Source organism: Xiphias gladius, chromosome 21 (assembly GCF_016859285.1).
Source record: "Xiphias gladius isolate SHS-SW01 ecotype Sanya breed wild chromosome 21, ASM1685928v1, whole genome shotgun sequence".
Taxonomy (NCBI): Eukaryota; Metazoa; Chordata; class Actinopteri; order Istiophoriformes; family Xiphiidae; genus Xiphias; species Xiphias gladius.
The window spans coordinates 15629438-15773616 of NC_053420.1; the positions used below are offsets into that span (position 1 = coordinate 15629438).

The following is a 144179-nucleotide window of genomic DNA, read 5'->3' on the forward strand; positions in this document are numbered from 1 at the left end:
TGCCAGACATCTCATTCTACACAATTACAGAACAAAGACAGACCAACTCTTTTTTTCAATAAAAAAAATTATTTTTGCTCTTCTCTCTGTAAAAGTGCAACTCAATTAAAATAGAACCTGTTTCAAGGCCTTTTAATGTTGAAATAAAAATAGAATCTCCCAAGTTATCAAAATGGCGCTATGAGAATATTGCATCTCTAGAGTACCCACTTGTTGAAGTTCAAGATTCCTGTTGAACCATGTCTAATTAGTAATTGAGATGAGATCACATAGCATTGACACATGATAAAAATGCAGGTCTCGCCTTACTGTTGATGTTGGTAACAGTGAGTAGACAACAGTGTATCTGTAACAGCCGTAAACAAATACAGAGGTTTATTTTCAGTTTGAAGCAGTTGGCATTCACTTAAAAACGGACAAGACAAAGAAAAGGGTCCACACACTCATCATCACGACAATGTACCATTAATGAATGTAGAATACGACAAAGAAGCGCCATATAGGTTTGCATTGGACAGGGACACACCTATTAATCTCACTCAACATTGTCAAACAAATGGTTCTCCATATTGCTTAGTAACACATAGAAATGAGTTTAGAAATGAATGAAACAAAGACAGGTGCTATCTTTATCATGACACAGCTAAACTGCCAATCATGGTTATTTTTTTAACATTTTTATTTTGATTTTCCTCAGTATAAGTACTATTTTTATAGTTAATAGTTCCTTCATAGGCATTTCGAGCTGACAAAGAGGTCCTAGAGTGGCTATCTGAGTTGGTACATGCATCGGTAACCAGGCTAAAGTCAAAAGTGTGAGAGGGGGGTTGGGGTGAAGAGGTTCAGGGGGGAGGGGACTGGAGTTTCAGTGCTCGGGCTCTAGTCGTCCTCTTCATCCTCCTCATCACTGTCCTTCATGGAGATGCCCTGCATGCCTCCTTCCCTCACTGAAGCAGTGGCCTCCTCCACGGTCAGCCTGTTGCGCACCGTGTCGTACATCTTACTGTTCAGGGTGGAGTCGAGGACGCCCTGCAGGCGGAAGTCCCGGTACTTTTTCTGCAGTAGGACAGAGATGCGTCAGCCCAGTGTGGACACAATGACCCGTGGACGTTTTCTCAACCGGCCGGGCACTGGCTCCCTTACCTTTGTGATCCGGATGAGGATCTTGAGCTGGTAGACGTGGAGCTGCTGATCCATGCGTTCAGTGAGCCAGGTCCCCAGCAGGTTCATGGTGGCAGTGTACCATTGCTGAAACACATAAACACAACACTCTCCAGCAAAACACACATTCACACACATACTCAAGACATCATAACATAGAACTAAACTCTAAGACACACACCAAGAACTACGACTAAACACATACAGTACAGCATATGACAGTAAAATTAACATTCAAGTACCCCCATGTGTGTAATTCAGCATCACTTCAATAAAACCTCCGGAATGGTTTTTACATTTCATTTCACCCACGTGTACAGTTAGCGAGGATTCATGTCAAGTCTCTATCCCACCTCACGAGACAGACATTCTTGCATTTCATGAGTCAGAATCAGCGGTCAATGCAAGTTCACAGTAATGTAAGAATGAAGTCATGTTCAAAAGGAATCAATCTTAGCGGCTACTAAAGAATTACAAGCTTGTTTCAGCCGTTTCTTTTTTTTTAATCACGCGCCTTAGATTAAAGAAACAATAATGTGACCTTCGCTGCTCGTATCGCCTTCTGTCTCCATCTCTTGCTTTTGAAGCCCCGTGAAAACTTAAAGATCTTTCGAGACCATTGAATATAAAATAAGTGAGTCAAACTCAAAGTTAAAGTTTAGACTTCACTGACCGTGGCTAAATGCCGATTGGTGCAGTGAAGTAGGCGACATCAACTTTTTACCAAATGAGCCCTGTCCACTTAAAACCAGAGAGAGAAGCACAGAGTCTCGCTCTCTGTGTTGAAGGAATAGTTCGTCCCTTCGGGAAATGTGAAGCTGGAACCAACAGCTGGTTAGCTTAGCTTAGCATAAAAACTGGAAATGGTGGAAACAGCTAGCCTCACTCTGCCCAAAGCTAACAGAATCTTCGTTCTTCCCAACGAATTAAACGAACGAGCAGTGGTGGAGAGTAGCTACGCACATCAACTCGTGTACCGTACCTATGAACAACTTTGAGGTACTGGTACTTTACTTTAGTATTTTAATTTTCTGCCACTCTGTAGTTTTACTCCACTACACTGAATGTGATCATCTTATAAAATATGATGCCGTCTTATAGATTAAACTGTCCGACAGTTTACCATGGTCATCACATGTTTATACATTAATCAATTCAGTAACATAAAATATAAAATAATATCACACTCTGACACAGGCCGTTGTGAATAATGAATACTTTTACTTCTGACACTTCGAGTACCTCTTCCTCCACTGTAAACGAGCAAACTTTCAGCAATAAAAGTGAATAGGTGTAGATCTCAAAAAACTACTCCTTTAACGTGGGACTGCATCGATCATAGTAAGAAGCTGATTGAGGAAACACATTTTCAGGGCCTTCACATTTATTAAACAGAGGCTCACCTACCGATAATTACGCATCACCTACCCATTGAGATATTCATGAATTAAACATGAAACTCGGTCTAATCACAATCGGCAACATAATGACAAATTCAGTCTAAGCAAACTTGGGCCTGGTTTGTTTCAGTAAACGCTCTACACACACACACACACACACACACCACGAGTTTGACATCCACACACAAACTGCATTCATAGCACTCTGAAAAGCTGAAAAGAGGCATTTTAGAGAGATTTACTGAGAGCACTGGTACTACAGCTACTTGTGAAAAATATTACGAGGGAAGTCATAAACCATTGACAGATTTATCTGTCTTGAACTGTAATTACCCTTAGAATTACTCACAAAAAAAAAAGGTTATCCAAGTCAATATTTTGTGAAAGCTGCATGGCCCATCAATTACTGAAGGCAGTCACGTAGCCTTTATATACAATTTATTCAAGTAGAAATTGCGAGCTGCATTAAAAATTACCCTACACTGGATATAGAAAACTACCATGGGGAATTGGAAATTATAGTTTTGACACAAGTTCATTAGCAAAAGAAAAATAGAATGAGAGTGAGTAAATGGTTAGCAGGCAGGGAGCAGCGGTGCTATTTTCTTGTACCTTTTCTTTACTTTGCTTTGAGTGGTAGTTTCCCAGACCATTTAAGTTTACAGTTACAAGAGAACAGCACCCAGGTCTAATAGAAACAGTTGTCACACCATCAAAATCCAGAAAAGAAGTCAACTTTAAACTTGTGAGTAGGCAGGAACGCAAGACGCTTTAAAGGCCCGAATTGGAAGCGTGAGGATTTCATTCGTTTGGTTGTTGAGGTTTAGCTTTTGGTTTATGTAGACCACGATTAGGTGAATGGTTGAAAGGTTTGAAACTGAGGCCGGATATGCAGATGCCTGTCCACTTCACAGTCGAGTAGAGCGTGCAGTGCATGCAGACCACGCAGGTGGGTGGGTGGGTGGGTGGCAGAGTACGTGCTAAGGAAGGCTGCTCTATGTGCAAATGAGGCAGATCTCTGAGGAGGAGGGTCATGCTAGAAGATGTACACAGGAAGATTATTTGACTCTAAAATCATGCCAACCAACATAATGTGATAAAACAACGCAACGCAACACTAGAGATAAGTGCCACTTTTTGAAGAGAGGAGGCAGCAGGAATGGTGTTAATCAGAAAAGAGGAGATAAAAAGGATTGAAATAAATCAGTGAAGGAAAGAGAGATAAAGTAGAGCCTACGCAACTTCTGTGAACGCGTTTCCACATGCGTGCAAATGGGTGGATGGGTGGATGGAAATGCATTCAAATGAAAGAGAAAAACATTGACATTCTTGAACTAAAGTGTAGTTTAAAACGCTAAAACTGAAACATTCACAGCTGGAGGAATCTTCAATTTAACATGACAGTGCTGAGTAGGATTTCAGTGCACCTCGGGGCCACACAGAGGACACGGGGGTGGGGGGTGAGGGTTGGGGGACTCCACACTAGAAAAACTGATGACACAGAAGGAGACAGGGGAGCCCTTGTGGACCTCAAAGACAAAAGCAGACCCACTTCACAACAGCATCACTCCTCACTCCCAAACAGAAAAAAAAAAAAAGGCACAGGACTCCTGCTTCTACAGCCAACACAAAAATAGAAAACCAAAGGGAGACTTCTGAGTGTCTCTCAGACAGAAAAACTCCACGTCACTGCCTCACAGAACTGAGAATCTGTCGAACACACAAAGCCGTCACACACCTGCAGAGACACAGGTCTGTACAAATAGTTTCTGAATGACATGGAGCACACACATCACAGCATTATGTGTCGTTCAAATCACACATGGAGGACACATTGCTGTCAACGCATCCCGCTAGGATTATGTTTTTGTAAGACAGTGCTCTCTTCACCCTCTAACACACTGGTTCCCAACCTTTTCGGCTTGTGACCTTTTCTAGCCTTTCCGAGTCATTCCTGCCTCGTGATGCGCCCTCACAGGTGAGCTGTCAGCACTTTTACCAGAGAGTGATGTTTCCCTCTCAGACCGCTTCACTTTCATAGGTTTAATAGAGTCCTGCAGGCCGTTGCACCAGCTATGCTGGGGCTCAAATCTAGCTTGGTTCGAACGTGGTGTGGGAGTTACACTATAGCTAAGTTACGATTTGAAGTTAAGATAGACACTTAAACCTTACACCTGCAGCACGCAGTTGTAAGTCACTAGATAGAGGAAAGAAAGAAGAGCTAGGGGAGTTTTTATATTGCTTTGACACACTACGTCCTTTTTTTTTGTCACACAAAGGATGCAGAAAGTTTAACACCATGATGGAAGAGACTTTTGTTGCTGCAGTTATTATTTATGACCATATTTATGTGTACAGCCGTCTTTACCTTAGAGAAAAGAACAAAAAAAAAAAAACACGTCAAACAGCTGGAATGATCAGGCCATTAGTCAAACCTGCAACTACTTTGATAAATGATTTGATGGTCCCAGCTTCTCAAAGGCTTTTCTTTCTCTGACATTAGAGTAAGCTGAATATTTTCGGGTTTTGGATTGTGGGTGGAACAAAACATTAGACATTTTAATGACATTTTTAAATGTTTTCTGATGTTTTACAAACCGATAATGAAAATAATTGTTGGTTGCATCCCTAGTTGATTAATGAGGTGGAGACATAAAGTGATGCATTGTATGTGAGTTAGTTTACACATGGTCACATACATTACTTTTAGTACTATTACTAATTAAACAGTCTGTTGTAGGTCTCTTCATTTCTGTCACTACTTAGTAGTGGATTTCTCTCCCATTTTATCTGAGGTGATGCACTTGGTAAAACATCATGCTCTTTTTATTATGGTTGACTTAGTTCAGTTCAGACGGTGCAGTTATACAAAGCGGCGAGTTTAGTATGAAATCACCAGCTACAACGTAGCAGTTGGTGCCGAGCTTATCCTGAAGCTGGTGCAACAGGCTGCTGTAGAGATATTTCACACGGAAAAAAATAAGAAAAGTCAGAAGAAATTGACATCGTTCTGTGCAGCAGAAATGTTCTTCCCTATTCTGCAAATCAACTCACGACTTCTCGGATTTATCTTGTGAACCCTTAGTTGGGTCTTGACCCCCAGGTTGGGAACCACTGCTCTAACAGACCAAGGGTATGTGACATGTCAGCCTCTGAGTTTGACATCATTATGTCCCTCTGGCCCATCCAGCAGTGCATCTTATACCCAGCATTTGCAGTTCACATAGAAAAACTGCATGGGTGCCTCGCTGTGGACTGGACCACGAGGGCTGAGTGTCATTTCTTCAGGAGGCTGACATGCTTTATGCGCAAAGTATCTGAAAGCAGAGAGTCCTGTGGTTAGCTACTTATATAAGTCAGTGTTCTGACTAGTGATCACTGTGGATAGTTCTGTCCTTTCCAGAGAGCACTGCTTCAGATAATCCTTTTTCGAGGATGCTTTTATGGACTCTTTGTAAAATAAAAGTTTCCTTTTTTTTAATACACAAAGGCCCAAAAGCACTGTGGCAATGCACACCAGAATGCAGAGGGCAGCAGCTAAGGTTCAGAGAGAAGAGAGACAGGAAGAAAGAGAAAAGTCAAGAGGGGTAGAGGATCAGAATAAGCCTCTTCTGCCAGGCTGAAATACATTTCCTGGTCTCAAAATTGGACTTATCCCTCTCTGCCCTGTTGTTGTTTTGCCACATTTTGGAAGGCCCCTCCCTTCTTGTGAGGAGGAGACGGCATCTTACTTACATCAAATAACCTTTCTATATACACCTCCTCATTGACCTTATCACGAAGCATATCCTGAGAGTGGCGCACAAAGGTCACATAGCCATCGGCCACGTCCATGCCAGGCTTCTGTGAAACGGAAACAGAACAGCGTCAGCGAACAGGAGAGGAATGTGCAAAAGCTGTCTCTATCAAAAATCACTATGATCAAAGAAGGCAGAAAAGAAAGGCTGATTAAAATCATAGTATTTTGTTCAACGGCATCTATTAAATACACACAAGCACATAAGCAAACAGAGGGGTAAGATGTTATTAGACTTACAGGTACATCCACATATTTTGAGGCAGCTTTGACCTGAAATCAGAGCAATAAATTGTGAAATAAAGTCAGAGAGTTTAAGAAAATTTCATTTATGATTCATATCATTAGGGCGGGGTGTCTTTTAAAAACTTTTGATAGAGCTGCCAAAATGATACCTGGGGAGTTTTAATACCAAAACAGTACTTGTACAAAAGCTAAATATGAAGGCTATAAACACATTTTTCTATTTAATAAAGACAAAACGTCTGAAATGTTTAAGTGGTACAAGAACTTTTTCTAAATAAAATACAGACTAAAAATAAAATAACAAGTTAAGAGCAGTATGAATCTGAGGAAGAGATTTAATGGCAGCTTTAGGTACTTCAGTACTCTACTGGCATGTTTTGATCGAAAAATATACAGATAACCTGCCATAAGTATAATTGATTGATTCTAAAGAATCAACTGCTTCAAGGACAATGAGGCACTGAGGGACTGAAGAAAGAGAAGCTTCATCTCACCGTGAATGAGAGGAATGAGGAGAAGAGAGTGCCTTCATCATATCTGGAAATCTTAGCCAACACACCCTCCAGAATGGCAACAAACTGAGGAACAAAGCAAAGAACAGGATTCATCCATAGCTACAAAATCATAACTTGTAAAAGGTTACAATTCTGGTTTATTCCTTTTTTTCTGATCCGTTGCCAAAGTAATAAAGAGCTGCCACAGCTGATGTACAGGTGTACCTTTGCAACCAGGAGCTGGATCATGTCCCTCACACTTTCCTCAATCAGATCGTCTATTTGGGAGTGGAACTGTTTCTGCCAAAAAAAAAAAAAAAAGGGCCACATTTTCAACAAAAACATTCATGATAGTGGATATGAAACAGATAAACTGTCATTTGTAACATGCGGCCACTGTCCCAGATGAAGTTTTTACCTCTTGGCCCATCTCCATAGCGCACAATTTAGCTGATTGGTCCTTGGCATCCACCATCACATTGAACATAGTGCATAATGTTGGAGAAATGCGGAAATCTGTGGACTTGCTGCTCTTTGCCAGCTTGGACTCAAATGCCATCCTGGTGCTGCAATGCAAGGAAAATATTTATACGTCCTATCCTATAAAAAATGCAGTAAAATGTCCATTCTCAACATTTGGTGCCTCAAAGTATTTCTGTTTCTGTCAGTCGTTCCTCTTATCATGCACTAAAACACACAAACACACCGCTTGACGCAGTTCTCGATCATGTTGCTCGACATGAGCTTGATGCGACTCTCAAGGTGTTTGGCAAACTCGTCCTCAGGCCAGTGCAGGTCCCTGATGAAAGTCTGGAGGGCGTCCAACTTCCAGAAGAGATCTTCCGACGTCCCAGAGCCGTTACTGTCATCGATCCAAACACGGACGGACACACACACACACACACACACACACACACACACACACACACAGGTCAGAGGACAGAGGTCACCTTGCTGGAGAGAGGGGTCAAAAGGTGGTAAGGGGTGGGGGGGGTGTTGTGGCAGGTGCAGAGGAGGATGCTGTTCCTCTGCACCTAAACACAGTTCAGTTTTACTCCGACCATATACTGACAGGTCCGTTCAAATGTTCCTGTTTGTTCAGGTGATACTGAACAGTCAGTGTATGGGTGAAGAGGAGCGGGCAGGGTTTACTGTAACAAATCAATAACCATGCTGCAGAGTATGGTTATTGACTGGGATGTGAAGTGGCCACATGCAGGTAAAGTCACTGCAGATGCAGCAGCTAATCACACTGTGCCAAGACAAAGGAGAAGGGAGGGAATGGAGACGTGAGGGAGGGCATGTAAAAAAATGGCCTTTTAAGGTCCAAGGCTGTTTCCACAAAAATAAAGATATCCAAATTGATTTCCTCCATCACAGGCCCTCTCTCAACATCCATGTCCCCAGGCTGTGGGGCCCCTGGAAATAATTACCAAACAAACCATGCAGACTTTTTTGGGCATCCTGAGTAGAGCTGATTGGGAAAGCGCCACAGGAAAGATGTGGAACTGGGGGGGGGGTTAAAACGGAGAGGCACAGACCTGAACGCTAGCAGCCAAGCCTCTCCATATTATCACCTCCGATCCAACCCACTCTCTACTCTCCCAGTCAGACTACTAGCAGGTGGTCAAGGTCAGAGATGAACCTACAGCCATGTACAATGTACAGTACGCTAAAAATCACTAAAGCAAATGTCTGTGGACAACAACTCAGAGGAGATACATCTTTTGCAGAACGGAGATCTTGACTTGCAAATGTTTTCAAATGGGGACATACTGTTTGTTGTTTTTTTTTCTCTGCACAGCAAATCCCCAAAAAGCATTGGAGCAATATATTTATCTTTTAGTTTTGGCCTGTATCTCCACACCTTAGCTCAACAGCATGCATGTTGAGACAAATGAGAGTGTTTCAGCCTCTCATTTCAGAAAGCAGAACCCCATCTATTCTAACACCTCTCAGAGCGCCCTTGGCATGAACATGAACAGTATTCACTCACGAGAGAAAATGTGCTAAAATTCATTGTTATACATTTTCGTTATTTGTAACATGCTGTGTCTAGTTAGAGCCACACAGGACAAATTTTGCTGTGTATCTTTTCAAATTTTGTCTCATTCTTAAACAGTCTTTATCTGAGGGCATCTTCATACCAAGGAAGTCTCTGATTGCTTAAAGATTTCTAAAGTAGACTAGTTGAATACACACTCAGAGTCATATATAGCAGCCATCCATGACGGGGTAGAAAAGCTAGGCATTTGTGGAAGGTTAACTGATAGTCCTGCTACTGGCACTGGCAGATTTGGTACTTTGGGAATTTGGAGGTTCACATTTGGTAGATTCACATTGGGCAGATTACTTGTTAAACTCCTGCAGAAAAGACAGACAAAAAGAAAAAAAGAATCCATAACAGTGGCGTGGGAGCTGCAGAAAGCCATGTAACACTCATCATAAAAGTAACGTAAAGTCTGAAATTAGGTGAAGACAGGAATGTACAGTAGCACACATGAACAAGACCAACAGTAATTGTCAAAGACGCACATTATATGAAAAGTCCTATAGAGTAAAGAGGGCTGGACTCAGGATGCACACATATACTGTATTAAATGCAGTGAAAGGGAGAAGCAATGTAATACTGAAAAGAATAAACACAAATAAAGACCAAGAAAAAACATATTTCATTATCTTTTGACTTAATGAATCTTATATATAGTCTTTGCAATAAAAAAAAAATGCAAAATCAAAAGTGTGGAAGCCACAACAAATAAATAACATAACAGCAACATAACAGACCGGAGACTTTTTTTTCTGGCAACATGTCAAAACACACATTATGAAGGTTAGTTCACAAAACAAAACAACAGAAATATTAGGTGTTGCCCTGACCCCAATGTGTCAGAGAGAGATTGGTAAGACACATACATTAGATTTGTCAAAGACTAATTTCAGAATAAATAACCTATTTCTTTCACAGAAAAAATAGGTTATTCAGCCCACTCTTGGCTCATTCCTTACAAGTGAACCTACAGGAAGCCTGGGTGAACATTAAAGCTGCTCTCACAGATTTTCTCAGCCTCCACGTAGTCAGTCTGTCATCTGATCATAAAAGCCTTGCATCCTCCAACCATCCTACAGCCTAGCTGTAAAGACGGAGGTTCCTTACTTTACAGGCTCCCAGGACTCGCGCTCAAAGCCCTTGTGAATTGACTGTGCGATAGAGGACTCCATCAGATCCACATATCTAACCACCAGAGGAGCATATAGATCCTGAAGGTGTTTGTGGAACTTTCCATTGCACAGATGATCTGTGCAAAAAAGAACAAGTGGTAGAAAGATATTAGTGGCTTCGCTTAGCATAGAAATATCTGAAGTAGCTATAAAATAAATGTGGGACAAGCGCAGAGGCTTACAGTCTGTCCGGAGGAAGTCGTTGAGCAGCTGGAAGAGAGGGAAGCTGTCCCAGCTCTCAGGGGATTGGATCTCCAGAGCGGCATCCATGTCGATGGCATAGAGGGCCAGGAAGTTCTCTGCATGCTCCACCATGAGGTCTGTCCACCATGCAAATGCCTAGAGACACAGCAGGGGGGAAAGGAAGCAGGTGAACAGGGTCTCCTGTAAAGACATAAGGGGACAGAGGAGGAAGGAAGGAGGAACTAATACACACAACAGGAGCTTATTGGTCTTAAAAGGAAATACCATTGTTTCCATGTATGCTCTATGTATGTTAAAGGAATAGTTCAATATTTTGGGAAATAGGAGAGTTAGATGGGAGGATTGATGCTATTCTTGTGTCTGTCTGTTAATATGAAGCTAGAACCAGCAGCCGGTTAGCTTAGCTTAGCATAAAGACTGGAAACAGCTAGCCTGACTCCACCCAAATGTAATAAAATGTGTTTACCAGCACTTCTAAAACTCATTGACACAGTCAGTATAGTTTTTTGTTTAAGCCATAGACAACAACAGGCTTTAGTTTCACAGGAGGATAAGTGCCGCTATTATTTCTCTGCCGGTCACAGTGACTTCCTGGTCGTCGCCACGAGTGGTCTAACACATTACTATACATAACACTAAACAAATGAGATACACCGCCTTGATCAGTGAGCTTTCAAGGTGCTGTTTTGTTTTTGTGTTTTTTTTAACCTTTGGGCAGAGCCAGGCTAGCTGTTTCCCCATTTCCAGTCTTTAAGCTAAAATAAGCTAACTAGCTGCTGGCTTGAGTTTCATGTTTAAAGGGCAGATAAGGGAGTGATATCGATCTTCTCATCTAACTCTCTGCAAGAAAGCAAATAAGCCTATTTCCCAAATGTCAAACTATTGCTTTAAGTATGCATTAGACGTCCTCTGCTGTCGAGTTTTAGGGAATTTGTTATTCGTGTTCATGAATAATGAGCGACTCTTTGATGCTGTATGTGGACCGTGATTTTGTTGGGTATTTCCTTTCAAACATAGTTTCACTGAATGGAGAGGACACACCATCACACCTGTCTGCATGACTTGTGCCAGTTTGTGTGTGTGTGTTTATGTGCGCGTGCGTTTCCAGTCACATACTCTGAGATTGAATCCAAAGCTTTTATTGATTAGAGCTTGAAGGCGGGATTAATTATAAATCCAGTTTATACGTAGCAAAAGAATCACACAGTAGGGTTGCATGTTCGTGCCTTGTTATATTCATGACACTAGCTATTGATTTAAAGGGAAAGGTGCTTTTCTCATGCAAATGTGGAGCTCCCTGCATGCTTTTCTCTCAAGCTAAGAGATGAGGGGTCCACCATTCACATCACTGACAAATCCAGTGCCCACTAGATGTGAATGTGACTCATGCACATCTTCGACTAGGAACACCGAAGACTGCAGCACACAGCATCTTTTGTGTTGGAGTGCGTCTGTTCCAATTAGTTAAGTGAGTCTCTGAGATTCAGCTGGCCATTTTCTAGCACCGTCAGGACTTCCTCGCCCTTCGACAGCGGAAGTACAGTAGTTGCTTGCTGGCAGTCTTGGCTTGGCTTATTTGCTTACCATTAAGACTAACGAGTTGCCAAGTTCAATAAACAAAGCTTAATCTCTCCAAATTATGCTGCATGCTTTCTTTTACAGTTCTTCAGTTATTTTCCCATTGGCTTAACCACCACAATGGCAGTCAAAACCTTACTTACCTGCCTACTTACCTGCCCACTCCCAAAATTTAAAAAGCTTGATAGTTCTAGTGTTGACAAACAGGCAGCAAACAAAGATCTTCTCCATCACATTCAAGGAGAGGAGAGATACTCTAATTACGGACGGGGGGGGGGTGAAAGGGGAGGACCGTCAAAGTTTCCAACAGGTGAGGGAGGGGAAAACACGGCAGAGTGACCTACAACCTTTGATAGCGGTTAAGGGACACATACAGGACCCTGAGAGCTCTACGGCAGACCCAGTGCTCAGCCAGACAGACTATAGTGCTGTATCAATGCAACTGTGTCAAGGGACCAATCCTGAGGGAGTGTATTGATGCTGAGGGGGGAAGGAGATGTGGCATCATCTTCTGGACATGCACAGAGCATTATGGGAGTTTCTCATTCAACTTGACTACATACCTCTTTTCCCTGCTTCGACAGTCACCAATCATATGACAGTGAGAACACAGGAAGATGTACAGAACAATAATGTATTTTTGAGGCATTTCTTTATAGGGTTTGTAAACTAAGAATAGACAGCAGAGAGGGATGGAAGAGGAGAAGCCAGGGAAGTAATGCTTGAACAAGTGCGGACTGTGAAAATTAATTGTTGGATGGAGGGGGAAACAAATGTTTATGGTGGATCAAACTTCAAAGGTTCACATGGAGCATACTTTGGGGAATTTACTGGTTCAGCATGCTTGGAGAGAAAGGAAACCTCTTCATGGCCCGATGAACATGCTTTATGATCACAATTATGTTGCGCAAGCTACAGTGCCTTTTAATTTTTAAACAAGTTTGCTCTCTCTTCTATGCCTAGAAACCCACCCACTGCTAAAGTATCTATGAGTTCATTCTCTGCCTAGAAAGGTGCCTCTTGCCATAGTGGCGCACATGCCAAACAGGGGGGTCGTGATGGGGACTGAAGAGGAAAAAGAAATAAAAATACTGTACCGATTGATCTCCAGAACTTGTGACTGCCGCCTGTCAAGCATATTCAGAGAGATACAATAAATCTGCTTTATCTGCATAATCTAAGATCACACTGGATCACCTTCAGATCTAAACAACTACACATGCTCATCATGCTTTCCATTAGCTCAATGTTTATAGTAGCAAATAGGATGCAATAAGGAAGCTATTTTCAGTGGTGGAAAATAACTAATTACATTTATTCAAGTACTGTACTGTACTTTCAGAGAGAAATATTTTACTTTTTTATTCCATTAGACTGATTTGACAACTTTAGTTACTAGATACTTTTCAGGTTAAGATTTTTGCATCCAAAAAAACGTATGATAATTTTATAATATAAAATGCATTGTTACAGATTAGACCATTGTTTTCCCATCTTCAGAAAAGCATTTTCGATGTAACAGACTAATTTCGAATCTAGACCTCTCAGTTGGTTTTATTTTAATAACAAAAAGGGTAAAATTATCAGTTATAGATATAAATTAAATTATAAGTTTAGAGATAAGTCCAAAAAATGAATAAAAAATTTGTGTGGTAGAACTTTGCATTGCTTCATTAATCATGTCATCATTATTGTGTCTCTCACTGATGCATCAATATTTACAGTTCAATAATATAATATATAATGATACCTTACTCGGAGGGACCAATTTTCTGTTGAAGGAGAATGTTTATTTTAATACTTTTAAGTATATTTAGCTGATAACAGCTCTGTACTTCTACCTAAGTGGGATTGTAAATGCAGGACTTTAACTTGTGGTTGTGTATTTTTACATTGTTGTAATTAAAGGATCTGAGTACTTCTCCCGCCACTGTCTATTTTGTCTTGTAATTGTGGCAAAAGGGAAACGTAATACAAGATTATGAGTAGGCAGAAGCCATTAGTAACGTGTACTGGCCTGTATTACTGTTTTGCATTCTGTTTACCTTCCTGTCTTCTGTTTATACTCAACTACCTTGAATAAAGTATTACCATTTTTCAGCAGCTTATTGAACACTGCAACACTGAGCTATGAACTGTGACACATTATATCATTTTTCTGTCTCATTTACAACCTCTGCTCGAACATAGCACTCTGATCCCATGTAGCCATGGTCTGTCGAACACCAATTAGAGATTTCCGAAATTAAATTCATCTTTGAAAGGCTTTTTTTTTTCTTCTTTTTTTTTTAGTTACCCGTAGATGAAAGCAGCTTTATTTATAGAAGACTCATAATAAAACTAACTCCCTGCTGTGGGGCGGAGTGAGATAAGAGTGAGAGTATAGAGGGAATGTGTTTTGAGGAGGAGAGGAGGAGAGGGTTCTCACTCACCTCCGCATGGTGTTCCTGGTTCTGCTGGAGGACCTCTATGACTAACTCCGCCAGGCGAATTGTTTCCTCCAGCTTTTTGGCAGGCGTGACTAAGCGGCCTACGTTCTCTGAGACAAAAGGATGAGGGTGAGGGATGAGTGGTTAGTCAAGCACAAAGAAGGATTCCAGGGGGATTTTTATGACTATTCAGAAGATTTTTCCTGTATTTTTGACCGTTTAATAAAAGTATAAACACAGCACTTACACTGTGATGTTTACGTACCATACCCCCCATACAAGTAAAGCGTGGTCTCATTTATATGAATTTTAGGCTGCATGACATAAAGCAACAGAACTGATGTGTTTGTAGGATAATTAGATTTATTTTGGAAGAGTATCAGGCGAACGGATAGTGGCATTGAGATGGAGGTGCAATGTACATCAAAAACATGCATACTGCAAAGCGGTACTGAATAAGCCATCTGTATAAGGAGCTGCTGCATGGTGTGGTCAAAAAACACTCAATGAACAGACAATGTAAAAATAATTCGCTACTTCTGTTTGAAGTTTTCCATCAAACCAATTTCAAAATTTTAAATTCATATCCAAATACATGTCTAATACTGAATTACTGACTGGAATCAAGCTTTTTACTCACTACCTGTGTTGTTTTAGAGTGGAACTGATAAAAAGTCAAAACAATTTCATCAATATCCTTGCAGATATTTTTTCTAAAAAAAAAAATCTAATATCTAATCTACTAAAATGACATTTGTAGCCATTTTTTTTTACAAGTAATTTAAATACTTTTAAAGAAAATTTTTAGGAATCTCATAGACATTTTTGAAATGCATTTCCAAATTATGATGAATTTCATCTTATTATATAATCTCTTGACTATACCACACAAAATTAATTTTTTTTGAAACAGGTCATAGATTTTGCAAAGTCACCCTAAACAAGTCTGACTCGTTTCAGCAAATTGCCTAAGGTGTTTGGTTCACTAGATTCTTAAAAATGTTATCCCCTTAAAAAGTAATCTAGATTAATAAAACAGTTACCAATCAATTGATTTAATCACCCTACATGTGCTTCAGTGAATATTTTTAGTGTGTGACGGTGTTGTACCAGCCATTAACTAAGGTTTTGTGCATTAAAAGCTGTTTTATCACTAGCTGTTGACTTCGGTCTATAATTTGCAAAAAGCTCCAAATCACTTGCTTTTACCTTTGCTGACAGAATTTTCTCATAAGACAGTTACATTGTCATGAAATGGGATTATTCAAACAGCACGACTATGTGGAATGATATGTGTATAATTTGAACATGGAGCTGAATGGCTACACAAATCTGAAATCAAAAGCACATAAATACATAAATCTACATAAAACAATAGCAGTCTTAAGACTGCAGATCTGACTGGGGGTCTTTTGTTGTTTTCACTATTATTTCACTGCAAGTAGTAGCTTTTTCTCCAAGTTTCCTCAGATATTTCTACTCAGGCCAAATTAATTAATGTATCTATTATCTGTGAAATGCCTTTAATTCTCTTGTAAAGTTTATCATCAGGGGAAATCTGAGATATATAAAGACCCGAGGTAGTACTTCAGCCATCGTTTTCAGGGACATTTAATCGACACTAATGGATGGATCACATGGATTTGTATTACAGTCACTATATATCCTGTGGTCATAAGGTCCCTGTAAGGGAGAGCTCTGGGAGCAGATCTGAAAAAATGTATCATGGTTTGGTGTTGAAGGGGCAGCACAGCATGCCTTTGCTGCTTCGTGAGCGCCATTATGCATTACAATCATAAATTGTATGTAATATCTTCATTATGGCATTTAAAATGATAGATTTCACTGTTCAAACATAAGACACCAACATCCGATGTGTCTGACTACTGTGGAAAATTAAAGGGCCAGTTCACCAAAATGACACAACACAAACATACTAAATAATTGTTTTTCACATTTCCCTGATGGTATTTAGCCATTAGCCATGCAAATAGTTCTGGTTTATTGCTGCGGTTGTTGACAAAACTCTAAGAAGCTGATATCTGAAACCAGCTGCAAATAGATGGATGAAGATGTCTGTGCTCTAGATTTTATGTTTTGCTGTCACTTGATGTAAAATGTTTAATATGGGCTTGTGTGGCAGCTTTTAGTATATGTTTTTACACATTTTATTTGTTTTTTGCATTTCATTAAGTTTTTTGTTTATTATGTTTATGTCTGTGTGTGTTTCACCTGACTGCAAGACCATTTTTAGCTCAGGTACAATAAAATTGCAGATGAAGCGGCAGTTGCAATAAAACCAGAACTATCTGCATGACTGCATACCAAGAAAGTAGGAAAAAATGTTTGTTTGTTTGTTTGTATATTTAATATGGCTGAACTGTACCCCTTAAGTATCCAAAATGACTGGCAAATTTGATTTAAAGGTAAAATATGACATTAAGAAAATGCGTGTACTTATACACTCTTTAGCTGAAATGTATGTTAATTTGTGTTGCATTTGATGATGAGGCTTACATTAAAAGGTGGCTTATATCCCTCTTTTTTTCTTTTTTTCAATTTAACATTTCGGCAAATATAAAACTTAATCTTGTTGTAAGAGATTGTATTACGCTATAATTTTTCATACAAAAATCTTGTTTGCTATATTTCTCAGCCACAGAAAACACCCTAACCGCACCTTCTGAAGGTATTATTCTGTGAACTGAATATTGGATTCAATCTGAACCATAAGAAAATTAAACTTCCAGAACAAACTCAACAGTCTTGAGCCATATCTGGAATGACATAAATACTATAATACATACTATATATTATAGTATTATATAATAAATACTATAATACATACTGTAATACAATCTCCATTGTATTTACTTTATAAAAAGAGATGCTTAAAACATGGCAAGACATTTGAGAACTTGAATGAGTGTGTATATTACCAGTGTTTATAATATACTGTATGGAAGATGTGCGACAGGTAAATTCTGTGCATACATGCATATGTTCTCTATCTACTGACAAAATACGTGTGTGAAAGGGGTGAGGGGTTAATGTCTGGGTGTAAGTACATGTATGTGTGCACTGTTGCTAAAGGACAAGCTAAATATAAGTTCACCTGGATCCTTTTGATCCTTTTGACCTTTCTCAACTTCAGCAAGAAAAAAGGAGAGAGAAGATAAAAAGGAGATGTTTAGAATTAGCACGGTTCTAGGGTTATTTTCACTTTACAGGGGGAAAGCTCAGAGTTGTTATTCATCACCATGTGACCCTTTCAAAGAATCTGCTGGGACGTTTTCAGCTCCAGGGAGTGAGGTTTCTAGGCAACAGACACACGTCACAAACATATAATAAAAAATAGAAACGCTGAAACATTACCCTGTGGAAAACTGGAAATTAAAATAGTGATAAGATGTTTGTTAACAAACAGACAAAAGCTTAGACTATTGTAAACAGGTAGGACACACAAACCACCAGAATCATAGACAGGACACACTGAGTGACTTGAGTTGATCTGAATCAAGTAAAAAACACAAACAGGGGCTGTTAAATCCAGACACCCTACTCTGTCCTCCCCATACAATAGCTCTGTCGACAGATGCTCCTTCACTATCTGTGGTGTCACAGTGAAAAAAAAGCCTACCTGTTCGGTACAGCACACCACTGACACATGATCAGACCAAATGACTGGAGGAGATAACAATGTAAGCAATGTAAAAATGCATTCAAGTCAAAGGAATGGGCATCCAACCAAAAGAAAGAAGCTTACAGACCAGACTGCTCATTCATGTCCATCACAAACAGATGGTACTAAAAAAAGGACCCCGTCTGATTCAGTGTGGTACTGCTCACATCTCTCGACTAGTGCGCTCCCCACTCACTCTCACAGACAAAAGGCACAGATAAAAACAAGCATGGCAGGAGCAACATCTCTAAACAAAGAGGAGAGGCAGAAGGGGGATGAGGTGAAAGCACAGGAGGAGGAGAGAGACTGGGGAGAGGATGATGAAGGTACTCACGGATGGTTAAATCCATCACTTGAGACGCCAAGCAGAAGACAGGGTGCTCATACATTTCCCTCTTTTTCCCTATAAAAAAGGATCGGTGCATGCAAGAGGCTGGGGTCAGAGGTGGGAAGCCTAGAGATCAGAGGATGATGGGAAGAGGGCTGTCCAGGTGAAAACGATATTCTGCTGGGCAGGAGACCCAGTAGGAAAGTCAAATGTTTGGTTTGTTTTGAACCAGGTGCCTCACAAGGACAGTGGGAAGTAAATTCACATGGCATGGCAAGATAGTAAGGTTTAACTCCTTAGTATCTTTAGCACCCTGAGGGATTTCTTTCAAGGCATAAACAACATCTGTGTTTTCTATGTAAATATGCAAAGTGCATGTCAATGCATTTAAGGAATATACTGGAAGAAAAGACACAGCGAGGGAGAATAAGACATCATAAAATGTCTTGTCATTGATGTAATTTCTGATGTGTAATCCATGCCAGTAAAGAAAGGCCATGTTGTTATGTCTCAAAGCACATGCAGGTGGCTGATGCTGGTTTGTAGGTGTTCAACCCCAGCATTCCTTTGGTTAAAAGCCACTTATCACATAGTAAAATAGTCAAATAAAGTGATAACTGTGGCAAAGCCAACAACTGTGGGCAAGGAGAGAAAAAGCATAGCAGACAGGGAGGGACAGAGAGTAGAAGATAGTGGTCTTCAGCAAGAGCATTAGACAGAGGTGACAGGGGAGCTGCTGGTAATTCAAGGCAGGGGGGTTGTTAAGGGGGGCAGGCAGCGTCAGCTGGAGGACTCAGAGAGGTAAAAGCTACAATAAGATAATGGGACAGGGGGGAATGTGCATCGACTGGGAGCTGGGAGTCAGGACATTCAGTTAAGCTGAACTCACAGTCCAATCATCAAATGTAAGAGGCCGGGATACTACACAGCTTGAATACTCAAGGCACAATGAGAGATCAGCACATCAACAGATTTCGGGGCTTTGGATTTGAATGCATTTTTACTCACACACCTCTACACAAAAGCCAACTTGACCTACAGAACAGCACAGAGCTAAAGCAGGCCTGAAACAAAGGAGAGAGTTATTGGACTGAGACAAGAAGTGTCCGACAAACCGTCACAAATCATTTGGGATATGGACACAAATATACCATATACCAAGCGAATTCACCATGTGTAAATAAATAAATAAATGACAGTGACTAATACAATCTCATACTGGAGTAAGAAAAAGGACATCTGGGAATATATAAGTAGTCCTTTGTTTAAAAAAAAGTAAAAAGTGGCTCTTAGTGTTTTATTCAAAACACAACCTCTGAATGAGCATTTCAATCTGACACCATACAAAATTTCATACCCTGATATTTTAATGAGCATTATGATGGTTTAGTAGATTTTTTTTAACCGTTATATCAGTAAGAAGTCCAGTCCGGCAGTCACTATGTGATGTCGGGTTCTGTGTTTCTGGTTACCTTCAATTTTAGCGTATTCTTTAATCCGCTGGTAGTTGAGCTGAGCAGCCTGCTCCAAACATTTGCGGATGACTCCTTTAACTTCTTCTTGGGGAACTGGGGTCACAATGTCCTTCATCAGGACCTGTATTTAAGAGGAATTATGTAAGCTATTTTCATTACATCACAGTTGTTCTTTCATGGGGTATAAAATGTTCTTTATTATTTACAAACCCTCTCCAGCAAAGATAAAGTGGCCTTCAGTGCACCCTCTGGACGACCGAAGGGGAAACAGTATCTACAAAGGAAGATGTAGAACAGAAAATGTAATAAAAGTGGAAAAATATCAATAGGCATTTGTGACTTGAGGTAATGTGCAGTTGGTGGATTGGCAGTCACCTGAAATTTACAATCTGGCTTTCCAATATCACACGCAACCGCTCCTTGATGTCTTCAAAGCGCTCCTTCTCATCCACTTTCACTGTGCTCAGCCCGTCTGGCCTATGAGGATCACACCCACATACTTTAACCCAGCTGAAACCCTAGAGATGGTTCAACTTATGCAACCTCTCGTCTGTGTCCAACAGGTGACACAAAAAAAGAAAGACACACAGGCTCACAGCTATCAGCTCCCCAGGAAATGACTGCACAATTGTGAGAGATTTGTCTCTTGAGTTCCGTTTGTGTTACACATACAAATAAATGATAATGTCTCACCTTTTTTGCCCTTGAAAGAGTGGTATTTTGGAATCCATTCTCTTTCTAAACTTGAATATGCGTACTCGTTTAGAGGCAGTGCGAGGATCTGGGCTTTGGGAGCTCTTTGGGGACATGAGGACCTCATAGCCCAGCGGCCCCCAGTAACTGCTGCCCTCTCTGACTTTAACGGACGCATGGGAGGATGAATAATATGGACAGTAAGAGACTATGGCAACAAAGGACAGAGAGAAAAGAAAACAAAGAAAAATGATAGAAAACAAGGAAATATGTAGAGATATACAACTGATTAACAACAGTAAATGTAACAAAAAGCTGAAAAAAATAAGCATAACAATAACATAAAAAACAAAAGAACACAAATACGGTGAAATTACAAAGATGGAAGACAGAAAACTGCATAAGATGCTTCTGATGAGGCTGACTCCATTCTGTCCTTCCGAGTGTTCATGGACATTTTGTTTGCCCAACTCCTTTGTATAGTATATAGGAGGTATCAGTTTGCCTTATAGAATACAATTTGTATTTGTTTCAAAGGAGTTTCAGTGTCGTTTGATCTTTATGTGCTTTCAGGTCCTGTTCAGCAATGTCACTCACAAAGCACAAACATTTTAAAAGAAGGGATTAGGGCACACCTGTTCCCATGGACATGGGAGGCACAGAAAGCGAAGCTGTAGTGAAGAAGAGTGGGGTCAATTATAGCCCCACTTTCTGCTCTTTCCAGCAGATCACGCAGGTAACACAGATGTCTGTGACATCCTCGAACCCCGTTCCTGGCACAGTACTCATCCAAGACAAACACCTGGCCTGGACTGAACCATCCCTGCACAACATAAACACAAACGGGGGCTGCATTACTGTACATCAGCTAGCAAAAGCAGCCCACTGCCACAACTGTATTAAGTGGTGACATAACGAGGAGAGAGACACTCACCAAGCAGCAGAAGGTGTCATTGAGCCTGTGGTCCAACGTGAGTCGCTGCACCATCTCAAAAAGCGAGGCGTGGTCAAAGCTACAGGGGTTAGCGGAGATAAACTCATCCATGCCATGTTTCTGAGCTCTGTCAGCGTCTATCCAGCCAACAGCACAGGGAAAAGCACACGATTCAGAGGAGAAGACATCAGTTAGGCACCGGCAAACAGCAAGTCTTCATCACAACACAGAAATACCAGGGATTCTTTTTGGCTACTTCTAAGGGCAAATTATAAACACTTACAGCTTACATTGTCAACTTGCATTGTGTCAGACAGCGTAAAGAGATTTGATGTATTGGTGGATGAGATTCTATTGATCTGAAGCTAAGCACAGAGGGACGGGTGCTTCTACTGTATGTGCATGCATGAATCTTAGTATGTCCCATTCCCTGATGATTTGCAGGGGAAATACAATTTTACATATCAAAAACGTGTTTTAAGAAGTGCTGCTGGATAAAATTATATGGATTCTTCTTAATGTATTCAATAGATTCTGCCATTCGCGATTGTTGAATGTCACTCAGGTCCTGAAAAATATTGAGACGTGTGCTAGTAAAAAAGACACAAACATGGCAAAAGAGTAATTCAGTTGAACACGCTGTATAGCTACAGTATAAAGTGCTAACTCAGGAAAAATCTAAGTTGTAAAAAAGTTATCAACTGGAGATTTGCAGATTTCTCTCCAGTTATAGATCCTGAAAAAACAGGCTCTGTCTGGTTTTTAATGTTTGTCTTGCTTCATAACTTTTACCATTAACGTTCTCTGCATCAAGAGGATTTTTGAAACACTAAACCTGCTCTGTGAAACTCAATTAAGAAAGAACACTAATAGCATCAAATTATGTAAAAAATGCAATGAAACTATAATGAAATTCAGTAGATATGGGTGATGAAAACATTAATGGAATAATCTGTTTTTTACTTCTCTAAACAAAAATAATTGACATCTAACAAACTAAACTGACCTTAATTTCTTGCACTGTAAACAATAAAGCTGTCTGAGATGAAATGATGGGGAAAAGGATGATTCAAATTAAATAAGAGATGCAGTCATGTCCTCTGTGTGAGTGTGAGGTGTCATATCCATGAGACACTGACATGAGTGATGATGGTTTGGGGGTGAGGGTGGGAAGTGGAGGCCTGAACTCGGCTGGGCAGGGCTGGAGTACTAAATAGAACACAACTGACATCTGTCAACCTCCAGGTCAGTGAGAGGGAAGGGGGGAAGTGTGTAATACGGGTGCTAAACATTCACAAAAATTTGCTAAAAAGGAACCAATAGAAGGTTACACGTCAGAAAATTGGCTTATTTTTACTCCAATCTGAGAAGGAAAACTTATGAGAAACAAGTAAAATGTGATTGATTGAAATAGAGATTGCTCAAGGGAGAAGGACAAGACAGGTACAGTAAGTCATAATGTAAACAAGTAGGAAAGTTAACACATAAAGTCTAGAAAGACTGAGCGAAGATAGTTAACGGCATTAGAGGTGTGGTCAGTGCCAGATGAGAGACGGTGACGGGATGAAAGAGGATTTAGTGGGTAAGACAACCTTTTAATGGGACAGAGACAGTGGTCAGACAAGTGTTGGAGGAAACTGATGACCACAAGACGAAGTTTCACTCAGGGGCAAGTTACAAAGGAAGTGATGTTGTGGAGGAGTGTTAAGATAGTGAGAAAACATCCAAAGAGTGAAGAGAAGGTGCCTGGGGTTGGGCTATGACACACAGTGAGTGGGCTATATCTCCTTTGGTTGGATAACATGAGGAAATGGAGTTGAAGTCCAGAATACACTCAATACTACAGTAACATTATCATAACTTACAATAACTTCTTGATAATTACTTCAACCATGAATAAAATGACCAAATTACCAAAGTGAATAGGCGAGTACTTTTGCATACATTTATAAATTATCACATGCTGGAGAACATTGTGACTTTTCATTGAGCTTTTAAATGTCATGCACATCTGCAGACCCATTTTCAAATTTGCAATTTTTTTTCCTTTTTTTTGCATTCCTTTTTTTTTCTCTACGCATTTGCAAGTTGACAATACTTTAATATGTTGCAGTGTATTCATGATCTCTACAGAGCACACTAACAGGCATACCACTACCGGAGAACTCTAATAGGGTAGCAATACAATTTGGTGCAAGTACATGGGTAAATAGCATGAAGCCGACAGAGGCAAAACTGTATCATTCTCTGGGAGATGGGGGAAATGAATGAAAACTCCTGTAATTGTACAAAAAATATGGACACATGACACAGGTGTTCTCCTATTCAGGCAAACAAAAGGCAATCAAATGAAATCAAAATGAGATCTCTCCTTTTCTGGAGGTGTAACACCGGTCTAGCCTCTATCTACAAGCCCATCTACTGTAGGAGGAAGGAGGGGGGGATCCGGAGTATTGTATCGTAAGAAGGGGCGGCATTAGCTACTCCTTGTCTTTGGCATTCAGAATACTCCGCATACATATTTGCCAACTCTCATCAAGAAAAGTTCAAAGAAAAAGAACTAAAAGCAATTGAGCCCTCTGAAGTAAAGCATGATCACCACTTAGGAAGTATCAAAACAAATTTCACTCATGCATCAAATATATATTTTGAAACATAGCATCACAGACTGCCATCATCATTCACACTTTATCCACATTTCTATCTTTGACTGAAGGTCTATATCTTATCTAAGTGCTATAAAAGAAACCTCTGTTTGTTTTTAGCTCTTGAAATGTACATTATTAACAATAAATTTACATTTTAAATCTTTCTCATAACATAAAAAAAAGTTTACTTGCTTTTCTAATAGTATGTCACATTTTATTATCACATTGCTTTACTCTGAGGGGTCCCATCACCAATATGAATAAAGAGAGAAGGCAATTATGCAGTTACAACTTTAATATCAACTTTAACCACTACTGAGTCAAATAATAAGTTCTTAGATAAAATACATGCATCCTATACTGGCACGAATGGATGCTTATACTTGGATCCTCAAGCAGAGGTCGTCAAAAACAAAAACGTTATCAACTAATATCTAAGACATGAAGCGAGACGTGAAAAAGGAGAAGAGGGAAAGAAGAGAGAAAGAACGTTGCATTGTCAGATAATCAGCGGGGATTATCTGAGCTGTGCCGGCTACAGGGAAGCACTTACCCTTGAGTCCAGCTAGAAGACAGCAGGGTAAGAAGGGACAAACCAGAATAACATAAAGACTAGCAACAAGGCTGGAGGAGAGCAATCACGAAAGACCCTGACCTAGCAGCTGCATTACTCAAGAAGGGTACAGGCAAAGCATGAAGAAGAAAACACAACTCAAAAACAACAACCTATACCAACATGAGAGTTTGTGGACGGTGGTGTGTGAGTACATGTGAGGATATGTGAACTTGACAACAGATGTTGAGGCATATTAGAGAAAGAGGGAGACAGAGACAGCAAGAGAGAGACAGAGACAGAGGGAGGAAGAGAGAATTTACGATCCTCATCACTCCACTGCAGTTTATTTAATCTGGATCCTGGACAAGTACTTAAGGAGTCGAGAGCCACGCGTTAAGTACTGTCACGCTGTCTAACCGCAGATCAAACAGAAGGCTTACTTTTTTAAGGGACATTGGCAAACACATACACCTTCACGATGAAGTAAACCCCAGCAGTCAGTTTTATGTGTGAAAGATGCCCGTGTCTTTTTTAAAAGGAAAGAGACTGTGAAGGTCCTGGAAAGGTTCAAATAAATCAAGTGGTGACACTAATGGTGAAAATGGTGAAAGTGTCTTCAATAAATCTTAATGTGCTTTATAGGAGCACTCCACTGATTTTACACAAAGATCATTCTACTTGTCATGGTTAGTACTACTAAACCTTGGTTTCCATCTAAATGTAGCACAAATTTTAACAAGATTTTTAGAAAAAACTTCGAAATCAAATGCGAATTAATGTGCATCCACTGCTCTTATGTGAATATTAGGAGTTGGGCAGATTGCGATAAACAGTTGCATTTCTAGTTGGGTGCCATGAGACTACTGCAGACGAAGAGGGCACAACCAGATGATGTAATTAAAGAAGCGCCAGTCAAACTTCAAACGATGGAAAACAATGAGAAAACATGGGGGAAATATGGCATTTATATATGTTTCGTGTATTAATTTGAGGAATGTCTCCTCTTCATTTCACACAGATCTGATGTTTTCATCGGTCACTATTTTTGTCTCTCCAGTGGAGCAGAAGCCTCAGCGGATGTTTAATTCACATGCTTCATGTGCGTTATGATTTATGAGCTAAGTCTGTTTACACTGCACTTTGTCACACTTTGCTTTTATCAGTACACCAACTTTGCCACCTCAGGCAGGCATTAAAACTTGCAACATTTCAGATTTTTTTTCTGTTTCAACTGTCTGTGTTTACACCTGGGTTTTTTTAATTCACGAATTGAACATTTGCATGAAAACAGGTGAAAGGAAACGCACCGTGTGAAAGCCGTTGTATAATGTCTTCTGTGGCTTTGGAGGAGCTTTGTCAAGTCTTAAAAAGTAAACCGGGTGATGGTATAGTGATGTCATCAGGGCTAACTTAGGTTGAGACTGAAGACCACAAACTTATAACAGAGTCTACATTACTAACTAGATGTTTGGCATTTTAAAGATGTTTGTATTTACCAGACAAAAGGGCAGTATTTTTGGATCTTGACCCGAAAGTCAGAACATCTCAGCCTCTTTAATGATGACCATTCTTATTTCGTCTCTCACAAATCCCCCACCTTTATGGAAATCACTGGAGTACCCCTTTAAGCCATCTTTAGAGATTTTGATCAGTATGATATCCTCACAAATAATATGAATTTGTTGTATTTTCTGTACAATATATTATTTGGAAAGTCCAACACAAGCATAAGCTTATTACAACACTTATGTGTGTTGTGTGATGTGCACTAAACCATTTTCTAGTATGAAACTGGTTGATTGTGGAGGGAAAAACTATTCAAATTTTGTGCAGATCCCTCAGAACCTTCACAGGACTTGTTTTCGATCAGTCCACTGCAGCAGAGTCAGGAGGACTGTGTATGTTATGGTCCCAGTGCCATTCAAGACCACCAGGGGGTGAAACATGTACGCGTGGTGTGCCACAATGTTTCAGGGAGGGGGTAGGAGGTCTGTGCCACTGTGAGGAGGCTTTGAATGGCAACAGCTGGCATCAGAGGCGTCAACTAACCACAAGAACGATCACATACTGGACAAAGAAACCAATGGAGAAACAACATAGAATTTATGTGATAGGATTCTGAGTAACTGGTCCAGTTCATATAGTTCTATTAAAATAATATGATTAACAAAGAGACTAAACTTGGGGCTAATTATTATTGTAACCCTAGGTGTCCTTTTTTAATATTTGTATTAAATTCCAATTATTTTTTCTACCATCCTTCTAAGGAAAAAATAAAAAATTTCATTAAGAGTTGGAAAAGAAATCATTCTTAATGTGAAGTCAAAAGATGCACACACAAAAAAAAATATATTTTGTTCTGAATAGCAGGATCTATTATTGTGGATTGTTTAGCAGTATGTGACATTAGGTTCAGTCGGTCAGAAAGGTCTTTGTTAGTGTTGTTATGAGCAAAAATACACAAGTTTGAACTTTTGGTCTAGAATAAGAAGAAAATGACTGACAGGGGCCAAAAACCAACTAGAGTATATACAGATTGTGTGAAGAAAAGCGTTGCTGGCGGAATTTGAGGAGATACTTACAAAAAATATCGTATTCCCTTCTTTTATGAGGGGGGACACAGGAGACGGTTACAACAGAAGTTGGTACAGATGCCACACTACCGTAGACAGTCTTACCTTCACTTTGCTACCTGACCTGTGGGCTGCTTAGAGGTGCAAGTACAGTGACAGATTGGTTAAAACTTTAGACATGTCTGGCTTGGCCGTCATTCAGTTACAAGGGAACAATCTGAGAAACTGTCTCAGAACCACGACTGCCTTCACAGCTGCCCTGCAGCGGTACAACTGGATTAAAACAGGTCTACGATTAGGACAAGAGCAGCACACCCTGGCACTGTCAGTCTGAATTCAACCCCAGCAGGCTTGAATGTTCAAATATTATGTGTGGTGACCTATTTAGTTTTTATACAAAAGTTTGCACGCCATATCCTGCTGCTGTATGATAAAATCTTTTTCGTGTTGGTTGGTCTTTGCGAGCAGACTGATGGAATAGCATGGAATTGCACCTTTAAACACTGTGAGAGTGGTGACAATGAGTGGAAGTCCATCAGATGCTGGAGGGATCTGTGAGAGATCAAGGCATGTGTGTGCGTGCTTGTGTGTTAGTTCTACCAGCGCGTTTTGTGACTGCAGTGTGGAGCGCATGGCGTGAGACATTTATGAGTTAGAGCTTTCACTGTTTTGTGGATGGAAACTGCTTTCTGCTTAAGTGACCATGTTGTGTTTCAGGCTACTTACAGAACTGAGAAATGGGAGCATCCATTTGGGCCGAGGCACCCCCTTTGGAGTTAAGTTTCTGGACCTGAGTGGGTGGGACGGGCTTGTGGGACTGGCCAGTGGCGCGATACATGGCCTGGACCCACAGGATGCGGTCCTGCTCATCATCACTGGCAAAGATCACAGTGTCACCTTCCTTCACGGCATTGAAGAAAGCCCGGCCACCGTCCAAGCCTGAGACAGAGGCATGATCAAGTACAAGTCATACATTTTTTACAATGTATGTGTATCTGAACCTGTAGTTGTACAATGGGTACGTGTTCTATTTCACCTGGCTGGGGGTCGCTGTAGTCCACAGTATACCCGTCCAGCTGGAGAAGTTCCTGTGGCTCTGACTTTTTCTCTCTGTAGCTGCACATGGCGAATGTATACTGACTCACCTACAAAACAAAGGATTATCTGTCACTTCAACCAGCCTCAGAAAAAGTTAAGTTTTTGAATTCTGTTTTGTTCTCGAGTAATGAAGTTCAAAGTATTTGTCAATGATTTTTAAATACAAAAAGGAACAGTCTAAAAAATTTCCCTGCATATCAGGGAAATATTAACCAACTTTATGGTCTAGCGTAACAATACTAATTCAGGCAGTATATGAAGCACTCAATATTGTGCCTCAGTAGGTTTAAAGCAATCTTTAAAGCTGACTAATAGGCTAAAAACCTCAACAGCAATGACCTCAAATACGAGGATCACTGCTGCTTCAATTTGGCGAAACTTGTTTATTTCAAAGATAACCCACCTGCACAAGGACAAAGAAACGCTTCTTCCAGCGCTTCCACACATTCTTCCCAAAAGCCCACAGATACCTGTGGAAACGTTCACACACAATGAGACAAAAATCCAGGCCACAGGTCATCGCTAACACAAATTAGTGAATGTATCTGGCACACAGAAACAGTTCATTATATTTGATATAAAAAAGGAGGTTTGCTACAGAAATGAGAAAAGTTGATCCAAATTCTTTAGACAAGTAGCACAAGGGTTACATAAATGGAATCTGATTAGTGTTGCCTTGAATGTTTTGAGTTTTTTGGCACCTTCTGATTAAAAAAAAAATCTAAACTACACACTGGTGTCCACCAGGGGGAGTAGTGCACTTCACAGTATTTTTCCATGTTACGTGACTAGAAATGAGGCCAAGGAGCTGAGAGGGCTGGAGTTCTAAAAGAAAGAGGTGGGAAATGAAAGGCACATGGCAGCGTCTCTCTTACCCGCAGTGTTTCATGTTCTGTGGTTTGTCCATGCGGATGGCCAGTTTGATCTTGAGATCTTGATCGGGGCAAGCCTTGGTCACAGTCATCTTATGGAGCTCTGACTGCTTGGGGCTGTTAGGAGTTGGGTGGAGGACAACCTGCACTCAAATGAAAAAAAGATCGCAAAAAGTCAGACTCAATAATTGATAGAGCTGATATCCAGGAGATAAATCTTTGATCTCAGCCAATGCAACATTAAGCAACACCAACCAGTGTGTTTGCAAGGACTGGTGATAATGTGTTTGTGTTTCACATTTTTTGAAAGTGAAAGAATAACGCAAGTCAGTGTCGAGAAACAGAACAGCACTTTGCGCTGCCTCCCCGAAGAGGAGGCCTAATCTCTCTTTGCTGAGTTAAAGAGCTTTGAGGAAGCTTGCCTTCCTGCCAACGCTGCTGCAGTGGGAGATCAAAGAGACTTGTCACAGCCAAGGTCACTGCCACTACAGTGACGTCTGAGGCTCCGCTACCCGAACGCAAACCGGCAGCACCACCTTCCTTAACCATCAGAGTAGGCGTACACATTTACACCTCAGGAAAGTGCAGGGTGGAGAACCAAGAAAAGTTTCTGCTCTCTCTATATTTGAGTGGGCGACACTAAAGATTTAAATGACGTTCAAAAATTGGAAATCTGTTGTTAGCAAGGGGAAAAGAAGCTTTTTTTCTTAAATCAGAGGTACAATTGATTTGTGTTCTGGTCAAACACAAGCAATATGTGCAAGTATAAAAATGAGAAGTGTTTGCTGGGAGCACACAGAGTAGAGTTTTTGTATGTGCAAAAGATCTTCTCATTTTGACAAACTCGACCTTGCAAAAAAACTAAAAATTATTTCTGTATCACCTTCAGTTAACAGCACACTAAGGACTCAGTTTGACTTGTTAAAATCAGAATGTCACACGGCTACGGACAATTTCAGCTGAACCCAGACTTAGTATGTTGGAAACAGACCCACAACACAGTGCTTGTGAATCTGAAGACTGACCATGTATTTATATCTGTTTATTTATCATCCAAAGAGGCTGAAATTTGTGCTAAACACATGTTTTGCGTTCCTTAATGTGACATGTCAGTCCTGATTTTCATGGCTGTGTGTTGAGATCAGAGTATTTCTCTGTTGGTAATAATAGTAAATATTATAACAAGAAGAGTTACCCTGCCCAGTTCTTTGTCCTCCAGTGCCAGCACCCCTGTGCTCTCTGTAAACAGCTTCACCTTGACAGCAGGCAAAGGGTGTGTGGTGGTGAAGTCCCCTTGGGTCCCCCAGCTGAAAGACACAACAAAAGACACTCCAGAGGTTAGCTTCCATGGCAGCGTGACAGAACAATGTTCCCACAAAATGACTTCATCTCCAGCAATCACTGCGATGTTTTTACTTGTCAATAAAAGCTAGAGTCTGGAAGAATGATTTTACCTTCTAATCAACATTTTTCAACTCAATCCCTAACTAAATCACAAAATGTCTGTAAACAACATCAAATAGACAAATAACACAGCAATCAAAGAAATAAAATCCCTCTTTCCAGATACTTTACTTTAACACAGCCTTGAAATGGCAGCTGACAGTTTCTGGGCCACAGGTAATACAGTATATAACAAAGGAGGTACAATACACTGCTTATGGACACACCACACACACAAACACATACACACGTACGCTGCAGTACATCTTTTTAATCACAGAAGAAAGTTGATGGAGGACTGACTGAAAGTCTTTTATAAAAGAATGAATACTGCAGAGTCCCACAGATCAGTTTGTCAAAATCAAGATAAAACCAAATAAAATAACACACACACTTTATCCCTCTGCCTCACCGTCACTTGTTCTAAATGCATTCCTGCTATTTATATACCTGACATCTTTAAGGCTGTGTGTGGAAAAATGTTTATATAACACAACCCATTGCTTATCAGCCAAAATTATTGTGTGGGTCTGCAACAGAAAGTGGCCGAGAGATGCCACAGACTGGCTAAAATTAACTTCTGCTCTCAAGTGTATTGTATTAATTTAACCTTTATCATAGGCATGTCTCAAAAGCAAGGTCACATCTTTTTTCAGTTCTGTCTGAAAACAAAACCAACGTGCCCATATGTCCATTTAAGAGTTATTGGTCACTGGAACTGTTCCTCCTGTGCACAAAGGCTGCAAAGACATCACTTTGTAAAGTGATTTCAATCTAGGTAATGGGCGACAAAATCCACTGTCCTTGTTCAATGTAGAAATGACTGTACAGCAGAAACTAACACGGGTCTTCAGCAGCTTGAGTAAGTAGAATCAAGTGGGTTATCTTCCAAAGATTTTTATAACAAAATTCTCTCTTTGTGTTCTCACAGACAGTGTTTTCTTGCTGTGCCATGGTGGAGGGCTAGTAACACAAAGAGAAAATTCTGTACTAAAAAGACTAGGTTTAGAAGAAGATATCCACTTGAATTGTCTGACTTAGACTGTTGAAAACATCATATTAGCTTTGACTGAACTTGAACCAGTAACTTCATGGAGTCTCTGGTTGCTGCCAAATTGGTCTCAGCCAAGAAATAGCAAATAACCCCCCATAAAACAACAAACTGTCACTTCTGCACTTCAGTTTTTGTACAGATTTAACAAATTAGATATAGGGAAGCGGATGTTGTTACCTTTAGACAGAGCCAGGCTAGCGGTTTCCTGTTGTTTCCATCCCTTATGCTAAGCTACGCTAACTGGCGTTTATCATACAGACATGAGAGTGGAACTAATCATCAAGCTCCTGGCAAGAAAGCAAATAATCATATATCCCCAAATGTCAAACTATACCTTTAAAAATGGACCTCTTTGTGACCACTATGGAGAGGAGGAATGATTACAGCGACCAAGAATGATTTCAACGTACTGCACATATGGGCATCTAAATATTGTTTCAAGACAGATGTGAAAAAATGCGAATCTATGCTTTCAGAGCAAATCACTAATAATGACTAAACCTCATAAACCAGCTACGCCTTCAGAAGCCCAAAGGATTAAAAGAAACAAAAAACGCAGGGAGAATGCAGTTTACTGTAATCACCCTACACAACATATGCAGGGTTTTGTATCCTCTTGCTGCTATCTGCTGCTGCCAACATGTCATGCTGCCATGTGCGACCTTAGGAATATAATATAAATGCCTGAATTCTCTCTCTGTAATGAGGTATGGAGGACACGGTGTCAATTTCCAATCTTGGAAAGCTGTCTTGTAACAACTTCGAACATTCATAATTAATTGCAACTTAATGTACATAAAGATACTGCAGTTCCAATATGTACAGAGGAGGTAGTGGTGATCTGTTTTGATTTCAGATGGGAGCACTGTACTGGCATGAAGGTGACTTTGTGGATCAATCTAAGGTCTATTAATGGATGTGACAGTGATGTTCTGCCACAGCTCTTTCTCCAAAATATATGGAAGCCTGTGTGTGCTCCAGTGGGTCAAAAAAGAAAGAAAATTAACAGCAGAATTACTGGACAGTAACAAAAGTCGTTGTCATGGAAACATTAACTATATCAACCCTATAATCAATTCATGAGTGTAAATTTACTATAGCATGTCAGCCTGTCAATCCTAGCACAGTTACCAAATACAAGCAATTACAGTATGCAAATAACCTGCGGTAGTATGTACATGAATACATTTATCTCATGCGTATTTATGTGTTTTTTCTGTGTGTACATACCCACCCACACACACAGAGACATTGGCCTCGCCTTGTTTTCCTCTAATCCCCTCTCTCATTCATGTGTCTCCACATCTCTCATACTCAATTTATAAAATGGCTCTTGAATCACACAGATCCAAGGAAGACATCTGGGCCTTAAAATAGCTCGTATTTGGATGAATGTTTCATGGACATTTTCTTTTGTATCGTGTACTGTGCAATACTGAAAAAAACGTAGATGTGTTTAATAGAAGAAACAGAATATTTTAATCCCTGGGGCACCATCATTGTTATAAATAGGGTTTAATGAATTGGCATAAAAAGAAGTGAGGTAACAAAGTATTTTAAGATACATGCAAACTGTTGGGACGTGCAAAGGAAGGAAGAAACGTTGCGGACCCTGCCATTTCATACTGTGGATTTTCACACCTTGATCTGCTGAGTCAGAGACCGCCCAGGTTGTTGGGTTCAGCTGTGAATCATGAATGACTCAAGCAGCTTTAGCAAAAGAGAGGGAGTAAAGGTTTTTTTTTTCCTACAGGTTTAGGGATTTGCTGATAAAACTCACCACACCCCAAATTTCCATTAAACTCATATTTCATTAAGTGCAGCCTCAGGTACAGGTATATTTTGTATGACTACAAGGGCAGCATCTGTTGCTGTGATCCAAATAATTGATATTGTTCAAAGAAATAAACTGAAGTTTTGCTCAACTACACAGTCCCATTTCTTTTTAAAACACAGTGTTTCACATGCAGAGTGCCTTCGAGAGGGAATGATGCATCAGAGAACACTAGCAAGAGCACTGGGAATTTCTTCCTGCAACCAAGAACCCACTGAGATGCAGGAGAGTTTGGCAGCATAGGCTTGCTGTAAGTTTCGAGTGTATTTTCTTGCGAGCAAATTTTACTCAGGGCATCTGAAGCAAATCACAGCAGGCACCAAAGATCAATAAAAGAATGGAACAGAATCTCAGCTGTATAGTGTACAGGCTTAAAAATAACAGAGTTAAATTACTGGAAAGATAATTAAAATTATTGAAATAAAATAAAGAATGATTAAAAGCTTTCTCCGCCTTCTCCGCCTAGTAAAGTCAAATTTGCCCTGCCCACACACAGGGGAAGGCATCAAGCAAAACATCTGTGCTTGTTACTCTTTTGCATTTCAAAAGAATAAAAAAATAAAAAGAATAAAAAAGGATAATAATAAAGAAGAATAAAAGATACAGCGAATATATTTTTTTTAACACTTCAAATTTGTCTGAATACTTCATACCTGATATCAGATGCTAAAATGAATGTGGCTGATGGTGTAACAGTGTTTATAATGTCCTATTCATGTTTTAAAGGTCAGACAAGTAACATAAAGTCCAAATAACAGGAATGAAGGTATTTCGATAATTCTGATATAATTAATTTGATTCAAAACTAGAAAATGTGTTCCGTTATTGCTGCTGAACAAAAATAGAAATCAACATTATCATAATGAATAACAATATTTGGGGGTATTTTGATATTTTTCGTACAGTGGTGCTATTCAATACGAGTCTAAACTTGCAGAATCATATTAAGTTGTTTGGCTTATCTATAAGTAACATCAGTGATCAGCAACCAAATTAATAAGACAGCCGACAAATCTAATTTTGATAATTTTATAAGAAATAATGTACAAATAGCCAAAATGATTAATTTGATACTTATATGTTGCTACTCTGAATACAGATGCACCTGCATGTGCATGTGCTCTGCATACAATACACATGCATGTGTATTATGTATATTCGTAGTAAGGATCACCAGTTTTCTTTTGTTGGTTTTTTCTTTCAGTCGGTTTTTGGAAACTAGGTTATCTTTAGTAGATTGTCAGTTCTACTAATAATGCAGTGTCGACAATATCTTACACTCATATGAAAATGCGAAAAATGAATGTATGAGTGCATGAGTATGAGTATGAGTGCATGAGTATGAGTGCATGAGTGTGTGCATGCGTGTGTGCACACGCATGCACACACTCATGCATGCGCACACACACACTTAGGTCCTTACGTTGGCTTGGATGCTTCTGCTTGGTCGGTTTGGAGTTTCTCGCCTCCCTCCACCTCCATGGTGCAGTAGACAATCCTGTTCGGAGCCAGAGACTTCAGCCCCTGCACTTCCATGATCACCACCTGGGAAGCACAGACACCTCAGTGAAGGTTGTAGATGTGGAGTGATTCATCTCATGGAAGAGGTCATAGCAGAAAAAGTTGACAGCAGATGTGTAGGCGTCAAATCCTTCCGGCTTGAAAAGAGAAATCTGAACCACAGTACCCCAGCCTCAGTCATTATTTACACTTCTTGCTGCTGCCCTCATATTACGAAAATGTAGATTTTCTACTAGAATAGCACATAAAAATTACAGCCATTCTTCCTCTAAAACAAAACTCTCTACTATCAAAGCTGCTTATTGGCATAATCTACCACATAAAATCTTATGCATAGTCTTTAATCGCTCAGTGAATACAGTACCAACACTGCCAGGAGGGGTAGCTGTTATATTGTAACTGTAAATTCCTGGTGGGACAATCTGAGACAGAAATAGATGCTATCAGGATAATGGATCCACTTTGAATGAAAGCATCCACCAGATCCACTGATCTCTTCATGGTGCCAGTATATTTTGTTTGACTGTCACTGTTTATATACCATTTATCAGTCCAGTCATCCTACAGATGCATGCTAAGTTGGTACCTGTAAATAAAAACATTCAGGTAAAAAAAAAAATGAACCTACATGGAAATAAAGGACTATCAAAAAGGATGATTTAAAGGAGATTCAGAACATCCGAAATTGTTAGATTTCATTTGTGGCAAATCAAAATCAAGCTACTGTATTTAAATATGATGGATATTGCCTTTTTATGATTTTTTTGTCTCCAAAAGTATTAGAAAAATGATACTAATATTTCTATATGGTTATCCTTGGGGATTAACAATGCTAAAGGACTTGTTCTAACTTACAGCTGATTCCAACTAGATTCTCTAAAGGTTTCTCTGGTCAATTGCTGAGGGACTGGCAGCTGCTGCAGCCAATCAGTTGGGCAGTAAAACAGACTTGAAAATTATGCTTCACCAAAATACTATAAAATTGTGACCTCAAAAAAATACCTAATTCCCAATACTCTATGAATAATTTCAGCATTCAAAATCCATAGTCGTGTGCCCACTTCTGTCTTAAGGAACAGAAAAATGGTGTCATATTCTTTGCACATTATGTACTTCCTGATTCTTAAATAGCACCGTTATCATAAGGAATGAGGTGTGATTGCTCCCTGTTCTGTGGTGACAGCTGATCTCAGACAAGCTGATAACAAGATGGCTCATCTTCCCTGTTAAAGAGCAGGTAAATGGGTTTTCGTGTGTCTGGGCGTGTTAGCTCGCGTATGTGTCAGTCTGTTCTTCACATAGCATCTGTTCAACCCCCTGAACAGGTCTGCTTTCTGTCTCTATACTTAGAGATGAGTAGTCAACGACAACTCCGATTAATGATTGCTGGTTTAGGCCGATAGAGTTCTGGATTGAGTTTAGATATACTAACATGGTAGTGTTCGCTTTATTTGGCTACAGTTAGAAATACTGAGAAATATGACAGAATGATTAAAAATTTGTAAGGCAATTTGGTTTTCACATACACATGATTACTGTATGTAATGCAGGGTACCTCCAAAGTGAAGGACAGAACCACATCAGACTTCGACAGTGTGTTCTCGTCCTCCTGGCCCATGTCAATGATGGAGGTATTGTGTCCCCGTTTCAGCTTCTGGAGTTTAAACTCTCCTCCCTTGGACACAGGCATGCTTTCCAGATTGGCCATCAGCTGATTCACTGAAGACTTGAGCTCCTCGATGTACATGGCCTCCATTTCTTTAGACACAAATTTGGGGAACTTTCCACCCTATTGACAAAACCAGAAAAGACTCAGCAAAGAACCACAGCCGTGATGACAAGGAACAATGAAGTTAATGTTACAGTTTCTAAAATCTCAGAAGTATTATTAACATAGGCGTCTGTTCAGATTACGGATACTTAATTTAATGTAAAAGACTTAATAAATATTGGTAAATACACATCCTATGAAATACCCCAATCTTTCCTTTGTTGGTGGCAGCTCACACTATGTTATATTAGTGACATATTAACTATATAACAAGGCATATTAAAAATAATCTGAGTCCCCCGCAGAGTCTGACTCACCCTGGCAATCTGGTCTGCCATCTGAAGACGACCATCCAGCTCCCTTCTGATCTGTGCAGCCTGCTCATCCAGGTTGTCCAGCTATTTACAAACAGAGAGGAGGAGGTCAATGAGGTTTCAATACTTTAATACAGGCAGAGGCCTTTGTCGAAGGTCACCTACATCTCCCAGCTTCATTTATCTCACCATGAAAGAGGAGAAATCCAAGAAATCCTTTAATATGACACATAAATGTTGATTACATTTATTGTTCTTAACATGCAATGACACATTTTGGGGTTTTGTCACGATATATTTTCAATATGGCAATTTACTTATAAAATAAATATATCACCTGATACATGTGCATGCTGAGATAGTGTCCAGCCCCTTGTGACCTGCACAGAAATGTGCTGGTATAAAGGATGAATGGATGGACATTTTGTCACCCTTAATAGTTACCTCAATAATTTTAAAAAGTCAGGGATTATTTACTAAGTGTAAGAAAATTAGTGCAGTCACTGTTTTATTTTCGTTTGCTATGAAAGGTTGTTATGAATATGCTGCATTAAAGGGACAGTAGAGAATCCCAGATCGCTGCTACAATGGTAAAATGTTGAAGGAGTGAGTGATGGATGGGCAACCATCTCGTACATTCATGAAAATAATTTACAGGTACTCTGTGAAGATACTGACCACTAGAAGCACTATGGAGCGATGTATTTTAGACTGTGTCCCTGTTTTGTTTGTATCTTGGACGACGACATACATGGCAGATGAAGGTGCCACAATGTACGCCCTGACATTGGTTTCGTACTATTCAGCTGATCAACTGTTGGTGGCGGTAACTTGCAAAAAAAGCATAGCAATGTCCTGCTAAGGCAGTTAGGAAGACTGCAAACTAGCAAATATGACCATTAAATCTCAAGGAAACACACAATGAATTTTGGTGAGAAACATTGAATGTAAACATAACTTTCAATCCCCACCAGGCAGCTTAAAGTCTAACTGTGAGGGATAGCTGGATGTAAAAGACAGATACCTAAATTACACCAAATTAAGAAGCAGCTGCTGAAGGTAGAAGCAAATGTGACCGTGCAATCCAAAAGCCACTCGCGCAGACTGGTAATGATGACGACTGGTTTAGCAGAGCATATAAAGGCCAGTTTGTTCTAACGGGCTGCAATCATAGCAGCGTGGTGTGGCAGCACACATGAATAGATCAAAATCAAAAAGAAATTCATCCCTCCCTCATAGGAACCATGCGGCTGTCACCATAGAGACCATGAATGGACCACTGTTGGTGGAGAGGTCTTTTTGGAAGTGTTGAGTGTTTGGACTTTTCCCTATTCCTGTTGATTTCAATCAGCAGACTGAAAATTCAGCTCTCTGAAATGGTAGAGCTGAGAGAGTGGCAGTAAAAATACAGATCATATTTGTAAATTAAGACAATGAAATACATTCAAAGTGATAAAGAAAAGGTTTGACTTGAATGAACCGTTCCAAACAGTTTTGGCATTTTGAGACAAAACCAGTGATGTAATATTTTAAAAAAAATGTAAAAAAAAAAAAAATGTAAAAACTGCCTGCATTGGCCAATACCAGTCCAAAGATGCCTGCCATCTGGTAGTTTTTGCCCTGGGGTAATGAAAAGCAATGATTCATGGTTCTCTTACATCAATAATGAATGAGTTTTACCTTAGCTGGTGTCTCTTTCTTTCTTTCTTTCTTTTCTCTCTGCATCTGTATGCGTCACTCCTTCAGTTATTATCTCAGCCAAAACGCAAATTTGATGCTGGGACTCACCAGTCATCATCCTTTCCTCTATGAGGACAGTAGACTAATTGAGACATATTTGCATCACAGTTGTACCAGGGGAGTTGCAAACCTATACACAGCAGTGTTGTATGAGCTTGAGTGAAAAATGTCATCAACCTCGCCTTGACCCAGAGTTGTTATTGCAAAATCCTTTAGTTTTCTTTGGAAAAAAATGTTTCAAATTGTAAAAGGAGCATTTTTGAACTGAAACTTACAATATATTAGCAGTAAGACATTTTTTCCAAAAGCAACCCAGTTTTTTTTATCATTTATGAGTTGTGTCCATTTTGATTTTATTACTCTCTAACTTTGAGAATGCAGACACAGCGAAGTGCAGACCAGTGTGAGTTTCAATGCATCAAATACAATCTTTCCTTTCTTACTCATCAGTGGGTATAAAAAGATTGAATCTTCTTTTTTCAAGACAAAAGCAGCAGCAAAAGGTTGCCCGTCATTTTGTAGGTTTCGTGTTTTTTGACCATTTATATTTTTCTTGTAAATTTCTGTATCTGCTAGAAATACTCTAGGGGATTGTATTTTGTCAAACTATTTTTAAAATGATGGTAGTGTTGTTTTGTACATTTATTATCACTGTTAACTGACTGTATATAATAAGGAACCCGGACACAACCTGAGATAGGACCCTGATCAAGGCAATAGCCCAAAATGAAGAATTAAGCATGGTGTGGTGGAGAAGAGTTGTTCAACATGATTTTAATTTTGATTTTATCACTGACGAGAAAGCACTTCCTATGCTGCTGCACGGTCTGTCCGAATGAAAGCCTGATTCTGTTTGTGATACAGTGCGCTAAGCTCCTCTGGTCTCCTGCTGTTGGGTTAGTGCCAGAGCTGACCTCTCTGTGCCTTATGGTATTTCGCCCACTCCTATTACATTAACAGGCCTTGTCTTCCAGGCTTTACCATATTGATTTTCTGCCCTTCCAGCAATCCTTTTTAAGAGAGAATGAACTGAAGTTACGATGCAGCCGTTAACAGGAGAGGAGGGGGGCACAACTCGGACTTAGATCAAGTACCACGCAGGACACAGAGGAGGGAAAAGAATGACACATGTAGGGTGTGATGTACTGTGATGGACTAAAAAACAGTAGTCATATAAGAATTATGATCACCTTGGTCATATAAGCATTAGAGATCACTGTTATTTTTAAAATCGTTGCTGTCTTAAATCCAGACGTTTTTCTGATATGAATTCTTCCTGGCTAACCAATTTCTGTAATTGATTCTGTTCACTGATATGCACATTATGAAATGATGTCGACCAGATGGCTTCTTAAATGGAGGACAGTTAGCGTGAACTGTCAAGTGTAGTGTGCTACCAGTGCTAGCCACTGAGCAGCCACCCTGCTACATAACCCAGAGTTCCTGTTTAGTAGAGCACATAATCAGACTTTGCCACCAGCTGCAGCAGAAATGCAGCACAGTAGTGCTCAGTACTGTGCTGCCACGCAGCGACACTTAAACAGTGGTGAGCATCCTGTGGTAGGAAGTCTCACAAGCAGAAGGCTTTTTTTCCATTGTCATGTCCAAAAGCAGAAAACTAGATTCATCCACAACCATAACTGTGACTGATACTGATTGAATTCCTGCCTGAGCTGTGCTTGAGTGGCTCTTTTTCCCCTGCCGTTAGCGATCCTGTGCTGCCTGTCAAAACACTCAGCGCTCTGGGCACTATTGGACTGCAATGCCAGCAATCCCAAAAGAACTGTCAGTGCCATGCCTGGAAATCCAGCAGCTTGGCCTGTCGGTGTCTGACACTGCACTTCTACTGTCTCATCTATGTGCCTCCCCCTTTCACAAAACACATCAGACCTAAATCCATATGTCCAAGCAAATTCTCAAGACTGCAAAAACTTAGCAATACTTCAGAACTGCAATTTAATACTGCAGTAGCAGATAATATTGGTCATTGTGACTATGTGCAGATTGAAGCTTGTTTGCAAAATGGCTAACATTAGAGGAATGATTCTGAGGCATGTAATGTGAAGGGGGACAGTTTTTTCTTTTACTCTCAACTCTACATTGACAGGAGTGAAAAGCTAAGACAGTCCTGGCCGTGGGAGGATAAAGAGCTGGGGGTCAGTATATGTGTGAACTAATAGCCACCCCCTAGTGAGCCCCACAGCACCCCAATCTTAACAGGCCTTCCACTACTGAAAGGTCACTGTTCTCAGTGGCACACAGGCAAAATATAGGTGGACAGGCAATCTCATATAGGATTAGACTGGCTAAAAAATAAGTTTCTCTCTACATTACTGAAGCTGACAGCAGCACTGCATCTAAATAAGGTGACACTGCCTCAATGTTAGCCAAAGTGACAGCAGGTTAAAGGTGACGGAGCAGCAGCAGTCGGGTAGTTAACGGCCCAGCTGATGACAGATTCCCAGGTGGATGCTAGGACATTAGCAGCAGACAGCTCACCCAGCCAGGGGCGGATTCTTGCAGAGAAGAAAGACTGGGCGGGCAGGGCTAGAACGGAGCTGGATGGGACCTGGAAGATTCAACGCAGATGGTCTATACTTAGAATAGCTGTTTGTGAGTGTGTGTGTGTGTGTGTGTGTGTGTGTGTGTGTGTGTGTGTGTGTGTGTGTGTGTGTGTGTGTGTGTGTGTGTGTGTGTGTGTGTGTGTGAACAAAAATGCGCAATGTGAGAAAAAAGCTTCTTATTTGTGAGTGTAGTGACATACAAGGTATGCTAATTAGAAAATGTGCTCATGAGTGTAGAAAAATCTCCACCTCAACTTCTCACATATTAATCAACTTACGATCAAGGGGGAATTTTTTCAGACTAGTGCAGAGAGTTTTTTTTTGCTGTTTGATTTTTTTTAACACTGCCCTAATCATTTAATTTATATTAGATTACTATTTCTAATGTCAAAGGGGTTGCTCATAGGAGAGAATCATCACCTGACTCCACAGTTCCCTTCAGCTCTACGGAGCTTTTCAGTGTCTTTCAGCTCATTGTTTTGGTTTTATGGCCACAAATGGTTTTTGTTCACCCTCACTAGCATAATTTCCAGACATAGCAGGCAGCTGTTTTCAGCAAGCAAAGCTCTGATACACCTACTGTACACATCCTGCAAACAGCAGATAGACATAGTTAGCAACTAGCTGGTGGAAATAGTGGCGCATTTACCAGCAAAATAACCATATATTTCCCCAAGGAGTTGGTAGAAACCAAAGCAAATGTAAAAAGAGACTGAATATTGGATTTAAATTCATCAGGTCACCTGAAACACAACTCGTAATAAATGTTAATGTTGCTCCGTGTCCGCTGTCTGAATAAAGAGGCAATTGTTTGCTAGAACATTTCCCATATTAACCAAAAGCCAAAATCGTTTACTACAGGATTAAAGAAAAACAAGGTGAGTGGTAACATTGCTGGAGACAGATTCAAATAATCCTCAGTCATTGACAATTTTTCATTACAAAATTAGGTTTTAAGAATCACAGGCACTTGAAAAGATGAAGGGTTTTTTTTGTAGTGTAGTTGACTTATGACATCTCTATCAAGGTCAAACTTTGGCCTTTTTTATTTTTCCTTCTAAGTAACATTGTCCAATTTTGAAACCACGTGGGAGCAGTCAAGCTTCACCCTGCATTTCAGCACCACTGCCTTTTCAGCTTAGAGGTGGCTGGGTAGAAATAGCAAATGCTCTCATCCTCTCCCAATCCTGAGTGCAGTGAAGAGGCTCCATTATGCAATTATATCAGCTACTGGCTAAACCAGGAAGAGCTCAGGCCTCATTTCCCAACTAACAGTTGCTGACAAGACAAATTAAAGAGGAAAAGGAGGGGCCTCCTTCGAAGCCTGTAAGAGGGAAAAATGATTTGAGTATGGCCTGTCAGTCTGGGAGCCCCACAGGCCATGATTTATGACTGTGGGGTTTAAGTGTCAGTCTGATGTGCCCATACCTTACTTTGACTTCCAGGGTTAGGTAATTTAATCAGCCACTTGAGATTAGGGAATAATTTTAGTAAGTGAGAATCTATTGGTGCGAATAAATATCAATGATCTGAAACCTCAGCATGAAAAACCTTAAGCAGTGTTAACATTGGTAGAGCTTAAACAATTAGACAGAAAATAATTGAAATGCGGCCCTAAACATAGCTGCCAAAACAGTCATACCACAGGAAACAAATAATCAATTTTAGTCAGGTAGGTTCACTAAAAGCTTTTAAAACCCGTACTAATCAACATTTTGCTATGATACTGATATGATAAATGAAGTATAAAGTCAAAGGACAGCTCATAATGCAAAGAATCACGGACCACTGGTACCAAATCTGCAGTTCAATGTAGATTTGTAGCTTTGTAGCTTAATGGGCGGGGGTCATCGTTTTGTTTTTGTGTATGGTTCATCAACCTCCTGCTGGCAGATTTCAACAGCAAACCAGTCAACAAATCCACCAAAAAGCAGGAAGTGTTAGAAAAAAGGAGGGTCAGCTGGTGAACAACGTCAAACTGGAGCAGCGAAAGAATATGTGTGAACTCCGCACTTCCTACATTACTCCAACAGCAAACCTTAGGGGGAAAGTAGAAATATATTTTTACCTGTTGTCCAGCAGCAGGTTATTTCGTAAAAAAAATGTTGTTTTGTGATCTGTGATTGAGGATGCCAACAGTCTTACCGGAATTATACATTTGTATATATAATTTATCCCAAATTGGAATGACGTGTTGTGTTTTTTTTTTTTCCCTGTTCTTCCGGTTCTACTGACATCACGTGAATGCAGCGTTAAAGCAAACGTTTGAGTGAGTCAAACATTTCCAACGAAGAAGAAGAAGAATTAAAAACGAGCGGCACAGTCTGTGGAAGTGTTGGGTCTCAACGTTAGTTTCGCCCCGGCCAAACATTTTGTAATTTAAGCCAGATGCTAGCCAGACATCTTTGAGAGCCCGAGCAGCATCCGAGTATGAAACCTGCTGCTGGATAACAGGTACAAAAACAGCATTTCGTTTTTCCCGTCAGGTTTGCGTAGGGAACGTTGTCAGAGTAACGTACCAAGTGCTACTGTCAGAAATGGGGCGAAGTGTCTCAGAGTTACCAGAGACCATATCGGAGTTTAAACGAGAGTTAATATTACTTTCATTTATCATGTAGCCAGCAACGCGACTCTAAATTAATGCTAATGTTGCTCCCTGGGTTGCAGGATGTGAAACAATTTTCTAAAAACCTTAATAAGCTGGTAATATGTTGGTAGCTTTACACCTGTCAGCTTGTTTTGGAGTTCTGCTGCCCCCTAGTGGCCAAAGATCCATTAAAGCAGCGATAATGGTAAAGTTAGCATCTACGGATTCATACCAAAGACATGGTTGTAACTGTGTGTGTTTTTGTTAAGCCCGCTGTGGTAAAATTCAAATAATATAACTTAAAGTATATACTTAAGATGTGGAGATTCTGGAAATTTAGATTAAGCCTATATATATATATAGGTTCCTTACCACATACAAAAAAATCTGAAGCACACACTGCAAATACAAATGATAAATAAGGGTTACAAATAAAGAAAAACAAACTTTTTTTTACATAAAGCATCAACTAGATAATTTTGAGAGAACTGAAATATTGGAGTCTGTTTGAGATTCCTGTTTGTCTTTCATTGCACAACACCGTAATACAACAGAAAAATGGTGTCATAATAAGCTTCATAAATGTCAACCTGCTAAATGTCATGCAGTGTCTGATGTGTAATGTGCAGAATGTGCTGTACTCCCAGAAAAATGTATGCATAGCAAAGGCCTTTTGGTTGAAGGATTTGGGAGATACAGAAAACTTTTTATGTGCTTGTCTCTAGACAGTCTGCAGTTATGTGACTGATTTCCGCCATAGCGGCTTTACTTAAACTAAACAAACAAACTGTGAAACGTACCACAGCCAGATTCTCAAACACGGCTCTGTTTTATTTTAGGAAATGTTACTGTAGGCTACATGAAAAGTGAACTCAAAGTTCTATTAATATAACTAAACCAATTATGGTTTTGCAGTGTAGATACCAAACAAATTTTCTTACAGTTGTTTGGTCATGCTAAATAACTGTGCAGCCATCAGGGAGCAGAGCAGGCTCAGAGTCTGGCTGGCGCAGCGGCTGGCTCTGCCACTCTAATCAGTCTGTTAGTCATTTCCAGGGGCTGCTCTTAATTCAGCATGAGACAGAAATAGACCAGTGCTTCCTTTCTTCTGTTTGGATGTAACTGCAAAAAATGTAAATCCCTAACGATAACAGCTAAAAAAAAAAGAAAAAAAAGTGATGGCCTCTGAATCCTAGCCAGTCCATGAAAACCTTTCATCAAATCCCAGAAGCCCTGAGCCATGCCGACTGGATTGCCACATCTCCTTTTTAGTGAGGATTTTATTATTTGGTAGAAGGGAAAGTATCGTGGCTGGTTGCTTACTGAAGAGATGCTCAAAGTCATCATTAGTGCAGTCTGATATATTCACTACAACAACAAGTGAAAAGAGAGACGACCCATTTTAATTCTCTGATGGAATTTTTGTACTGTTTGTTCACATGTAGGTATGTGAATTATCAATTTAAAACAAATCTGCCCCCTTTCACTGCTATGACCTGGATCCATATGTCATTTTTTCCTACCTGTAATTTTCAAAAATCAATATTACACTACAATATGAAGCTGTATACACACAATTCTGCAACATGTATGCCTTTACGATGGTGTATTGTTCAGTCTTCTAACTCATTGCTTGTTCTAACTCGTAGCTCTGTATTGCTCAGAGTGGGTTCTCTTCAGGAAGATGGTATTATGTTCTGCCTGCAGATTTCTGACCCTATACTAAAAGCTCTGCTTGCACCACATAAAAAAAACTAGGTTAGGCATCTTCAAAGGCTTGGGAGGAATAATGCACACTGGATATGGAGGCTATGGTGATATATATCACCTCAGCCCTAGAAGCATCTAACTAATGAACACTCCGTAGAACAGAGCCTTTATTGATCTTTGCCAACTGAGACATTTGAACAATACTGAACAATCTAATTTGTTTAACAGCACCTCATGCCATCTGAACAGATTTATACGTTAGCAACTGCTGAATGAAGGATGACACCTGTTCCAAAGAAATTCAGCGTTTTAAACTCATTGACTTCCTAGAAGTGTGTCCGCTAGATTTAAATGAAATGAAAGAGCAAGTTAAAGGATGAGAAAATGTGTCAGAGGTTTCCTCCAAATCCTGCCATGATAATACTTCTAATCAAGCTCCTGAAGAAAGAATACATTAGTGCTACTTTCAGACTTCCCATAGAGAGCGGTAAAGCAGTGAAGACAACAAGAGAAGGAGAGTTACAATATGTCTGACACAAGCACCCCAGTGTCCACTATTATCCGTCTGCAATCTCAGCATATCTTCCCCACAATGAAGCATTGCTGGCATGGTATCAGGAGATATATCTTGAGGAGACTTTTTTAAAAAACATTTCCAATATTTCCAATTAATGCCGTAAATAACAATTACATGTTTAATACTAAAACATCGAAAAATGCCTAGAGTAAGCAATATAAACTTATATAATTATAACTGTAACATCACATATTTAGATGGTATTCTGGTGATTTAACAGTCTTTGCACTTGGCCCAGTTGGATAGTTTTTCTACAGCAGCAGCGTTTTTTTCCAAGAATTTGTTAGTTTTGGTGAATTGTGAAATTTCCTACTTATGTGGAGGTAGTCAGAAAAAACGTGGGGATGTGCTGGCCCAAATGATACTGATTCCGATATCTTATCTTATCTGTAGATACACTGATCTGATAGTTCTCTTTTTCCTCAAATGTATCCGTTGTATCCCTTACTGCATGGAACTAATTGGAATCATTTCTATGTAAGGTAACACAAGGCCAGGGTTTGACAGACTGAGTTAATGTAACCAACTGTGGAAAAGCTTTGAACAATGTTCGAATGACACTCAGAAAAACTGTATTTAATAGATCATGTCATGGCGATTCCCCATCTGCGCAATAAGGCCAGTATGAGAGCTAATATAGATCCAACATATCAGATCAGTGCATCCACAGAAAAGTCGACCTCAAGCGTTGTTCTGGGTTCAACTGTAGGCAAACCCCAGGATCTACAGTTTATGATCTGCAGCACAAGTAAAAGCCGTGGAATCAGGAAATGGGATGTTGTGGTGTGTAGAACACAAAGTGCACAGTGCATTGCAAACAACTCGAAGCAGGATCTAATATTAAGAAAATAAGAAATGGCATTTATTACAGAATTGTCATTAATAGTTTATACTGTTAGGCAATCAATCCATGCTTTCAAAGGATTGTATGTGTGAAAACAGATGATGATTAAAATGAAGCATTAGTAGGCCAGCACTCCAGTATCTGGGCCAAGTGTAAAAACCTTCTGAGACGTATCACCTGTAGCCTTGAGAAACTCACCTGACAGGCTTGGTAAAGCAGCTGGTGCTCAAACTTTTTGATGCCGAGGATATTTTGGAACATCTCGTACAGCTGGTCCTTGCTGAGGATCAACTCAGAGGCAGCACTGGCAGTCATGCGTTGCTGCGCCTTGCGTGGATCCTCGTCACCACGGTAGATGGTGTCGAACTTGGCCATCCAGGAGCTGAGCACTGTCTCCTTGCTTAGTCCATCAATCTCCGGAAGGCTGCGCACACGCTTCTCGATATGCCTCTTGAACACTTCCCTGAAATCACTGGCTGAGAAGCCGCCACTCTGGACCATTTTAGCAACGCGGTCACTCTTTAGGAACACCTACATTGTGAGAGACCAATGTCATTAATTGCACTTATGTAAGAGCTAAAGATACATAAAAAAATAAGCAATTTTTATTTTAAATTATTAGAAATAATGAGCATAAGACTTCTGAACAGACTCATAGTTACAATACATAATATTGTCTCCAATAGTAAATGTCTGTCTTCGCCAGCAAAAGGAAACCAGAGGCATACTGAATACACTATAAAAGGCTTTGACTCAACACGGCCAAGGCTGCTTTCTATCTCCTGCTAACAACAGACTGAAAAGGTGTTGCGGAAGATTTTCTACAAAAGACTGTGAACAAAATTAAACACACAAAACACTGATAGGGTTAAAGTGAAATATATTGTAAGTTGCAATATAGGAGACAAACAAACCTTATCACAAAAAGTCAAAGGAGAGTCTCTCTCAATAGAAAAAGTCTTACAAACATCCTTTTATAGTGTTTCTTGAGACAAAGAACTTAGTCCCAATTGGTTATCTTTACTTCAACCCAAACACATCATCCAATAAGATGGAAACATATTTAATGTTCACGTGCTACCTATGCACTGGCCATAAATTGAACCTCAAACAGCATAGCTTGGCTTCTTTCCGTTTATGCTAAGGTGACAGGCTGCTCCATAGGTAGGCCCCCCTGGGCTCATAAAACATATGTCTAAGGCCCCTGGAAGGGCCCTTGAAACTTTTAAAGGAGAATCACCGAAATTGAATAAATGATAAACCCAAGAGAAAAAAAATAAATTAAAACGTAGCATTTTCATACTGCTCTTAGAAATTACGTTTACATAGTGCAGTTTGTTCATCATTCCACAATCATCAGTGTCTTACTTAGGTCTAGCAAACACACTGCTTAAATCAAGAAGTAAGCCGTATTGATTTCAAGTGTCTACAATTATTTAATCATTCAACACATTTTCTAGGATGGTTTAGTTTTCAAGTATCATACAAGGCCTCTTAGCCACACAAGTGCAATAATAAAATCATTACAACAATCCATCTATAGACAGTACTTCAAAACAATTGTTTCAACTGCTACAATCACAGGTCTTGTTAAATAGAACCATAGGTTCATTGTCAAGTGTAAGGATCACCTTAATTTCCCATAGACGACATACCCAAAAGAGATATTATTAAACACCTCATCCTGGAGGGAAAAAAAATGTTAAAGCCTATAGTTTATACTGCGTACCATCCATTTTCTGTATTTTCTATTGATATTTGCATTCTTACAGTAGAATATGACAGGGCACATAAGTAGAGAGAAAATTGGAATCACGGTTATGTCATATTTACGTGTTTCAGAAATGCTTCTTTGAAACTGCTCCTCACTTTATAAAGTATGTTTGCCTAGACTTTAGTATGACACTGGTGATGGTCCAATGAGACTTTTGTTCCTCACTCACTTTCACTCGTGCTTTTTTTTTTTTTTTTTTGTGCAGCATGTCAGTGAGCGTCATACATGATTGGATACATACAGAATATTCAAGTTTTCATCTATCGGTTTTGAAAACCCCAGCTTTTGTGTGCAGTTTTTATCATTTTTATTACCCTCCCAGTTTTAAATCATAGTATATTTCACATTAACATTTAATATCATAAACTAGATTGAGGTCATCCTGTGATTAACTTCTGTGGCAGTCTATATATGTTTTCTGATGGTTCCAGTCTCATACTTAAGTTTTTCATAATGGCTACACCTGTTTTTCCATCATGAATTTGGCCTTTAATGTATCCCAATATCTGCCATGCCTTTTGTACCCTATGCATGATAATAATGACGTTTTCATCTGCAGATTTAACAGTGAGGTTGGAAAAGATGGCTGTGTCAGCCGCATGGTCTGACTCATAATCTGTGCAGTGAAAAGCCTCAGCCACCATTTTACCACTCAGCCGTCTGAATACAAGCATTTTGACATGGAATAGCAAGAGGACTCTGTAGTGCTTTTTGGACTTTTTAGACTGAAATCTGGTAATTTCCTGTTTTTAAATCTGCTACAAAAGCGACCCAGAGGATATGGTGCATATACAACAACGAATCCTGTGTATAAAATACTATACGTCGCAAAATTGTAATAGATATCAATGGTTAATGAATATTAAGCTGCATTTTTATAGAGAAAAAAGACAGAAAAGCACACGTATGAATAAAGTATATGCACAACACATTCCATTATTAATTTGAAAGCATCAAGTCCCTGGATAACATAATGGTCCAGACTGTGATTCAGCTACTACGGTTATGGTGAGTTGGTACCTCATAGTAGCTCTGCACAGCATTGATGAATGCCTCATCAGCCACAATTTGTGTGTCTCCATTGAGGAAGGCCTGGAAACGATCCTTGGTCTGCTGAAGCTGCTGCTTGGTTATCTGTGGAAGCAAGGGGTAAACAGCGGACACCTCGGTGTTAAAGCAAGCATAGGATAATGTGTAAAAAGAAGCACATCTTAGTTTATTCTGGGCACTAGGCAAGCAGAGCTGCCCAAACATCCTTTTAACTCAGAACCCAGCTCACTCTGGGGAACACTAAGTACTCCCAGGCCAACTGGGGAATGTAATCCCTGCAGTGTTTCCTAAGTCTGCCTTTGCATCCCCTTGAGCAGTATCTCAATAACAAGGTCCTTCCAAATCTCTGAGCTCCTATTACTATCACATGGAGGGATACCAGGAACGTCATCTCAGTTGACTGTATCCACAGTCTCATTCTTTGAGTCGCTACCCAGGGATTGTGACTGCAGGTGAGAGCAGGAATTAAGATTGATGGTTAAACTGAGAGCTTTGCTTTATAGCTCAGCTCTGTCTTTACTACTTAAAGTCTGATACAAATCCTGCACTACAGCAGCCAGTGCTCCCTAAAGGCTGGTCAATCTTACAAGCCTTTTTTACCATCACTCATTGTAAAACCCTGAGGTACCTGAATTCTTCCACTTGGATACTCCCCCTCCCTAACCACATTCCGATGAAGCCAAAAGGACAACATCATCCTATAAATGGAAGAGATGCCACCTTAATATAACCCAACTGGACACTCTGGGCCTCAGCTGAGATTTGATATCCTGTCCATGAATTTGACAAACAGGAGAGGTGAAAAGGCACACCTGTGTCAGATTCCAGTGCTGCAATTGAACTTCCCTAACATGATGAGTCTGCAGGGAAGAAATGATCCATAACAGCCATAATGAAATACAAAAGACAAGGAAATAAATCACATTCCGTTTTAGCCATGTTAGCAGTGAAGTTATAGCGAAAGCAATGTCAGTCTGTCAGCCTGTCGATTGGACGGTCGACCGCTTTGGTCCAAGTATCTCAACAGCTGTTGGATAGATGGCAATGGAATTTTGTACAGACATTCAAAGTGTCCAGAGGATCAATTCTATTGACTATTTTGAAGCCCAGTTTTCCTCTAGTGCCACTAAGCTACTCATAGTTTTCACTTATCTGTGAAAATTCAAAACAATGAATGTGTATTGGCACCAAATGTTCATGGTTCATGGTTCCCAGACAATGAATCTCGAAGGTTTTGATTATCACCTGACTGTTCTTCATGTCCCACCAGCAGGTTGATATACTGTATTTTATTTTTGTGAGAAATCCTGACAACCAGTAGATGGATTTCCATTCAATTTTGTACTAACATTGGTGTCCCCTTCAAGATAAATTGTAATCACTTTGGGGATTCCTTTTCAACATTCATTCAACTTTCTATCTAGTGTCACCATTAGCTATGTTTAGTGCTATTTAGTAAATGCTAGCATTTAAAACTAAGATGGTAAACATGGTAAACATTATACTTGCTAAACATCAAAATGATAGCATTGTCACTGTGTGCATGTTAGCATGATATATATTGCGCTGCACATGTGTGATGTTTTCTCTCCCTTTGTCTCAGTTTTCATTCCTCACTCAGGTCTAGATGTCCTTGGATTGATTTCACACATGGTTACTGAGTGTGTGACCCCACAGTCAATAGACCGACAAGACTCTCCCTCTCACAACTGCCTTCAATCTAACAGTTCAAGCTGTTGCGTATATCAAACAAGCACAGGGACCTGCTTGTAACGAGTGTGTATACAAGCTTCTTAGCCTCACATTGCAAGTGACAGGCTTTGGTGTAGGAGTGAGATGGAAAAGTACCACATATTATGTGCCTGTGAGGCAATCTCAACACCATCTGCATATCCATTGTATTACCCCAACCCTGCACCAGTAATGTTCAGAAAATGAGGGGCATGTAATGTAACGTTCTCTATTACAGTAAGTAAAAGTGCCCAGTTCTGGTTTAATAAGAAAGCTTTACAAAGGTGCATATAAATACAGACACATAAAATATAGACACACACACACAGAGGAGGTTGACAATGAGTTGACCTCTCCTGTCAACTGGCCCTCTCTTGTCAATAAAAATAATACAAACACGAACTCAACGTATCACAAATCATTTCACTAAAACATCACTCCTTTTCCACCAATTTATTCATCTTGGCAACAGCTAGATGTGAGATTAAAGAGTGTGGGGAACATCCCTGCTATGTTGTAATAGACCATGGGGTTCAAGGAACATCCTGAGGCAAGAAATGTTAATATTAACACCTGTATGTAAATCAATCTGGTCTACGGGGGCACTTAGAGGCTGAAGTCAACATACTCGTCCTTGGTTGCATTTCCATTTCTCAAAGTGATAGGGCTGAGGATAAATACAGTTTTAGGTACACCTAGTTAAAACTAATGCAGTCTAACACAACAGTTCTGCAATAAAGACTGCATGAAGGTTATAATATTCAGTTTGTGTTGAAACTGTTGTAGAGAGGTGCTGGTTCACCTGTATGATCATTTTGGAGGGTATACTTTGTGACGCTGTTTAATTGTATTGCATTATACAAAGAGGTGTTTCTGTTACGTAGCCTACCCTCATTGATATAACTAGGGTGGACAAAATAATAGAAACGCCTGTATAATGCAATAACGCCTCTCTACAACAGTTCAACACAAACTGAACATAGTAACCTTCATGAAGGGAGGATTTATTGTAGAACTGTTGCATGAGAGTGCATTAGTTTTAGCTAGATTTACTTAATAAACTTGCTTGGATTGTCTTTATCATAATGTACATGATATAATGGTTCAACTTAATGAAATATACTTGATGATAGAGTATATAATGTAGAGACTTAGATTCATTAATGAGACTTTCCTTGTTTTTCTAATGAGAATACATACATTATTAAATTAAATTCTGAAATAGCAATAATTCTAAGTAGAAGTTTTACGTAGAGAAAACATTTTAATTAAAAAAGTATGCATTAATGCTTAGATTGGAGTGTAGGCATGTGATGAGCTACTGTCGATTCAAAAAGAGGGAAAGAAAAAACACTGTGAGAAACTAGTATGAATAATGTGTAATATGTAAAGGTACAATATGAAGCCTGAGATGGTTTCTGTTGAAGGGCTGCTGGGCTTTTGAAAACAGATTTGAACAGAGCTGACTGAATGTTTTAGGGCAAGGCAAACATTGGAGCCACTAGACCTGAGAACACACATACTGAGGCTTTCCTGAATACAACCAACCACTGGTTTATACCAACTGATTTACTGTTTAAATTGATTAATTGTTTGGTCTATTTAATGTCAATAAATAGTGAAAAATGCCAGTTACAACTTCCTAATGACTAAATTGATTTCTTCAAAAAAACTCTTTTGTCCAATTAACACTCCAAAAACCCAAATAAATCTTGTTTACTGTGAGAGAGGAACAGTAAATTCCCGTAACTGAAGAGGTCAAACTTGGAAGTGTTTGGTATTTTTGCTTGAAAAATTACTTTAAAAGATGAATCAATTTTCGAAATAGTTGCAAATTAATTTTCTGATCATCAATTAATCGACTAATCATTTCAGCTCTAAACTAGGCTATAGTGTATAGACAGATTAGAGCTTTGATCAGTTTAATTGTATCTTAGTGAGGACCTGTAATCAGAGCTAAAACAATTACTCAATGAATTAATTGACAGAAAATGTCTATTTTGATAACTTATTAATTGTTAAAATAAATTTTCAAACTGTACCAAATATTCAGTTTCCAGCCTCTAACTGTGAGAATTTGATGGGTTTTCTGTGATTTATAATGTTAACCCAAATAGCTTCGGGTTTCTTTGGGATAAAATAAGCAATTTGAAGTCATCAACTTGGGATCTGGGAGATAATGGTACTATTACACTATTTATACACTTAATTGATTAATCTGGGAAATAATTGGCAGATTAATTGACAATGAAAATAATTGTTAGTTGCAGTCCTAGCTGCAATTCATGTGGCCAAGGACAGAGTGGCGTCTCTAAACTCACATATTAGCAGAAGAATTACAAAGATATTAGAGTAAAATGTAGGAGATGTGTACTGGCAGTGATCAAGACACTGGAAGAACATCACATTTGTGTTTTACCTGAAGAAGGTCAGAGCTAATGCTTTTGCTTCTGCTGATAGTTTCTCTTGCCTGATATGACTTTATGTGACAATAAAGCGAGCTGTTAAGTGTGTTTGTGTGTGTGTGTGTGTGTGTGTGTGTGTGTGTGTGTGTGCGCGCATGTTTGTGAAGAGCTGATATTGAAGAACAAAAAATTTAACCAGGTAAAATGTGTCCACTTCTTCACCAAATCGCAGTTCAGCTGCATAAAGTCTTCATGACTTTCAGGCCTGCTTACTTTTTATTTCATTGCTGATTAGAGGACTGTGCTGAATAGTAAGTTGATGGATGACAGAAAATGTCTCCATTTTCATCAGTGTTGCCAGACTCCCAAGACGTACTTTCCTGCTTTGCTGGTATTGATTCTCTCTCTGTGGCTCTTATCAAGATTGCAGTGTTACACACTGATTCATTGGCTTGCAATGAAGTGGGCAGTGACATTAATCACCCTTCACATATCAATAGAGGAGATGTGCACACTGCATGGGCTTGATGTACAGTAACTTCATAACGGTTCAAAATGACTATGGATTAGAGTTTATAGTTCGGCCATGTGGCTGATACAATATTGGAGTCGCTGTGAAATGTTCAATGATCAAGAATCGTTGATTTAAAAACTGGATTTATAATAAATTATAAATATTTTTGTAGGTTAGGTCCCTCATACTTAATATAATGAGTTAAAATTGTCATTTTCTATGTAATACCTTTTTTTTTTTTTAAACATTACATTATTGGAGATAAACACAAAAATCTGAGGCCAAGAGTCCAACATGAAGGTCAAAATGTTGTTTCATAGCCTTTTGCACTCTGCCAAGAACAAGAATCTGGTGGGGAAATGGTGAATACTTTATTTATTTATTGGCTGGCCTAAAAGTAAACTAACTTGAATATATTAAGTCTAAAATTTACTGGAGTCAGCCTACAAAATATAAACCAAGTGTTAGTTTAATAATTATAGAATGTAAATAAACCCCTCCCATGTCCCTGAAACCCTAAAGTCTCAGAAAAATACTGACATGACCTTTGTATCATTAACGGTAGCTACGTTGTTTAATGTTGTTCTATGTAACTACTGTTCAATATTATGTCTTTTGAAAGTACTTTATCTTCTCATCAGTTGGTCACTCATTTTTCTCTGTTTCCTGTGAAGCAGAGAAAGAGGAGTACATGTCATGCTCAATTATGACAAGTGATTAAGGAGATTTTGAAGAGCAGCTCCTCTGTGTGTGTGTGTGTGTGTGTGTGTGTGTGTGTGTGTGTGTGTGTGTGTGTGTGTGTGTGTGTGTAGTAAGGAAGTATACCACTGTGTTAATAAAGAAAGACTAAACCAGTAAAACAGCAGATTAAATAAAATATACAATGATTATACATAATGATTCTATTCAAAATTGATCTCAAACTTATCTCTTGAAAATTTAAATGAACACAGCTTGTGAGGTTTAAAGTATATCAGCTGTCCTTGCAGGGCTGTGATGAGTGCAGTAATTAGTAAATTGAATGCAGTATATACTGAGGCTACTGTATCGTTGTTCAGTCCAGTAAAGCCTCTACTGTGCTGACTCACAGTTGAGCTTCTTCTAGAAGTTAACAAAAGCCGAAAGGGGAAGTTAAATCAAGGTGTTTTCTAAAATGAAATGGCTGCACATTAGATTTGCAGTTTTTCGTGGTGGGCAGTGGTAAACACATTTGTAAATGATTCATAAAAAAACACCAAAATTAAACGTTAGTCTAAGGACTGAGGTAACATGGAAATCTAAAAATGCTGCAAAAAAAAAGCCATGTTATATAAAATGGAGAGACTAAACATCAGACGTGTTTAATGTACTGTGAGTTTATAATATGATGATTTATGTGAAGGGTAAACTTTACATGAAATCGAATGTACAAAGGGATAAAACAATATCATGCAAACTAAACGTTCTTATTGTGTTTTATATCTGTTTGCTCAGGAAAGAGTTGTTGCCAGTGCTGATGTTGGTTTTCAGCAAACATGGTATGGTTGAATCCCCTCGCTAGACAAAGCACACTTTATTTATGTTGCAGATGACACCACCGGCCCACATCTGAGTAAACAGCAAAACAGAGGGCGGGAGCAAGCGCTGCATGGCAGCTGCACAAAATCTACCAGCAACAGGCCTCATCAAACACAAAACACCAGCATCATGTAGTGACAGTGGTCACAAAACAACAATTATACAACGACAGATGCACAAGCTATTATCCCCAACCAGACACGCTCACATAGATTTCTACTGAAGACACACACACACACAGAGACAGCATTCTGTGAGTAAATACCACTCAGCTGGGTTAGTAAACAGCCAGGTGTATACTCCACAGACAGCGTGACACGCAGCAAACAGGGATAAAACCGGGAGCTCTGGCTCTGTTTAACCAGTCTCCACACTGTTGTTATATTCAGGAGCTGTGACGCTGCTGATATATACAGGAGAACACTGTGTTCACAACCAGCTAAAGCCCCTTCTTGTAACAGTCATCCACTATCACACCACTACCTCACTGGCAGCTGCTATACTACTCAGCTGGTTCCTCGTTGTGGCTCATTCAGTTACTCAGGAGAAAATAAGCCCTTAACCTAATATAACATAAATGATATGGACACTGAGAGGATAAAATCAATGGGGCAATTTGCATAAATTTGGTCCAAAACAATAAAATCAGTCCTTTATGTTGCATTGCATTGCATGATCTGGTGCTTTTTCATAAACTTTTATTATCCATTTATTTTGCATTCATCTCTTGGGTGCTTTTGTGATAGTGTTATTCAGCTTTGGTTCAAAATAAAAAGTACCTACTGCAGTGCTACAATGCTACGTCATTCTGTAGAGGATATAAATCGGACTGTGGGTTGGTATCTTTTTCCTTTGCTGGTGCATTACTCTTATCAACCGTCTAAGACATCAATCCTTTCCTGCTAACTTCCCATCACAAATCACATACTGTCTTTTTCCTTCTTTCTCTGACCAGTCAATCTTTCTCACTCACACACACTGCTTTTAAATGTGCTCATCTCAATTTTTATTATTTTTTTTTTTTTGCCACTCTGTTAGTCTTGGTTGATGTTCAGTAAGGTTTGTATCTTAGTTAAAAATGCAGTGACAATAGATCTCACAGATTAGATTAATCAAACTTTTGAATCATGCTCTTCACTTGCTTTTTACTTGAGTGGGTTTCACAAAATATTTCTCAGTGTTGCTGGAAACAAAAGTAGACAGGAGTATTTAAGGGTTGGGTTTCAAAAACCATAGCACATTTTGTCGAATTAATAGCAGAGGTGTAACTTACCAATTTCATATGAAATATAAACATAACTTTTATTCATACTTTTGTTGTTTAATTTACCTATTCCTTCAGCTTTCTTTTTCCATTTTTATCTCTTGTTATTCACGTGGATCTAGTATGGTATTGAAGTATCTACTATCTAGTATCTAGTATTGAAGTTGTCTTAATGCTTCGGTATATGGATGATAAGGCTCCTTCTATCATTTTACATGAATGGTAAGTGATCAAAGCGATGATTTTAGCTTACGACAGAAGGCCTCAGACACAGATTTAGATTTGGTGTTTGACAGAAGGTGAGTGGTGTTTGAAGGGGGCAGCACAGGAACCTGAATCCCCCTGATAACACAGGAGAGGTACGTTGAGTGTCTACCTGGCGTACGTCCTCATGGCTGCTCCAGGCTGCTGTTTGTGTTCTTTACGCCTCAGTGAGACTCATCAGAGAAGGGAAGGAGGGAGAGAGAGGTTCAACAGAGGCGAGCAGTAATGATCCGGCTATAGCTCTTACCTCTGTCTCTTACTTTAATGTGTAAAATAACCACTTCTTATCTCTCTCTCGGTCTCTCTCTACTTTGTCTTTTCCCATTCATACCTGAGTAATCTTCAATTTAAAGCAGTCCTTCATATGGTTCAACATAACAGCACAAACACATTCACGTGCTCTTAACGACCACCAACAGCTGCCTGCCTTCCCTCAAAAGAGATTTCTAAAGTGCAATGATGTACAGCCTCACATCATATTCATCAAAGAAAATTCGTACAGTGATTATAACTTCCATACCTCCTAATTATGACTTAGTATCTCATAATTATGAGGAAAACTATCTTGTAATTATGAGGGAAAAAATGTCACAATTACAGTGTAAGAAAAAAGTATGTGATTATGACAGTTTAAGAAGACAGGAACATGATGCTGATTTAATCTTGATTTGCTTTGGTTTAGATAGATGAATGTACGGATGTGTCTGAACAGTGTAGATAGTATTATGATTAATATGTCAACACAGCACAGGCATGTGTAGTCGCTGTTATTGTCCAAGCACAAGGTGCAAAGAAGGCGTTGGCCTACTTGAGGTAGCTCCAGCAGTCCACCAGTCTCAGTTACTAGTGACTATTTCACATACAGTATCAATATTTTACTTGTTGCGGTGTTGATATCAACATCTGGCAGCATGTAAACCTGGACCCCAGCTGTTTTCTTCCAACACAACTCCAATTAAATGGTTTCTAGATACCATTAGAATTTTGATTAGAGCTTTAACAATGAGTCTATTAAGCAATCAGTCAGTTGACTTACAGTTGATTGGAAACTATTTTGAGAGTCAATTGAGAATTTCAGTCATTTATTTCAAAAAAAAAGAAAAAAAATGTTCTTACTGCTAAAAACGTGTATGCTGGTTTTCTCAGCCTTATATGATATTAAATGGAATATTTAAAATTTTGACAGTTGATCCGACAAAACAGGCAATTTAAGATGTCACATGAGACTGTGTGATGGGGATTTTTCACTATTTTGGTATTTTATTGATCAAAATTATTGATTGAAGAAAATAATCAGCACATAAATTGCTAATGAAAATAATTGCTAGCTGCAGCCCTAATTTTAATTTTGTTAAGGTTAGTCAGAATCTTTTTAAGACCGTAATAAAAGTGACAATGTATCTGCATTTTTCACTTGCATTGCTAACCAGGGCTGCTGATGTCTTATGTCCAAACCAGCTTTCACTTTCCAGTTTTTTTTGAGAATGACAAATGTGCAGCATTTGGAGCAGGGATTATATCTTGTACAGCAATAAATTAAAAAAAAAAAAAAAAAAATGACAGGAGCCCTGCAGATTAATCTGTCTCAATCCATGCATACATTATGAGGACAAATTAACTGTCCACAGCCAGACATATGGGCACTTTGTCCAAGGACTGTGTCCCTTAGCAAATAGGGATCTTTTTTTGTTGTGCCACCAGGATTAAGGCTGAACAAACAGTAACTGTAGATGGTTAACATTTGTCTCACAGAATTGAAATGCCCCATTGGATGACAGACAAAAATAAATAGGCTACGTGAGGACATGTACTAGGTTCTACTATATTTGACAAATACATACTGTACTTGAGAGAAACAACTCTATGTGAGATGCTGCTTTCCAGCCAGATCACAGATCTGCAGATCTTTGTCTCTCATGAGGAATAGTCCTTTAGATAATGCTTCCTTCAAACATAAAATCCTGTACATTCTCATACAGAAACTCTGTGCTATAACATTTGCATTTCCCTAGCTATTTTTTGTGCAGGTACACGACTGCCATGTGTACCAAATATCCGGTCACACTACTGGATTATTTAAATAGGCAAATATGAGTCAATTTGATCCTGACTGTGATTGCTACTTTCAAAGAAGTCAAACCTTTGGAAAAATTTGTTGTTAGTAACAACTCTGACAAATAAGATCTTAGCTTTCCCACTTGGTTATATGGAGACGGAGGAGATGTTTAATTTGTGAGGCTGTGATATGTTACAGGCTGCTGCGCAGATTGTGGGTGGGGAGTATTTCGCCTGCTGCTTTTCAGCTGTCACCCCTTTTGAATCCACTTTCATATCCATACCGTTGATGGACACCTTTATTCTTCAACGCAAGTGTTGCTAAAACATGCTAAAACATCTGCTACTTAACGTTTTTCAGCACCAGCTTTCAAATGATGATTGACATGTTTTATTGTCAACCCAAAGCTTGACTTTGACACCAAAGTCAAGCTTTTATTGTCAAGGGATGCTTTTTTCCAGGCACAACACCATTTAAAGATTTTACATAATAATGCAAATGATTTCAGTGTCATGTTTGAGCTCTCCATTTTCTGGCACTCTCTTTTGTCCGCATGACTTGTGTTTCAGGGACATACCGTGCTCGAGCAGTTAAACATCAGTTATCTGTATCTACATTTTCATTGTTCAAATATGGTCTTGGAAAATGGACTTCTGATTTCTTTCAATGAATAGAGGAGAAAGAGGGGACAACACATGTTAACCACTTCCTAAAATCCTGCTGCACTTACACCAGTTGGATTATATGCTTATTAATTTTTTAATGTTGCTAATTATACCCATGCCTCTTCCACTGATGTCAGCCATCTCCCTCTCCCCCTCAGTTCCTTCTTCTGTTTTCCATCTCCATATCTCAGTGTTATCTGCCCGTTATCCATCCGCTCAAATGCCACAGTTACCTGAATCATCGCCACATATCATATCATCATATTCATCCGTAGAATAAATGTATCACCAGTCATCAGCAAAGATTAAATAATTATGTCCATGTATGACCGTGTATGAATGCACAGGCTCAGCTCTTCCATAGAGCTTTAATGTTTCTTGGCTGTTTTTCTGGTTTCGAAATTGATGCACTATATGCCTTCACAATCCAATGATTACTTCACCATTAACTTTTATTCACATTTTAATTAATATTGTCCTGCTAACATTTTCTATCTTTTACCCAAACAAATGGCAAATTAGAGGAGATGACACCTATGCCACCGCATCACTATCCTTATTGGGTCTGTTCCAAATACACTACGTCGTCATTAAGTGCAATAGTTTTTGCATTCATTACAAGGCTATTATTCATAACTACATAACAATAGTAATATTGTTCATAACAAAAGAGCATGGAATAAAACCCAGTCCATGTAAAACCAGCCCTCAGTGGGACACCCAAAATATTTTAACAGGCTTAGCACTAAACAGCAAAGGGGTCAACTTCATCCAAGTATCACTGATTTAAATCTGAGTCTACTTAACATTCATATCACGAAGCCTTCTGCACAATTCACAGCTCCTCTCCCTCGGAGTATCAACAGCGTAATGTATATTATAAAAATGCTGAGCCAAGAGGCACTCTATGAAACAAACCTGCTGGCAGATGAGATGATTGGGTCCAGTTATCTTTGGGGCAACACAATCGTTAATTGGAAAAAAAAAAAAAATCCTCACATTACTCAGTAAATGAAAAATACAAACACTGTGATCTATAAAAAGCATATGAGTTTGATTTGTCAGATTTCGTTTTTAGTAGTTTAATTGCTAATGTTTGGTTCGATTTGACTTCATGAGAGCTTTAATTTATGATTCAAATCTACATTAAATAAGAGTATTAGAATTTTTTCACTTTTTTTTTAACAATACCAAGCAAGGCTAGGTTCAGTGGTGCTCAAAGCTGAAAGCTATTGTCAGCATGCTAAAATGTTCAGTGATAATATAAACATGCTGATGTTTAGCAGGTACAGTGTTTACCGTGTTCACTGTTAAGCGTATTAGACGCGTATCAGCACTAGACAAGTACAGCCTTTTGCTCACAAACCAAAAAGCTGGACATGCTAAGATTTTGACCTGACGATGGCGCTAGATGAAAATTCAGATCACGAAAATTAATATTACAATTCATCCTGAGGGGAAAAAATTTCATAAAAATCCCTGCAGAAGTTGTTGAGATATTTCACACAAAACCATAAATATGAAGCTCATGGTGGCACTACAGGAAAAGTCAGCAGATCACCATTAGTCATTAGACTGGGAACTGGGAACCATGAATGTCTGGACAAAATTCTGTGCCAAATCTACTTTGACCTGCTGGTGGAGCTAGATGAAAAGTCAAGGGATAAACAAAGTCAGTAGGTTTCATCCCCTGGGGACCACAAATGTCTGTACAAAATTTCATGGCAATCCATCTGAAAGTTGTTGAGGTATTTCAGTCTGGAAAGAAATGGTTGGCTGACCGACAAACGGAACAATCGAAAGACCGATATTTCAATATGCAATATGCACAGAACACTCAACCAGCATTTCAACAGCAGCGGCCTTATGCTGCTGCTAGTGAAGACATCTTTCAGACTGAATGAGAAAATATTTCCCTCGCCCACTCAAAAGGAAGCGACCGCCTGTTACTGTCCTATTGTGTTACCCTTTCACAAGGTTATAGCAACACATTTTAAGAAGCAGCAGTGGCGCTTGCATACTCTGCAGCCTGGTCTGTTTCTCTGTGATAGCCCATCACTGCTGTCTGTGTGCCAGAGCTTCTAATAATGGATTATCATGGAGCTGCTCCACATGTTTTTCTAAGGCCTTTAAGTCTTTTCATTACAGAAATTGCTTCATCATATTTCTATGACTAATCTATAATAGCTAAAATTGTAATAGGGTAGATATCAGATTGCGTAGCCTACGCTATGAGGAATTTCTTAATAGATTATTGTTAACGGTTATCTGAGGAGCCCACATTCACGGGAGGTTCATGGCTGAGAGGAATCTACAGAGAAAATATCGGAGCCATGTTGAATATTTTTTCTCCAGTAGAGTGTATTGTGTGATAAATTATTTTCTACATAACGACACAGGGCAGAAATGTCGTTAACTGACAGTGAAATGACGACTACTGTACAATGACACTAAAAATGCACATAACTGCCACAAAGTAATCAACTTACAATTTAAGGGCTCTGAGTTGTTAAATGTTTTTCTGTAATTAATCATCCTCTGTCGGTGTCTTAAATTCAAACCAATTAAATGCGGTACAAAAAAATGGTAAATAAAACTTTATTGTCGTAATTTAATGTTGCACAATTTGTATAATTTGGTTTGGTTTATCCCAAAGACTGCAAATTTAGACCAAATCAAAGTCTAGAGGCAGACTGTAGGCAGATAGACACACTTTGATTTCGTGGTCTGACAGCAAGCAGTGGATTGTTTGTCCAGACATTCACTCACCCACAGCTGAGGATTGTGGCTGCCTGCACAACCAGTTAGGAAAGTGTGTTACTAAGCATGCATTAGACTGTCAGTAACCTACACTGAGCGGGACTACAAACAAACACATAGATGGAAACATTATTTATGCCTCCCACATGTACTTGTGCATGAGTCAGCAGAAAAATCAGATCATATGGCCTGAACTGTGTCCAGATAGAGACAAACTGTATGCAGGTTAAACAAACACAACAGTCACAAGTCATAGTATTGTTTACAGTGTTTCCTTGCATGAGTGACACATGATCTGCCTTAGATGAAGTGAGCTGAATGAATCTTCCGCAGGTCCACAGACCACACTGAACGCAACCCATGCCTTGTGAGGAGAGCTACGAGAAGCTGATACTACTGTCTCGCCGAGCAATGGGGCGATCGGTGTTTTCACAAAATGAAGGTAGCCCGACACAAAACATGCTCATCATTGCATAATTGCGTGAATTTATGAATGACAGCCCACTGGTGTGGCAGTCAAACACTAGATGGTCTATTTCTGTTGTGACAGTCAAATGCACAACACAAGGACAATAAACTGGGGCCATTGTCCTGACTGACGATCAATCCAAGGTTCCTTTAGTACAGAAGGGCCTGTGCATAGTGACTTTGACAGTAAGGACATCATGACCCAAAACTGGCTTCAACATCAATGGAGCAACACAGCAGCACAGTGAAACCAGGATGTGGGCCTTGTCCCTTACAGTAACTAATATAAATCTCAAAAGCTGGACCTTCTGTAAATTCTTCTTCCTCTGAAAATTTTATACAAAATAAGATCTGTGCACATAGGAAAATGTTAATGCAATTAATTTACTGTAACCCATAGAGAGGAGCCTGGCTCACGAGCAGAGGAGAAAGGCCATTAAGCAGTCCTCCTCCAGAGGTCTGTGCCCAAAAGTCACCTTGGGAGGCCAAATTGACGGGATAAGTGATGGCGCTAACGGGTTGGAATTTGGCATCCGCCAGAAAGGCAGGACACGGAGCCACATACAGCCGCATATCAAATGGGAAGCAGGAGGTGAGCTGTAGGCCAACAGGGACAATGACACCGTCCTGTTTTAAATCGCCCATCCACCATCTCCTGAACGCCCTTTCAGTTGACGGGCTCGCTGAGACTGATCTCACTTGTGAGCTTGTATGGAGCAGGACCGTGGACTGCACTCAGTCTGCAGCTCTGCAGCCACCATGTGCACTTTCACCATCCGGAGCTCGAAGCGCCTGTATGTGCTCCCGTCATGCTCCGAGGATTTTCAGCATTTTGCGTCGAAAGACAAAGCAGGGGTTTCACTGGGACTGGGCTGAATCCATGCGCTATCGGACGGGCCTAGTGGCCGAAGCCCCCTCTGTGCTCGAGCTTATGTAGGTCATCAATGACAACATCTGAGATACGAAAGGAGGTGTTTCGTCAGCATGTGCTTATTAATTATATGCCTTTGCACCGAGGGCCCTTACCTTCTGCTGTCGCCTTGCCATGTCTGTGGGCTGCTTTGCATTGAACGGGTAGGCGACGCATCGCATCACAAAAACATACAACTGCAGCTTCTTTTTACGCTCCTCTTCCTCCCTCTGCAGCTTCTCCAGATCCTCCTTCTCCTCGCTGGCGGCTGACGGGCTCGGGCTGGTCGGTCGGGCGCTGCTGCGGCTGCTGCTGGGCGCCAGCCCACCCGAGCTCTCGCTGGTCCTACTTGGAGAGATGCGGGATCCGGCCTGGGGTGCCATCGCCTCTTTGCTTTCCTCCTCCACTATCCCGTCCGATTCCTCCTCGCTGGACGACGGGTCCAACATCTTGCTCTAGAGGCGACGCGTCCCTACAGATAACCTGACCTAGCGATTGAGGCTTTTCGACCTCCCCCGACGATGGCTGCGCCGCCGACTTCTCCGTGCCTAGATGTAAGGTAGAATATGCCCGAAGTCAAGACGGGGATAGGCCCGGGTCGTTACTCGCTCGCTGAGAGATGCCAGCGGTACGAGTGGCGCTGGAGGAGGTCCGGTCTGCTGCTCGCTGAGCTTTCTCCGCCTGCGCCGAGCGCTCGTCGACGCTTACGTGTTTTATGTATTTTATTGGCCAGTCACTGCTGCGGATGCGAGAGGGGGAGGCGAGGTAGGGGGAGTGTAGTGTAAGGATGAGAGGAAGGAGAGCGAATTTTTTCTCCCTCCCCCCTTTCTTCCTTTTTTTTTTTTTTTTTTTTCCTCTCTCTCGGTGAAAGCGGCCGATGGCCTCTCCCTGCCTGCCAGGACGGGGCGCAGGCGCGGGGAGCTGGCCGCGGTCCTGAACACGGAGCAAGGGCGCAGGGAGTAGGAAGCGCGGCTCGTCCTTTAGGCTACTGTAGCCCATCGTATCGTCCTGCAGTGGTTACACCTAAGATGGCTGCCACGGGATTTCTGTCATATTGTCACCGAAATGGGGAACATTATTCGGCTGATGGGCAGTGCGCCGGATGCAGATTAGTGGGTGTAAAAAAACAAAACAAACCAAAACAAAAAAACCCCTCTGAATGGCCCCCGAGCCGCGGCTGTGTGTTGTTGAAGGGTGGGGTAGCCATAAAGACGGAGCTGCTCGCTCTCCGTCTGTAGGCTCAAAACCATTAATTGTTGCAGCGTGTGCTGGTATCTCTGCCAGGAAACTGGATCGCGCTGGGGTCACACAACCTCTTCATCTGCTTAAATAGAGACTCACTATTCAAACTCAATTTCAGACTGCATCTGGCCCAGTGCAAATGTCCAGCATACAGCGCTGGTCTTTAATGTGAACAGCATTTGAAGGCAAAAGCCTGTGGTTTGTGCAGTAACCTCTGATCTATGGTGTGTTACATTTGAATAACCGTGTTGCAGTGATTTATGTATGAGAGCATGCTATGATTTGCCATCTACTGCATAGGCCTAATAAAGCGGTCACATGACATTTCACATCCTTCCAGTGCAGCCTGCCAAAAATAGGTACCTCATAATCTAACACTACAGTACGACAAGTAAACACAGCATTTTCATTCTACCACATTATTCCATGTTCAGATTCTCTTAAGATGTCGCCCACCATCAAAATAAGTACTACAAATAATGTATTTTGCTTCAGCCTTAACAAGCTCTAAAACAGACCTCAATCTTGATGTTCTGATATGCACTGTATATAGTTTTATATGTGTCGACATGACTTTGCTAATCCAAAACACAGACGGGGCCGGTGAAGATGGCACCAGCCAGCACGGCAGAGAAAAGGCAGTGTAAATGCAAACACTTCTTTGATTGTAATTTGTTTTATGAAAATGATAGTAGGACAGTAGACCTGTCACGCCTACAGGATCTCACTCTGTGACCCCTTGCCAGGATGACCTGACTGGGGTACCTCCACTGACTTAATTAAACTGACACACAAATCACTGTCTGTCTGAATGAATAAAGACGGCAGAGATACACTACGACAGACTCTCGCTGATGCAGACACACATGATTGAGGAAGACATATATTATTGTAGAGATACATGGATACATATTTTAAAAATCCTACCCCCAACTACCTAACAATCCCCCACTTACTCTTATTAATTTTAAAACCTAATGCTCGGAGGACTGAGACACTAGTTGATACTTACACAGTAACTCCCCCCATTGGAAAAAGTAAACATAATTTGTGTACCAGAATTTTTTTTCTTCTTATTTTCTATCTTGTTTTCTAGTCCCCGACTCTTCAGATTTATATTGCAACTCCTGTGGCTGTCTGCACCCCAGATTTCTAACCATTCCTCTATTGCCACTTAACCTACTGACCTGTCTGTAAGTATAGATGGGGGTAAGGGGAGTTACAATGAATCATTGATTGACCGTGGTCCATCTCAAAATTTTAACCTAATCCACAGCCTTTACTTTCTCTGCAATATGGCCTTTTCCACCAAAGACATTTTGACATGTCACAGGAGGAAAAACACAGGAGTAAATAATACAATTAATGATGGTTGAATTCCATTTATTTTCTTCAGTTTGTCATATGGCCTGTGTTCAGTTCAGGAGGTAAATTCATAGGGAACATTTGTAGAGTCTAACTGTCGATTAATTTGTTTAGATGTTGACCAAGTCTCCAGAGGCAGAGTAAAAATGTAAACATAGCTACAAAGTCCATCAATGATTAGATAAAATCCTTAGAGACACCGTCTTTTAAAATGTGTGTCGTTCTGAGAGGAACCCATCGCTTTTACTCGCAGGTTTGGACTACTTTCCCTGCAAAACTCCTCTTTTCATACCACTCATATCACCCCTCTGACCCTGCATTGAGCTCACCTCCCCCACCCTCAGACTTGGTACAGTACCACCATACCCATGACAGTCTTTATACTGTGAGCTCAGCATGCACACAGGATAAGCAGGCCTGCATATTTCACCTCTGAGATTAAATTGAATCTGACAGCTGGACTGACTAGCTGCTACTCCAGATGTTCCTTATGCGTCTGACCAGCAGATTCCCTGCAGGTTACCATGCTTTCAAGGACTCCTCAGCTCCGATTTTGCTCTAGAGGCTCTCCTGTTGCCATGACGTGGCATTTAATAGTCCTTCTTTAGTTTTGACTCACAAGGCTTGTCCTTTTGGATTTTCAGCATGAGGTCTGCCTTTATCCTCAGCTGGTTATGTTCTCAACGGGCCACTGCCAGTTCCTGATGGGTGAGGCAGTTAGTCGGCTGACACCCCTCAGCTCTCTGCGAGTACACATCCCTTGGAGATGTCTAGCACTAACCTCATCAACAGAGCTCTCCAAACCTTTTAAACATTAATAATTGACTGATGTTCTCTGTCGCGCTCCTCTACTTCAACTAGAGTGTGTGCACATTAAATGTTGATGTTCTTCAGGGTACTATAAGACAAAGCCCAGTGTGGAGAAAATTACAAGTTTCGTCATGCAACAACAGATGGAATTTTGTTTGTTTGTGCTTTAAGGAGAATACCCATAGCTTTAAGGGAGAATACCTATTGCTTTAAGGAGAACACCTATTGCTTCATTTTGTGATAAATTCCCATTGTTAGAATAATGTTCATGAAGTTTAGAAAACAATCTGACTACAACGTCCACTTGCATGTTCGAGACCTTTTGATCATGTCACATGATCCTCATCAACAGATGGAGTTCACCCATTTGGTGTTCAAAGTCCATTCTTGAACTTTGAAACAGAAAAACTCTATCTGCTAATGAATATGAAGGTAATGTGATATGTTTAAAAGCTCAAGAACAGCTGCTAAAAGAGCAGCTGCTTAGGGTGAGATTGTTTTCTCGACTGCTGTTTCCAAGGTCAAGAATGAACTTTGAACCTTCGTATCTAAGCCAATAGATATGTTGGCCACTTGGGGCCAGCAGAAAAAAGGTGTAAACATAACATTGGCATATTGTCACCTTTAAAGTTGATATGGCAAACTTGTTAGCAAACAATTATCTGTTCACACAGACAACATATGTGGATAAGAAATTTGCATTAATTTGGAGTCTTGCTTGTGCTCACCGGAAAAATTTGTATCCAGTACTCACTGTCCTTTTACTTCTGTTTTGGTTTCCACCAACTCCTGAGACTTCTGGCTCTTTAGCTGCTAAATGTTCCACAATGTTTATCAGCTAGTTGCTAACTTTGTCTCCTCTAAATTAAAAACCACAGTGCATTATTTGTTCATGGAAAAGATCTTGTTTGGGGTTCAAATAAGCACTTAATTAAGGTGAAGGAAACATTGTGGTTTGGGTTTCCGTTGGCTTTGTCATCATGGTTACAATAATAAACACGTGGTTAAGAAGGAAACGATTGTGGTCATGCTTTTAAAAAAAAAGCAATGTTGACCTGCTGCGGCCGGAAGTGTCAGAGTGAACCAAACAGTAACGTTGTGGGCGGGAAAATCAAAATGAGCTGAAAGATGCCATAAAGCTACGTGGAGTTCAGGGGAACTCAGTGGTTGGATGATAATTGTCTGTGGTTTCATCACTTTGAGCGACGACTTTCACATACAAGTAGCCCTGTGATTCGTTGTTAATATAAAAATATTGATTCTAGCCGATTGAAAGTGCTGTTTACCATCTACAGTTTCATGACATCTAAACAAACCACCTGCTGGTAAAGATCATTCGATATAATTGAAAGCTTCTGATTAGCTACCAAATGGGCTTCGGGATGAGATTATTTTGATAACTGCTGTTTCCAAGGTCAAGGATGAACTCTGAGCCTCAGTGTCCATCCAATTTGAGGTGATGGCACTTTTAATAAAAGATCATGTGATGTTTGGTCACATGACCACTTATAAGCGACATTGTAAGCAATACCCACATATCTGTCAAGTAAAGCGGGAAAACAAAACAAGAATGAGCTGTGGTATAAGTTCCCTGTTGAAGCATTGATTCAACCTGGACAAAATAAAGTGACTGCTTGTTGAGATATGCTACTATAAGAGATATTCAACTATTATCAACAGAGATGAGATGAATCATTTGAACCCCCCTTGACCCTACACTAGACATTCATTATTAATTGCAGTCATGCTCTATGGGGACAAGCCTGACTTTATCCTCACACCTGATGGCACTCCGAGTGTCTTCTTCACAGTCTCTTTTTCATTCATCCTGTCGCATAGTGGTTTTTATATTGAAATGTTTTAAGCACACTTTACCAAGCCATTAAAAACTATAAAGAATACAAGAGCTGTGGTCAAAGGAAAATGTGAAATAATAATAACCACACAAATAGAACCAGTAAATGCACACTAGAGTCGTGTTTTGTGCTTTAATGTGTGTGCGCGTGTGTGTGTGCGTGTGTGTGTGTGTGTGTGTGTGTGTGTGTGTGTGTGTGTGTGTGTGTGTGTGTGTGTGTGTGTGTGTGTGTTCCTGCACGAGTCTTTTGCACGCTGTCTTGTGTTTTTCTTTGGAGAGTTGACATAGACAGCATCTGTAAAGTACACAGTGACACACCAGACAGTCCAGGACAGCTGAAACATCACAGAATAACTGCATGATAATATATTCATGACTGCCCTGCCTCAGTTCTCCTCTCTGCTTTTCTATGTATATACAGAGCATTTTTTATTTGATTCAGTATATATATTCTTAAAGAGTGACAGAGTGTAAGTGAGATACAGGAAATGTGTGACTGATTTATCTTTTGCACTTCAGTTTGTATCATTCAGAGAAGCATTCCTCTTTTTAGACATTAGCTTGGTGTTCAGTCGCCAGCCTTAAGCTCTAAGTTCAGCCGCGTTTTAAAAACAGTTTAGAGAAGTGTTTGTCATTGATGCGCACACACACACAGACACAGAGGCTCAGGGCTTCTCTGGAGTTAGCTGAGGCTCTCTTTGAAATATTTAAATGCTTGGGGCGTTTTTAATGTGAGATTGATGGAATAGGGTCAGTGTCTGCATTGCCGCTACTATAGTCGTGTCAGAGAGGGCTTCACACCAAGCAAATACTGTATGACGATGCTCAACATTTTCACCAGGAATGTGTTTACATCCTGGGTGACTGGCATTTTAAGACATGTGTTGTAACAGCTGTTTTTATTTTATTTTTTTTTAATGTGAAATTGACTGGATATATGAGGAAAATGAAGATAGGTAGTAATTGGCTTATGGGAATAAGGAGAATTCTGTTTTGAAGAAAGTACCCATCTGTACAAATCCTTTTACACAAAAGAGTCTCATAGAAAACATAATTTTAATATTTCCCATGCTCTGTCTTTGACATTAATCTTGCAGTAAATGCGAGGGGGCATCCCAGCAGGTCCAAAGGAACACATTTCTTCTTTTGGTTCATCTCTTTCAGATTTCTCTTGGTGCCCCTTTACGTAAAAATGCATTGTTTCTTATTGTGCATTATTATACTTTACTAGCACTATAAAACCTGTTCACCTTTATAGAGTATTTGCACCATTTAATGTTCCTTTTCTTAAATTCAGGTTACACTGCAATGATCAGTTTTATAAACAATCATATATTGTATCCATTCGGCCTTACTTCTGATTTCTGTTGAGTTTGTATCTCTGCATCTTTCACTTCAGTGGGCCAAAGGTGGTCCTCTGCGAGGCAATTATAGAAACTATATCAGCTATTGGTAGACGGTACGTTTCTTTAGTGTGTACTGTATGTGTTTTAGCTTAGTGACTGGTGGAGGCCCCGTGAAAACCACCAGATTTATGCTCGTCTCTTCCTCCCAGGGTTTTCAGGGTAGAGGGGAAAGATGATGCCAGAAAAAGAGTCATTAATAATGCAGCTGGAGCCTCACCACTTTAACATGACGAAAAAACCCTACAGCTGTTAGACCAGTACAGTCTTCTCCTCAGCTGGTGTATACGATTCGTCCAGTCAGTGGGCACAGCAGTCGATTAGATGCTGTGTATGTAGCTCATTGTACATACAGCAGACACAGTCGTCTACTGGATTTTGCAGAGAGAAAAAAGATCAAATGAGGTGGGAAAGTAAGAAGAGCTCTTCACTGCAGTGTCACAAATTTTCTTCTCAGTCAGTGTGGCTAAGTACTGCCCTCTGTTGGTTGAATAATGAAAGAGCAGTTAAAGTAATTGCTTTGTTGTGTTTAAACAGCCAAGGCTACAAACCAAGTGAATGTTTGGGTATACTGTTTATAAGATTAAAGTTTCAACTGGAGGCAGATGAGAGGGACAGAGAAATTATACAGAAAAAACTGTCATTTATAATGTCAAAATAGGACGTACAACACAGTAATTAATCTGGTAAACACAAACACATGGCCACGACCTGCTGGGGGCTTGGGGCAAGACCCTACCGACCCCCTGCCTACACAGTGCATGTACAGTACTGTACATGTACTGTGTCACCTCCGAGTTCCCATTCAGTCTAAAGATGCAGGGTTTCAGCCTGCACCAATGCCATTTGAAAATCCTCTGTTTCAGCTAACAGTAATATTTGTTCAGTCACACTTTGCTACAACTCCCTGGCCTCATGTTAATTCAACTACGAATGTTTCCAATGAGTTCCGATATGTTATTTAATTCAGAAAAAAGAGAGCACTGGTATCAGCACCTGTTGAGGTTATAGAACTGGAATCTGGAGACATCGGCGCATCCCTAGTTAAGTCCAGTGCAACCAGCACTCCTTTGCTGGAATGATGCTAAATGTGTGGACCCTTTGGCATGTGAGATACTAAAATAGCAAAGCTCTTTAAACTAGATCTATCTCCGGGGCCACTCTAAAAGTCATAACCACCCAATAACCTATTGAACAAGCTTAATTGAAATTTGTAATGTGGTGATGAAATTTCCCTTTCAAGTGTTTAAATAATCCGATTACCTAAACTCACCGACACGCAGTGAGCTTTGGGCTTGTGGGGCCCTGCGACGTCTGGGGGCCCTGGAGCAGCGGCCTGCCTTGTCTGGTTGGTAATCCAGCCTTGCATTAATCCACGAGGCTGTGTCTGACATCACTCACTCACTATTCCCTTTATTTAATGGACAGTCTACCACTTGAGATTTCGGACACCAACTAATTATCATCATTTTGCATCACTGACAGGTGTATCAACTATTGGTGGACAGCGGACGCTACTGGTGTCATTTATAATTTTTGAATCTGTAAAATATGGAGCACTGTACCGTGGGATTGTTGGCAGAAAGTAGCATACATGTCATGGACACTTCCCTATTTACTATATATTGCACAGTATTTACTGTCCATTTCATTTCATTTGAGTGTATTATTACAGTGGAGTAATAGTAGACAGTAATTAAGAACATTTATTCAAGTACTGTATTTATGTTTTGAAGCAAGCTGCTTGTACTTTGTTTGAATAGGCCTGTATCAATTTTATACTACTTTATACTTCTACTCCACCATATTTCAGACGGAAATATTGTAGTTTTTGCTTCACCAATGTTTAAGAGCTACCGTATCGCTACTGGTTTGTTTTCAAAATTCTAAAAGATTTTACATACGAAACATTTGTATTTGAAATGGTTTTACTCAGGTATTGATCTGAATACTTCTTCCACCATTGCTGAGGAGTGTTGTTTGCATATGGGACTGCAGAGACTGACACGGTCGATAGGTGCTGATGCAGTACTGAAGTAGATCAACAGAATATTCTCTGGTAGTTCAGAAGATTCACCAGCAACGTAAAGTATATGACCCATGGGGTAAAATCTTTATTTCTCTGCAGTCTCACTTGCTAGCCGTAAATATAACATATCTGCTCACTGTCACACTGTTGATATCCAGTTACACCCGACCCTTGCATACAGCATACCAAACATTTCTGACGCACACCACGGTGCCGGAGTGCAGGAAGATAGAGCTGGATGTTGCAAAATGTTTTATCCTAAATCAGTTTCATCAAGTTTTATCTATCAGCCTCATTCAAAAACAGAAATTGGATGGGTATTTATTGGTGCAAATGAAATTAAGTCTGTGTCGTTCAGCCGAGAGTTACAATAGATCTTTTCTTATCTTTGACCAAACTGGAGAGGGGTTGTCACGTCTTCATCTCTTCTCAGACTGCTGCATCGACCGCCATTTAAACATCAGATAAATGTTCCTTTCAGCATCTGGCTTGTACAAAATGGGTTTTAAAGGACTCTTCGTGACTTCTGTCTTTATTTTCCTGCGTTGGGTATATACCACTGTCAGAATTTATCTCAAGAGATGATTGAATGCTTTCTTAAATCTAGCATTTTGCTGTCTTTCCAAACCTTTCACCTTGTATGAACCGGCAGCCAGTGATCCTCTGGCCGAGACTTCCTCTGGTTTCTCAGTGCAGACTGAAACCTAAATGTAATCAGTCATTTTTCCATTAACATCAAAAACATGCTTCAGGGAAATGGGCAGTCAAAGTCACTTTCTTTTATAAGACGACCTCTCTGGAGAGACTTCTGATGATTTCTGAAGTCGTTGTTTTTCGTGTAGCCATCCTACACTGGCTGCTACCCTTTTTTTTGTATTACTTTCAAGATGACCCATTTACCCCCGTATATATCCCAGTAATTCATAGTATATATTAATATATTTTACCTTCTAGTCCTGTCAATGTCAAACCTACAGCAGCTTGAAGTCACAGTCTGCCACACGGATAAAAAAGGTTCCTTCTGCAGACCCTTTTTTTTAAACTCAGGTAAGTGTCAGGTAATTAACAGTCAGGAGAACAGAACACACTCTGATACATGACACTGCGTTTACATCTGTGCAGTGGTTACATGTTTGTAAAACCAAAACAAGTGCAATAAGTCTGTGTTTTATGAAGTCATGGGGTCTTTATTCCTTTTCATTTGTACCCTTTTATAATTTGTCTTTAATCCCAATTTTTCGTCCTCAATTCTTTTATCTCACATCCTTTTACTTTATTACGTCTTCTGTCTAACCTGTTATTTTATTGTACATCCTGTTTTTAATCACTGCTTTTATCCGATTTTAATACCTTAAGATCTTTGCAGGCTTTGCTAAGTCTCTCAAAGCAAAATCATAAACTTTGTTTTTAAAAATGCTCTGAAAAAAGTTTTGGGTACCTATTATTTTCAGTGCACAGCATCATAGTGTGTCATCCAGTGGCTGATTGGAATTCATTCTTTATATTAATTAAAACTTTCCATTAAGAAGAAAAGAGGTCTTCAGCCAGTGATTCATTCTCTTCTGTGGCTGTCGTGTTTTGTGTATCTTTCAGGTTTTGGAAGGGCCTACAGATTTGGCAATGCTGCTGTTTCGTCAGTAAGAAATCAATTCACCCTAAAAACGTATAATTTCATGAAATATGGTGTGCCTGAGATACCTGTCTGCATTCAATTTTTGGATTTCAGGAAAAAAAAAGCTAAATCTCTATCTCTCATCTCAGAACACAGTGTGAAGATAAATCCTTTTTTCTGATTCACAAAATCAGAACCGTCTGCAATATTGCTTGCTACATCTTATAGCTAAAATCCATGTTGCAGTGCAGTAAATTATTTATTTCATTCAGTTACGTGTACAACCCTAAATGCATCCTCGTCCAAGAATAAATCTGTAATACAGATTTGTTACCAGAAGAGGTCAACATAGTCCTTTTTATAACAGTGCAAATGGCCCAATCATCAATGGATCACTAGAAAATAAAATGTAATTAAAGTATCATCAGTCATTGCAATCCAAAAATTCATATGTAATCTACAACCTTTTCTTTAATTCTGTTTGATCACACTGAGCCGCAGACATATTTTTAAATCAATTAATAATTAAATTGATCAAAGCTAGTGTCACAACAGAGAATGTTGGTTTGTAGAGGCAATGAACACAGATATTGGCTGCATTTTTTTCAAATCATATGGTTATATTTATGGCTGGCCCAAGAATTTTTGGGAGCCATAGGTAACCTACTAAAGCTGGGAATTCCTTTTTTATTTTAACACGCACAATCTTTGAAACACTTATTAAAGATACTCACAAAATCGATATCTGTTGTAAGTGATTAATACAAACGCAGTTATGGGAGGTGCGATCAATATGTTCATCAGACCTCAGTGTGATATTGCCATACATTTCCATTATATTTTTGTCTGTCAATATTGATGCAGCTGCAAATGAGTCACAGTCCAAATACAATTAGAAACATTAACTTAAAAGTCTTTTTTGTGCTGGAGCGTAAGAACATTTTGGTGTACACTGTAGTTACCATGGCAACACGGGTTTTGTGCTGAATGTGCTGAAAATTCAGTCCCAGATATTCCGTTTGTTCCATGTTCCCAATGCAGCCTTATTAAGAAAAATATATTCCGAGAGTAATGTTGTCATGGTCTTACCATAATAATTGTGTGGACACAATGAGAGTGAATCTGCTGATCAGCATAACACAAACATACGGTGTGCATTTTTACTCGATTTAGGTATTTAAGGTTGATTGCAGTGTTAAATAAATGTAGAGTTAGAGAAGATCTCAGACTCCTCCTTGGGGAAGATATCTCCTGTCAGCCCTCCCCTCTGCTCAAAGAGTCACTCTCCTCTTTTTTCGTATCTACATCAGTGGCATTTCAGCCTGGTGACAAAAAGCTGTTGACATTGTGTGGAGTTGGACTTGAGCTCTTTTTAAATGTGTATGGTTATATTTGCTCCGGTAAGTTTTATTTCTCTTTTTTTCGTTTATTTTGTTGTTTTGGTTTTTCACGGATCCTGCTTAATTTCCCTTGTAATGCATATTCCATTGTATCAATAACAATATCAAATGTGCTCTAGATGCTGTTTTTATGATTTATGATTTGCTGATTGAAAAATGACTTGATGAAATGTCTGGTTTAGCCATCGGTGCAGTTTGTCGATGCAACATGTGGCACACGTTTAAAAGTAAAGAAAAGCCACTGACAGTAGTTAACAGAGAGTAAATCTCTCATCCTCAAGTGGAATATTCTGCAAGTGAGCAATATTCAGATTTTATAGTATAAGAACTGTGAAGACAAAAACATGGAGGTACTTCAGAGTTTTGTATTATATCCGCGACCTGAATCTCATCGCACTGCTGTGGCTACCCTCCAGTGCACAGTAAGCAGCTCTGTTAGTTGTCTTCTGACCTTTAAATTATTCAGGTTTTGTTTTCAAACCAATTATAAATCATATAATCTGTCTTGTAATTTATTGATGTGTATACATTATGCAGGAAGCCACTCACAGAATTTATATTGGATTAAACAAATGAATGAATTATTAGCTGAAGGTGTTTTGTTTTTTTGTTTTTTCGGCTTTTTTTCTCATAGATTTTCGCCATCTGTGCTTTTGCAACATGTGGAGGATACAATGGTCATCTCCAGGTTAAAGTGGACTGTGCAGACAGGAGGCAGAGTAACTTAAGCATCAACATTGAGTTTGGTTATCCTTTCAGGTAAAGTAGTTGTTGCTTTCTTTGACACGATGTTCACCTCATGTTTCAAATGCCCGAACCACCGAAACAGCAAATTTGGTAAAAACTCCATATATATCAATTTCTAGGATTGTTTTTACTTTTAACCTTTGATCTCATTAGATAATTACCTTGTCTTGAATACATAATATATAAAGAACAAATGTTAATAATCAAATAATTTCATGTTTGACAGTTAACTGGCACATAACCTCTAAACATGTTTTGATCAATATAATTTTTATATCACTGACAAGGAGATTTTTTGCTAGACACCCAAAACTATGCTTTCAACCTAATCAGACAAGTCCCTAGTAATGATCTGTGCGAATTTCAGGAAAATGGTCAGGCAGAAAAAAAAGACTGCACAGTTCTACTCCATCACATTGTCAGGCCCAGTAGAGAGGAGCTGCTCTCTCCTGAAGCTCGCCCCCTTCAAGATCGGGAAGCTTGACAGCTGAGATGTCAGATCCCAGGGTACAAAACGTCTCACTGCATCAAGGGATGAAACTGTACTATGAGTCCTTTCAGTCAAGACTGAACCTCAGATGGTCTCTTGTGGTACTACAGCGATTTGTCGCTACATCTTTCTTTGCAGCATGTACCTGCAACTTGATGTAACTTCCCCATGAGCCACTGATGAGCTGATGAGGACCAAAAAATGGCATCTTGTTTCATTTTCACTCCTGCAGACCTGCATGCACTCGTGAGCATCTCAGCCTTACAAACACTACTTTTTGGAGGGTGAGAAAAGAGTGACTCTGTTTTTCAGATTTGCTGCTATTTTGAGTGAAGTGTGTACTTATGCACAGTGGAAGTGTAGATTGCAGTAATCCTTGAATTAAATTATATTTCAGTTGGAAATGAGTCATCAAATACACACAGTTTTATTTTATCATTTTATACTAGAAGCTAGAAGCATAAATTGTCCAAAAATAAATAAATAAATACAAAAGAAACAAAATAAAGTATCCCAGCACCATCTACCTCAGTGCTTTGTCAATCACAAAACGGTAATAAAATGGTCATGAAAACCCTGCAACTGATTATTATGATTAATCCTCAACGTCTGTATCATGAAAGGGGCTAATGCTCACCAAATCAGGTATGACCTTGGTCCTCCCATAGTGACAGTTCCTCCCTTTGCCACTGTCTGAAAACTTTTTTCTATTTCAGATGTCGTTACAGTCTCCTTCCTTTTATCACGCAGAAAAGCCAACTTGCTGCTTGTCTCTGTTCGTCTTTCTTCACTGGCAGCTTCTTCCCAAGTCTTGTAAAATCTTTCCCTTTGTATGCCACACCAAATTCATGGAGGTCTCATGGGAAAGTCGCATTCTTTCTTCTGTTTTTCTCTGTTCTTTTCAGCTTGAACCTGCCTGTTTTTAGTCACGGGCTTGCTAATGAAAGTGCTCTCAAATTGCCAGTGAACAATGGGCGGCCAAAGTGACATGTTTCCTACAGAGTGATTCTCCTCACATCGCTGTAAACCTCCTCCTTCTGTCTTGCAGATTACAACAAGTGCACTTCAAAGCTCCCTTGTGTGAGGCGAAAAGAGAAGAGATTCTTTTCCTGGATGGCGACTTTTCTTCAGCTGCTCAGTTTTTTCTGACTGTCGGTGTTTTTGCTTTCCTGTACTCTCTGCTGGCAACTATTGTCTATGTCTTCTACCAGAACAAGTACCTGAAGAACAACAGAGGCCCCCTTGTGGTCAGTGAGTTTGTACCTCCTCCACTAATGTCCTAGTTTAAATTAGGTACATGAAACACATCAAATGGACTGTGACTGACTATTTTATCCTATGTGTCACTTTCTCCCTTTATGTTTCTTTTCTATTCTCCTGTCCTGAGCAGGATTTTGTTGTTACAGCCATCTTCTCCATCATGTGGCTGGTCAGTAGTTGTTGTTGGGCCAAAACTCTTTCTGAGATCAAGACGGCCACAAACCCAACACAGGTGCTTCTGCTCATCTCAGCCTGCAGAGCTCAGGAAAACAAATGCACGGCTACCCAGGAGCCTCTCTGGTCACGTCTCAATACATCTGCGGTAGGTTTTCAGTTGACAAATGAAGCTCTGAAACACAAAACTGGATAAAACAAACCATTTTCTCCTGTCCCTCTGTTGTCTCCAGGTTTTTGGTTTCGTTAATGTAGTCCTCTGGGTTGGAAATATTTGGTTTGTCTTCAAAGAGACAGGCTGGTACAAGACAGGTCAGAGATACCCCACCAGGAGTGCTTCTGGGAAACGTTCCAGTGAAATGCGTCAGCGGCTCTACAGCGAGAGCAGCTTCGACCAGCCAGAGGAGAGTTTTGGTCCGCAACCCCCCAGACAAGGCAGTTTCAGTCAGTCCAAGGGGGGGTTTGGTCAGCAGGTCCAGAGACAAGCTAGCCTCAACCAGTCACAAGTAAGCTTTAGCTTACCGCAGACATACCTTGGTAAACAGGTCATTTATGACAGGGAGATTAAAGTGGCCTCTCAAGGGCCGATGATATTTGTCAATGAGATGTGATTTTGACAAGGTGTTTGACAATGTTGTACACAGTGACCAGAATAAAAATGCTTTATTGTTATTTTCAATCTGATTATTAACTGAATATAAAAAGAAAACGCAGACAGTATCTGTTTGACATAAATAATGTTCATAATGTAACAAATATGTTTTTTTCTTTGTTTTTGCTTATTCCCTCTGGATAAATTGATGTACTTGGAGTTGAGGACTCCCACTTGATGATGAAGTATGAAATGAAGAAATCTAAAGCCATACAATTATTACTAAAGGCCCTGAGAGTATTTGATCTGCTTTTTTAAAATGATTATTTTAGAAGATGATCTTTGGCAATAAGCAGATATTGCTGCGGACTTTTTGTTCCGTACATATCAGTGATCACTTGTGAGTTACAGTGTGTGGTCAGTGCACTCAAAACAATACAAAAAGGAGAAGGAAAAAAGAAATATAATAATGATAAGTTGATGTAATATTGTGTGTCCGGTGCTGGTTTTGCCATCAGCCATTAAGAACATGGAAGGATGAAAATCATTATAGATTAATATTTACCGATATGAAGTAGCATTTATGCAATCAATCCAATTCAATTCAGTTTTATTCATATAGAGCCAAATCATAACAGAGGTTGTCTCATGGCACTTTTCATATAGAGCAGGTCTAGACTGTACTCTTTATAGTTATATTTACAGAGACCCAACAATCCCTATACTTAAACTGGAACCATGTTAAATGCGATGTACAGTAACGTTACTTTTCCTTAGTAACACACAATAAATGCAACACACCCTTACAAATAACGCCCTTACAAATATGATGCTGGGATAGGATGAAACAACACATTATCAGTAGGTGTTGTATGCAACAAAGAAAAAAAGGGTTGTCATTTAATTTTTTGTTTTTATCTTTAAAATAACTTTTCACACTTTTTTCAACAGATTAAATACATCTGTGTTTGTATGACTACAAATAACTGAACTCTAGTGAGCACAGTTGTTGCAACATGAAACCCAGTCACAGCACAACGCTGGAGAATATTTATCACTTTACCAGAGAAAAATATTTCAACTGCTAACTTTAGCTGTGATAGCCTATTATTACATTACATTTTCCATGGATTAAGAGATTATGTTTAAGTATGGTATGATACAAAGTATCCGTTCACTATGTTAAATACAGGATTTTTTCAAATTACATCAAATCATTGATGTTGAAGTGCTGTGGTAGCACTCGGTCTGCAGGTTGCTTGGATTGCTTTTATATTTTTTAACAACCTATGTAACCCCAGAATACCATTGAACTCAAATTTCAACGAATAGAGGACCAGTGATGTAGTTGCTATAGCATGATTCTAGGGCTTGGGCCTGTTGATACTGATCTTATTTCACTTCATTTATTCTACACGTGAGTAGTTTTACCTGTAAATGGAAAAATGTTTTATTTAGTCAAAAGATTGGTTATGAAGAAGCATTATAAAATTTGGTCTATACTATAAGTTTGATGGGAAAGTATGTGCCGTATAAGTGCAGAAATATATCTAATGAATGTGGTACAGTTCCTTCTCTAAATATTTGATGTGTGATTGTATCTCATATTCCCTTTGTCATTATTGATGGATTTCCTGACATTATAATCAATGTGGAGCTCCAATGTCTTTTTTTTCCCCTTTCTTCTTAAAATGATGATGATTTCAAATGGACAATGGATGCTGTTTGAGTGGAACTTTAAATATGTTATTATTTTTTTTATTATTTTGTTTGTACTTGCATGTAAAATAGATGTACAGTCACATTTTATTCTACTTGTGTCAAAGCTGAAGAATTCTCTTCTGAAAGAATATGTCCCAAACTAAACCAACTGAGATGCATAGTTTGGATGTGGAATATGTTGAAGTGTTCTTGTTGCATATTATCCACTCACTCTTATACCTTTATTGTCACAGTCCCCTGCACTATACTGATCATTAAAGCTAACATTTCAAAAGGAATTTCATTTCTATATAATTCATAAAATGTGTGCAGTAACTTGAGGGTGTGTGTTACCAGCTGATGAGGCCAAAGGGATAATCTCTCAGGGTGTCAGTTTCATCCTGTCTAAGACAGTTAACATAACACTAATACCTAAAACCTCTTAACACTCTTCACAAGCGGAAGAGTTTGAAATCTGTTGATGACAATGAGTTGGGTTTGCATACATCAGTTGGAAGCTTATCCACTGCAGAACTGTTGCCCTCTTCCAGGCCTCCTCACAGTGAACATTAGCCAGGAAATGTATTCAGTGCATACCAAGTTAGTTATTAAGACCTCTGCATGCAGCTCCTCCTATCTGATCCGAGCAATTAGAACCGAAAGAGTACACTTTCATCTCTGCCAGCCCCCTGACAGGGAGACTAAGCACATGCAGGTGCCCAGTGCAGGCTCTTCACAGAAAATTACAGTGTGTGGGCCCACAGCACGACAATTAGGGTCAGGTTATCAGCGGGAAATAGAGGGCTACATCATGAGATAGATGGCCTATCGGGTATGGAGGAAGGGTGTATTTATATGTAATTAATCTCCTCTGTGCTGTAACATGTTATAGGCTGGTGTGTAACATCTACCGTTGGGTATGTCTGCATTCGCTGCAGAACATGGAAATGCTGTGCCTCTTTTTTTTTTTTACAAATGGAGCACAATGTGGAACATTTTGGTCACTTTATGCATTTCTTTGTAAACACGTGCAGGCGGGATCATCCACCTGTCTTTCAAACTGAAAGCTCTCCAGCAGAGGATCCTGCTGCTTTTAGTGGCACAGTTTATATCACTTGAGCAGGAATTTTTCTGTAAATTTATAGTAATAATTATGATAATAATTTTCCATTTTAAAATGTTTTGCTTACATTTGTACATAGTACCACATAGTATGGCATCCTGCGCTGCAGACATATCAGGGTTGTCTATAATGACTTTGGCCTCCAGGGGGTGGTATAACATCACACCAAATACAACACACATGCGTGTTCCTATGGTCTAAAGGATTCCCCCAGCAGATGTGACATGCTAAGCAGTGTTAACAGTGTCTATCTGCATGGGCTGCACAGGAGTCCTTCCCTCAATTTTTGCCACATATGCCTCCCTTCTTCATTTGTTCTCTTTAACTGTGAGATGAGATGCTGTATGTTATACTGACTGTGAAGATTCTCAGCCACCCAGGACATATGATGTGTAGAATATATTTAGATGAATTTTCATGTTTTTACCAAATATATCACATCAGTCAGAGGAACCTGAGAGAAATTTAAAATCATACCTTACCCAGAGATGAATTGGTTCCAGTTGTAGACCTTTTGGTGCTTTCCCATCAGTGGGATTATTTTCAACCACGCAGATAATGCATTGTCTTTGGTTAACTTTTCTAAGCTACTGTGAGGTTCAATACAGGCTGTCCTCTTTATAATAGATAAGAATGTTTTCAGCCACTTAACGTCCAAGAAATGCAACGCTTTTTATTTGTGTTTTCCAGTGTGCCCAAAGAAACTGAATCAATTAAATTTCTGTCTAATAATGTGATCAGATACAGAGCTTTCATACAATTAAACTCCAGATCTGTTATCACACTTGCCAAATTCATATCTCTGGAATTCTTCGATGTTTTAAAGTTGAGTTCATTTTACCAAATGACAAAAATAAAACATTGACTGTAAGACAAGTGCTGTACATCTAACAGCACTAATTGGCTGAGCAGCAGTAACTTGAATGCCCTCTGCTCTTGCAGCAGCTGTAGAGGATTCACCCAGGATTACAATGAGGGATTATAGCGCCATGACATAATCAGTCTGTAAATGTGGATCATTGACAAACACGCTCCGACTGGACAGCGCTTCAGACAGACAAGGATGAGAATGTCATGACTAGGTGAAATTTAAGGTTTCACATTTTTAGAAGTTTTCTCCATTTTTGCTTCTTTTAAACTTTGACTTTGTCATATGTTTTACAGATTATAAAAACCTTCAAAGCAATTTTTTTCTGGGCTGCGTAAATAAAGTTGACTTTACTTAACCTACAGGGAAAACTAAGCTGCATATCAAGGTTTTGGAATAAACTAATAATACTGTGTCAAAAAAAACACGAAGGCTGGTATATTACTTTAAAAATGTTCTGTACCTCCAATATATGAATTTCTACTTTGGTTTAAACACTACTTGACAACACACAAGCATGTATACTTCAGACTTAAATGAACACAACAGTACATTTCTTTTCATGCATGCATTTATTATCTACTCCATACTATAGTTTTTTTTCTTTTTCATAAAATACATAAAAATAATGCCCATGGTAGACCAGAAAACCATAATTTCTACAGCATAATTACATCAAAATACCCCATGTGTGATGCCATGTCCATCACTGCAGAAACTGTTGTCACATTTCAGCAGGTTTACACTTGGACTTGAGAGATGAGGTGTTTTTAATGTCATCACATGCTGCACAGTGAGTCACGGGTTCACTCACATTCGCGTGCTCTTGCACACTCTCCTCTCACACACACACACACACACCAATGCTGTACAAGATTACCTCCATAGAAAATGCATTTCCTTACGTTTGTTAGTTTATACATACTAACAGATGAGATAGATATCCTCAGTGTGTTGGGTGCAGAGTCCGTTCATTATATCCATAAATCCATTTGGCAAAAGTTCAAGACTTTTTTTCATGCAATCTTTTAAAATCTGGAAGCAATCAGTAAGGAAAATGTCCGGAGATTTGAGGATGTCATAATGATTAAGAGACAGAGGACACTTCTGTCTTGCTGGCCGAAACTGAGGTCTCATCCTCCACCATGCCGCCCATTCCAATAGCGCTCAGCATACAGTTACGGAACTGGAAAGGAGAGCAAAGAGTGCAAATTCACAAACTAAGCATAAACACAGTTCAGGGTCGAATCAATATTAAAGAGCAAATACTAGAAACTAGAAAATACACCAAACCAACCTGTTTGTTCATCAGCACATAGATAACAGGATTATACAGAGCTGAGCTCTTTGCAAAGAAGGCAGGGATGGCTGCAGTCAGGGCAGAGAAGGCAGCTCCCTTGTTCAGGAAAATCCAGGCGGCAAAAGTGGCATAAGGTACCCAGGCTACCAGGAAGCCAAAGACCATCAGGATGCACATACGTGTCACTTCTCTTTCAGCTTTCTGGGTGGACTCTGACTCCTGCTGCTGGGCTGCAGCCTGAAGTGTTTGAGACCACGAAACGTCATCAGAATTCAAAGAACGGACAATTTTGCCAAGCTTTAAATGAAAAGCAACTATACTTTAACTGTATTTCTTCAAGATTTAGCTATAAGCTAAACATCTCATGAATTTAAATTTCACTTACGGCTTTGACTGTCAGCACAAGGCTTCCATAAGTGAAGAAAATGAGGAAGACAGGAACGAAGAAGTGGACGACAAACATGTAGATGACGTATGATTCGTTGTTGAAGCCAGGGGCCAGAGTGTAGTAGTCAGGTCCGCAGGAGCACTGCATGCCCTCAGGAAGGTACCTGTGCGTGATTGAAGACGAGCCATTATTGCAGATAATTAAGACTCGCCATAAGCTCTGCATCTACAGTATCTAAGACCCTCATGACTAAAACATTGTCATCTTTTTGAGGCTGAATAGTGTGTTTAAGTGGTTTACATATGTATGCAAAGTCCCATTAGACTAAAATTAAAGACTTAAAAAGACTTAAAAAGAATTAAAAACACGAGTATCACCTGGACCAGCCAAACAGTGGGGGAGCGGCGCATGCAGAAGCCATGATCCAGGTGAAAGCGACTCCAGCTGCTGCGTGAGTTCCAGTGAATTTGAAGCTTCCCATGGGTTTGCAGACAACAATGTATCTCTCAATAGCCAGGACAACCAGAGACCAGAGAGCAACTTCCCCTGTAGAGAGAAAGGGTAGAAGTAATTAATGTATATTGTACACTTGCCAATGAAACAGGAAAAATAACTTCCTCTATAATTTCTGGAAAGTCCTGTGCTTCTTCTTTCTTACCTCCCAGTGTGGCCATGAATCCCTCAACAGCACAGGCAGTGGCTCCAAGAACAAAGTAGCCGTTAACAGCTGAGGTGATGGTGATGGTAAATCCAAAGGAGCACATGATGAGTCCAGCCACAGCCAGGTTGACCAGGATGTAGTTGAGAGGTTGCCGGAGCTTCTTGTTCTGAGCTGTGACCATCAATGTCAAGCCGTTGATGGGAGTTCCAGTACAGATCAGGAAAAACATGTAGAAAGCTAGAAGCTTGAACATGATGGGATCTGCCAAATAGTACTGTGGGTATTCAAAAGGATTTCTAACAATTCCAGTCCTGTTGGACATGGGAATGTAGAAATTCTTGCCCTCCGTGCCATTTGGTTCAATTCCTCCTTCCCAAGCCATCTTCAGTTGTCTAGTTTGCTGGAGCTTCAGTTGATGGAGAGTGTCAAAAGTGTACGAGGTCACCCAGTAGTCACCAGTGGTGTAAGCCAACGGCAGACAGCATCTTATGCATTCTGGGTGTTGTTTTATACCTGCCTGAGGTTATCCTCAAATTGGCAAAATTAGATTACAGGAGGATTGCGAGGAAGTGCACAGCTCAAGTCCGATTGATAATTGACTTTAAGAAAGCACTGAAGGACAGTGACCTTAGGGTCACATGTTTCAACTGTATCCTTCTGAACCTACATTTGAAACAATAAAGATAAGCATTAAACTTATTTCTATGTTATGTGTTAAGAACAAAATGCTGCACTGGTAACATTAAGACAGTTACCGGTTTAATGTTTAGGCTGAATGATGTGTGTCTGTATCTATCTATCTATCTGTCTATCTATATCTATATCTATATCTATACATATAGATATATAGATATAGATATATATATATATATATATATATATATATATAGATATATATATATATATGCATGTTTATATATAGATAGATTTAGATGTATATATAGTTATCATTATATATATATATATATGTGTGTGTGTGTGTGTGTGTGTGTGTGTGTGTGTGTGTGCGTGTGTGTGTGTGTGTGTGTATTTTAAATTATTACAGAACAGTAGAGGCTTGGCTCAGCTGACACACACTTACACCCCACTAAGAAGCCTCTCACTGCCTCCTACCACAGATCACAGACTGTCTTTTTCTCAACAGGGATCACTCGGATTTTGTTTCCCCGACAATGAAAATGCATGTTCAGACTGACACTGGAGATCAGGACAATCTTCTGGAGTATCGTGAGAAATGCTTGGAAATCGGATAAGTCCCGTTTCTCGACATCTGAGCATTAAATGGAAGAAGACAGCTGGAGAAACTTGCCTGTGTGTTCATCTCCCGTGAGTCTCACTAGCAGAATTTATTTCAGTAGCTGTTGAGGTGACTATAAATGAACACTCAGCTGTATGTTAAACTAGTAGTTAAGTTGTAGTTAAGTCTCTGTGACGGCCACTTTTCTCAGTCAGAACTTCAGCGCTCCTCGTGGGGCTGATCCTGTGGCCATGGAGAAAGACTACATTAACATGAACATGAATATGAGACGCACAGGGATATATCTTTATGCACTTGATCATTGGGGAAGTGGCTCACACAAAACCTTTACCAAATGAGTTGTAAAGAATATAAATCTCACTGCGGCTTTGAATGTAAGCACAATGTCTCCAGAACTGAGGAAAATTCTGAGGATGAGACCCCCGTGCATGCACCAGTGTGACAGTTTGAAGGTAAATATTTCAGTCATCACGATTACAAAGACAATGTGGTTTCTAGGCCACAATGTAGTTTGTTTCCTACACTGTATGGTAAACAGATGAAGTGCCTTATTATTGACTGAAAACAGCCTCTCGAAAGTACTTTTCTCTGCATGTGTCTTAATTACTGCGTACTCTCCTTGCAGCAGTGTTGTCGCAGTAAAAACATCAGTCTGTCATTTTTAAGACTGGAGGATGCTCCCCTTTGTGCAGAGCAGATGTCAGCGTGCCTCACTGTGGCAGTAGTTAAGTCTCTGTGACGGTCTCTTTCTCTCAGTCAGAACTGCAGCACTCCTCGAGGTGCTGATCCTGTGGCCACGGAGCTACCCTGGGTACTCTCTGTCTGTCTCCTCTGCCCACATCAGGGAGAAGATTGCAGCCAGTGGCAAGTTCTAACCAATAACTTACCATACCCTAACAGACACACACCCCCGCTAGAGTTTCTTTGTTGCTGACTCTCGAGTTGTCATAGAACAGCTATATTCAGTGCCCTAGATTGACAAACATTGTGTTAAAGTACTGTACACATACACACATAAATATACGTAAATATACATACACATCCAACATTTTAAGCAAGATTAGTGTATTGTTTTTGTTTTGTACAATATTAGAGTGGAAAAAAAGGGAAGGAGAACCATACAAAAGTTTGGTCACCCCAAGAGATTTGAGCTCTCAGGTAACTTTTAACAAGGTCTCAGAACTTAATTAGCTTGTCAGGGCTTTGGCTTGTTCACAGTCATTGCTAGGAAAGGCCAGGTGATGCAAATTTCAAAGCTTTATAAATACTCTGACTCCTCAAACCGTGTCCCAACAATCAGCAGCCATGGGCTCCTCCAAGGAGCTGACAATTAAAATAACTGATGCCCACAAAGCAGGAGAAGACGAGAAGACGATGGCGCAGTGTCTTCAGTGACAAAAATTCAGAGCAGGGGTGCCCGACCTTTTTCATGCCACCGTGCGCATGTACGTGTGTAAGTGTATTTCGGCGCGCAGTCGAGGACGCCACATCCACACACTGCACCTCACAGTTTGATGGGTGTCCAGACTGCGCCGGTGGGTGCGCGTCGTAAGTGGAGCTTATGTCATATTTGGTATGCGGCTGCATTCATAACAAAGCATTTCCCATAGGCCTACGGGTCAGGGTTTTTCTAATCCACCCGACCCGCTACGAGAGGCAACCGCTCGGCCTCTCTCTCTCTCTCTCTCTCTCTCACACACACACACACACACACACACACACACACACTTGTGGACAGGAACCGCAGGTGCAACACTCACAGGGCCCTCGATTCATCTTCTATTTATTACGACTCCCGCGAATTCCACCCTCCCGCGCGGAATAAGTACGCCCTTGTAATCCTGGGCGCCACGGTTCAAACATCAGCCCGGCTTCACGGAGGCGGGGGTGGGGGTGGGGGGCAACCAAGTCGCTCTCAAGTGCCTCGGAGAGAGGACCGGCAGCGGCTGCTCCCGCAAAGAAACACTCACAGCCGCCAGCAGGTTGCCAGCAGGTTGCCAGCAGGTCGGCCTGCTGTCTGGCGGCTCGTCTGGTACAGACCCGTCAGACACCGGCCACATCAAGCCTCCGCACGGCCATTAAAACCAAGCGTCACAGTATGACACGCTCCGCAGTAGTCTAAGGGACTAGATTATCGGCGGCCAGGGCGAGAGGGGACCCGCACCCTCCGCCCGGACCCCGGGCGTCTTAGGTCGGCGCCGGCGAGCTGCTTGACTGGATCGTTTGACACCGCGTCAGCTCTCCCAGCTTCAGAGGAACCGGGCCACGTCCACGGCGCTCGCCGGGCGTTTCCTCGACAGTCTCGTCTGCTAATACTCGCTGCACAGCGTGGCTAAACACAAGGCTTGATCCATATGCCCGGCAATCAGGAGTAAATACATGAAGTCTTAACAGCAGAGCGTATTTACACTTAATATCAAACTAAAAGCACTGATTATGCCCCCCTTCCCTTTAGAGAATTACAGTCTTATATACAGTGATGGAAAGCACATTTAGTTAAAGATTGTACTTATGTTCAGGTTTGAAGTACTTGTAATTTACTTGAATAGGGCTACGTCCATTTTCTGCTACCGTAGAGGTCTAGTCCTCATTCTGAGGCAAATATTCTACTTTTTACTCAGTTATTTAACTGTAGTATCTAGTGTCTTTTCAGATAGGCTACAGAAATACAAAGTATAATAACCAAATAAATTGTGATTTATTATTGCAGGTTACAATAAGAGAAGACTTTTTTGAGCCCTGGGAAATCCACAAGCTACCCAGAAGTATATCAAGTAATTAAAATTAGTTTAAACTTCACACATTAATGTATCAAAAGTATTACACAATAATACAATATACATTATTCTGAAATGTGCCATTCTGCATAATAAGTATCAAAAACTTTAGGCGTATGTTGATGCCCATACTTTTGTACTTTTACTTGTAACAGAGTATTTCTAAACTGTGGTAATGTGACTTTTATTTAAGTAAAAGATCAAAATACTTCTTTCACCACTGCTTAAATGTATAGTATTACTGCATCACTAATGCATGTGTGAACATCATTTTAAACTAGCTATTGTAATACTGTTGGATAAAACAGTGCATTACATTGAAAAACTGACCATTTTTATCTCAGAGATTTAACCTGCAAAGTAACCAAAGTTGTTAGATAGATGTAGTGAAGTAAAAAGTATAAAATTGCTAAAAATAGAAATACTCAAGTAAAGTACAGGTACTTGAAATACGCGTATATACATAATTTTGTCTGTTCAAACATGTATCTGCTGCCTGGCGCATATCACTTTTAATACATTTTTTCAGGCTAAGGAGTCAACTGCAGACAATCCTGCCATTATATTGGATTTAAATTATTGTACAGTGGTATTAAGTAAAGAATACTGTGATATTAGTGATTGAATTTTCCAGATGAAATCCCTCCACAAACATCTATGAATCACACACACTCTCGGTTAATCCCCTGGTTTTACGGATACTTAATGTGAGGGCTAAGACAGAAGCTTTGGTCTGACAATCCCTGCAAAGGTAATCTGTCTGTGAGAGTCAAGACAGGGTCCACAAGCCTATTGGCTTCAGTCTATTGTAAAGTGTCACACGACACCTCTGTGGCTTAAAAAACAGGAGTTATTCATTAATTAGGTGCAAAATTAAGAAATAGAAAATACACACATGAATCCAGTAATGACATCTCCAATTTCCATGTTACTAATGTCCAGTCATTTGCTGGTCAAAATGTTTTACACATCCCTTTTCTCAAATTAAAACAGTTCAAATCAGTCCATAAACACAATAATACTGAATAATAAAGAGGGATGTCCAGAGCTGAGGAAATGTCTTTATTGTTAGGACACAGTGGAGACAGACTTCTGTTTTACTGGTATACACTGAGGTTTCATCTTCCACCAGTTCACTAATCCCAGTGGTACTGAGCACACATGTGGAAAGGAAATGTGAGCATCACATTGTTGTAAAGCTGTAAAAATAGCATATTTTCAAAAAAACCCAAAGTGTTATTTTCTCCCAAATAAATTACAGGTAGCCTAATGTACAGTATATTTACATAACATATTCCCTTATAAATGAAAAATTTGCATTTTGTGTGTTTATCGTAATAGAAATTTAGGATTATTTTACTCCTGATCATTATAAACATGAAACATATTCAATTCAAACATTGACAGCATCTTTAAATATTAAAAGCAAGTTAGTAGTTGTTGATTAGTATTAGTTTGTGTATTGGCAGGCTCCAATACTAAATTTATTTAAGAAGCAACTTGTTTGTTCACCAGCACAGGGATAACAGGATTATACTAAGCTGAGCTCGTTGCAAAGAAGCGGGAGTTGCAGGATCAAACCTCTAGAGGTTGAGTATGCATTCCAGCCAACCAGAAAGAGAGTGACCTTCAAACCCATATACAGTATGTGTCAGTTCACTCTCAGCATCCTGACTATTGTCACTCTTGCTGCTGTGCTGCAGTCTGAAGTGATTTAGAAGATGTTCAAGGTTTATGATGATGTTCAAGGCACTGTGGATGTCCTGAGTCTCGAGTTGTCATAGAATAGCTATATTCAGTGCCCTAGATTGACAAACATTGTGTTAAAGTACTATACACATACACACATAAATATACGTAAATATACATACACATCCAACATTTTAAGCAAGATTAGTGTATTGTTTTTGTTTTGTACAATCTTAGAGTGAAAAAAGGGGAAGGAGAACCACACAAAAGTTTGGTCACCCCAAGAGAATTGAGCTCTCAGGTAACTTTTAACAAGGTCTCAGAACTTAATTAGCTTGTCAGGGCTATGGCTTGTTCACAGTCATTGCTAGGAAAGGCCAGGTGATGCAAATTTCAAAGCTTTATAAATACTCTGACTCCTCAAACCTTGTCCCAACAATCAGCAGCCATGGGCTCCTCCAAGGAGCTGACAATTAAAATAACTGATGCCCACAATGCAGGAGAAGGCGAGAAGAAGATAGCAAAGTGTTTTCAGAAAGTTCGTAATGTAATTAAGAAATGAAAGTTAACAGGAACGGTGGAGGTCAAGTTGAGGTCTGGAAGAAGAGGAAAACTTTCCGAGAAAAATGTGGGTAGGTTTGCTAGAAAGGCAACTCAAAACCGCCATTCAACTGCAAAAGACGCAAAAGATATTCATGTCTTCAGTTTACACCTGCTTTTGTTTTATGTTCGTATATTTGATATAGTTAAAGATATCTGACATTTAATTCAAAGATTGATTACTGAAGCTGATATAGGTAGATATCCTCTTTAAGGACGTTATATATATGGAAACAGGCTTTCCATATATGGCCACATAAATAAATGAACCTTTAAATGAACTTAAACCTGACTATTTGTACTATATTACACAAAAAGTGGTGAGGAAACATAAGCATAAGTCATGATCCAGGAGAGGACAGTGTCAGCTCCTGCATGATCTGCAGTGAACCAGAGGCTTGTCATGATTTGCAGAAAACGATGAACTGTATATCGCAACAGCGAACACTAACAGTGGTCTTCATATCAGATAGAGGGGAAAAGGAGAAATCAAGACATAGCTGAGGTCTGTTTAGAAAAATCAGGCTATTACAGATTTCCCCAAGATCCTTAGGTGCTCTGTTTTCATTGTTTCCAAACATAGACACAAAGGTGAGAAGTCTAATTGATTATCTGAATGAGTTCTTCATGTCATTTGGCTCTACTGTTTGATAAAGCACTGAGAAAGGGTGTTTTGAAAAGTACTACAATGCCTAAATAAAGTTTAATATTATTATTATTACAACTAGTAGTAGTTGTTGAAGTTGAAGTAGTACTTGTATATTTCATATATTTTCAGTTTATATTAAGCCATGTACATACAGTGGGTTCAGCAAAGAGACCTAACAGCAGCATCTATGCATAGCAATAGTCTTACATTTTTTGCAGTATAGATAAGAAGTTTTATTTCAACTTGAAATGACTAATGTGATAAAACCCATCCTGCCCTTTCCTAAGATATTTATGTGCTCATATTTTAACAGTCACTGTTTGCTTTGAAGCTGACATTTGAGCATTACCTGCTCAGCCTCTGCACTGCAACTACTCTGACCTCTCGACTAGAGTCAAGAGTCTAATGTCATGAACAGAGGCAGCATGTCTCTCATAAGTAATCAGCCATACACATTATACATTAAAGGCCTTTTAGTGGACACACTGAGATTATTTCAAAGCAATGAGAAACTGTAAGTATACAGAGGATATTTTCTGATATCTTCATTTGCACTTTACCTTCAATATGGCCATGACTTCCACAATAGCACAGACAGTTTAGTAGGTGTGATGGTGATGGCGAATTCAAAGCAGCTCATCAATCAGTCCAACCACAGCTGAGTTGACCAGGATAAAGTCGAGAGGTTGCTGGATCTCATTAGTCCAGGAACAATGGCAGATCACTGATGGAGTTCCAGGTCAAAACCAGGGGAAAAAAAGTAGAAATTTACCAAGATCTATCAAATAAAACTCCCAGTCCTGAGAATGTAGATGTTGCTCGATAGTATGAACATCTTCAGTAACTGGACAGACACTATGAGCTTGTTTGTGGATGTACGGAATCACCCATTATTTACAGGGTCTTATTTTATAAACAGTGACAGCCTCAAATTAGCAGAATTAGATTTCAGGTAGGGTGAGGTAAGTAGAAATTTGTTAATGATCTTAACACCGGATCTAAGTCCGCTGCTTAATTTGTTAGGTGACAAGGCAGGTCATGAGGGTGCCACCTGAGACACTCTCCGTGTGATAAGGCTATAATCTGCAGTTCTGTTCTTTTTCTGGTTTCCGTTAAGGTCGGACAATCAAAGTCATCATTTTACTTATCCAACATTTCAGTTCAGTTAATTTTGAATCACATATTTTCTTCATGTACCATTGACAAGTCCAGATACAGATAAAGAAAACTGAATGGAAAATTTTTAAAAAAAAAGTGAATGGATTACTTCTACTGCATGTAGTCATGTTAACATATATGTAAGTTACAAATACTTGTTACGGAGGATGCTTAACATATAGAAAACAAGCAAAACACTACACTAGTGAGCAATAATTACATAAATTAGCAAAAACCTACATTTCACAAGCAGACCACTACATTTAACAAAACAAAACTACATTTAATAAGCAAAAGCCCATATTTAACAAGCAAAAAAAACTCCATTAAACAATTAAAAACCTACATTTAACAAAAAAAAAACAAAATCAAACAATCAAAACCCTACATTTAACAAAAAAAACTACATTAAACAAGCAAAAACTTATATTAAACAAACAAAAACTTAAAGCCTACATCCAACTGGATATCAACAGGGGATCACGGGCAGGTTTTACTTGTAGCAGATTAAAAATTGTTTATCATCCATAAAACTGACATTCTTTATGGTGGCTATGTTGATTTACATAGTCACGACAGTGACAATGAAGAGTCACTGTTCGATAGTTAAGAGGTGGATTTTATTACATCTACAGTCCACTACCATTAATGTGGCTAAATCTGCCGGTTGGTTCAGCCATTATCCATCCTCAGCAATTCCGTTGACTTCCAGTGACTTTTAAGAATGGGCTCTCTTCAAGAAAACAGAAGGCTTTTTTTGATACTGGATGTTTTTGGCCACTGATAGTGTTGCTTTGCTATACTTAAGATAAAAAAAAAAAAAAAAAAGGTAAGTCTTTAGAAGACATTTTCTGTCCAGCCAGTGACAGTAAGCGTTTGCAACATCACAACAAGGCCACTGCAGGTGAGGCTCTGAGGTTAATCCAATCAGGATAAGAACACCTACAGTACATTCATACAGAGACAGATGCTGATGGTTAAAATGCTGGATGGCTGGTCTGTCCTGAAAGTTTAAACATTAAAATATTCAACAAAGTGTACACAGGTAAGCCTTAACGTTAAAGCCGGTTATTGGTTTTCAAGGAAATCAATCAAAGAAAGAAAGTAAGAAAAGCAACTAGCTCTGCTACCTGTATTATTGAAATTAGAAACTGTCTACTAGAGAGTGAGGATTTTCTTTTTGTCTCATCACATGTATAGGTCACATGAGAACACACTTGTGAATGGGTTCCTGCCTCTATAGCATTAGCATGAAGTGTAGCATTCTGAAAAGCATTATCTACTGTATCTATTACTTTTTTTCTCTTTGGTCCATGTTCAAAACAAACAGATCAGTACATTCATCAGTGTTATCAAAATAGAGGGTTATAATACACTGATAATAAACTTCTATAAGACTCAGGACTCCAGGTTTAATTTGCTTGTTTAGAAGAAGTTCACACTGAGTAATGTGCTAAAAGCTGACTGAACCTAATGAAGATTAGGATAATTTCTCCGGACCTGGAAAGTGGAGCAAATTACTTTGGGCCCTGGCCTCTCTATCCGGGCGTTAAGATTGATTACTGGCCTCTTTTACCTTATGTTCTACCTCACAATCCTGTAATCCCATTTTAGCAATTTGAAGATAGGGTTAGTGGTGAGGTATAAAAATCACACTGTGTAACTCTCTCGTGACCATCAACACTATTGGGTTCTTTAGGTGAAGAAGCTCAGAGCTCAAACAACAGACAACTGAAGATGGCTTGGGACGGAGGAATCGAACCAAATGGCACGGAGGGCAGGAACTTCTACATTCCTATGTCCAACAGGACTGGGATTGTTAGAAGTCCTTTTGAATACCCACAATATTACATGGTAGACCCGATCATGTACAAACTTCTAGCTTTCTACATGTTTTTCCTGATCTGTACTGGAACTCCCATCAACGGCTTGACATTGATGGTCACAGCTCAGAACAAGAAGCTCCGGCAACCTCTCAACTACATCCTCGTCAACCTGGCTGTGGCTGGACTCATCATGTGCTCCTTTGGATTTACCATCACCATCACCTCAGCTTTTAATGGCTACTTTATTCTTGGAGCCACTGCCTGTGCTGTTGAGGGATTCATGGCCACACTGGGAGGTAAGAAAGAAGAAGCACAGGACTTTCCAGAAATTATAGAGGAAGTTATTTTTCCTGTTTCATTGGCAAGTGTACAATATACATTAATTACTTCTACCCTTCTCTCTATAGGGGAAGTTGCTCTCTGGTCTCTGGTTGTCCTGGCTATTGAGAGATACATTGTTGTGTGCAAACCCATGGGAAGCTTCAAATTCACTGGAACTCATGCAGCGGCTGGAGTCGCTTTCACCTGGATCATGGCCTTCTCATGCGCTGGACCCCCACTGTTTGGCTGGTCAAGGTTAATTCACATTTTTATCTGTAATCTTACTTACAGTACAGTGACTGTATAACATGATAGTGAAGATTTGAAAACTGAGAACCACTCAAAAAAACATCTATATTAAGAAAATGACAGTGTAAAAGCATAGTTATGAGGTGTGTTGATACTGTAGATGCAGAGCTTATGGTGAGTCTTAATTATCTGCAATAATGGCTCGTCTTCAATCACGCACAGGTACCTTCCTGAGGGCATGCAGTGCTCCTGCGGACCTGACTACTACACTCTGGCCCCGGGCTTCAACAACGAATCATACGTCATCTACATGTTTGTCGTCCACTTCTTCGTTCCTGTCTTCCTCATTTTCTTCACTTATGGAAGCCTTGTGCTGACAGTCAAAGCCGTAAGTGAAATTTAAATTCATGAGATGTTTAGCTTATAGCTAAATCTTGAAGAAATACAGTTAAAGTATAATTGCTTTTCATTTAAAGCTTGGCAAAATTGTCAGTTTTTTTAATTCTGATAACGTTTCGTGGTCTCAAACACTTCAGGCTGCAGCCCAGCAGCAGGAGTCAGAGTCCACCCAGAAAGCTGAAAGAGAAGTGACACGTATGTGCATCCTGATGGTCTTTGGCTTCCTGGTAGCCTGGACACCATATGCCACTTTCACTGGTTGGATTTTCCTGAACAAGGGAGCTGCCTTCACTGCCCTGACTGCATCCATCCCCGCCTTCTTTGCAAAGAGCTCAGCTCTGTATAATCCTGTTATCTATGTGCTGATGAACAAACAGGTTGGTTGATATATAAATGATCTTAATTTTTCTGTGTTTAAACCCACCATGATGAACATTACATGCTTGTTATTTTAACGTCTTTTTTGCTCTTTTCCAGTTCCGTAACTGTATGCTGAGCGCTATTGGAATGGGTGGCATGGTGGAGGATGAAACCTCAGTATCAACCAGCAAGACAGAAGTATCCTCTGTCTCTTAAACATAGAGACATTTTCATTGACCTGGACACTTTCCTTTCTACTGTCTCTTTAATCTGTAATAATCTTCAATGTTGACTGAGTGAAGTTCAGGGACGTCTAAACTATTTGACCACTGATGAATGGCTCCAGGAACAAACTCATGAACTGCATTTTTTCACCTTTTATTTGAAAGATGTTGGAACTCAATGTGAATTCAAAATCAATGCAAAGAATTGTAAAATTAGTGAACATATGTATATGGATGCTCATTTAAATTTCCCCTGCCATCCGAGGCACAGATAGCCCTGAGATGTCTGAGCTATTTGGCACCATTGAATCTACATAACACCCTTGAAAAACATGTTTTAAATGCTACAGCTCTTTTTTTCTTACATCAGTGGGAACACATTTTGTACTTTATTTTCAAAATGAGCAACTATATACAATGTCAAATTCTATTTTTTGTCACTTGCTGAGTTGGTCATCATGAATTGTAAACGTTGTATATATATATTTAAAAAAAATAGCCAAGATAAATAAATGCATGCATGAAAATGGGTTGACATACTGACTTGATTTCAAACATAAGGCCATAAAAACTGGCATCCACTACTATGAAGTTGCAACCTCAAAAGGTTTTTATATATGTGAACCTGCAACTTTACATGCAGTACATTGAACCATTTTATTTAAAGAGATTTAATGACCCTCAGAGAAGCTTGTCTCTCACGTTTTTCACCGCTGAATTGGCTGACCAAATGTTCCTCATCTCTGTCTCACGCTGTAGTATCACATGCTTCTGCATTGGGCCTGTAGAGGGCATCAGCGCCCAAAGGAGCACTTTAGGATTATGTCATAGTAGTTACCTGATCATGATGGTGCTGAGACGTAAAGGAGTGTGGTAAAGCCAAATCGTGCTAATCTAATTAACAAGGACAAGAGCAGGGTTAACAGCAGCAGAGTGTTACAGGTCTTATTGGCCTTACATCCGCTAACAGTGTTTCATGTTGAATGAAGAAGCTTGAAGAAGCCTCATTTTAAAAACAAATGAAAGATCAAATGATCTTACATGGTGATGGTGGGAATTGACTGGTGAAACAATTTGTATGTCGGTATTTATATAAAATATAGACAGGTTGAGGATAGGAGCTTGCAAGAAGAATATAATAAAGACGAGAGAATGTGAAAGCCATGGAGGTCACAGCACTTCTTTGCTGTTTTGTCTCTGGAGGAAAGTTGAAAAGAGTGTTAGAGGTTGTTCGTTTCGCACCTGGATTTAATTCTTGTTCCTCGATGTCATTCCCACAGTGAGCCCTCTACAATATCTGACATTTCCTATAAGTGAGAGAAAGTCACAACTGAAGCAGCAGATTTTCTTATACAAGTCCTTATAAAGGTATTTTATTTTCAGAATCACAACATAAGATTGATTTTTGAGAAAACCCTGCCACTAAGCATGTGGACCTAAATTAAAAATTTTCAAATCTATGTTTATGAAATTTCAAATTATAACCTCCAATACTTTTGGAACTTATAAGAAGAAGCAAAAACACTTGCCAGTACATATACTGTACCAAAAACTAAATCTATAAGGGAAGCAAACAAGAGTCAATGGACATAGATCATTTGATTGAAACATATATATATTTACCACATGTAAAAACACTTGGATACAAGTAATAGTCCTGCAGGACATGAGTATGATCAACATAACATAGAATAACCTCCTTCAGACGATTATTATACATAACCTATTATCGGATTATTATTTCTATTGACACGTTAAAAGCATATTTAAAGTTTATGGAGCACTTTAATCCGTAACAATGCATCATGTGTTATAGGACTGTCATATATTTGTATGACAAAGGTGGCTAGTAGTAGCTAAGTAACTAGGGCTGTCAAATACATGCATTGGACTAAAAAGTACATTATTTCTACATTAAAATGTATAAAGCTACTTCAAAATTGTAGGCTGCCTAAGTGCAGTAGCCTAGCTAGTTGAGCAAATGAACTTACTTTCAAGCACTGCCCACAAGAGCGTTTCTCTCATCTAGCGATCCCATCAGCAGCATGACACGCCACGCACAAGCACATTTGTCAAGATCGATCTTGTAACCTGAGATTACTGAAACACACAAAGCCTGCGCACTCCACAGCAACTCGTTTCCGCCAACATACACAGACTCCCCGAGTGGTCCTGACCGTCGGCTAGGGGGACGCGCAGACGGACCAGAAGCGGCACCGGAGCAACAGGTTCACTGTGACTAGAACCGGGTCGCTAGGCAACTGTCCAGTGCCGCGCTCGAGGACACAGGCGAACGTTTTAAAAATAAAAAAAAAACGGTTTTGTCTTCTTCCGTCGCAGAAACAAACAAACAAAAAAAGAAAACAAGGGACCAAAGCAGAATAAATGTCTAGCAGGATACAGATAGATACATACAGTTAAAGAAACATAACACTCTAATACAATAGAATAGCCTAATATAACATATCCAAGTGTCTACATAGGATACAGACTGCAGACTGTTGTTGTATATTGTGTTCAGTTTACAGGGTTGTGGAATACATTTTGGATGGATTATAACTTCCTCTATGGAGGTGGTTTTATGAGCAGGTTCTTGATGGGAGAGAATCTGCACGGTATGTAGTCTACAGTCTGCTTGGACCTCCTTCCGTATGTTTTACATCAGGGGCCTATTATGACTATGCTGTAAATCACCTGTTGGCAGCGTGTAAAAGGGTTACAACGTAGCGCATAGGGACGCGTGGGGAGAGGCCGGTCTCCTGGTTTAGTGCGGTATGCAGCGCTCTGTAGCGCCCACCAGAGGGGAGAAGTTGAAAATGTCCAGGGCGTTGAGGATCCTCGCTTTTGCCTGCCTGTATGAGCCGTACGGTGGGTGGGGGGGGCAGCACACTGAAAAGACTCAGTGGCTGCTGTGTAGAACTGGGTCAGCAGCTCCCGCATGTGGCACAAGTCCCTCAGCCGACATCAAAAGTACACCCTCCGCTGGACCTTTTGATATATGTGACCTGAATGTACTGTATGTAAGGAAGTTGTTTTGCGTATTCTTTACCTTTCCAAAATAGTAGTCGTTCAGAGAAATTTTAGACTGTTGGTTTAGCTGAGGTGGCTTTTTATAGTGTATGTTGTGACTCTCCTCAGGTAGAGAAAAGACTAAAAGAACTTATTCTTAGTACTTATGCTATTTCATTGACCTTTCTATTATTAGCCTATTATTAGGTTCAGTGACAGGTAACTAAGTTAGAGGTAATCTACTTGTGAAGTTTGTACTTATTTTTTTACTCACACCTTTTCACTGCTCTCGTGAACCATTTGAATGTTTAGCTCTTACATGTATATACATCTTTGCCCCTGCATTTCTTCTTACTGATCCCGTAGGTCTCCTGATGCCTAGCCTACTAGTAGGGGACACAAGCCACAGAACTACTTACTACGTTACCACTGACACAGGGTTGAAGGCATACAAGTCTGGAGCGTATCGAATATTTTATATACCCAGAAGTCTTATTTATTGAAAGCAATAAATAACTGACTACTGGGTCAGGGTGGCTGATATGACAATATATACTGTGAGGCAATATAAATTAGCCATATTGTTTATACTGTGGCAGCTATCCGTTCAACATCTTATGGTCAATTATAGGTCAGTTTTTCTGTAATTGATTTTTTTTTGCATGAATATGATGAAGTACTTTAAGTTGTCAGGTATTTAATTTGTTGTATTAGCCAAAAATAAACATTTCCATCTAATTATTTAATGCATTAAGAATTTGTCAATTTATTTTCCAGAAAATCTACTGTATCATAATGAATATGAATATTGATAGAGGATTTACTCCATATCACTCACCCCTACTACTACAGCATGTTACCCTCTTACGCTCTGACAAATTTACGTTTCTGCCTGACTGTCATCTCATTGTAGTCTGTGTCTGTCTGTGTTCTCTATCCATCATTATAAAGTGCTTCTGCTTATTGTACCACTACTTATTGTTGTTGTGTACTTTTTAGGTTATCTAATTAATAGAAAATCTTGGCGGGATAAGCAGGATCAACAAAAGAAAAAGGTCACATCAAAAATATAATGCAATACTTGCATTTCTCTAAATGTTTCAACAGTTTCCAAGTAAAACCAAGTATACATCGAAATGTTACAAAACAACACCAACAACAGGAAGTCTTTTCATGCATGCAATTTAATAACTTCATTCTACACTTTTTTGTTTATAAAATATATACAGAATATTATGACAGAGGCCAACAAATATGCTAACCTCTCCATGTCATAAATATACAAAGGTGATTCTTACCCACTCATCCATCCAGACATATCACAAGCATTTGTTACCATCAACATTTTGGTACAAGAAAACACTTCAGGCTGTGTTTCAGACCTTTTTTTGCTTGATTTTTTGTTTCAGCTGTCGGACGATGTTGGTGTCCTGTTTTTATCAAAGACACACACAAAAGTGAAGAATCAGCAAGTTTAAACGCTGCCATTGGCATGTATTCGGAGATTAATGTCAATTTGTTGCAGAAAAGGTCATTTGTTCGTATCCATTTGCTTATTTCAATTTCAAGACAGCCATTCAGAATCAGGAAGCCATCAGGAAGCTGGATGTCCGGTGAACTGTAGTTATTATTCTTAAGAGACAGAGGACACTTCTGTCTTGCTGGTTGATACTGAGGTCTCATCTTCAACCATACCGCCCATTCCAACTGTGGAGAGCATGCAGTTACGGAACTGAAAAGGAGAAAACATATAATGGTAAGATGCCAAACAATCTGATACATATGTAGCAAGAAGCACCCTTCATTTGGAGATCATGCTGTGATAAAAACCACCGACCAAATGTCACTGTAGAACCGACATATTAAGCGGGACTTAAGAGTTTTAGAATTTGTCTCTAAATCTCAGTAAGTCAGCGAATCAATGAGTATATAAGCACTAAACTGAAAAGTTTGCCTGTTCTGGTGGTTTCAGAAAAAAGCAAGAATATCTTATAAACAGTTTACAAAACATTTAAGAAGTGGTTTACAAAAGATCATAATGTAGTTACAAGAAGCTATAAGGATACTTAATTAATGTTATCTGTTTATACAACAACCACCACTTATGGGTGCCCACAGGAGGAACTCAAGTCCCGGACAAATAATAAATTAATAAACACTTATATCTGCTTACAACTTCATCATAGTGCAGCATAAATAATTTATAAAATGTTTATATAGCGCTCAGAAATAGCAAATGAGGGACTTAAAGTGTTGGCCTGTCGGGTACCTCTTTCTGATGAGCAACAGTAGTAAGCTATTGGTAACAGCAACTTTTGGGTTGCCAGGTTGTGGCTCGTGTTCATGCTTCTCTTGCAGGACACTTGATTTGTCTTTTTAGCTCTTTAGTACATCAGGAAGATCCTCCAATCAATCGATCAATCTCTAATTTTCTGAAAAGTGCTGAGCATCTAGACAAAAAAATTAGCTTATTAACAACTTCATAACATTTACAACTGCAGACTTGGAACACTTAATTCATTACTATCAACATTAATAATTACTGATGACTTACTGAGTTTTTCCACTGGCTTATTAAAAAGTCAGAAACTCTTGATTCTCTAACAACTGCAGGCTTGATTTTTTTTACCATTTATTAAATATTTGTTACCATGCATAACTGCAGATCTGGTAGCTTTTTTTTACTTTTTACTGATGACTATTAATTAATGGAATTTTAATGGCTCATAAACCAGAAGGATTTTTCACAACCTGGCTAACCAAACGTTGTTCTCATTAGTGGCTAAAAATTGAATGTAGAAATAGTACACAGTTTATTAACTATTAGCTTCAATTTAAATAGTCTTTATCAAGAGTGACTTATAAAGAGTTCCCTTTGGTCCTTCTTTCCTGAGGAGAATTAGTTTCTGCTGTAACAGTTGCTACAGCGTAGTGATAAACTGACCTGCTTGTTCATCAACACATAGATCACAGGGTTGAACAGTGCTGAGCTCTTTGAGAAGAAGGCAGGGATAGCCATGGCTGTAGCTGAGAAGGCAGCTCCCTTGTTGAAGAAGATCCATGCAGCAAAGCTGGCATAAGGGGTCCAGGCCGTGAGGAAGCCCAACACCATCAGGATACACATACGCGTCACTTCCCTCTCAGCTTTCTGGGTGGACTCTGACTCCTGCTGCTGGGCTGCAGCCTTAAATATGTTGAACAGAAGAGCAGGAGGGAGGTTAGTTAGACGTACATACAACAGCTCTTAGCTCGACATGGAGGGTAATTGCCAAACAACGACCGTGTCCAGCTTCTCAAATGTTCCTGCTTTTCTCTGTTTTATAATATTGCAAGTTTAATATTATAGGGTTTCGGAATGTTGGTTGTACAAAAGAGCAAATTGAAGACTCCACCTTGGAACCTCTGAGAGGCATTTTTCACTATTTTCCGACATCTTCAGGTGAAATGATTAAACCATGAGACACTAATTTTGGTGCCCAGAAAAATGCAGACCCGTTGCTTAGGCCAAGCAATTGAACAATCAATAATAAGTCATCTTTTGAAAACTTGGCACATAATATTTTTAGGCATTAAAGACAAGGTACAGGTGAGTTTATCTGCGGGATGGCAGTCACCCCAGACAGACTATTAAAGTACTGTTAATAATAGTGCAGTAAGACTTACAGCTTTGACTGTCAGCACAAGGCTTCCATAAGTGAAAAAAATGGTGCCAACTGGAAAGCAGAAGTGGCAGACGAACATGTACATGACGTACGATTCGTTGTTGAAGCCCGGGGCCAGAGTGTAGTAGTCAGGTCCACAAGAGCACTGCAGACCCTCAGGAATGTACCTGTGTGAGAACAGAGAGGGACAGCAGGGAAAATCATTCAGTACCGAACAGTGAATGAGCTTTGGGAAGCATGCTTTAGTAAAGTTAATAACCAAAATGTTCACTCTTACTCATGTACATTTTGGAAGCGAGAAAACTTTTCAGCCACACTTTTTCTCGCTTTTACTCCATTTTCAGATCCCTTTTCATTCGGTACAATTTCTGATTGTTCCATTCTTAGATATGTGTTGGAACGATAGCTACACCCTGCCCGTTTCACCAGCTGTAGATTAATGAACGAAGCAACAGCAGGAGATTTGGATGAGGCACTACATAGTGTATGGTCTCATATACCTTCAGCACAAGCAGCTCTTTGTGTCAGACTGTACTTGGCTGCAGCTGAAATCTTGTTTGACAGCATATCATCAGAGGACTACTTTAGTTTTGTTTATCATCTGTTCAGGTTGAGCTTACATCTACAATATCATGATATACATCAAAATGTTCAGCTACTACTGCTTTCTGTCCAAGTGCAAATATCCAATTGATACTGCTAACAATGTGCAATGCTGGAACGCAAGTACATTTACTCAAGTGCTGTACTTAAGTACGATTTAGATGTACTTGTGCTTTACTTGAATCATTCCATTTGATGCTACACTACACTTCTACTCCACTACGTTGCAGAGGGAAATATTGTACTTTTTTACTCCACTACATTATAATTTAAAAGCTACTATCACCAGTTACTCTGCAGGTTACATGAAAACATATGATGAGTTAATAGAATACGCTGCATTTTCGGAGATTCAACTACTAAACAGTATATAAAGAAGTCAGATAAATAGCTCCACCAGCTGCAACATTAAAATACCGCTTAAAGATTAATATATCAGTAATAATATATCATCTAATTATGATGTATTACAATATAACACTGACCATTTTATTCTTGATGCGTCAAGTAAAGTTTTCTTGTAATATATTGTATCTTTACTCAAGTAGCATTTTGAATGCAGGACTTTAACTTGCAAGTGACTATTTTTAAACTGCAGTATTACTTTCACTTAAAGGAAAGGTCGGAATACTTGTTGTAACTCTAATGCAGTTGTCATTAGCACTGAAGGAGGTGAAAAACAAGTTTTCTTCTAAGGTGCCACCTTCTTTCACAAAATAGGTACAAATTGCTTTTTTTCCCATAATGAGTTCTGGGCTTTGGTCTGTTTCCATGAATGATATCTGTCTAATCTATTAGGGTCAGCTTCCCTTCAGAAACCAGAGAATGATGTCACCAATGATAAATACATTTTTTCAGTCTATGTCTAATATAGTTCTCCCTAAACTACTATTTTGTTGAAAGTCACTTGTCGTATGTCATAACTTCCAGATTTTTGAGATTGACATTTTTCTAACAATAAGTTCTGATTCTGAAAAGATGTTGTGATTTTTCTTTTTCTTCTTTTGTAAAATCAGACTGACTCAGATATTGACGAAATGAAAGGATAGGTTCACATTTTTTTAAAGACTATCTTTAAATAGCACTTACCTCTTTGTACATTGCAGCCGGTTTTGGTTGCCATAGTTGTTTATCCATGCTGAACAGTTACCGTGACCAAAGCCTATTTCATTGTACATGTGGGCATGTGAGGACTGTTTTAAGACAGACGTCAAAAAATGTGAACCAATCCTTTAATTTGTAGTTTTTCTGAATGTTTCTGTTCTAGTGTGTAAGGGCCGATGTTTGATTTTTGAATTACCTGGACCAACCAGCTAGAGGAGGGGCGGCACAAGCCAGGGCCATGATCCAGGTGAAAACGACTCCAGCCCCTGCGTGAGTTCCAGTGAATTTGAAGCTTCCCATGGGTTTGCAGACAACAATGTATCTCTCAACAGCCAGGACAACCAGAGACCAGAGAGCAACTTGACCTGTATGACGAAGAAAAGAAAACATCTGTTTATAACCGTAGTTTCATGAAACCCTTTCAGTAGATATTTTAAGTACTTTAAGTAAAATATGAAGTACTTTTTCTATGACAAAAGCAGCAATATGCAGAAATATGTAGAAAAGTCCCTACTGTATATCTTACCTCCCAGAGTAGCCATGAATCCCTCAATGGCACAACCCATTGGTCCAAAAATGAAATAGCCTTTCAGAGCAGTTATGAAGGTGATGGTGAATCCAAAAGCGCACATGATGAGTCCGGCCACAGCCAGGTTGACCAGGATGAAGTTGAGAGGTTGCCGGAGCTTCTTGTTCTGAGCTGTGACCAACAGAGTCAAAGCATTGATGGGGAAGCCAGTGCAGATCAGGAAGAACATGTAGACAGCAAGCAATTTGAATTGCCATGGATCCCCCAGGTAGTACTGTGGATATTCGAAAGGACTCCGCACAAGCCCCGTCCTGTTGTTCATGGGGATGTAAAAGTTCTTGCCCTCCGTGCCGTTCTCCATCTTGTCTCAATCAAAGGACTGTGTAGTTTGTCCAATGCAGTGCCAAAACTCTCTGCGGGTGACATCAGGTCTAGGTGTTAGCTTTATACTGTTCAAAAAGTGGATTACAGGGGGATTGAGAGTAAATCTTTTGTGTAAGCCTCCGTAATTCATCTTATCACCGGATAAGCATCAACTAGTTGAAGAGTGTATTTATGAAAGTTTCAGCAGCACAGCTCAGTCTCTCTTTTTTATTTCTTTTTATAAGGTCAGTCAGTGCAGTTGTGCTAATTTTAAAGTGATAGATTGTAATTTTGAATCATCATATGTACTACACAACTGCTGACCTCTTACACATTAGTGTGTAAGAGGTTACACATTACTTATCATTAGTGTTGTTGTTAGTGTTACTGAGAAGATTAATCCTTTTTTTGCCCTTTTTACTTATTTGTTTTATGATTGTTTCTAAATGCAAGAAATTTTACACAATCTTTAGGGCTGACACGGCAAATATAAAACAATATTATCCTTAAAATGCAAGAGATGTCTTTACTTCTAATACCATTCAAAAACAATAAATGTATATGTATATAACGGCTCCAAACATGCAGTGAGCACTGCTGTTGAAATTAGACATTTTTCCAGGCATTTTTAAAAAACTTTTTTTTTAAACTTTTTTTGTGTGTTCAGTGTTTATAATTGTAATCATTTCAGCTGGATGAATGATTTTCTGATTATATAAAATGTGCCATTTGTCTTCAAAGACAACATTACAGTAAATCATAATCATTATAATTTCTTTTTATCTTTTGTGTCATAAAAAATGTTTAAATGGTGGATTGAAGTGCATACTTTATATACCGTTAATACCAGTTACATGGATTACTGTCATGACTGCATAGTGCTTTGCAAGAGAAGCAGACGAAGTACCTCCCACTTCCTTTCACCTCCCTCTGTTCCAAAATTAATCACCACCACAGCTGAAGTCTGCAGACAACAATGTGCAGTTTAAAAGACTGAATGATATTTCTAAGTGTAAATATTGTCATTTACATGTATGTATCTATGTCATATGTATTCTGCCTTGATGCTGCATACATTTTTGTTTGCTATTATTTAATTCATGCATTAATTTATTTATTAAAAATCCAGCTGATTAGTGTTATTCAGACTAACACAGGCTGGGGGATGTTCAAATCTGCATTTGGTGGACGGTAACGGTTACCTAGTGACTTTCAGAGTATCTGTTGATACACACACTGTAGATTTACTTTAGACTCACCTGACTTGAGTGTCAGTGGCGTGTTTGGTCTGTCTGTAAGAGGACACCTTTTCCATGGCCACCGTCCTTCCTTAATGTTAACCATGAACTTTGAGTTGCGGTAGTTTAGGTGTTTTTTGACAGACAACCAATTTTCTTACTTAGAAAACACAGAGTAAGCTGACACAAATGTAGGAAGATCTCACAATCCTTGAATGTTAAAGTTGAAACAAAATTACAGTGAATAGGGCTTTTCTTTATTTTATTTTTTTACTGTTTATAAGTTTACTTTACTATAATGTCTGCTCTTTTGTTTGTTTTTTTTATTTCATAAAGCATTTTGAGCTTCATTTTGTGTAAGAAAGGCGCTGTAGAAATAAGGTTTAACTAAAGGAACCATTTACTGCTCAGCATACATGGTAGTAATCCATCTCTTTATCCACGACCTTGGAAACTATCCCAGCTCACACTGACCGAGTGGTTGGATTCAACGTGGACGGGTTGCCAGTCTATTACACAACTAACAACATGCACTATATGAACCGCACACACTCACAGGTACACTCCACTGGCAATTCAGTTCCACTAATTCACCTGGCCTACATGTCTGTGAGAGAAAAGTGGTGCACCTGGGGGATGTGCCATGCAATCGTAGTTGTTGAGCAGAGGTGTTTCTTCTCCAGTGTGTACAGCCAGCAAATGACTAAAACTGCTGCTAAATATAGTTGTTGCACAAATACAATAACAGATGACCTAAACTATAAACTACTATGTAGAATTATATATTTTTCATAAAAGACATTTTAAAAGAGACAGACACATTTTGGATGCATGCATTTATTTACCTACATTTACAATGCGATAAGTATTTATAAAATATATACACAATTGGCCAAGAAAATCAATTTTCTGGCCCTCAAAAAACAAAGTTTCAATAAAGCAGAACAAAATAAGTGCTGGTAAGTTTTTAAGAAAAGATGATAATTTCAGAAATGATAATAATTAAAAAAACAAACTCCTGGCACTCATGGGGATTGATAGCCTGCCAGATAACACAGCACATTCTGTTTCACTGTTGTGAGAAGTTATGCTGATATTTCCTTTGATTTAATAGCAGAGCGACTTTGAATAATGCTCCACCGTACGTGACATGAACAAGAAATGGTCCAGGTCACTGTGTAACCAAATGATACCACTGTCTATAGTGAAATGTTATTAGTCCATGTGAAAAAAAAAAAAATTCATTAGAGCTGTTGAGATTCGTCTGTGTTTAGGAAACGGAGGACACTTCTGTCTTGCTGGTCGATACTGAGGTCTCATCCTCCACCATACCGCCCATTCCAACTGTAGAGAGCATGCAGTTACGGAACTGGAAGCAGAGTGTATTGTGTGATTAGAAAATGAGGAATCAAAGAACATAGAACAAAAACAAAACGATCTGATATGGTAACACTTATTTAGGATTAAAAGGTATATGAATAAACATATGCATGTAGTAGCACAAAGGACACTTATACTACTAAATGCTTATTATATGTATGTCTGTCAACAGTTACCATTCCTTCTGTAAAGTATCCCTACATGTAACTGGTTCTATAAACGGATGATGAATAATTGACAATATCACACATTCGTAACAATATGAAATATGTCTGCATATTTGGTATGAATATCAAACATGAAGTGTTTTTATTGAATCTATAAGTACTTATTACAGTTAAATTTAAAATGTCATATTTCTTGTCTACTCTTCAGTAAAGCCAGAAGCCTTGGAAGAAATCTAGTAAGTTGACCCTGAGTCACGCTCATCTTTCTGAGTTTTGAACACATTTATGAACAGTTTTAAACCTGCCTTTAAGATACTTGCAAATGTATATAAACACTTTATAATGCTTTTTAACACCTTACAATGATTTGTTCATGTGTTCAGTCATGTATAATTAAGAATGATTACATTTATGTTATGCCATATGTTTTACTATATGTACTTTTGTAAGGAAAGTTATAATTGTTGACAAATATATTAATAATTACTTAAAATGTCGTTTAATCTCCTTACTGCGCTGTTATAAACAGTTTATTAAGTGTATGTACACTGCTTACAAGTGCTACAAGTACCATACCTGTTTGTTCATCAACACATAGATCACAGGATTGAACAGTGCTGAGCTCTTTGAGAAGAAGGCAGGGATAGCCAGGGCTTTAGCTGAGAAGGCAGCGCCCGGGTTGAAGAAGATCCATGCAGCAAAGCTGGCATATGGGGTCCAGGCCGTGAGGAAGCCCAACACCATCAGGATACACATACGTGTCACTTCCTTCTCAGCTTTCTGGGTGGATGCTGAATCCTGCTGCTGGGCTGCAGCCTGAACATTAGGTCATCGTCAGTTATTGTATGTACTGTACCCTTCTTGTTGATTTCAGATTAGCAAAACAACAGGATCAGGATTTAAGTTAAGTCATAAAAGCCAAGCATAATGAATAAGTTTTCCTTATAAACAAGTTTGCATTTGAGAAAAAATCACACTAGGTTTAAGTTCATGTCTCTTACCGCCTTCACTGTGCACACTAAGTTTCCATAAGTGAAGAAGATGGTGAAGACGGGAACACAGAAGTGGCAGCTGAACATGTACATGACGAATGATTCATTATTGTAGCCTGGAGCCTGAGTGTAGTAGTCAGGACCGCAGGACACCTGAATACCCTCAGGAATGTACCTGTGAATACAAGACAAACAGTATTTGATGCAAGATATCAGTGTTTACATTATAATACAGTATCATAACCTTTTTGTGTCTAACCTAAGATTTTGAAAGTCAAGCAAATCAGTCTCAGGAAGAGCTGTATTTAAACATGTCAAGGTAGAGGCCACTGTACAGTGAAAATACTAGGATTTCTTGAGGGATTACAGTACTATGAGTGTCCAAATTATTCAAAGAAATACTGGTAGTGGGACCAAAAGTGGAGCACATTAATATTTGATCATGAAAGACTGGAGGAAGGATTTCAAACTGCCCCTCAAAATCAATAGGTTTTATTAGGTGCAGTGGTTGAAGTAAATTACAATCATCTAAAAGGGAGAAAACTGATCTCCAAACATTTACGTGGGGCTAAAATATGTTAATCAGATGTTAAGATTGCATGTAAATCTTATGTGACATCTGCAGAAGAGCTGAACAAGTAAAAGATGGACAGAAAATGTGTCAGTAGACCTTCATCAGCAGAACCACCAGTTAAAATCCCAGAACAAATGAACCAACATTTTCTGGTATGGCAATAGCTGTACTATGGCTCTCTGCTGTACATATTTGTTTGCTATCAGGTAGATTCATTAAAACACAGTATGAAATCATGCAATTAGTTTCATAAATATGAAACTACAAAATCCAAGTATGGGTGTGTACTACAGCCATAAGTACGTGGCTGTACCAGCATAAGGATTAGTGGCCAAAGTGGATTTACGAAAGACATGCCTGTACCACTGAACCTAGCCACAGCCATTTCCACACCCATAACGCATCCACATTTTTCACATATATCAGTACTGGCGGATGCAAATATTGAGCTTTTCAGCTTTTTCATTGAATCAATGGGTGTTTTTAGATGGCTTTTGTGACAGTCAAACTATATACAATTCAAGCTTTTAAATAAACTGCCACTGTATTACTGATGGAAAACTATTTCCTCTAATCTTTGGAGCAATAAGTTAATAGATTACAAGTCACATGTTTAGTCATTTTGTTTACACTTACATTGTTTTTAATTAAATAAGTAGAACTGGATGTTTGAGCTGGTTTGAAGACTGAAGTTGGTATTTATTATTATTCTAGTTTTGGCCATGATTCCTGTTGGTTCTGTGGCTGAAATATGAAGAAGCAGCATCATCACTAGAAGGAGGGAGCTACACTAGAAGTCACATGACAAGACAGGCCGTAAACAAACCTCCAGTTTAAACCAATTACTGTATCTTTCTCACCTTTTTTTTATTATTATTATTAAAGGTAAACATACCCAAACTATCTCTTAAAGGTTAGTAGCCCTACTGGATTCCAGTAACATAGCCACATCACCATTGACGTGCCCAAGGACTGGACCTTGGTATTTTTGCCAATTTTTACATTATGAAAGTCATGAAATAACTGCCGGACAGACAGCTGAATCCGTGGAAGCGTGATCCAGGTAACTGGAGAATTTTACCAGCAGACTGCTTGCAGTTCAGTGCCATTCATCGAGAGAATAGCTCCTGTGAGGTTGCGCTATGTTAAACAGTGGCCGTCCATAATGATGCCGGCTAGTTAGTTTCACCTAAGTGAATTAACAAGCTAGTAAACATTAATTCCATCCATCCAGTGTCGGACTGATGAACTTTAAGCGGAAGTTGAAATGCTTCTCTTTCAATTCAGTTTTTGTAAAGCGTTGAAATGCGTGGCAAAATGAGGTACTCCTACATATTTTTATTGTCATTATAAGATTATCCTAGCATAGGCCCAAAACAGTTGCATATAAATATCAATTGACCTTGTGTTTTTAAACTCTAAAAATTTCATGGGGCCATGCCCCCAACTCCCTTAGCAAGCTCGTTATTCGGACCTCTATATTTCTAAAACCTTGTCATGCACATGCACATCCCTACAACAGAGTAATTAAGTTGGTGCGTAAAATTTTTGCAATTAAATAGGAAGAATGGACAAAGATCAATATAAATACATAAATCTAGACAACAGCGGTAATTCTGATGTGAAAAGAGTTTCAATAAAGGTCTTCTCCATTTTCCATTCTGCCATCCCTGATGTGGACAGGGTCATGTGATCCATTTTGGGGAATTTGTTCATTACCTTGACCAGCCAACCAGAGGAGGAACAGCACAGGAGCAAGCCATGATCCAGGTGAATGCACAACCTGCTGAAGCATGGGTGGCTGTAAATTTGAAGCTACCCATGGGTTTGCAGACCACAATGTATCTCTCAATAGCTAGAACCACAAGTGACCACAGAGACACTTGACCTGTTGGTAAAAAAAAAAAAAAAAAAGAGGACAAAAGTTGTCATGAGGATCTTCAAATCCTACCATCTGTTACACCAGTTGGACCTAAATTCATCAGTCAAAAAAATTGTTACTAGACAAACAATTACACAATCTACATGTGTGATAATTGCAAAATAACCGTTTTCCTAAAGTTTACCTCCCAGAGTAGCCATGAATCCTTCAATTGCACAACCAAGTTTTCCCAAGGCGAAATAGCCCACGAGGGAACAATAAAATGCGACCGTGAATCCAAAGCAGACCATGATGAGTCCAGCCACAGCCAAGTTGACCAGGATGTAGTTGAGAGGTTGCCGGAGTTTCTTGTTTTGAGCCGTGACCAACAGAGTCAGAGCATTGATGGGGAAGCCAGTGCAGATCAGGAAGAACATGTAGAGAGCTAGAAGCTTGAACATGATGGGATCTGCCAAATAATACTGTGTGTATTCATAAGGATTCCTCACAAGCCCCGTCCTGTTGTTCATGGGGATGTAGAAGTTTTTGCCCTCCGTGCCGTTCTCCATCTTTGTGATTTAGGATTTGGATTGGCTGAGTAGAGTAACCTTGGAGTACTGTCAATGCAGCCAAGAGTCTGCTTCCTAACTTGTTACATGTGATACTGCAGCTATGGTTATATAGCCCACAGGGGCAGACTCACAATGGATCAAGATGAGCAAAGAGGATCTGCATGAGAAATTAGCCCATAATCTCTGAGTATAATCACTAGCTGCCAGCATAGCAAAGCTCAACTTTTTTTTTTTGTAGGATGTGTTTCATCACTTGAACGATGAGTCTCACAGAATCAGGACACATAACATTTGAGAGACAGATTCTTGTCTCTTCTTTCATGAACAGCTCCGACATAAATTCCTGTCTATCTATCAAGTTCTACTGTAGTATGACATTACCTTTGAAGGAGTTGAGTGAACTGTACTTTAAATACAAGAGTGTACACTACACAGTTTTAAATTAATAAAGCACTTTTAATTGAACAAAATGTGTTTATGTCCTAAACACCATTAAACAACGACTTAGACCGAACCCTATAATTTGCTTAGATCACGATCCATTTAGTCAGGATGCAGCTAACATTTTCTAATAGGATTTCAGAGTGCAGGTTAGGCACATTATAAAGCTGCGCTGCAGCCCCACTAGTACTATGGCAGAGGACAGTATGCTGTTTGTTTTAGATTAATAAATAGATAAATCGGTTACCTGCTCCTCAGGTATCATGTTAACTTTTTTTTTTTTATACATTTGTGATTTTATGTAGCTACTGTCTTTGATGAATCCAACCACTTTAGATCTGCTGAAATTTAAATGTTTTTTTAAAAAAATCTCAATATATCCAGCACTTGAAGTTAGCCAGACACTGATTGAAAATTGTGAGCTTTTGTGGAACAGCATAGATAAAAAAAAAAAAAAAGTTGGGTAACTTGGGTAAGTTTTGATGTAAACATTTTATTACTGAAGCACTGGTTCATTTCTAAACACCTGGCTGTGCAGATTCTTACAGTAGGAAATACAGTTTGGTCCCATCAAAAGACCATTTGCCACCTGTGAGTGCAGTGTAGTGAAAGGAAGATTAGTTAAAGATGTGGCTCAGCTGTTCTGAGCAAAGAATATTATAAGCTCCCAGGAATTATCAATTTAACGTTTTGACCCAGTTCGCATGACATACATTCATTTGGGTTTGAAGTATTAGGTACAGGTAGAGTTCTGACGGTCAGCTGCAAGTCCCTGACGTTTTAAATGAATAATAATGACGCAAAACAAAAACATAATAAAACTAATTTGAGAGTAAGACTGTTGTCCATGAAGATTCACAATTCAACCTGAGTAATTCACCACTGAGTAACACCATTAACCATTTACATATTGTGAATATCAGAATATACTGTAAAAGCAGCATAACTGTTTCACAGACAGATACAGATTGTATGGGCAGTCCTGGGGGTCAAAAAGGTCAAATCTGGAGCCTTTCTCTAGTTGGGTTAAATCCAAAGAAAAAGGACATTTGCCATTGTTTTCTGAGCTATTTAATACAATTGTCAATAACTGCTACAGTACACTAATTATTGTAATGGATTTTGATGTAAAAAAAAAACAACGTGTATAATGTCTAATTATTAAACTATACAATGAACTTTTTCCACCTTTGTTTTTACTTTCGTTTTTTCTTTCAGTCTCATTTTCTGCGATGTCTGTAGCAGCCCACTGAACCCTCACTTCTGATGAGAATTGGCCCAATTTTATAGACAACAAATAGACAACACACATGCTGTACAATGGCAACCTGCACGGTAGAAGAGGCATTATGTGAGGTTAACCCCCCCGCCCCCCACACTCCCCCCCCACCACCACCCCAAGCCCTATACTCTGCGTCATGCCATTTCACTTACAGTGAAATGTGCAGTAAAATAGCTTTTTGCACCTGTGCATAAGAGTCTGAGGTCAATATGAGTGAGACATCCTTTTTGTGTTTGTACTGTAACATACTGTAGTTGTGGGCTGACTGAGCTTTTGTCCCCATCACTAGGGAGCTACTTATTCCTATCCTGGATAATCCACTTACTAAGGTGTAAAGCCAGGTGACAGATATGGAAGAGGGTATTCAAAGGGTTGAGACCTGGTTCAACCAGGTATTTTTTAGTTGATGACTTGAACAAAAGATAATTCACCGAAAAACCCGCAGCATTGTGAGATCAAAATTTTCCACCTTACAGTTAGAGTTGATCACCTGCTAAACAACAGCTTGAATTTAAAGTTTTCTCTGTTAGATGCAATGTGAAATTTTATAACACAAGCAAGCAACATCGTTCATTTGGAAAGTCTTGTTCCCTCTGCACTGCAGTCTATTCAATGCTAACTCCACTGTAGAAAGGAGTAGACAGCAATGAGCGATTCTGTGACACATAAGCTGCTACTTTTTAACTGGCAACAAAGAGCTTCCCAGGAAAGCATAATGCAATTCAGTCTACCTTCCCCCATCTACCAGATCCTATATCCTCTAAGCATTCCAGCCAACACCTGATTGTGTTAGAGGGAAAGCACAACCAAGGTGCCACTGACAGGAATGGACCCTTCCCCGAGTCTTGCCGCCCCTCAGTTAGCTACTGTTGCGATACCAGCCTTGAAACCTTGTGTTGCACGTACAGCATCTTGAGTTTCCAATGGCATCAGCTGCAGATTTGTCATTATAAAAACTGAAATTCCTTGCTAGTTTTGAAAAAGTGAGTCCATGATTTCAGACTAAGTGGACAAGGGGTCCTCTGTCTGCCCTCGAACCCCGACCTGGTCAAACTTTTCTTCGCCCCAACTTTTGTGGTGTTTCCCGCTTATTCGATAACCAGGTCTGAACCAGGCCTTTAGTGTCCACCTGATTGCTGTTATAACCAAAATGATGCAGAAAAGGCTGAAGCTAAAGTTTAGAAGGTACCAGGTAAAAGTCCTCACCGGCTGATGATCCGTGTAAAAGAGGAGCAGCATTGTTTGAGAAGAAAAATTGATTTTAATATAAAGAAAAATGTGTGAGAGTACTACAGTCCTGTATAGGAATTTTTTTTTTTTTAATTATGATTTCTATTTCATTGTTATAACAAATGCAGTATTGGCTTTGTTTTCAAATCAGCCTTTGAAGAAATTTACAGACACCGATAATTTACCTTTTCCATACCTGCCTGTAAACACCGAGCAGAATATAATCACTACTCCAACAACAGTGCCTTAATTATATAATTAATTATTATAAGTATGCATGTATATAAGTAATAGACATTGTTCACATACGTCTGTGTCCTACCGTCTTTACTAGGTGGTCTGTTGTTCATGCAGGTCTGCCTTTTAATTGAGACTAGGTTAATCCATTTATTGGGAAGTCAGATGTGACTCCTCCAGCAGTTAAAGAGAATCATGTTCTTATTTAATTAGACAAGCCAGAACTTATTACCTCATTATCATCGGCTTGCAAATTACATCACTTGATGGTAAACCAATTGCTGAAGTTAAACAAACTCAGCAGGCTCTCGAACTTGTTTTAATTCACAGCCATCACCAACAATCCCCGACATTCCATGAAAAAACATAATCACATTGGATCCGTGTTTGCTTTTGAAGAATTGTGACCTAAAAGCAACAACTACATATAAACACAGTGACAGTTAGTAGCTGAAGCAACAAGCAAAACCCTGTCCAGTCCACTTAGTGCAGCCTGTGTCTAAAAACGATAATTCATATTTTCTCCACTTAAATAACCGGAAGCTTCTCTGGCTCAACGTCAGTGTTTTCAGTGTTTTGTTCAAATTCCTCATCTGTAACTTTGAAGTTGCATAATTTTATTTCCACCTGTATTACAATTTCAGACATTTCATATAAGGATCCAAAGATTTTTGAAAGCACTATTATTCTCATATTAATTTCCATATTCAAACCCAAGATGCTGTGTTCCATGAATGCACTATTATTTCAAATGGAATATTGTATGTTTCTTGGCAACATACGTAACTTGTCAATCCGAGGTTTCCCTTAAGCTGTAAAGCTTTGTTCAATTTGACTGTTTGTGTGTGTTTGTGTGAGAGAGCGAGAGACAGAATTGTGAGTTCCTAAAGAATATCTGTATCAATTCCTTTATTTGCAATGAATGACTCCGTGAAACATACATGAGGCCCAACTTCTGCTCTCTCTCTCTTCATTTTCTTAATTTTTCTTTAGGAGGCGGTGGAGGCATATCTGCATCTTGGATGTCGTACATCATGTCGTAAATCATATCATAATTTTAGCAGCGTAATGATCGATTGGGCGGTTGCTGCAGCACCTGTGCCAATCAAATCCAAACACTGACATGATTTACATGGGGGCCCCTTGGGCCAGAGGGCTGTTGATGATGTTGACCGGGGGCCCCCTATACTGGGTCAGGGCCCTCCGTAGTTGCCTATGCAGCGTATAGGTCGTGCCGGCAGTGCAGGTGTTGCTTAATAAGTTAATTAATGACTGCGACACTCAGAACCTTAGTACCAGTTTAAAAGACCAGATCAGTAGCTGAGTATCAACCATTCAATTTTTCAGTTACAGTAAGAGTGTTTACCACTAAACCATTTACAAGCTCCATCTATTCATGGAAATACTGGAACATAAAACGAAGGAGAAAAAAAGCGGTTGCCAGAGATGTGGTTTCTCTTTAATTAACTTCCTTTCAGCTTCCTTCCTGACTTTTCCATGAGGTGGGTAAAAATATTAGTTTTATGACAAAAGTTTGGACAGTCTTCGTATTGACAGCCAAAAAATGATTTTGAAAAAATGAAACGACGCACTCCATGAAGAAACCTGACACACAAAGACTATACAGGTTTTCACGAAATTTTTTTGTTTTATCATCTGATGAATGACTAGGATGATTAGGATTTGCATTTTAATTACCAATTATTTTACAATAAAAATCCATTTCAGTGTAGCTTCACTCTTCTCGTTTACAGGTCAGCTTAATTATTCTGACAGTGTCTCCTTTGACATATGAAAAACAGGCCATGCATTCGCAGAGTCACTGTTCACTTTGTATGGTACTATACACATGAATAGTTGTAAAAGAAGATTGGAGAGGTGATGTGTGAGTGGGATGAATCAATTCTTTAGTACTTGTTTCCAGACTTAAATCTACATTAGTTACTCAGCCTGCATTATTGCATTGAGAAAGAAAATACTTGCTACCAAGTATGCTATGCTACCAAATGACAAATAGATTACTCTTTACATTTTTTTTTTTTTATGGCTTCTCTTCACATCGTCATCGGCCAACTAATTTTACATTTAAGCAGGTTGTTGAAACTCTAATTCTGAGATAGATACCCATAAAAGATCCGTCTTCAACTTACTGAAACTAAACAGAAGCTGTTGGCTACCACACACTATAGACGCCCTAATACCAATTTAAATACCACGTTAGTGGCTGGAATGAGCCAGTTTGTCCTGTAATGAACGATGTTTCATAGAACCCGTGCTTATCACATTACAGGAGGGTTCAGTCCTTGATGAGGAAGTTGAGCTTACTTCGTTAGAGATGCAAAATTCAATTACCTAATTCAACTTTGAGGATAAAACCCCATTACTGATTGAACCACTTTGCTTTCCCCTAAATCTATTAGCTTAGTTTTTGCTTTTGAAATACAGCAGCAACTCGTGTAGCAACCAGAGGCTTATATGTTAATCTAACCACTGTCCATTTCATAAGCCCTGACATTGTTTAGTGTACCGTAAATAATTTAATCAAATAGTGTCGCACTTACTGTGTGCTAAATACAGCTGATTTAACTTAACTCAATTCTGTTGCAGTGTCAGCCGGCGTTTGGAGATATCAAAGTTTCCTGCTGAACGCAGAAAGCCATCCACTTAAAAAAATACTGACACCACCTCTCAAATAACGATGACTAGTTTCCATGGTAAAGTTCATGATGATTGAATATTTGAGTTGTCAGGTCACTCACAGAACAGTTGTGTTTTTTGGGGACGAAAGGAGCCTCAGTTCTAAAATGCTGACTGGTTAAAGTTAAGGAACTGCTTTGGTTTGTTTGTTTTTGTTTTTACTGAATATATGTATTTTGCACTGAAGTACATAATCAAATGAGAACTAAAGAGATATTTCTCGATGAAAACGTACATATAAGAAATGGTCGCTAATTACTGGGTGACACTGCTAGTATTTGAACACTCAAACTATTTTTATATTTTTCTAGTAGTACACCAATCTGAATGGTGTTTGTGCTGTTTAATATTGGCTGAGAGGATGGAAGTGCGTCTCATGCTTTCATGACTTACATATGAAAGTTAAAAAAACCTGACATATGTGATCTGTTCTTGTTTAGCACTGATCATTTTGGAATGTGTTGGAACTTAATGATATTTGTACTGTTTGCGATGGCTCAATTACTGAATGAATTTGAGTGCCACCACTTTTGATTAGTTATATACAGCAACTAATAATGAGTTCTAAATACATGCTATTATTATAAGTATATGTATATAAATGTGTGCAATGCAAGCATTTTAAAATGTTGATGTGTCTCAAACTGTGCATGCTTGGATGGATTAAAAAAACGGGCCCGTGGACACAGACAGGTAAAGAGCCCCCTACCCCTCCTTTATAATGTAGATTCCCCAGACTGAAAGAGACACATTGTTTGTGGTGGTTTGTGTGTCTTTGTAGTTGTTTTGCAGCTCTTTATGGTGGTTTTGCGTGTTTTTGTGGAGGTTTTGCCTCTCTTTGTGGTCATTTTATGTCTTTCAAATGAGCTCTATGACTTTCAAACAAGAAATATTAACATTTACTTCATACGGGGCATCAGCAGGCCCTACTGATCTCTCAGGCCCCTGGGCCTGTGCCAAGTACAGCCATTCAGTAATCCATCCATGTGTATGTGTTGTCCTCAAACGTTTATGTTTATGTTTTTTCAGTATGCCATTCTGAGTATTTCAAAATGTAAATGGTGTCTAGATATATATGGAGGTAATTCAGTGGAGGTCTATGGAGTTTTATAATCCCTCAAAATGCTGAAGAAACAGACAGCGCAGCCTACAGCAGGCGCAATGCAGATTGGTTGATCTGTCGACTACGGTTGCTTTCTGTAATGTAAACGTTTATTACATCAGTCACATGAAGTGATATTATAAAAGGAGAGATTTTACTTTTCCAAAAATACATTTTCAGAGATTTAATGGATAACATTTGTGAAGATATATTCTCATTACAAAAATATTTATCGTTGGAAAAACGACAAGCAGTAACTGCAGTACTTGTTGGTAAGTGTAACTCTTACCCAGTGTGATATGGAGTGAGTTCAAGATTGCCTATAAAGTTTTGTCATTTTTTTAGAAAATTGACTTGTAATAAAAAGACGTTTATTGCATTAAAAATTAAGTACACAAGTTTGCAGTCATACATCTTCCCTGTTGCTGCTATTTGCTGTGCTTTTCTAGCTCACTGGTATAACATGGCCCCTTTGAGAACTTAATAAAAGCAGCTCTACACTTATTAACAACTAACCTGCATATGAAGAGTATCCACTTTGCCCCAGTTACAGCAAGCAAGTTAGGTTTCTTTTAATCAAACATTCAAACTGTTGACACTAAATGAAAAACTCATCCTCACAAATTCGAATGATAATACAATCATTTATGGCAATGGCAATGGATGTATCAACAGGAAACCATCTGTCACACAGCTTTCATAAGTGTGCCAATTCCCACAAGTGGGATTTCCAGAGCAAGGAGCTTGTGTTTATCTGCTTAGCATCCAAAAATTGTCACTAGCAAGCTGTTAAACCGGAGGGGTTTGGACCTTTTTCTAATCTCCAATCCTCACAAATTGGATTCACACCTTGTGCGCAATTCAGAGGTGTTGAGTAGGTCGTCTGGGAGTCAGACCACACGTTAGAGGTGACACCTGTCTCCCTCAATTCACGTAGTCTTCAAAGTTGATTACAGCAGCCACATACCGACTCGAGAGGTCAAAGACCTCGGCTTGTCTCTGAATACAGAGACTGAAGATTGAATATATTTAATCATGTTGTTCCTATGTAGTTTTTTTAAATTTATGATCAGATTCTTTCGGTTTAGTTGCCACTAGAGAGGCCCCACTGACTCCTAATGAAGCATACGAAACTATACTATGAAGCATAGTATAATAAAATTCTGTATTAAAGAGTAGTGAAGATTACTGCAATATAAATTTAAACTGTCACAACCTGATGGTTTATCCTCGTGTACATATTGTGTTAATTTTGTGGATAGATAGATAGATAGATAGATAGATAGATAGATAGATAGATAGATAGATAGATAGATAGATAGATGAACATAAAACTTTATTTTGTTTATTATGTTTAACTGAATTTATAACCTGACTGTCTCAGTCACAGTAAATCATAAAACAGGAAGATTTTTGTACAACTGCTATTGTTTAAAAATCCAGGCATTACAAGCTGTTTTAGCATTGGAGAGAGGTCGGAGTGGTGGTTTGCTTATGTGGGGCACCTGGTACAACAGGGATGTGAGAGCTGAGCTCTAAATGAGATTGATATAGAAGCCTCGAGATACTCATAAGCCTGACGCAGGTGAGAAGTTTGAAAAAGCTTAGATCAATAGGGTGCCTGCCTTGTGCCTAAAGTCACACGTAAACAACAGGTAATTGGAATTAGCTTTCTGATTTACAGCTACACAAGTACTTAACACACTCCTGCGAAGGTTAAGTGAGTTGAAACTGTAACAGGAAGTCCGGTACCTGTGACAAAGAGGAACTGTAGCTAATCTGTTAGTGGGTCAGGAAGACACATTACATGACCGGTCCAGAATATATTGTACCACATTAAACATCAACCAATGAAAGTAAGGGCTTCCTAACTTCACCCATTTTACTTGATTTTACTCAAGGTGACTCAAATGCTAAAATCTGATTTCTTTGAATAAAAAAGCAGAACTTTCTCATCACATGCAGATGTGATGTGTGTCTGAATTTCTTATGGTGAAAGCAATGAGTAATGTGATGAAGCAAGGTATGAGGAGGAAGGAAGGGTTTGTTCTTGAGCTGCATTATATAATTCAGACAATTTACCACAGAAACCCTCGTTTACTATGTGCAAAATTAAAAAACGTGCAGTATGTTAGTGACCACTGCATTTCTAATATCTGTTCCAAGGAGATCTAAAACATTTAGTCGATTAGTTGATCAACAGGAAACTGACTGGCAACCATTTTGAGGCTCAATTAATCATTGTAAGATTCAAAACATTCTTTGGTGCAATGTTCTTCACTGTAAGCACTGCTGTTCTTCTTTGTCGTCCATAACGGGAGAAACTGAAAGATAGAGGGAGGAAAAAATCAAACAGAGAGACAGACACATGAAAATCATTTGAGTTGCCTTATGTGAAGCGATCACGACAAGTGATTCAAAATGAATAAAAATTTATAATGAAGTTAAATGTTGTACTAGGTCATGGTGTGTCAGTGGGATAAACTTTACGCTCTGTGGCCCAGACACTAACCAAGGGATTAAGATCTAATGCTCAACTCTCCCACCAACCCTGTGCATAGATGTTACAACCGACCAATACTGCATTCAGGAACTTGTAATCATTCTTAAAAGTCCTTCAAAAGCTCTCCACGACATCTCATTGTATCACCCACATCTCCCAAAGTTCCGATAATGTTACAGGGGAATCTCTAACAATTATTGACCAATGAATAAAAAAATATATATATGTGTGTGTGTGTGTATATGTGTAATATATGTGTATTATGGGGAAAGTGGTCTCAGACCTACTGAGTCCAATGGGTTGTGACAGGTAAATTAAATATAGGACTACCGACACTGCATGTGCTGGTGAGGCACCCTCTGGTGGTCTATTTTATACCGCTCGGCACCTTTTAATTTCAGCAAACAAGCAGGTATACACTCAGTTGCCAGTTTGTTAGGTACACATAGCTAAAAAATAAAATGCTGTCTAATACAACGGTGTTGCAGTTAATCTTACTTTCATGAAGATTATGATTCAGTTTTTGTTTAAACAGTTTTGGAGATGCATTGATTCAACTTCACTGTCCTGCTGGAGATTGCAGTTTGTGGTGCTGTTGAAGTGTTTTGTGTTATAATCAGTGTTTCTAATGTTTTGTCCAACCAATTTATATAAACATGGGTAGATAAAATATTAAGCCAAAGCACAAGCGTCACATCAAATCCTTTATCAGTGTGTAATTTGACAATAGGCAATAGGCCTAATATTATGAAAATGCTTTTTGATGATTTAAATATTTTTATTTATGCAGGAATCTGATCTCGTGTACATATTAGCTGTGTGTCTCATTTTTCTCCATTTTATAAATATAAAATAAATCTTTATAGGATATGTAAAATTTGTAAATCAAAAATAAGATAATAGTTAATAGATATAGAAAGAAAGAGAGAAAGAAGAAGGAGAGGGCACAAATGACAAAAAGAAGAGCACATATCTATACGGGTGAGGATAAATCGTAGCTACAGTTACAAAAAAATATCTAACATCATTTCCATTGTCATCATCACAATTACTCAACATAATGTGTCCTGTCAGTAAGGAGGTGAATCTCTAATGGCATAAGAACGTCTTTTGTATATTGATTTATATATTTGGAAAACGAATGTGACAATAGGAATATGCCAGTGTTACCTGTTGCAATTGGATTATCCAGATATTGGGTTTGAAGATTTGCTTTAAAAGTCTTGAGATCTTTGATAGAGCTCAGGAAACATCCTGAGGACGGCCCCTATGCTCCAAATGATCTGACTGAATCCACTTTAAATGGGTATGGAACAACAGCACAATTATTACCCTAGCAGAAGTTCTTGCCGGTACAGTGAATTTTCATTTTCAGCTTCATGTGTGCGAGGTTTTTCTGAACATTGAGGGATTTTTTTTTTCCCGATTTTTTTTTTTTTTTTATTAGTTTAATGCTTCAAATTTGTTTAAGTGATTGTTATTCAACAAATTAACCAAACCATCTGCTTCATGGTCCTTCCTGCATCTGCGTGTAATGTGACAGTTCAGCCAGAAGATGTCCTACTGTCAATTCCAACAGATCTGAGGGAGGAGTACTGCTCAAGTCCTGTAGCGCAGCACTGGCTCTAGCCTGTTTATTTTAGTTCACCTGTGGAACAGCACATCCCTCCAGTTTGCGTCATTTTTCTGTGCAACCCACACAAAAAGGGTTGGTGGAAACCCTAGCATGGGTATAACCCCCTGCGACTAAGGAGCAGAGTTGAGAGTCCAGGAAACCCACTGTTCTTGAATCAGAATGTCTGGAAGAGAGACCCAAAGCGCCTCCCAGAGGCCATAGTACAGAATGGGTGATCCCCAGTATGAAGGGAGTCAGATGTGATCTGTACCTTCCCTTTCGTTTTACTTAGTGATACACACAGTAGTACTGTCACTTAGCAACAAAACAGGAAATGTGGGAAAATGCTCATAAACCCATAAAGTAGATGTGATATAATTACCTTAAAATGATAACCGCTAGGGCTGATTTGGGTACGAAAAGCAATCGGTTTCAGGCAAATTACATTATAAGGTGTTTTGAAATATGAAGTATCGGGTATGGAGGGAAAGAAGGCAAGGAAAGGGGTGTATTCTAAGAGTCATAGCTAAGTACAAGTGGTTGTATTTGTTTGTTTGTTTGTTTGTTTTTTAAACATGGCTACACTTAGGTATAATAGAGTAGTTTGAGGATAGGAGGATTGGGAAAAGTGAAGTTATTAGTTATAAGGTAAACAGACCAACAGGCAAATACAGCTGAAAATAAAATTAGATGTGCTCCATCAGCTCCTATGTCCTGCCATAAAAGTTACTACATAAACAATAAGGTAGTCAAATTATACACAGCACTTTCACTGTCCTCACGTTATTTACTTATTAAATCAACAATCCCCAAAGTGTTTTTTTATCATTTATTTATTTATAAAAACACAAATATAAAACAAAAAGGAAAATCAACGGACCTGTTAAAAAGTTTAGTCAAATAGCAAGAACAAATGTGAGTTAGCATGTTTTGGCAAGTTCACATAAGATTATGAGTTAGCTTTTTGATAAAATTGGTTTTCATAAGCAAATTAGAAGAAGATATTGAAAAGGAGTTCATCATTGTAGAGGCATCCTCACAGCAAAAGCCGCTGGTCCCTCAGAAGTTCAAACTTCAGTACTGAAGGACTGAGTGCATGTTAATAAGGAGGGAGTAACAGAGATATGGCCCAAATAATGTGTACTCATCTTGTAATTAAAGTGTAACACGGCTGAACACTGACGCGTTATATTACTCTGTGATCAACGTGTGAAATTACAGCCTGCATACCCAGTTTTCATACAGTGAAATACAGGTGTGGTGCATTGTAAAGGGCTTTACTTACCAAACAACTCAACCTTCTTTATCTCTCTACCTTACCTATTTTATATATCTGCTTTTCTAACGTATTATCATTAAATATATCACTATTTTGAAATTTATTCAGGAATTTCTCTATGAAATACATCAGAATGGCCCCTATAGTAATGTACCCTATAGTTATGTACTAAACCAAAATTTCTACTACTTTGTATCATAATTTTAAAATTAATGGTACCAAAACTTCTTTAGATCATTGTTAACCAGGGTTTTCAAAACCTAATGTATGTTACCTGATAAAGATCATAATATACTCTATAACAATCTAATAAGTATCAAGTAATTAATATTAATATAAATCTCACCAGAAGTACATTGTTTTAAAAATCCCAACCTATACACAAGAGATACTGTATATGAAACAGTTTATACTTAAAGAAAAGACATTTCTTTCCTTCCTAAAACATAAATAAATCTCTTTTGTAGATTAATTCCTTAGAAACCCCTTCTCCCAGACTTCTTGTTTTATTCCCCAGTAACAATAACATGCTCCCTGCAGTTATGTAATAAGCACTCTTTAAATTCTTAGAGTGTGATTTCCAAGAGCTTCTGCAACATAAATCGTTGTCACAGATACACTGTCAGCTGGAACAGACAAGAGATTTAAAAGTCTTTCTTGTGTTTGCAGTTCTTTTTTTCTCTTGCAGTTTAAACGACAGATGTCCTCTGAGCTCTGCCCTCTCTGCTGTCAGGGTTTTCTGTCTTGCGTAGTGTGTACAAGCCTGTGAAAGTCTGGAACGCTTCATGGTTTGATGCTTTCTTGAACCTTGCATTAGGTAAGTCCTTTGCTGCGGTGCACAGAACGTTCAGCCTCTGTATGAAGGAAAAGGGAGACAAATGGCAATTAATGTCATTACAGTATGTTAACTGGGATTAACAAAATAATACATCTGCTGAACCTATACTTGTTTTTTAAGAACAAAGAGTGTTGGTCACCAAGGGCCGGGTTCAAGGCTCAAAAGAAATAACAAGTACGATGCATTTGCACCACTGAGGAGCACATGCTTTCCTCATCATCACTGCTAACTTTTATTGTAGCAGACAGCCACATGTTTTCTCTGACTTTCATGGAGTTACCAGCTGCTTGGTTTCACCAGACAAATGACAGCATTTCAGTAAATGGCCAAAAACCAGAAGGTTTTAATTTAAAGTGACAAAGCCTTCTAAAAGCTGTGGGAAGTATTATTTCCTTTGATTTTGTCGGTCCGGAGCAAAAGAGGACATAGTATGAGGCTGTTATAGAGCCACAGAGTCTGCAGAGGGATGGAGGACAGAGGCTGGACAGGTCAACAACACCTCAGACTTTACCAGGGATCAACGCTTTTTGTTTCCTTTTTCCAACCCACAGTGAAGACTGGTTTCTTTTGACCATGACCAGAGTTCTTCCCCAACCTTAACAAAGTAGTTATCTTATACCAAAGCATGATCTTTCCCTAATCCTAACCAAACTGTTTTTATGCTTAAACACTGCATGAAAAGATTCAAATCCAGACAACGAAACAGCAATAAACACCGCAAACTTTTGGACTTCTGCACACTCTTTCCTACCATAAACTTCATATTTTACTGATCTAAATACGTCCACATACTTGGGAATAGGCACTCAACTAGCAACCAGAAGTGGTAAAATCTGAACTGTCATAAAAACCCCTGCAATACTCTGTAACTGTTGTCTTTGTGGGAGGTTTGTACTTATTTCCACATAAAGGCCAAAACAGTGAGACTCATCCTACTCTCAGAAGTGCCAAATTTTTCCAGATTCCCTTCTTTTCATGCAGTGAAACCTTCACAACAGAGGAGTCAGATTTAGAGAACAGTTTTACTTTTGCAACAGGGATTTGTAACATGAAATGAAAAAACATGTAGTCTAATCGGGGCATCAGATCAAAAAAAGGAATGTACAGTATGTGTCATTGTGGACTGCGATTACAAAAAATATACTGAACCTGAAAGATTGATCTGTGATTTTTCAGCACTGTCCCACCATTTGTTCCACTATCTTCTACTTGGTGACAGGGATTAGACCTGCGTCACATGGGCGTCTCATTCAGTGCGCCACATTCACCGACTTCACTACTGATTTTGTTGGAGGCCCAAATAAAATTCCGCTTTTAATTTTTCTGATTGAGCAATGATTGTGAACACATTTGAAATGTGACCTCTACAAACCTAAAGTTTATTTTCGTACTCCGACATACAACAGTAACACATCGAGAACACTTCTGGAGCATTCTGCGAAAGAAGGCCCTTTGCATCAGATAACTAAAATAAAATGACAGTGCCAAGTAGTCAACAGTTACAGGAAGCCCATAACCATACCTACTGCATGTTGGACAGTGGCTAATGTTCCCTTAATTCAGAACTGGTACAGATGTGAACCTTTGACTATAAGAAAATAGGGGTGCACAAGTCTAATACACTAGATTGTTATTTGTGCGAATACTGATCTTTTTAGGTAGATCAAGTGTCGGCCAGATGTGACCAACATAGAATATACATATGGAATACAGTTTCTCTGTCAGTGTCAGTATAAATTTACATTCATTCACTCAGTTACCCTGTTACTAGTCAGCAGCGAACTTATACCATTACGGTTTTTAGCTTGTAACCTTTCTAACCGTATTGTCTGACCTACTTCTGTTTGTTGCATTAACAAATTTGTGGCAGTACCTGTCTCAGTGTTCCTGGAGTGACACTCACAGCATACAGCATCCACAGAGGAACCATGAGTGTTGACGAGAGAGTAAAAAATCCTCCAATGGTGTAGCCCCACCAGGGGTATTCATAAGTGTTGCTGAATTTGAGTGGAGAATATTTGACCACTGAGAAGAGTAATGTGCACTAAAAAAAAAAACCCAAGCAGAGAGAAAAGAAGAGAGGGTGTGAAAACAGGATGAAAAATGATCAGATTACTAATTTGTATCACACAAAAAAAATTTTGCTACTGTGTGTTTTATTTAGTTAAAGAAAAACACAGGGAAACTGAAGTCGTAACATGCGTTGGCTGATTAGCTATCAGCTGACTAACAATATTTTATCATATTTAAACAAGTGTACACAGCATTGCTGAGAACCCCATACAGCAACACTGTTTGCTACGTCAGCTCCATTAACCACTTATTCCTTTTTCTTAAAGTAAATGTGGTGGTGACAGCTACAGATTAAGTTTTGTATAATATATTATATAATATCACATATCAAAGTTCTTTGGATTATCATATAATTTAATATTTCTTCAGGAGAAACAAGCCAGTGATGAGATAAATTCTTGCAAAGATTTGTTAAAAATTTCATTCAAAATGACACTGAACAGCCTTGGGGTTGTGATATAGTTCCACATCAGTGGTGCTGGTTTCCATCTGGTTGAGACGAGGACTAGCGTCAGGACAGAGGCCTCTGGCAGCTTACAGATACATTCGCTAGTTAGTAATGAACAAAGTTACCAGGCAGGTCCGAGTGCATTTCCATTACTTACAGTACAGATAGCTGGTGTGAAGTACTGCCAGCAATATTTCATAACAGGCCACGGTTGATATCCAATCATGTCCTTTATATTATCATATTGACGATCTGCACCTTCAGAAAACAAGTAGTGTTAGTTACTTCAGATTTATGGCCTCACTTTTTTTTTCAAATTTAGAAAACAAAGTGTAACATGTACAGTATATAAACTTTGGGATCACAACTCGCATTTCAAATAAAGTTTTGTGGATTTAAACCAGGGATTCCGAACCATTTTGTCTTGTGAGGCCTTAAAACAAAGCAGTGTCAACTTGCGAGATTTTGCATGGCATAAATTGTAAAAAGTTTTTTCCTGCTATCCTGTTCTGTTAATTGTCACACAGCCCCTCAGGTGGGGAGCCACTGGTTCAAGATCTACTAGGCTGTCCAACATCAGACTATATAAAGGCATCAAACAGTGGCTCTAGGAGGGTTTTACCAAGTTAAAACTGCTCCTTACCATAGACCCATCCAATACAGAGAGATTGGAGAATAGCAAAAAGTAGTAGTGTCATCCCACTGCAGGCGTAGTGGTCGAACAGCTGGAAAATATAAAGGCCTCCCTGCAAATAAGAAGAGACAGAAACCTTCAGTGAAATTCAGTGCAAGGTTATCATTGCATCCTCCACATGTTTTATTTGTCCATTGTGTTATTCTGAAAGTATGGACCGAATACAGGTACAGCTAAAAATGGTGGGTGTATTTTACAGAAGTGGATTGTTCTTGTAAATGTAACCCTTAATGGATAGAAGATGTTCTTTCTTCTGTTCAAAGATAATTACAAATTATTATACCATTAAATGTTCCCTTCAGTGAATCTGTTCCTCTTTTGTATGACTTCACTTATAATTGTTTGTGGGATTTAATAGTTATAAAGCACTGATACATACTATAAATAACGGCTTAACTGATTAAAGAAATCGTTATCACAAACCACTCACCTCTGTAACCATCAGAAGGCCGACTAAGAAACTTACAGCGCTAATGGCAAGAAGGAGGAGTTTACGGTGACAGTTGCTTTGAAACAATGAGGGATACATGTCGGAGATGGTTGTGACCAATGCCTCTTGACAAACAAACTGTGGTACCAAAATAGATATTTTTATGTTATTACAAAAGAATTACATTGTGGAGTCGGAATCAGAAATCAGAAACATTTTCATTCCAAACAGAGTCGATAAGTAGTCCTACCTCACTGTCTAATCCCAGGAAGATCACCATAACGAAGAAGGCAACAGCCCAGAGCTGAGGAAGTGGCATTAGAGACACAGCTCGAGGGTATGCAATAAATGCCAAACCTGGACCTTCACAGGTAGATGGAGAAAATGGTCATATTCTTAAAAAATTCAGACAAAATTATCTGGGTTTCCTTTAAGTATTATTAAAATTCCATACCTGATTCAGCCACCATCGATATATCCACACCTTGCTCCTTCGCCATGAAACCAAGCACAGAAAAGATGGCGAAGCCAGCTACGAAGCTGGTGAAACTGTTCAGCAGGCACAGGTAAACGCAGTCTCTGTAGGTGGAATTTCATGAAATGATTAAATTCGTGATCTAATCCAAACTACAGTCAGTGGTGAGGAGTTTAAATAAAATTGAATTCAATGGAATCGGCGAAGATATAATAATACAAACCTGTAGCAGTTGTTGCTGTACTTGTTGTAACTTCCTAAACATGTCAGAACACCTGTACAAACTCCATAGGAGTAGAAAATTTGGCTGCCAGCGTCCATCCATACCTGAGGGATTTGGATGAGTTCAGTTTAGGTTTGTAAAGATCCAGGCACTCACAGAACTTGATTAAGGTTTAGGGAAACACCGTGGTCTTGCTTTAAGACTGAAACAGTCAAAAGTAACTTAAAAGCAGGAGACAGAGCATCTTTATGTTAGTAGTATCAAAGCTTCTTTATTTCCCTGGTCTGGAGTCATCTGCATTATAAACAAGCTTCCCACCCCGACCACGTCCCTGCGACTCTCATGTCTTCCAAGAATGTTGTGGGTAAACATAATCAAGGCAGCAATTACACTTCCTCCAAAACATAAAGGGAACAACAAAATAGTAGTATATAAATGTAATTACTAGGAAATAAATTTGAGTGATGATGATGATGATGATGGTGATGATGTGATAGCAGTACCTGTGGGTCCGTGAGGCGGGATGGGTCTGGGTAGAGGTAGAACATAATCCCGTGTTTGGCCCCTGGTAATGTAAGACCACGAACAAACAACACCACCAGCATTACATATGGAAATGTGGCAGTGAAGTAGACCACCTAGGACACAACCAACAGTCAATATTTGTGGCGGTATTTCAAAAATTAAATACTTTAAGACAAAAGTTTACATGAAATCCAATACTACAAATAACCGTTAGGATTGTGCTGTACCTTTCCTGTGGACTTCACTCCTTTCCAGACACAGAAGTAACACAATGTCCAGGCAAGAAGTAGACAAAGGGCCAAGTCCCAACGAATATTTCCAATTTTCTCCATTCCACTGGACAGACCCAAGATTCTCCTCCTATAACAAAGTTTATTTAAGAAAAAGATAAATCTTGTTAAAAAAAATTTTAAAAACTAAAAAAAAAAAAAAAAAGGGCAGCCCTTTTATGATGATTAATTCATGAATAATTAATTCATGCTACTTACTCCCAAAATTCCACAACTGAAGATGAACTATTTCCATACAAGAGCAGAGGGGACGTTTGATTGTGCTCGAAACAGGTGTCTTACATGAAAAAATAACAGAGGCTGTGAAAACTGATTAGCAAAATACACACACTGCACGCGTGTATGCGTCATCGATGGCAAATAAAGTCTTGGTGCCCTGTACCTGTGTTCCAGCTGTTGTGACAGCTCGCCCATGGAAGCTCAGACTTGAACGATGAAAACAGGTAGAGAAACGTCCAAGCCAGTATGATGATGTAATACACCCCAGTGTAGAAAACAACCACTTGGCCTCCATAACCTATACCTGTAGAGAGATTGTGATGTCAAACTGCAATACAATGAATACACATGAATATTACTGTTTGTCTAACGGATGGTAGACGGATGGTAGACCTAATTCAAGATTTAATGATTGTGTACAAAAACTAAATTAAATGTAACTTTTCCTGAACAGCAGGCAACTGAGAAAACAAGTGGCAATTACAGAATAATGGTAAAGAGTTAAAAGCGACAATTTTTGGTGGCAGTTTTGTCAGCAAATAATATTGTTTTAAACATTTTCTTGTATTTGCAGCTGATTAAAAAAAACAAGCTACAAATACTGTGAAGATTTACCTTCAAAAAGAGGGCAGATTTTCTTCCAACATGTTATTCCACCCTGACTGGTGTATTGGCCCAAAGATGTCTCCAGGAAGAAGAGTGGGATGCCACAGGTGAACAAGAACAAAAAATAAGGAATGAGGAAAGCCCCTTCAAAATAAAAATGAAAAATCTTGTCATAATGGTGCATGAAGTGCATGTAATAATGCATAAATTTGTTCACAGAAATAATGATTTGAACAATTGAATGCAGTTAGGGGGCAAAAGGATTGGTTAATTGGTAGTTGCTAGCTTGTCCTTTGGTCGTTACACAGCAGGTAAAGAGCTGTAATTATTTTAACATTAAGAAATCCTAGTCACTTGCTATCAGACTTCAAGGTTTTTTTTCACTGCTGGCATTTGCAAAATCTTGCCCGACAAGCCAGCTATTAACTGAACAAAATCTTAATCCCTGGCAAGGGAACAAACAACACAGCCTTTATGTACATGATGTACACCTGGCCACAACAACAAAGATTTACCTCCTCCGTTTTTGTAACAAAGATATGGAAACCTCCAGACGTTTCCCAGCCCAACAAGGTGTCCAGCCGCTGCCAGGATGAACTCCACCTTACTGGCCCACTGTTCCCTCCCCTGAGGTTTGGGTCGAGTTGGTCCTGGTGCGGTCCCAAGGTTCATCAGATTAATTTTCCCCCGTGAGTTTTGTTTTTGGTCCATTTTAACCCTTTTAACAGTGCAGGACATGAAGCTAGTGTTAAGCCATATTAACTAATGTACACAGGGATAATTATCGGTTTCTCTTCAGCACTCTCAGGTTTCCCTCCACATAAATGATTTCCTGAATGGCATACCACATAGGTAATAATAGATACTAGAACTGGACAGGGCCAAAGAAATTTACCAAATTTTCCATCTTCAAAATCAGATATGAAAACATTATGAAACAAGACAAAGAAGGCAAGCCTGAAAGATGCACACTTTACCTTGAGCTGTTGAAGAGTTTCCTCCTCTGAAAATTGTCTTCTGAATGAAAACACCAGCCCCTGTTCAAGAATAAATTGAGTTAAATAGGTTTCTGTGAGGAGTGGCCACTGAAACTAACATAACCAGTCCTTTCTTTTAACCTGTAGAAACCAATAGAAGAACAGGGCATTCTCTCTCTTGCACACACACACACACACACACACACACACACACACACACACACACACACACACACACACACACACACACACACACACACACACACATACACATAATTTTGGTGTCAGTGTCAGTTTTGTCTGTTTGCCAAGATAAAACAGATAACCACTTGGGGGGGGGGGGTCCTTTTTCATGGGGCTACAGACTTTCATGTATGTTTCTCTCATGTTGTTCTCTAAAATACTTTTGAAGGAGCTTGATCATATTAAAAGCATCAACGGTGTAGGTAGTTTTACATGAATTCATAGTATTATCTGTTTTCTTTTTGAGCTGTATTGCTACAAAGCTGCATTGTGCGGCAGTACTGCTTTATGTTATCCATTGTGCTCATCAGTAATTTCAGAAGGTTCTGTTTAAAGCTGGACTTTCAACAGATTTTGAAGGCTGCCTTTGACTGGTTTTCCCTCTCCTCACATCATCTTCACATCCATGTCACATCCCATAACAAGAGGAACAAAAACATCAGAGGATACGATTTCTCAACTTTCCTAGTCTCATTGTTCCCCCAGAAAATTAAAGCCAGAAACGACTTATTTTTATTATTTTATTTCTCCTGATGTATTTCGCAAATTATACACATTTGACAGTTTACATAGGATAAATAGGGCTAAAATAAAAAAGACAATTTCAGATTATCTTTTGAAAGAGCTTAATAGTAACTGAAGTTTTTTTAAGCTAAAAGACTTAAATGACACTGGATTTTTAGATCAGAAAATCTATCGTGGTGATATTACTATTTAAGACTATAGCAAATTAATGTGAAACTATTCTCTTTTAGGGGTGCAGCTTCATATAAGTATGATCCCTGATGTTAATTAATTCTAATGCCAAAATCTATACACAGTTCAGAGTTTGGGGTGTTAGGATATATAGTGTTTGTCTACATTCAGACAGGAATAAATACTACTACACAGTTTCAAATAGATGTTGCAATTTCACAACTGTAGGTCAAGGAGTTTTAAAAAGAAATTCAATTCATTGTGGTGGTGCACAGAGGCAAAATTGTGTCCCTGTCCAAATACATATCACCTAACTGTAACTCTGTGGATGAAATGATGATTCCTTTTAAGGGGAGGTTCAGTGGAATCAGACAATACATGCATGGGAAACCCATTCCTGGGACTTAATTGTTTAGGCAAGGACAGGAATTTCAGACGTTCTCTGCAACTTCAGTGTGTACCAAGGGAGTAGTAGTAATGAAGCTTGTCTCAATACTTCCTTCAGGACAAAACTACAATGGTACCTGCAGACAATTTCTTCCCAATTTTGCAGAAAATGTCTTCTACCCTGTGCATGTGCCAAACTTCAGGTTAGCCAGAAGAGCTGAGAAAACAAGGCAGAGGGAGCTCTGACTTCAGAGTGGAGCAAAGTCATGACATCTGTGCTGCGAGGTAGTATGACAATTGGTCAGTTACTCTTACTTTTGCTGGTCCACAACCAGTTGGCAAGGTTTCCCAGGTAGGACGAATCCACCAAGTCCAATTGAAGTGAGAAGACCATTCATTGTGAAGACATACAACCGATTCATGGGTGGGATTGATATACTTGATTCCATTACAGTCAAGTACAAGTTCCACATTAGGTCTACACGCTGGTATTTGTACATTTTTGGCACACCATCATTCTTGGAGTGGTCAATGCTTGGCTGCAGTAAAAGTGTGATTGTAGAACCCTGCAGATCCCTGAAAAGGAAGTCATGACCAGGAGGCACTTCCAGGCACAGCTGGCAACCTCTCTCATCCAAATCAATACCTTGGTGAGAGGCAAGCCATCAACGGATGAGGCCAGAGCACAAAGCCCCTGTGTGAAGAAGATGGCCCACAATTCCCCCCGTTGACGTTCACAGGGATAATGTGAGGCACTTACCAATGAAAGTTGGAAAAAGAGGCCACTGCAGGCACTGAAAGGGTGGATATACAACAGCTGCATACATCAAGTGTGATGTGCATCTGTGCTTCACAGATTTAAAAAAAAAGCTTCTTTCAAGTCTACAAAAATTTATTTTCTTGTTCAGAGGCTTGGTAGAAGCTGTTTAAAAAGGACGAAACAATTCTACATCAATAAAATCAATGCTTGGGTCCAGCTAGGGTTGTGCATGGTACAAGAAGAGTGCCCCTGCTCCATCCAATGGGACATGAACAGGGCGTTACCTGAGAGTCATAATGCACCTAACATAGCAGCCATGGTGTTTGGCTTCTCCACTGTTAAGCTGGTCACATATACAGCCTTTGTGTCAGTAGCTGAGTTAGCATAATCAGGTGAGGTGGAGCCAGGTGAGGGGGAACAGGCTACATGCACCATTCCTGCCCCACCTCACTAAACTTATGTTTGCATTGCCGCTGTGTGGCGTGGGTGAGGACACAAGGGCTTCATACAATGTTTACTCAATGACAGCTCCGCGTCGCCTCTCTCTCTACCTCTGACCGGGCACCTCTCCTCCCTTATGAAGCAAACATCTGATACCTGCCCAGTGCAAGCATTATAGAAATGTTGCTCTTTAGGGGAAATGTAAGGTCTGGGGCAATGTCCTTTCTTCACAGAAAAATACCTGTCATGACCCCTGCCCAAGATGGAGCCTCAAACAGGGCCAGCGCCAGGTGGCTGCTCAGCTGCTCTGATGCGGGCCAAACGGGGACTCAGTGGAGAGCAGCAGAATCAGCAGCTGGGGGTGTTCATTCCCCTTCAGGGTGGAGACATCAAGCCAGAGGTGCCACGGACCAGGTTTTTGCCAGGCCTTTTCCAGGTTTATGGCAAAGAGAGAAATTGTGTCTATCTGCAGGGCAGCTGAGCTAAAGAGTCCAGGGAGGTTCTTAAGGGGCTTGCGGTGGGCTGGTGGGTCCTCCTGGAAGAGCACCCCCTCCTCATAGACATAGCGTTCGTCCTCCTCGTCGTACTCCTGCGAGGGCTTGGACTTGGCCTTGAAGGAAGCCGCAACCACCTCCTTTACCAGCCCCAGGCAGTGTGGAGGGAGAAGAGGGCTTCAGTGAACTACCACCGCTGTTCGCTCTCCTCCCAAAGGAGCACAATACAGGCACAATACCAATGGCAAGGCGCAGGTCAGGCAGGTCTTTAGTGTAGACATCCTATGACAGCGGAGGTTGGCAGAATCTTCATTGGAGAAAAATCCATCTCCAGAAGGAAAAGGGAGACAAGCGCTGGGGGTTTGTAGGGGACACTCAACCCCTGATCGGGCTATGACTGCAAAGATCTATTTCTGGGGGCTGAGGCGGAGCCTGAAGGTGGTTAACCAATAGCTAAGTCGGACCTGTACTTGGTGGGACGACTTTGAGAATTAAGAGGTTGTTGCTGAAGAATGGCAAGACAATTTTTGTTTGTCAAGGACATCACTGTTGTTTTTGAGTGAGCTGCTTCACCCACCTTTGGATTTTCAAGACAGGTGGTTTAGAAATAGTAAGGCAAGTATGTGAAGCAATTACAGTCCACTGGGGCCCTGAGTATATACAGTCACCTGTGACTGAGTCCAAAGTAGAGGAACTTGTACCAGGGTTTTACCAAACCAATGGCATCCCTCAGTGCATCAGTGCTGTGGATGGGACCCACATCCACAAATTCTACGGATTACTTGAACAGAAAAGGGAGGTTTTCTTTTCACATGCAAGCCACCTGTGACTACAAGTATTCACTATTGTCATAGTGAAATGGTCGGTTAGTGTCCATGATTCCTGTATTTTCGCAAATGCCATGCTGAACACATATTTAAAAATGGCATGATTCACTCCTCAAAAAAACAAATTCTAGAACAGGAGGAAGCCAGTCCAGTTTTTCTTCTTGGGGACCCAGCATACCATTTGCTCGCCTACCTAATTAAGGAGTTTGCAATTGGGGGAAGCACTGTTCAGGAACAGTATTTTGGACTGTCCTTGTGTGGAACTAGAATGGTCGTTGAATGCACTTTTTTGCAGACTGAAAGCACAGTGGCGATGGTCATTAATCTAAATAACCTTATCTTCGTTATCTATGCCTCTTTTGTGCTCCATAACTACTGTGAGGCCACCAAGGAGACTGTGGATGAGAACAGAGTCCTCAAGGCATTTCAGCATGACAAGGACAACCAGCCAGCCACACAGACTTATTTATCATTATCTGTGTGGTTGTGTGTGTGTGAGAGTGAAGTAGTGTGCGTGTTACGAGCTGCTCCTCTGTTCTTCTCAGCCCCAGTCTCCTGCCACTGCTCATTTTAATCCATCTCCATGTTCACCCCTACAGACCTGCCATTCTCCTTTTGCCCAGAAGATGTCCCTGTTCCTCTTGTTCACCTGTTTTTTATTTGTAGTCACCTAAGTTTCCCTGCACACTCACACACCTGATCCCATTTTTCTCATCACCCAATATGTATATACCTGTATACATACCTGCCTTTGTCACTTGTCCTTTGTCAGATCGTGTGCTCATGTTCCTGTTCCCTGTTCCTTGGTGTTTCTTGTGAACCTGCTATTTCCCTATTGTCTGTACCTGAATATCTGCCTGCCAGATGTGTGTCTGTGTCACAAGCGGGACAAACCTGTTCACAGCCTGGGTAGTGTGATCCTGATCATGTGCAAAATTAAAGTGTTATGTTGCCTTAAGTTAGAAGTTGCTCTTTACAGGAAATCAATGTTAAGGCAGTTGGGTTTAAAATGGAGATGATGTATTCTGTGTGTGGTTGTCATTTCCTCTAAATTGTGAGTTTATAGCACCCATAGTTCAAAGCACTGTGTCTTATGTTCATCATTTGGACATCTGTACAATTTTTTAATCATTGTATTGAATAAATTCTTCAAATTGTTGGTACATAAGTCATCACTTGCCTGAATACTGTTTCAATCTCTCTTCAATCCCCACTCTTTTTGGCACTAAGGCTCTCATGTTTGCAAAAAAAAAATTTGCAAATGCTAAAGCATTCATGTTCAGATCAACAGTTTCCCTTCACAGATACCCCATAGCCATTTTGTCAGAAATTTCCTTTCCCTCAACCCCAGGAGTGTCCAGGTATCCACAAAAAACCTACATCACACCCCATATTCTCAGTCCTAAACAAGCAGCAAAGAGTCCCCCTGGAGCAGGTCAGGTCAGGCCCTTGACGTCCCATCTCTCAAAGACAACAAGGTAGCCATAGAATCCAAATAATTGACACTTTTAGCGGGTTTGACCAGTTCTTTCAGTAGTGAAGCCCCAGTTTGTTTTCTCCTAATTTTTAGAGGTTATTCCCCAATTTCCACAAGTAAGGCTGGAATAGGTGTCGTTCTAAAAGCTCCACAGAAAGAATTCTTAGGCCTTTGCTTTCACCTGATCCAGTTTGCTAAGAATAGACTTAGCAGCTGACCCAAACAGAACACAACCATAGTCTAAATTAGATTTTATCCTGGCTTGATAAATCATAAGCAAGGTGTCTCTCTCAGCCCCTCAATCAATTCCAGCTAAACTACAGAGAATGTTATGTACTTTCTTACAAATTATTTTATCTATATGGGTTTTCCATTTTAGCTTTTAATCCATCCACACACCTATAACTTCAAAGACGTTAACTCTTTCAGATGGACACTCATACATAGAAAGATTTAAAGCAGTAATTTTCCTCTTGAAGCCAAATATCATGAATTTACTTTTAGACATGGAAATCCTAAATCCCCACTTATCTGCCCACTGAACAACCTGGTCAAAGGCCTTTTGAGTTTGACAGAACAAATCACCAATATTTTTCACTCATCCCAATTCTGCTCCTGTAAAATCAAATCTTGTTACTCTGTCCGCAGAATCCATAACTAGGGACCTTCCAAACTGGCTGAGAACAGCACAGTGATCACGACCCATTGAGTCTTTTCTCAGGACGTTCAGAGCTAAACAAGACATCTCAATTTAATCAGTTTCAAATCCAGTTGGTCTGCTGTCATTCATAATTACTAGATTGCAGCTGTCTAAGAGTTAGTCAGTCACAGCGCCATTTGCATCTCTTTCCCTACTTCCCCAGGGGTTATGAGTATTCAAATCCCATACCTAGATGACTCAGGGAGCTAGCCTCACTCACTATACCCTCATACTCTGATAGAATTAGAGGCTTCCTTGCTTTATAGAAGTTGACTAAATTTATTTTGCCTTTACAACTCAACACTCTTACTCTTAAGCGTTCAAAAGACAGCGCACACTCACAAATTCTATACTGGATTCCTGACTTGATAAATGTAGCACACCCACCACCTGGATGGTTACAAAAAAAGTCAAATTCTGCCTGTCAGTAGGAATTAGAGTAAAACCAAAGATGTCCATTCCCTGAAAGCGAAGCTCATCTTGTCCAGTCACAAACCCACATACATATATTAGGTACCAGGTCATTTCGTCATTTACAGATCATTAATTTATTTTCAGCTGTTTGGATCATTTATCAAAAACTGATAATTTGTTTTAGTAAACTGATATTTGATTAAAAGTGTGTCTACTGTCTTCAGTTTTATCCAAAAATATTATATAATATACAATCTCCTCTTTTTTCTAGTCACTGCCTCTGTTTCCGACAAGCTGTTACATCCACATTACAAAATAGGTAATTTTTCATTCCTTCGTGACAGCTTTCAAAAAATAAAAATAAATAAATACTGATATTCAAAAATCCAGTGTATATAAGACCATCTTTTGAATCTCATACTGATTGTGTGTTTATACCACATGTAATTGTCTAACTCAGTGTTAGTTTTAATACATTACCTCGGCTGCTTGGGCTGGAGTTAGCTTAAGAGTTAACCACTACATACAGTAGTCTATTCCTACTAAAAGCTCTGTGTGATTTCTTGTTCATAGTAAAATATTAATTTTAACATTTTACTGGTAGTTGAAACAGAGAATTAACCTTAACTTAAGCTAAAAAAGACCTTGAAATTATTTGAAGCAACAATGCATTTAGTGTAACACCTTTTTATAATTGTGCCAAATTGTCTTGAGTTTTAAGGTAATGAGAAAGAACCTGTTAGATAACAAAAACTTAGATCATTACATAGTGTAAGAAATGTCTGTCTACACAATGTAATCTTTGGTTAGTACCAACTTTTTTTTATCATTCTTTATTATAATGGTGAAAATGTATGTGGCCAGTCCCAAACTGTGACGTTTGCGATTGGAAGAAAAATATGTAATGCCTCTTGAATACTGCATTTCAAATAAAAGATTTAAAAAAAAAAAAAGCATAAAGTCAACAGGGACAAAATTTAAAATGTGTGTAACTCTGTCTGATGAGAAAGTCTCGACTTGTCTTGTTAAGTCGTGAGACAGCTGTGTTGCTTTGACCTTGAGTGACCCCATACAGCCTCACTTGGAAGGAGGGTGCCAAGGATAATTCATTAACAGTCAGTATAATGATTTGTCCAACATCTTGTACTCTCTATACTCTACACACTCGTTACACGCTCCTCTGCCAGAGATGCGAAGACAGCCATTAGCACTAAACTGAAAACGAGCATTTTGAAATGGAAAAAGCTGAAACAAAGTCAGGACACACACAAGGACTTCCAGCTGCTTCAGAGGATGACAATTTGTAAGTATACAAAGGATCCATTCCCCTTTTTATTGGTAGGCAAATGAAATAAAAAAAATAATTAAAAAAAAAAAAAAAAAACGAACTTGCTGATATCGGTACTGTCTGTCAGTCTAGATTCTGATATCACATTTTTATTCAGGTGTATGAATTCTCATGGTCTTGTCCATGAGAAGGTTGTACAATTGAGCGTTAAATTACAGTCTTGACATTGAAAATTGCACCTTAACAAGAGCAGGAAAACTTAGGGAGGTTGAACACCAAACAGGCAGCAGCACACTGGATTAGCTACAGAGGTCTGGTGGCAGAAGCAAGGGCCCCTGCAAGGAGGTAGGTGCAGTACTCCAGGTGGCAGATGAAAAGGACAGTACCACGGTATTGATGGTGATGGAGTGCACGGGACTCCTCTCTCCCCTGACAAGCTCATTCTCGTCCTGGCTGAGCTTAAGAGGGTGCCTTGACATCCACTCCGGGAATGCGTGCCCCCACCTGAATGTCAGATGGGGGAAACTACAGATGTTCAGATGGATTGAGAGATAGCTAGATCATATGTTTTTAATGTTGTGGCTGATTGGTGTATCTTGCCAAGCTGTGGAGTGGAAAAACCAGCATGCTTGAATGGTCAGTGTTGCTCATTAGTTGCTCATTGCTTCATTAGAGCAAAGAAGTGGAGGGAGAGCACTGGCTATACAACTATACAGGTTATGCTCTACACAAAACACACTATGCTGTACAAATAGTTAACTAGTCTACACATCATTAAATTAAAATAAATGTTCATAAACAAATCATTACAACCATAGAAGGAAACAGATACTACCAATAAACCATTGCTCTTAGTATCAGTAAAACAATCATTTAAATAGAGCCTGCATACATTTTTGCATTTGTGGTATCTCACACAACACGTGTTGAAATCATCTGTGTTGAATGTAACATAACCTTGTGATGGAGGGCTGTGGATGTTGGACCTCAGGATATCCATGTGGGACAGAGCCCGACACAGAGGGAGGGAGAGAAGGGATCATCTTGGGTCACCAGCTGTGCCTTTGCATCAGTAGAAATGATTTTGTGGCTGTGAAAAATTGTTAAACTACTCTAGTATTAAGTGACTATGAGAAATGGTAGTTTAAAAGCATGAGGATTCTAGTGTAGTTAGTTATCACTAGTTATCTTAATAGTTCAATATTTTATTCAATAATTTATTCATCATCTAATTTCCACATCACTGCTGTGTTATATTAACAATATTAGACCCTATTTGTCAGATTGGGTCGATTTTATTTTGTCAACATTAATTCATATAAATGGGTTGGACAAAATATTAGGAACACCCCTCAGTATAACCTTATACAGTTCAACAGCACCACAAATTACAGCGTCCAAAATGCCCATTAAAAAAGATCAACATTCTCTTAAAACAGATTCAATAAAAACTGAATAATAGAATCCTCATGAGGGAGGATTTGTTGTATTATACTGCATTAGTTTTATCTAAGTGTACCTAATAAACTGTTAAGTGACCGTGCGTAGCATTTGTACTGCTGTGATGAGCCATTTCCAGTTTGCAGGGTTTGGCTCTGTCTAAAATAGTCCCACACTGTAGTTGAGCCTGTGCCAGGTTTTGTACCTCCATGCTTTGAGCGGGCGCAGCCATCCTTGCAATACGCCGTTGTCCTATTCAAAGACATCAGCTGTGTGGATGACTCGCCCCAGCCCTAAGCGACTGTCATTTAATGTTTCTCGAGAACTGCACTTCCTTGGGTCCCAAACAATACACATGTGAAATCTGAAGTCGATTGGATGAGCGGTTGTTGAGAAAAATCAAAGGAAAGACAGAACGATATTTATTAGGAGGATGTTCCTCACTCGACTCTTTCATGTTTCTGATTATTATGTATAGTGATAATCATTCTGTATCTGTTAATCCTGAATGATTCACTTTTCCATTTCCAGCACTGTAGTTTTGTAATACTTGAGACTCCACATTTGTGGCCTCAGTTGTCAACTGCTTGCAAATTTTATTTGTTAATTACTAAAATGGAGATCAGTTGCTGCATTAAAATTTTAGGCAAATTAAAACATTTTTACAGGAGAAAGAAAAGAAAGAAAAAAAGAAAAAAAAGAAAACACGTTTCAGTCATTAATAACTTGCACTGTCGTCAATTTGCTCTTTAACCTGACCAGTATATTGCAGCCTTAGCCTAAAATTATTGAATTCATTTTTTCCCCCTTCAAACTACACTCAAACCCTATAATGACAACGTGAAAACAGAATTTTAGGAAGTTTTGCAAATTAAAGAGGAAAAACTGAAATATCAGTATTCAGACCCTTTAGTCAGTACTTAGTTGAAACACCTTGGGTAGCGATTACAGCCTCGAGCCTTCTTGGGTTTGACACGACAAGAACAAACTCTGCACCCCTGGATACAGGGATTTTCTGCCGATCTTCTGTGCAGCTCCTCTCAAGCTCTGGTTGGATGAGGACTGAGGGAGGACAGCCATTTTCAGGTCTCTCCAGTGATGTTCAATTGAGTTCAGGTCAGGGCTCTGACTGGGCCACTCGAGGACATTCACAGAGCTGTATCTAAGCCACTCCTACATTTTCTTGGCTGCGTACTTTTGGTCTCTATCTGGCCAGCAGCCAGCTCCAGGAAGAGTCATTCCAAACTTCTTCCATTGAAGAATTATGGAGGCCATTGTGCTCTTGGTAACCTTCAATGCAGCAGAATTTTTTTTTTTTTTTTGTAGCCTTCCCCAGATCTGTGCCTCGACACAATCCTGTCTCTGAGCTCTGCAGGCAGTTCTTTCAACCTCATGGCTTGGTTTTGCTCTGATATACATTGTCAGCTGTGAGATCTTATACAGACAGGTGTGTGCCTTTCCAAATCATGTCCCATCAA

The 144179-nt window shown here is 39.3% G+C and overlaps 7 protein-coding genes across 8 annotated transcripts; 2 read left to right on the forward strand and 5 right to left on the reverse strand.

The window, feature by feature from the left end:
- Positions 1 to 343: 343 nt before the first annotated feature.
- Positions 344 to 65215, reverse strand: cadpsb (Ca2+-dependent activator protein for secretion b). Its single transcript, XM_040159019.1, has 29 exons — positions 64883 to 65215; positions 50143 to 50256; positions 47547 to 47879; positions 37330 to 37410; positions 36797 to 37030; positions 35144 to 35265; positions 30585 to 30696; positions 29393 to 29532; positions 28921 to 28987; positions 28456 to 28564; positions 28146 to 28358; positions 21643 to 21779; positions 21344 to 21531; positions 20391 to 20492; positions 20226 to 20289; positions 20013 to 20136; positions 14534 to 14640; positions 13199 to 13228; positions 10502 to 10658; positions 10255 to 10396; positions 9300 to 9461; positions 7804 to 7959; positions 7516 to 7663; positions 7323 to 7397; positions 7098 to 7181; positions 6598 to 6630; positions 6297 to 6404; positions 1144 to 1248; positions 344 to 1056 (listed from the first exon to the last, which is right to left on the reverse strand). Exons 1-29 carry the CDS (start codon positions 65213 to 65215, stop codon positions 880 to 882), a joined length of 3957 nt encoding a protein of 1318 aa, XP_040014953.1. The 3' UTR covers positions 344 to 879.
- Positions 65216 to 76458: 11243 nt separating this feature from the next.
- On the forward strand, positions 76459 to 80341 carry LOC120783145 (synaptoporin). The gene is made up of 5 exons (XM_040115901.1): positions 76459 to 76482; positions 77117 to 77241; positions 78768 to 78966; positions 79110 to 79301; positions 79387 to 80341. The coding sequence occupies exons 1-5, from the start codon at positions 76459 to 76461 to the stop codon at positions 79762 to 79764; spliced, it is 918 nt and encodes a 305-aa protein (XP_039971835.1). The 3' UTR covers positions 79765 to 80341.
- Positions 80342 to 84524: 4183 nt separating this feature from the next.
- LOC120806959 (green-sensitive opsin-like) lies at positions 84525 to 86168 on the reverse strand. Its single transcript, XM_040158529.1, has 5 exons — positions 85784 to 86168; positions 85503 to 85671; positions 85123 to 85288; positions 84735 to 84974; positions 84525 to 84623 (listed from the first exon to the last, which is right to left on the reverse strand). The coding sequence occupies exons 1-5, from the start codon at positions 86166 to 86168 to the stop codon at positions 84525 to 84527; spliced, it is 1059 nt and encodes a 352-aa protein (XP_040014463.1).
- Positions 86169 to 95654: 9486 nt separating this feature from the next.
- On the forward strand, positions 95655 to 97288 carry LOC120807459 (green-sensitive opsin-like). The gene is made up of 5 exons (XM_040159520.1): positions 95655 to 96039; positions 96151 to 96319; positions 96536 to 96701; positions 96850 to 97089; positions 97190 to 97288. The coding sequence occupies exons 1-5, from the start codon at positions 95655 to 95657 to the stop codon at positions 97286 to 97288; spliced, it is 1059 nt and encodes a 352-aa protein (XP_040015454.1).
- A 4650-nt stretch (positions 97289 to 101938) lies between these two features.
- On the reverse strand, positions 101939 to 106564 carry LOC120807460 (green-sensitive opsin-like). Its single transcript, XM_040159521.1, has 5 exons — positions 106201 to 106564; positions 105871 to 106039; positions 103969 to 104134; positions 103250 to 103489; positions 101939 to 102037 (listed from the first exon to the last, which is right to left on the reverse strand). The coding sequence occupies exons 1-5, from the start codon at positions 106562 to 106564 to the stop codon at positions 101939 to 101941; spliced, it is 1038 nt and encodes a 345-aa protein (XP_040015455.1).
- A 2510-nt stretch (positions 106565 to 109074) lies between these two features.
- Positions 109075 to 116893, reverse strand: opn1mw1 (opsin 1 (cone pigments), medium-wave-sensitive, 1). 2 transcript variants are annotated; one of them, XM_040158777.1, is made up of 6 exons: positions 116882 to 116893; positions 112984 to 113341; positions 112637 to 112805; positions 110353 to 110518; positions 109928 to 110167; positions 109075 to 109173 (listed from the first exon to the last, which is right to left on the reverse strand). In XM_040158777.1, the coding sequence occupies exons 1-6, from the start codon at positions 116891 to 116893 to the stop codon at positions 109075 to 109077; spliced, it is 1044 nt and encodes a 347-aa protein (XP_040014711.1). The 2 variants fall into 2 exon arrangements, with proteins under 2 accessions (XP_040014711.1, XP_040014712.1); XM_040158778.1 differs by lacking the exon at positions 116882 to 116893 and having other exon boundaries at positions 112984 to 113347.
- A 9532-nt stretch (positions 116894 to 126425) lies between these two features.
- Positions 126426 to 133268, reverse strand: LOC120807247 (sodium- and chloride-dependent GABA transporter 2-like). The gene is made up of 14 exons (XM_040159024.1): positions 133073 to 133268; positions 132567 to 132701; positions 132115 to 132255; positions 131931 to 132009; positions 131670 to 131802; positions 131421 to 131555; positions 130918 to 131021; positions 130674 to 130798; positions 130470 to 130582; positions 130220 to 130357; positions 129739 to 129841; positions 129253 to 129353; positions 128448 to 128618; positions 126426 to 126590 (listed from the first exon to the last, which is right to left on the reverse strand). Exons 1-14 carry the CDS (start codon positions 133266 to 133268, stop codon positions 126426 to 126428), a joined length of 1839 nt encoding a protein of 612 aa, XP_040014958.1.
- Between the last annotated feature and the right edge of the window lie 10911 nt (positions 133269 to 144179).

Bases quoted from the DNA above. Each gene is read 5' to 3' on its own strand.
- cadpsb (XM_040159019.1), bottom strand. From the start codon at position 65,215: ATGTTGGACCCGTCGTCCAGCGAGGAGGAATCGGACGGGATAGTGGAG. The intron at 37,411-47,546 runs GTGAGTTTCTCA...GTTTGTAAATAG, and splicing joins TGCTTTACCAAGCCTGTCAG to CTGGACAACCTGGATGAGCA. The intron at 20,290-20,390 runs GTGACTGCCAAT...CTTCCTTTGTAG, and splicing joins AGCCAGATTGTAAATTTCAG to ATACTGTTTCCCCTTCGGTC.
- LOC120783145 (XM_040115901.1), top strand. From the start codon at position 76,459: ATGTGTATGGTTATATTTGCTCCG. The intron at 77,242-78,767 runs GTAAAGTAGTTG...TCTGTCTTGCAG, and splicing joins GAGTTTGGTTATCCTTTCAG to ATTACAACAAGTGCACTTCA. The intron at 78,967-79,109 runs GTCAGTGAGTTT...TGTCCTGAGCAG, and splicing joins ACAACAGAGGCCCCCTTGTG to GATTTTGTTGTTACAGCCAT.
- LOC120806959 (XM_040158529.1), bottom strand. From the start codon at position 86,168: ATGGCTTGGGAAGGAGGAATTGAACCAAATGGCACGGAGGGCAAGAAT. The intron at 84,975-85,122 runs GTAAGTGAAATT...CAAACACTTCAG, and splicing joins TTGTGCTGACAGTCAAAGCC to GCTGCAGCCCAGCAGCAGGA. The intron at 84,624-84,734 runs GTTGGTTTGGTG...TCTCCTTTCCAG, and splicing joins ATGTGCTGATGAACAAACAG to TTCCGTAACTGTATGCTGAG.
- LOC120807459 (XM_040159520.1), top strand. From the start codon at position 95,655: ATGGCTTGGGACGGAGGAATCGAACCAAATGGCACGGAGGGCAGGAAC. The intron at 96,320-96,535 runs GTTAATTCACAT...AATCACGCACAG, and splicing joins CCACTGTTTGGCTGGTCAAG to GTACCTTCCTGAGGGCATGC. The intron at 96,702-96,849 runs GTAAGTGAAATT...CAAACACTTCAG, and splicing joins TTGTGCTGACAGTCAAAGCC to GCTGCAGCCCAGCAGCAGGA.
- LOC120807460 (XM_040159521.1), bottom strand. From the start codon at position 106,564: ATGGAGAACGGCACGGAGGGCAAGAACTTTTACATCCCCATGAACAAC. The intron at 103,490-103,968 runs GTAAGTCTTACT...AACATATTTAAG, and splicing joins TTGTGCTGACAGTCAAAGCT to GCTGCAGCCCAGCAGCAGGA. The intron at 102,038-103,249 runs GTCAGTTTATCA...TCTCCTTTTCAG, and splicing joins ATGTGTTGATGAACAAGCAG to TTCCGTAACTGCATGCTCTC.
- opn1mw1 (XM_040158777.1), bottom strand. The intron at 112,806-112,983 runs GTAAACTTTAGG...TTTTACCAACAG, and splicing joins ATTCATGGCTACTCTGGGAG to GTCAAGTGTCTCTGTGGTCA. The intron at 109,174-109,927 runs GTATGGTACTTG...CTCTGCTTCCAG, and splicing joins ATGTGTTGATGAACAAACAG to TTCCGTAACTGCATGCTCTC.
- LOC120807247 (XM_040159024.1), bottom strand. From the start codon at position 133,268: ATGGACCAAAAACAAAACTCACGGGGGAAAATTAATCTGATGAACCTT. The intron at 131,803-131,930 runs GTAAGTAGCATG...ACTTTGTTATAG, and splicing joins TCAGTTGTGGAATTTTGGGA to GAGGAGAATCTTGGGTCTGT. The intron at 131,556-131,669 runs GTACAGCACAAT...GTTGTGTCCTAG, and splicing joins GAGTGAAGTCCACAGGAAAG to GTGGTCTACTTCACTGCCAC.